A 144,179-nucleotide genomic window follows, 5' to 3' on the forward strand; every position below is an offset into this window, starting at 1 on the left:
CAATAATCAATAACCTCAATCCGCCAGAACCAGGCAGCTTGTCAGTCCCTTGCGTAATCAGAATTTTAGGAAGGATGGAGTATATAATGAATCCTTATGAATTTGCCTTCAATCCTCTCCTGGCTGATGACAGCCTTGCATATGTAGATCTGCATTTTCTGCTCAGTGGGAGAGCATCTTTGACATTTCAAAGACTACAAAATATGATCTGGAAAATAAACACTGCTGTAGTAATTTTGATGGTTGATCATCTGTTTAATGTAATGTCAGTTAACTTGGAGACTGTAAACTAGGCTGGCTTGATTTGTTATCAATTTTCAGCGCTGTTTAGCATCCTGAACAAAAAAGCGAAACAAAACAACCCCCCTCCCCAGAAGATCCAAGGAGGATGAAGCATCAGGATGGAGTTTTATCTTTATGAGACGAACTGTCAGGTGTTTTCTAGACTCTAAATGTAGGTTGCTTTGATTAATTCTAAGACACAGAAAAGCACTTTATGTTTTCAAATGTAAGGGAATGATATTCCAGACAAAGAGCCTACTGATTCCTTCATCTTTGTTCTAGTGTTAGTGAGCTCCAACCCAAGGGCACTTGTTTAGGTTGAATTGACTCACATCAATTCATGGTGTTCTGTTTGATAACTTTTGTGCTTATATTATTGCTTTGTTGAAATGCTGACTTTTTTTAACTGATAGCTTTAATGACATACAAGCTTGGCTGAGGACTGAAGTTTTTATGTCAGTTCTTGAAGATATGGGCATGTTACTTAGAATATGGAAACTTCCGTGTTCTAAATTCCATCTTGTGAAAGTCAAGGTATAAATTTCACAATGTTCTGTGTGACCCAAATTTAAGAAGTATAGACATACACCAATTCAACTGAACTAGGTATATACTATAGAAGCGAAGCCAGCCACTATCCTGCTCTTTCTCCTCACCCCTGCTTCCCGCAGACATCTTTTACACTCACATCATTCGTTTCTCGTGGTATTTACCCGTGTGCTTCTAGATACTATGCTTCTATGACTATTTATTTGAATTGATAGAATCAATTTTAAATGTATCAGTTTCAGAAACCCCCACTGGCTTACCACTGTGGTAGGTAAAGCTATTGCTCCTGCCCAAATCAATGCAGTTACATCACTGTTTCTTAGGATGGTTACATCATGATTTTTTACAATCACATTGAACTTACATAAAGGCAAAAGATAGAGTTCATTCAGAGGAAGATGGTGAAGGCTAGTATTAGAGATTCAGAGACATGTAGACTGTCAAATGGCATGCTTGGTCAGCCACCAAGATCGGTGCAGTGAAGGAAAGCACATGGCAGAATTCCCAGCATAGTCATTTTCATGTCATGTCTTGAAAATTAAAATTTGGTGCATACATTATCCTTGTCATTCATATATTTTTCCTTTTGAAAAAAGTGCTCTATAGTGTTTGGGACAGGTCCTTACTAAGGTTTTACTAAGTTGTTGAAGCTGACCTGGAACTCACTGTGTAGCTCAGGCAAACTTGAGTTTGGAATATAGTCTTCCTGGTAGTTGAGGTTACAGCCACTAGGCCTAGCCATATTTGGAATTTCAATTCTTGTTTTTTTGTTTTTTTCCTGGATGAGTATATGCCTATCGTATTGATTTGCATATTTATAAATATACCATTGTATTGTATATTATTCTAATATAATGACATACATTTATAATTTATAGTATTAATATTGCATTAATACAGTTTTTCTTTTCTTGGTCTCTTACATTAGCTACTTTTGTGTCACCAGCAGGAGTGAAGCTTGGAGGACAGCTTTGCAGGTGTCATTTCTCTCCCTCCACTGTGTGGAGTCCAGGGATTGAACTCGCCTTGTCATGCTTGATGACAGTTACCTTTACCTGCTGAGTCGTCTTGCTGGCTCTCAGTTATGCAAATCAATATTAATATATAAAACATAGTAATGTATCATGACACATTACTTATTTATCCTGTGTATTATACTACTTATTATAAATAATACGTTATATAAATGTGTATATAACATACAATATATTATAGATATATTACATTTTATGCATTAATATTATAATACTTCATTTATGCAATGGTTTATCTTTCACCATATATATATTTATCATTCAGGGGACTGAATCCAGGGCCTTGTGTATGCCAGACAATTGGTCTACCACTGAGCTCCACCTCTAAACACCACATACACACACTTTTTTGAATATCTCACTGTTTAGCTCAGGCTATCTTCAAACTTGAGATTTTTCTGTCTCTGTCTCCAGAATGCTGGCATTTTAGGTGTGTGCTACCATGCCTAGCTCACATAATATTTCTTTCCAAGCCTTCAAATCATTCTTGATGTCTTTGATACTCCATTAAAAATTTTTGTTTTCTTTATCTTCAAAACAATGCAATTTCTAGCCCCTTTTTAGCACTTTGATTAACACTGTAGTTCAAGCTGTTCTTATTTCTTGTTTATATAAGATAATAGAGTCCCAACTGCTCCTGCTTCCAAAGTTGTTTCCTGTAGCTCATTCTCCTGTAGCTAGATGGCATATGAAGAATGCAGAGCAGGTTACTTTGCACCCTGCTCAGGTGTCCCATTGCCCCGCCTCTTTTCTTCATAGTCCTTATCACTGCTGGGTGTTCTTCAACTATTAGTCAGTTTACTTTCTTTACTTTTAGAATGTAAATTCCATCACTTCCGTACCTCGAAGGTCAAGGGAGACCCTGATACTCAGGAGACACTAGTAAGTAATCAAGGAGTGAGTGAGTGAATACATGCTCAGTGACATGACCTCCTCCTGGGATCATGTCCTTGTTTCTTCATGTGGCACCACCCCTCTCTCCTCTTGTTACATCCTAAACAGGCACTCTCTCCAAAATCTCTTAAATGCATACAAATTTAATGTTGTACACTTTTTCTATTGTCCTACTCAATTTATTTAAAATTAGTCCAGGATGCTTAATAATAGAATAAAGTATATAATAAATTGATAATTAAATGATAAATGGCTGTTTATGAACTTTCCTATATAGCAATCTTCCTTAAGGGGGAAAAAAACTTTATCATGATAGCTTTAGTGAGAAACAAATTGGAGTTTAATTTTACCTTACAGTAAATTGTCTTTGAACACAACCGTGGTAAATATCTAAGTACCTATTTGGTGCCATACACTGTGTGTCCAGATAGATGAGTATGTGTATGTTTGTATGCGTGAATGTACTTTAAAACTGAGACAGGAACATAGTAGTAAATACATAATCTCTACCCATGTAAGCTGCATGGTTTGGCTGTATACCCCAAGGCTCTTGTGTTGATGACTTGGCTCCCAGCCAGTAGCCATACTGGGAAGACATAGACCTTTTAGATGATGGTCCTCCACTCACTGCGGGTTTGTCCTTGAAGGGAAGATAGACCCCAGCCCCTTCCGGTTTCACTTTTCTTCTTGTCATCTCAGCCATGAAGAGATTGTTTTTTGTCATGTGCTGCCACTGTGATGTGGATGTGTTGTGTCACAAGCCCCAAAGCAACAGGGCCAGCCCATGATGGACTGAAACCTGTAAAGCCATGATCCAGAATAAGACTTCCTTTTTCTAAGCTGGTAACCCCCGGTGTTCATTACGGCAGTAGAAAGCACACAGCCTGCATTTTCTTTGTCAATTAAAAATAAAAGATTATTGTTTCAGTACTGTGCTGCCTATTTTATGTCAACTTGACCCAGACTAGAGTCATTTGAGATATGAGATCCTCAATTGAGAAAAATGCCTTCCTAAGATCAGGCTGTATGCAAGCCTGTAGGCCATTTTCTTAACTCATGATTGATGGGGGAGGGTCCAACCCACTGTGGGTGGGGCCACTCCTGGACTGGTGGTCCTGGGTGCTATAAGAAAGGCCGAGCAAGCCATGGGCAGCAAGCCAGTAAGTAGCTTCCCTCAATGGTCTCTTCATCAGCTCCTGTTTCCAGGTTCCTGCCCTGTTTGTTTTGGTCATGGTGTTTCGTCATAACAATAGTAACCCCAACTAGAACAATTACCAAGTGTTGTTTACTCTAAACGGAACATACTAATTACTAAAACATAACCAGAATCAAGCACGCACAGAATTCATGACCCAGTTGAATCACACACAAAGTTTTCTTTCTACGTCTATGTGTCACTTTTCTATAATTTTCTTGAACTATTTGTGCAGTGGGTTGTTATACACATTTACAACAAAACAATGAGTTGTTTTTTTTTCCCAGACAGTATTCTATTGGTTTAACTTAAGAGCATATGGCAATTTACATATAAACTGTTTTATGTTTAGAATAATAAAAATGTCAGGACAAATAGAAAATGTTAAACATGGTGATATTTTTATACCATGTAAATTTATTGCTCCATTTAAAAATTAAAATTATGAAGGGATGTGATTGATACTGCACAGTGCAGTTACCACAGAGGGGAGGCAGCGCCACTGGAGCTGTTCCTTCATTTTCTGGCTGAGTGCTGTTTTATTTGGTAAATAATCTGACAGCTGCAATGCACTCTTTCATCTTGTAACCCCATATGAAGCCTACCTAGAAAGCTGAAGACTGTTCTGGATGTATCGACTTAGGTGTAAACACGTTTCTTAGGGATGGAGTGAAATACTACTTCTTCCTTCCACTGTGCTGCCCTTCCTGGAGTTTGCTCTGGTGCCTCTCAGGTCCCCGAGGAGGCTTGTTTTCAGGTTCTTCCCCCAGGTTAAACAACAAGCGTACAAGGCCCTTGGAGTGTAGACGGAAGAGACGGACTCTGACCTCTTCAGATGGAATAAAACAGACCAGACAAGGAGGGGGGTGGGGAAAGGAGGCACGTCTGAACAAAGGATGAGTCGGACAGACGGGAGAGCTTGTATGATTTACTCAAGGCTCGTGTTTTTTATTCCTTCTAAATTTTGAAAGAGGTGAAAGATATGTGAGAACACCTATGAGTATATATAAAAACAAATGTGTGCATAAAATCCTGTATCTAAACCATCTGAAATAACTCAGGCCTGTCAGCTGGATTCCCTAGGAAAAAGAATTGGTGGAGAGAAATTCTTTAAAGTAGTTATCGCCTCTTTTGGGATCAGAGAATGAATTTTCACTTGTGCTTAGAGACTACATTAATATGAGCAGTACAAAGATCCACATAACATATCCCTGCCATAAAAAAGAGATAAAACCAGAAAAATGGAAAATTTTGCATCAACTTCAGCCTCCAACAGGGGTCAACAGGGAATTGTTGAGCTGCACTTGTCAAGCACAGAGGTGCCTCCTGCTTTTCCTCGATGAAGGGGAGTGTGTGCATTTCATGCCTTTGGAGCAGGCAGAAGAAAGTGTCTACTAGTGGCATTAATTCTAAGTAATGTTGCTGTGGAGTGACTCAGTTCTTAAATCGGGGTGACCATTCCCTCTCAGGAGTGTGTACTGTCTCAGCAGAACCCTGGAGGGTTGAGATTCTGCACCTCAGTTTCTTAGTCTTCTCCAGAGCCTGTCTGACAAGACAAGTAAAAGAAGTAGTGTGAGGAATGGGTCAACCCAAACCACAAATCCTTCTTGGTTGTGATTCAAGCACTTTCTAGAACTTTCTTGGGTAAAGTGGACAGAAAGATCTGAAAGAAATGTCCCAGGATTCAGTACTAGCTGTCCCCAGCAGCATGCTGTGTTGATGTGTGGCGAAAGCGGGCAGGCTTCACAATATGTGTGCAAGGTTACTATTGTTGGTAATGTTGTTATCCTTATTATTTTCCTTTTGAAAGGGAAAACAGGCTGAGAGACATTAAACAATGGCGGTGTTACATAGTTTACAGCAGACCTAGAAATGAGCTAGGTTCAATATGGAAGCAAAGTGGAAAAGTCTGTCAGCAAATATTTGTGAAATAAACTGACAGATAAGTGGAATAATTTTAAGGCAAATCCATTGTTATTAGCATATAAATAATTTTGCCTTTTTTTCCAGATTAAAATCATTTTAAAATTATGGAAATCACTTATTACCACCAACATATTACCAATAATAAATAATGTATCTTCATAGTAAAGTGACACTTTAAATAAAAACTTAAAAAAATACAGATTTGTTTATATTATGTATTTAATATTGCCGAGGTAAATAAATATTATTTTCCCTGGTTTATAAGGCTATGTCAAAGTCTGCCCACTGGAAATGGCTTTTGAAAGGTAAGGATTCAGAATCTTTTAATTTTTTTTTTTTTTTTTTGGTTTTTCGAGACAGGGTTTCTCTGTGTAGCTTTGCGCCTTTCCTGGAACTCACTTGGTAGTCCAGGCTGGCCTCGAACTCACAGAGATCCGCCTGGCTCTGCCTCCCGAGTGCTGGGATTAAAGGCGTGCGCCACCACCGCCCGGCCTCAGAATCTTTTAATTTAAACCTCTCTTCTACTTCTTTCTCTTCTCGCTGTTGCAGGTAATTGGTTGCTTTAATCCAGTATCAGGAATGTGGCTGACAAGCTATGGGAGATAGCTTCCATGTCTGTCTTCCAAAAAAGACAGATAGAAAGCAAACAAGTACTTACCCATCGGTGCCTTTTCTCTGCTACCGTGTTATGGGTGGCATCCCAAGCTATGGCTTGCTCTGGGAAAGAAAGTGGGGAGTATGTTTCATAGGGTGAGGCAAGGTGCTGCCAGGTTACAACTGCACAAGTCTGGATGGAGTCCACATAGATATTACTATAGCAACCACAGAAATAAAGGACAGGTAGGGCAAGAGACTCTGAGTCATAGGTAGCATAGGTCCATACAGCAACAAATAAACAATAAAGCAAAGATGGGACAAATCCAAACAAAAAGCTGCTAAAACCAGGCCCAGCTGTCAATTACTATCTTCTCACTCTTTAAAGGATGCTAGAATAGTTGATCAGAGAGAAGCAGAGAGTAGACAGAAGTCACTAGAGTATAAGAAGGACATGGGGAGAAGAGCAGAAAAAGATGACTAACGGGTACTAATGTGCCGAGGGGAGAGGCGAGTCTATCAGTCTATAGCAATGTGTTAATTATTGGCTGCAATACCAATCACACATTTCAGAATAACTAGAGGAGAAGAGGTTGGAAGTTCCTATCACACAGAGATGATATTTGAGGAGATAGGAGTGTTAAGTAATCTAATTTGACCACCACATATTGTAGGCATTTGTAAAATTATAATATGAAACCCTATAAATAAATACAAATACCTTACCTCCCACCAGAGTATGGGAACTTTGGAATCTCAACTGATTCTACCGTCAAAGATAACTAAAGTTCCTGCATTTTGGAAATCAAGAAAAATAGTTGTCAGTATTCAATGAATTAAATAAGGAAAGAACATTGACTTGATAAAATGCTTTGAACTGAATGATAACCATGGCACACTGCACCATGAAATTGGAAAATGCAGGACCATGAATAAATACCTGGAAAACAAAATAAAAGCTAAAAGTTCCAACTATAATAAGCCAGTGCTGAGAAGCAGATTGTTCTTGTTTGCTTTCTGCTGCTGTGATGAAATACCACAAGCAAAACCAAGTCAGAAGAAAAGGGTTTATTCCAGATTACAACTCCCAGGCGAGGCTAGACTAGGTCAGGGTAGGAACTCAAAACAGGAACTCGGAGGCAGGAACTGAAGCAGAAACCATGGAGAAGTGCTGCTTACTGGCTTGCTTCCCCTGGCTTTCTTATTCATCCCAGACCCACCTGCTTAGGGGTTGTAAGCTCCACAGTGGATTGGGCCCTCCCACAGTCTAATGGAGGCATTCTCACAAATGAGATTCCCTCTTCCCAGGTATGTCTAGGTTTATGTCAAGTTGACAAAAACTATGACATAGATTGAGTATACTAGCTAAAGTCTAAGTCAGATATAAAGTATAAAGAAAGATAGGGTGGCTTAATGGATGTAATAGTACATGCCAAGAAAATAATCACCAAAACAAAAGCCATAGATAGATAGCACACATAACAGGCTTTCATAGAAAAGGATATAAAAGGTCCTTAAATAATAACAGTATACTAAAATTGCCAAGAACATATAGCAATCTAAACGTCTATATCTCTAATAAAATATCTTGAATATGTAATGCAAAATTTGATAGAACCTTCCAGATCTTTATACAGTGTGGAACAACAACTGTGAATTGCTCCACATGGGAAAATTCTGGGGGTGCTCGAGTGAGTATTCTAGATTTGGGTTGATGGTATTGAGAAAGGATAAATAGGTTCTGTGGCAAACTGACATTTAAGCTGAAAAACTACTCCCAGTAATACCCAAGCATAAACGTATGTTCTTCTTTTGTGGAAAATGCAAAATGAGATTCAGAATTGAAGCAGAAGGCGAGGACTAGAAGGAATTCAGCTTATCAACAGCCTTGGGTACCCAGCTTCCAGTGTAAGAGGCATTATTGGAAACCCAGCTGTAGCACGGTGAAGGGATGTTTAGTTTATTAGAGAGGAATGAAAAATGTTTAGATGTTGAACTGTGTCAGAGGAGGTCAGATAATATGAGTTAATGTGAAACTAACCAACTCAGCAATGCCTGTTTCATGCTGTGTCTACAGTTTAGGGCCATTTCTTCCAGGTGGTATATGCTGTAAGTACAGCCACATACAATTTTAATTTTCTGGATAATATCCTCATTCTGGTCTTTTTTTTCCTTACAGCTTTTTCTGGTTGCCCAGTCTATACAGTTGTTGCAACACTTTAATCCTAACTCTTCCACATTTCAGTTTTTGCCCCAGTGATATGAGCGTGAACCCATACACATACATGTCTCCGTACTCCTTGGGTTATTCTTGCTTTAAGAGGGCTGATCATTCTAGGGGAAAGGAATAGTCAGTGTTGGTTAGGCACTAAACTTTACTACTGACATCACCTATTAAGTATCTCTAAAGGAAATAGTAAAATGGCAGCTTTTTAGAGCCCATGTGTGACTCATAAAATATGGCTTAAAACCTCCCACTTTATTACACCTTTGCCTTTGTAATTATTACTGTAAGTGATAGAACTGTGCAGGGCAATCAAGAATCAACTCTCTCAACTCCAACAAAGAGCCAGACCCTACACTGGAAGACTATCTATCAAAGTCTAAAGCTTGTTGAAATGAAAGATAATCAGAGTGAATAGAGACAGGCAAAAGATAATCTCTGAATAAAGAAATGTAATAAACATAATGTTAAAACCAGAGGTCCTGAGCCCGTACAACCCACCCTTGTCCTGTTTTACACTTATGTGTGACTCCAGATTTGCTTAGTGTTTTCACCTTAATTTGCTCATCCAGAAAATGGGCAGTAGTTACTGTACACTAGTGAAGTTGGTGTTGGGATGAAATGAACTGATGTGTGTAAATATATTGGGACCAGGATTGATGAATTGTATGTGGCCAGTGCATGTGGAACTATCATGGCTTTCTTGGAGGAAGTATGATCATTATTTTCTTGTACACGGCCCATCAGATGGCTAAGTAGTGTGTCTGATGTGATATTTATGAAGCTATTTCACTGATAGCCCAGCTATTTATAGATATGTCCCCTTCCATTTTGCTATGTGCCTGAAGTAGTTACCACAACTGACTCTCCACAGGAAAAAACAAAAACAAAACAAAAAACCTGTCCTCATTTACTGTAGCTAGGAGTGGCTATGGAGACAGTAAATCTATTAGATTATAGAAATACTGTGTGAATGCCCACTAACTTCACAGCATTGTTTTTAGTTGTAAGAATATGCCACAGTCCCTGATTCCCAGTATTTATGGTGTAATATAGTACACAGACACAGATGCAAATACTACCACACAATAGAGAGAGCTTAAAAGGGGCTGCCTGAGGAAGGGGGGTATGCCTGGATTAAGATTCAGATTTAAATTAAACCAATATTTAACCAATAAGCTACTGGATTTCAGACACTTTTCTTAGCATTCACTGCCGTTCCATATTGAACCAATCACCCACAGCTCTAAATTGGAACATTACTTATTGTGATATGCAGTAATCACTTTAAAATCCCATTGCAATAGCGTTATTTAAGATAGTTCTGTCTATGTTTCAAGTCAGGAGGAAAGATAAAAGGCTCCTTTAAGAAACCGTAGTGTGGTTTAGTAGAGTTGCCTTTCTCAGTCCCTCTTAGTGCTTGTGTTATCATTCATTACTCACTTCATTGACTCAGTCAGCAAATGTCCATTGAAATTTTTATTTGAAATTTTTTTTATGTGCTGGGCATTAAGGATTTTCAGATAAATATTCTGCACTCCCAGGACTCAAATTTACAGTGAGAACAATGGCCACCAACAGAAATATCACTGTCAGTGGGCAATCTGTAATTGAGGAAGGAAGTAGTGACTCACTTGTTTCCGTGAAATTATCTCTAATGTGTCTCTATGGAAGGTGGAAAGTTGATGAAACATGACTCTGAATTCTCGGTTCTGTAGTCCTGGATTTTCTACTGCATAGGCTATTTGTCCGTCTGCTGAATGCTCACAGTATGGACTGTCCTCTTATTTGTCATCTAATCCATCTCCAACAAACACCACTAACTTGAGATTTTTCCTTTTTCAAGGTACAGTGTCTGTAGAGACATCTTGAAGACGTGACCATTTAAATTCAACAAAGGGATGAGAGTGATAAAGGTCTGTAGTTAGAGTGTCTGTCTGTCGGCTCTGTCTGTCCCACCATAGAAGGTCCCGAGGCACAGTAGAAGATAATGGATCATGGTGATTGACAGAAGTGAGATTTTTTTTTAAAATTGAGTTTGTTCTTTGCTGATGTCATGTATGTATTGAGTACATCTGATTACCCCTGCCCACTCTGATGTTCCTCCTACCCCTATTTACCCCCCTCTTCCCTATAATTCTTAAAAATTCATGTCTTTTTTTTTTTTTTGATCTTGAGACCCACTGAATTTAACCAGGATTGTCTGTGTGACTCTGGATTTGGGTCTTGCTGTTGGAGCCTGGTGGGCAGCTCAGTGGCTGCACAACCAAAGACAATGACTACCACTTTCCCAGAATCGATTAGTAGCCATAGTAGCCAGTTCCTCATCAGGAAGGGGCAGGGCCCATGGGCTCCTTCTTGATCCATGGCTCACTGTTGAGGGGCCTATCATCCTGAATATACCTTTTTTTTTTTTTTTTTTTTTGGTCAGAACTGAGTTTTAATGCTTCCTCTTCAAAATCTGATAGCCGTGAGTAAGTTGTTCAGTCTCTTTTTATTTTTTTTGTTCGTTACCTTATTGTTACAAGACAAAGAATTTCCATCTCAGAGCCATTGTACAAATCTAACAAGGCCAACATATATAAATTGCCTAATGCGATGCTCCGTGTGCTGCGGACAGTAGCAAATTAGTGTGCAGAGGCCAACAGCTGATAAAGCAAATGACTGAGTACAGAATGCCACGGTGATGGAAGCTACAGGGGAAACCGTGGAAAGAGATTCGTGATTTTAAATAAAGGGATGTTTGGCCAAAGCTATGGAAGGAGCGAATCCCAAAGAAATCTGTAGGAAGAGAGATCAGCCAGTACAAAGCCTGGCTGTCTTAAAACACAATAACATCAGCGTAGATGGAAAGGAAGGAAGGAGCATGAGCAGGTGTGCGTGCGTGTGTGTGCGTGTGTGTGTGTGTGTGTGTGTGTGTGTGTCTTAAAACACAATACAATAACATCAGCGTAGATGGAAAGGAAAGAAGGAGCATGAGCAGGTGTGCGTGCGTGTGTGTGCGTGTGTGTGTGTGTGTGTGTGTGTGTGTGTGTGTGTGTGTGTGTACGCGCGTGTGTAGGGGAGGGTCAGGAAGCAGATGAAGATGGAGAAGAACTATGGTGATATGTGGTAGACGATAGTGCAGATGACTGGGACCCTTGTTGGCCTTCATCAGAGACTTTTATAAGCCTTGGGATGCTGTTGTGGAGACAGCAACATGATCGGCCTTGCATATTTTGAAGGACCCCCCTCCAGAGGAACAGGTAATGTCATCAGACTAGTAAAGGTCAAAGATCTTTATCTGAAGCACTTGACACCAGAGATACTTTGGATTTCAATTTTTCCTTTGGCCTTTGAAATATTTATACATGCACAGCAACACATTTTGAGGATGGGATCCATGTCCATGTTTGAAATTTGTTTATGTTTCATATATACCTTATACATGCAGCTTGAGGATAATTTTCTATAACATTTTTTACTACAACCATAATAAGAAGTCATATACAGAATTTTCCTTGTGATAGTCTGTTGACACTTTAAAAGTCCTGAATTTGGAGAATATTAGATTTTGGATTTTGCAGATTAGGGATGCTCAATTGTATAATTAATGTTAATGATAGAATCTAGGATGTAAATGTTTCTTCCTCTTTAGAGATTGCTTATTAGTTTCTTGTCATAGAAATCCTATTTAATTTTCACAACTACAATGACTTTCCAATTGTATAGAGAATATACTTATTTTACACACACACACACACACACACACACACACACACACACACACGCACGCACATGCACACACACACATGTACACATTGCACTGAGTCCATTTAGTGTTGCACATATGTACATGAGTTTAGGGCTACTAAAAATGACAAGGAACTGGATACCCTTGCCATTGTTCAGGTCTTCTTAGGCAGACATACTGTTGAGATTTGAGGGGTGCAGTATCCCTATCTTGCATCAGGCCCTTACAATCTTTCTGCCTCCCCTTGCTTGATGTTTCTTGGTCCTTAGATGTAGGGATTGTTTTGTAGATATACCAACTGGGGCTGGGAACACCATAGACATGCATTTTCTGCATTTTGATAAGTTGTGGATCTTTGTAGTAGCCTCCATCTGCTGCAAAAAGAAGCTTCTTTTTTGAGGGGTGAGAGCTACATGTAACTCTGGGTATAAGGATGTGTATTTAGAATACTCTTAGAAGCTGTATTGATTTAGGGAAATAGCAGCAGAATGTCCTCCTCCAGGGTCTATTTTCTCTCCGGTTATGTGTAGTTCCCTAGGTTTACAGTACTAGGCTTGAGTTTTCCCGTATTGAGCAGGCTTTAATTAGACAGCTATTGTCTATCCCCAAGATAATAGTGTCAATATTACACCATTGAGAATATCTTGCTGGGCCAGCCACAGTTGTATTTTGCAGGCTTTACAGCCAAGTAAGAAAATTGATTGCCATTTTCTCCCATGGCAGTTTGCACAGCACCTTCCAATACTTTAGAGCTACCCTCAGGAAAAAGATTTCATGTGAATATCAGCTCAATTCCTACAGTTCCTGTGTGTGTTGTATGTAGTGTCTTCAGCAATGGACTCTAACCTTCAAGTGACTTGGGGCTATGAAGGATAACAGTGTTAGTTTATTTTGCTGTTGGGGTCTCTTGGACCCCTCTAGCCAGCAACTTGAATGGTGGTTTTCCTTGCCTGGCCCTGTGGTATTTCTTAGATAGTCTGGCTCCTGGGGGAGCATTATTACCCTGTGTGACATAATTATATAGGTATGTATGTATATATACACATAAAATATTATATGTATTTGAAGTAAGCTTATAAAATAGTGTTTCTGTATACCCTTTCCAAACATCCTCAGTGTTCTTTATCTCCCCCTCCCCCTCTCTTTCTGTGTTACTCTCACCCCACTCCCCAGTGAAGTGTACATTCCCTGTATTTTCCCCCTTTCCCTCTCTACAGCACCTCTACTACCTACCCGGCCCTGGCATTTTCCTAAGAACTAATGACATTGGGTAACTTTTTATGTGCTTGTCATCTTTACATTTTCTTTGATCAAATATCTGTTTTATTCTTTAACTCTTTTATTAACCAGGTTTGTTAGACTCTGATTTGGTGGTAACAATTCATTTCTTAACCTAGGCATCTGTCCTTATTTATTTTTTTAGATTTACTAATTTATTTTATGTATGTGATTGTTTGCTTATATGTGTGTTTATATATCATATTCATGCTTGGTACCCATAGATACCCGAAGAGGGTGTTGGATACCCTGGAAATGGAGTTGTGAGCTGCCATGTGGGTACTGAGAATTGAGCCTGAGTTCTCTATAAAAACAAGTGTTATTTTATTTATCAGAGAATTTTTGTGATTTCTTTTCTTTTTTTTAAATTGAAAATAGGTTCTTTTCTCATATAATATATCCTGATTATAGGTTCCCCTCCCCCTACTCCTCCCAGTTCCTCACCACCTCCCTCCACTATGGATCTACTCCTTTTCTACCTCTCATTATAAAAGAACAAGCTTCTAAAAGAAAACAACCAAACATGACAGCATAAGATATAATAAGATGAAGCAAAACCCATCATATTGAAATTGAACATGGCAACCCAACAGGAGGAAGGAACCCCAAGAGCAGGCACAAGAGTCAGAGACCCACTTGCTGTCATAGTCAGGAATCCCATAAAAATACTAAGCTAATAGTTCCACATGCAGAGGACCCATACAAGTTCTATGCTTGCTGCTTCTGTCTTTGTGAGCTCATATGTGCCTTGCTTAGTTGATTCAGAGGGCCATGTTCTTCTTGTGTCTTCCTTCTCCTCTGACTCTTAAAATCTTTCTGCTTCCTCTTCCACAGAATTCCCTAAGCTCTTAGGGGAGGGACCGAATGGAGACCTCCAATTTAGACTCTTTCTCTACATAATGTCTGGCTCTGGGTTTTTGCATCTGTGTCTATCTGCTGCTGGAGGAATCTTCTTTGATGATAACTGGATAAGGTACTGATTGATGAATATAGCAGAATATCATTATGAATCATTTTATTGATTTTTTTTTTAGATTAGCCATGTTTGTTTTTACCTTATGTCTCTGGGCTATCTAGTCTCTGGCTCTTGGTTACTTAAGCAGTGTCCTGTATGGGTTCCTTCTTGTGGAATGTGCCTAAAGTCAAATCAGACATTGATTGGCTACTCTCACAAGTTCTGTGCCACCATTGCCCTAGCATATTTTGTAGGTAAGACAGACTGTAGGTCAAAGATTTTGTGGCTGGATTGGTGTCCACGTTTCTCTTTCAATATCCTGCAGAGTATCTTCCCGCACCAAAGAGACTAGACTGTAGGGGTGAGGGTTCTGTGTAGGCATCAGCTTGACTTCTCCATGTTTAATGAGTTGTGTGGATGTGGTCCTTGGCAATGGGACTCCACTGTCAGTTTTGGAAGAGCAACCCTTTGTCATAGAGTTAGCCTGGGTTGGTTGGGGATTTCCATGGGACCCCCTTGGCCAACAACTCAGCTGAATGCAACCCAGTCCCTCCACTGGAAGCATTGCCTGGCTATAAGAGGTGGACAGTTGAGACTCTATGTCCCCCATTACTAGGAGTCCTCATTAGGATCAACCTTCATAGATCCCAGGAAATTTCCACGTTCCACAACCCCCCAAGTGCCCCTCCAATTACATCCATCTTTTCCAGCACTCTCTCCCTCCAACCCATCTCCCTCCCACCTACTCCCTCCTGCTCCTGTTCCCACCTCCCCAGTCTACCCATAAAATCTGTTCTATTTCCCCTTCCCATGGAGATCCATGCATCCCCACTAAACTCCTCCTCTTTACCTAACCTCTTTGTGTTTACAAATTGTAGCTTGGTTATCATTTACTTAATATCCAATATCCACTTATAAGTGAACACATAATGTATCTGTCTTTCTGGGTCAGGGTTACACAACTCAGGATGACTTTTTCCCCTAGTTCATCCATTTGCCTGCAGATTTCATGATGTCGTGTTTTTTAAATAGTTGAGTAATACTCCATTATGTAAATGTATCATAATTGGTTTATCCTTTCTTCTTTTGAGGGACATTTAGGCTGTTTCCAGGTTCTGGATATTATGAATAAAGCCTAAATGAACATGGTTTAGCAAATGTCCCTGTGGTAGGATAGAGTACCCTTTGGGCATATGTTTAAGAGTGATATAGCTGGGTCTTGATGTAGATGGATTCTCAGTTTTCTGAGAAGCATCGTATTGATTCCCATAGTGGCTGTACAAGTTTACACTCCCACCAGCAATGGAAGAATGTTCCCCTTCTTCCACATCATCTCCAGCAAGAGCTGTTGCTTGTGTTTTTTTATTTTAGCCAGGTGTAAGATGAAATCTCAGAGTCATTTTGATTTGTATTTTCCTGATGGTTAAGGATGTTTAACATTTCCTCAAGTGTTTCTCAGACATTTGAGATTCCTCTATTCAGAATTCTGTTTAGATCTGCATCCCATTTTAAAATTAAATTCTTTTCTTGATGTGTGGTTTTTTGAGTTCTTTATGTATTTAGGATATTAGTCCTCTATTAGATGTGGAGTTGGAAACAATATTTTCCCATTCTATAGGCTGTTGCTTTATCTGATTAATGGTATCCTTTGCCTTACAGAAGCTTTTTAGTTTCATGAGGTTCCATTTATTAATTGTTGATCTTAGTGTCTGTGCTAACAGTATTCTGTTCAGAAGTTCTTTTCCTATGCCAAAGAGTTCAAGAATATTTACAACTTTCTCTTCTATTAGGTCCAGTGTCTTTGATTTTTATGTTGAATTTTTGATCCATTTGGATTTGAGTTTTGTGATGAGTGATAAATGTGGATCTATTTGCATTCTTCTATATGCAGACATCCAGTTTGACCAGCACCATTTGTTGAAGATGCTTTCTTTTTTCCAGTGTGTATTTCTGGATTCCTTATCAAAAATCAGGTGTCCATATGTGTATGGATTTAGGTCCGGGTCTTCAATTTGATTTCACTGATCAACATGTCTGTATTTATCACAATATCATGTAATTTTTACTGCTATAATTCTGTAGTACAGCTTGAAATCAGGAATGGTGGGATATTCAGCAGTATTTTTATTGTTCTGGATTGTTTGAGTTATCCTGGGTCTTTTGTTTTTACATATGTAGTTGAGAATTGTTCTTTCAAGGTCTGTAAAGAATTGTGTTGGAGTTTTGATGGGGATTGCTTTGAATCTGTAGATTGCTTTTGGATGGCCATTTTTACTATGTTAATCCCACAAATCCTTGAGCATGGGAGATCTTTCCATCTTTTGATATCTTCTTCAATTTCTTTCTTCAAAGATTTGAAATTTTTATCATTCAAGTCTTTTACTTGCTTGGTTAGAGTTACCCCAAGATACTTTATATTATTTGAGGCTATTGTGAAAGGTGTTGTTTCCCTGATTTCTTTCTCAGTCCACTTGTCATTTGTATAGAAGAGGGCTACTGATTATTTTTGAGTAAATCTTGTATCCAGCCACGTCACTGAAAGTGTTTATCAGCTGTAGGAGTTCCCTGATGGAAATTTTATCATCACTTAAATATACTATCATATCATATGCAAATAACAATACTTTGACTTCTTCTGATATATACAATTATAGAAAAAAATACATAGTTTTAAAAAATAAAGTCTTTAAAGAGACAGTAAGATTAATATAAAAAATAAGCCATATGAAGATGAATATTACACAGAGAATCTGGATTGTGTTGTCTTTGGGATTTTTAACTGCAGAAAAACATTTGATTGTAAAAGCTGTTGAGTTATGCCAAAATGTATATTTTAAAGGTACCTTGACTTCAAAATTTGGATATAAGGATATGTTGCTTTGGAAAGGAGATTCTGCTTTTGTTCCCACAGAAAGCCAGAGACTATGGATTTGTTCCAGATTAAGATACATCAGGTTTGACCAGCCAAGACCCCCTGAAAGGTCTCCGATGACACTATGGTCCAGATGATCCAACATCCAGAATGGTTTGAAGGCATCTGGCTCAGACAATACAGCCTCATGGACTATTCCATAATCCTAAAATTTTCTTTGTGTCCCCATAAGATACAGAGCCCCCCTCCAGCAGGAAGTAGTAAGAGAAGCTACACCCAAATTCCCAAATTATATGTAATTTTACTTTGTTAAGGTTAAAACCTTCCTTTTTGAAAAAAAAAAGGGGGGAAGTGCTGTGGGATGGTCTGTGTGTTAAGTGTGTTGCTGATTGGTCAATAAATAAATCACTGATTGGCCAGTGGCCAGGCAGGAAGTATAGGCGGGACAAGGAGGAGAATAAAGCTGGAAAGTGGAAGGCTGAGTCAGAGAGACTTGCCAGCCACCACCATGACAAGCAAGATGTAAGGTACCGGTAAGCCACAAGCCATGTGGCAACTTATAGATTAATAGAAATGGGTTAATTTAAGATAAAAGAAGTAGATAACAAGAAACCTGCCACAGCCATACAGTTTATAAGTAATATAAGCGTCTGAGTGATTATTTTATACATGGGTTGTGGGACTGCTTGGTGGGACCTGGAGAGAAATTCTCCAGCTACATTCTTCCTTTCCAATTTTAATCCCTTTAATCTCCTTCAGTTGTCTTATTACTCTAGCTAGAACTTTTGTCTTTTGTTATGCCCCCTTTTCATTTCTGATTTTGTTAATTTGAATATTCTCTCCTAGTCTTTTAGTTAATTTGGATAAGGGTTAGTCTATCTTGTTATTTTCTCTAAGAACCAACTCTTGGTTTCATTGATTCTTTGTATTGCTCTCTTTGTTTCTATTTTATTGATTTTAGCTCTTAGTTTGATTAATTCTTGCCATATACTACTCATGGTATGCTTCCTTCATTTTTCTAGAGCAGTGGCTCTCAACCTGTGGGGTTGCAACCCATTTGGGGGTTGGATGGCCCTTTCACAAGGGTCCCATATCATATATCCTCCATATCAGATATTTACATCAGGATTCATAACAGTAGCAAAATTGCAGTTATGAAGTAGCAACGAAAATGATTCTGTTGTCATTGATATCCAGCTTTAATTTGTGATGGTATGATAGAATGCAGGGAGTTATTTCGATTTTCTTTTACCTATTGAGACTTATTTTGTGTCTGAGTAAGTGGTTAATTTTGGAGTAAGTTCCACAGTGTAGATATATTCTTTTGTGTAGAGATCTGTAAGATCCATTTGGTTCATAATATCTGTTACGTCAGTATTCCTGTTTAGTTTTTGTCTGGATGCCCTGTCCATTGGTGAGAGTGGAGTATTGAAGTCTCCCACTATCATCCCAGTGTGTGAGGATGTATATGTGATTTAAGCTGTAGTAATGTTTCTTGTACAAACTTGGGTGTCTTTGTGTTTGGGGCAAAGATATTAGGAATTGAAACATCTTCTTGGTGGATTGATGAGAATGTCGTTCTGTGAATGTGTGTTGCTCTGATTTGGTTGATAAATAAAATGCTGATTGGCCAGTAGCCAGGCAGGAAGTGTAGGCAGGATAAGCAGAGAGGAGAATTCTGGGAAGAGGAAGGCTGAGTCAGGAGTTACCAGCCAGATACAGAGGAAGCAAGATGTCAAGGCAGAACTGAGAAAAGGTACCAACCCATGTGGCTAAACATAAATAAGAATTATGGGTTAATTTAAGTGTAAGAGCTAGTCAAGTTAGCCTGAGCTAATGGCCAAACAATTTTAATTAATATAAGCCTCTGTGTGTTTACTTGAGTCCAAGCTGCCACAGGGCTGCAGGAGCTGGGCAGGACCAGGAAAACTTCAGCTACAGTGGATTTTTCCTTGATGAGTGTATAGTATCCTTCCCTACCTCTTTTGATAAGTTTTGGTTTGAGGTCTATTTTGTTAGATATTAAAATTGCTACACCAGCTTGCTTCTTGGGCCAGTTTGCTTGGTATATATTTTTCCAAACCTTTACCTGAGGTAATAATATCTATCCTTGATATTAAGATATGTATCTTGAATGTGGCAGAAGGAGGACTCTTGTTCTCAAATTCATTCTGTTAGTCTGTGTCTTTTTGTTGGGGAATTGAGACTGCTGATATTGAGAGCTATCAATGATCAATGATTGCTGATTTCTGTTATTTTGTTGTTGTTGTGTGTATGTGTATGTGTGTGTGTGTGAGAGAGAGAGAGAGAGAGAGGAGGGGGAGGGAGAGAATCCCTTCTTTTGGTTTTGCTGGTGTGAGATTGTTTCTTGTGTTTTTTATGGGTGTAGTTAACCTCCTTAGGTGGGAGTTTTCATTCTAACACCTTCTGTAGGGCTGGATTTGGAGATAAATATTGTAACATGAATTGCTAAACCATCTTATCAATACAAATCCTGGAATCAGATATTGGGGTGAAAATTGAGAGATCAGAGGAATAGAACAAGCCAAGTCACAAGTTCTTACTGCTCTCAGCACAAGAGAGAGCTACTTCCTGTATACTCACACCTATGTACCTTTCTGTGCCCTGCCATCTTTCTTCCTCTCTCCATCCAGTTACATTACTTCCTCTTTCAGTCCAGCTCTATCACTTCTTGTCTGTCTGTACATATCTTCAGACCTCTAAGGTTAACTAGTCCTGGGATTAAAACGGTGTGCCATCACACCTGGCTCTGCTTCCTGTGTGGCTTTGAACTCACAGAGATCCAGATGAATCTCTGCCTCCCGAATGCTAGGATTAAAGGCATGTGCTACCACTGCCTGACCTTTATGTTTAATATAGCGGCTGCCTTTTCCTCTGATTCCCAGGCAAGCTTTATTTGTTAGAGCACAAATAAATTATCACCATAAAATATTATTTAAATTAGTTTATCATGGAATATCTTATTTTCTCCATGTATGGTGATTGAAAGTTTTGCTATGTATAGTAGTCTGGGCTGGCATCTACAGTCTCTTAGATTCTCCAGCACACTGTCCAGGTCCTTCTGACTTTTAGAGTCTCCATTGAGAAATCAGGTGTAATTCTAATAGATCTGTTTTTATATGTTACTTGATCTTTCTCCTCTCATTACAGATGGTTGTGAGCCACCATGTGGTTGCTGGGAATTGAACTCAGGACCTCTGGAAGAGCAGTCGGTGCTCTTAACCTCTGAGCCATCTCTCCAGCCCTCAATGGGGGTTGGAACTTACAGATCAAAGCTGGAATGGCTACCCACTACATCTCCCCCTTTTTGTCTAAATAAGAAAGTTCTAACCTAATACAAGACTATATACAAAGGAATGGTTATCAAATATAGTCCAGGAATAATGAGGGATAATGACCTAGATAAGGTGGAACTACAACCAATGCAAACAATATCAAGCAAGAAACACATACTATTATCCAGAGAAGTATAGAGCATAGGTAAATGGCATGTTACAAAGATCATTCCAAAAGGTGTCCTATCCTAAAGAACCTGAATCTAATACTTAATATGTTCTATCTACTAGGTTGTAACTATAACTGCTAGTCTTCAATCCCATCAAAGACCTGAGAAGGAATATAATGGTACCTGAGAAATGGTAGATGGATGCAAGCAACTTTCGGGAATCTTGCGAGAGTAGACGGAGACAGCTGGCAGCCTGGACAGTCACCTAATGTTTCTCAGCATTGTTGGTGCATTCAAATTGGCTACAGGCCTAAAGTATCTGACAGACCATTTTCAGAAGCAGGAATTCTGAAAGACCATCTTACCCTGTCTTGGCAGAGTACAGTGGTCGCTTTCCTTGTGTCCCGCTTGTCCAGAAAGGATAGCATTGCATTAGTACTGTCAGCCGTCGAGGCAAGGGCAGTTCTTTGCCCAGTAGGCCATTTTGTGCCAAGAAGACAAACTTCCAAATGGAAATGTCTTAGAAGCCCAACATTCTCTCGGGATCAAATTGGTGCAGCCAGGAGCAATTATGTCTCACATCAACAGAATTCTAAGTTATTTAAATGCCATATTCTCTAGGTCTATGAAGTGTTTGAAGATTACCTGTCCATCTGACCTATGTATCTGTAAATCTGGATAACCTAACTAACGTAACTATAGAGATGACAAGCATAGGTGACTATAAATCTATAAGTCTTATCTACCGAAATAACCTAAGGACTAAGGCTTCACGTAAACAAGGTAAACAGTCTATAAGCAAGTGTATGGTAAAGAACGATGACTTCAAAATTGTGACAATACACAAGATGTTATAACAGAGGTAGGAGTATATAGTGCAATATGCAATATGACAATAATCTTAAATATATATCGATATTTATAACAGAGGTAGGAGTATGTAGTGTGATATGCAATATGACAATAATCTTAAATACATATCAATATACCGAATATCCTAAACAGAAGTAGAACCTACATAAAGTATGACAGATATAAATTTACATTTGTATCAATATACAAGTATTTCAAATAAGAGTAGAAATATATGTACATTATAACAAATATAGTTCTGTATTTGTATCAATATACAAATTATCTTAGACAGGAATATAAAAATAGTTTACATTTGTATCAACATATAAGAATCCATAACAGTGCAAATTACAGTGCAAATTATTTAAGGCTGCTATTTTACTAAATTTGTTTACTAGTATACATAATAATCTACCATAATACCTTATACCTATCCATTCCATTTCTTCTTTTCATTTTTTTTTTTTTTTTTTTTTTTAGAATACTGAGTTTAATATTTCCTTCCACCCCCAACCCTATAACCATCATCCATAACCCTGAGAATTATGAAACCTAAGGGAGAAGGGGCGTCGTTTTCTTAGAATTAGTTCCTGCTGTTTAGGGGGTGATGTTATCTCTGTTGGATACTGTGAGAAAGCTCAGATAGTTAAATCTCAGTTAGACTAACTGTAGGTTCTGCAGCAAGTCTTAGAGTAATGGGTAAGATTGTCTGAAATTCTGGTAAGAAGTGTCGTATGATGATGATTACCATGGCATCATTCTGGATTGGGTAGAGTTGTTGTTGGGGCCCCGTCTTCCTTCTGGAGACTTCTGAGATTGCTATTAGAAAAACTTATTTGTTATCAAAATGGAAGGTTTGGATTTAAAGAGGACATAGCATGTAAGAAAGGATTCTGAGAAATCAAGAGTAAGCATGGAGAGAGTTAGACTCTAGAAGACAATGGTCCTTTTTTATTGGTTTCCTTCTGTCCCACACCAGAGGGCTCTTCAGATATGGGACTGAAGAATCTCTCAAACTTCCTTTTAGCAATATGCTTGGGTTTAGAGAAGGAGTGAGCCAATTCCATCTCCAAAGTCAGCTTGGCTTATAATTGAATTGGAACCACAGCTTTTCTAGATTGATAGAGAGATAGATATTAGACAGTGAGATTTTACCGTGTGTAGATTGGTACCAATAGATTCTTTCTTTCTGCTGTAAACATCCGGATATCCAAGGCCTTATGACTTCTGTAAGATGGGTATTTCCATCATCCTGGAAAGACAAAAACAGAACCCTACCCCAACCTTTGATTGTTAAATTTTTCTTACAACTTGTAGAGATGTCACATTGGTGGATGATCTTTTACTTCTCCTCATCAAGGGGTTTTTCCTGTTCGAATCGAATTTTTATTAATTTTGTTGGTATCCATAGCTTTTCTTCTCCTGCAGAAACAAAGGCAAAACCCCTTCCCCAATGTAGAACATATCCAGGTTTCCATTCTGAGGTCAGCACATCCTTGAAATAAACCGGTTGGCTTAGCTCAGGAGTTTTGTCTGTCGTCCAATGTCTCTCTGCAGCTGTTGTTCCTTTCTCATCAGCATTGAGAAAATTCAAGGTTAATAAAGCACTATGCAATCTATTTCTAGGAGTCATTGTTACCCGTTGCTGTTTATTTAGCATATCTTTTAAAGTTCGATTGGATCTTTCTATGACTGCTTGGCCTGTGGGATTGTGTGGTATACCTGTAACATGCTTTATATTGTAATAGGCAAAGAATTGTCTCATTTTATTGGAGACATATGCTGGGGCATTGTCTGTCTTAATTTGTACAGGTATTCCCATGATGGCCATAACTTCTAATAGGTGTGTAATCACAGAATCAGCCTTTTCAGAACTCATAGGAGTTGCCCACTGAAATCCTGAATAGGTGTCAATGGTATGATGTACATACTTTAATCTTCCAAATTCTGCAAAATGAAACACATCCATCTGCCAAATTTCATTTCTTTGTATACCTTTTGGATTGCTCCCTGCAGGTAATGGAAGTTGGTTATAGATGGAACAAGTAGGACATTTTTTCACAATATCCTTAGCCTGTTGCCAAGTGATGGAGAAATCCTTCTTCAAACCTTTGCTATTTACATGGCATTTCTTATGAAATTCTGAAGCTTCTAGCACATTACCTATTAGTAACTGATCAATCTCATCATTACCTTGTGCTAGAGGTCCTGGCAGACCTGTATGGGATCTGATATGTGTTATATATATAGGATGTTCCCTTTTTCTGATGATTTCCTGCAATTGTATGAATAATGAAGTTAATTCTGTATTATCAGGAATAAATTCAGCAGTTTCAATATGTAAAACAACTCTCTCTGCATATTGAGAGTCAGTGACTATATTGAGGGGTTCTGTGAAGTCCATCAGTACCATAAGAATGGCATACAGTTCTGCCTTTTGTACAGAGCTGTATGGACTTTGTACCACTTTACTTAAGTCTCCTGATTTATATCCTGCTTTCCCTGATTTATTTGCATCAGTATAGAATGTGAGGACTCCAGAAATTGGCTTTTGTCGTACAATGTGAGGAAGGACCCATTCAGTCTTCTTTATGAATTCTATTCTCTTGCTTTTGGGATAGTGGTTGTTAATCTCTCCCAAAAAGTTACTGCAGGCTCTCTGCCAGTATTCATTATCTTTCCATAGTGATGAAATTTCTTCATTAGTTAAAGGTACTACAATTTCTGCTGGGTCCATTCCTGTCAACTGGCGAAGTCTTAGTTTACCTTTTTGAATCAAATCAGAGATCTTTTCTATATAAGTCTTTAATTTCTTATTTGGTTTACGTGGTAGGAATATCCATTCCAATATAATATCTTCCCTCTGCATCAAAATACCTGTTGGGGAATGTCTGGAGGGGAATATGACAAGAATGCATTTAAGTTCTGGATCCACACGATCCACATGTGCTTCTCGAATTGTCTTTTCTACTAGAGCCAATTCCTTCTCAGCTTCGGCTGATAATTCTCTTGGACTATTTAATTCTTTGTCCCCTTCTAGGGTATTAGCCAAATTTTGTAGTCCATCTTTGGGTATTCCCATGATGCCCAGTAAGTTGGAAATGCTTCCTAATAACTTTTGAAAATCATTAAGAGTCTTCAACCGATCTCTCCTTAGCTGTACCTTTTGGGGTCTAATTTTTTGTAGCTCTATCTTATATCCTAAGTAGTTAATAGAATCTCCTCTTTGTATTTTTTCAGGAGAAATTTGCAGTCCCCAGCGAGGCAAAACTTTTTTTACTTCTTCAAACATGCTTTCTAATGTATCTAACTTTGGATCAGCTAATAGGATATCATCCATATAGTGATAAATTATGGATTGTGGGAACTTTACACGAATTATCTCCAATGGTTTCTGCACAAAGTATTGGCACAAGGTAGGGCTGTTTAACATTCCCTGTGGGAGGACCTTCCATTGATATCTCTTGACTGGCTGAGAATTGTTATAATTAGGTACTGTGAAGGCAAATTTTTTTCTATCATTTTCTTGTAAGGGTATGGTAAAGAAACAGTCTTTTAAGTCAATGACTATTATAGGCCATTCTTTAGGTGGCAGAGAGGGCAAGGGCATCCCAGTCTGTAGGGAGCCCATTGGCTGAATTACTTTATTAATAGCTCTCAGATCTGTCAGCATTCTCCAATTACCAGACTTTTTTTTAATAACAAATACAGGAGAATTCCAAGGGCTGGTAGATTCTTCAATGTGTTGAGCATTTAACTGCTCTTGAACCAGCTGTTCTAAAGCTTGTAGCTTGTCTTTTGTCAAAGGCCATTGTCCAACCCAGACAGGTTTATTAGTTAGCCATTTTAAAGGTAAGGCAGTTGGTACTTCTGAGGGTTCAATAGCAGTTGTGCTCTGTTTGTGAACAGCCTGAATGGTTGGTGCCTGATTTTTATAGCATGTGATGATATTATTCCTAGAAACATGCATTTGTCTGTATTCTTTTTCTGAAAGTGTAGGAATTTTAATCTGGGTATTCCACTGTTGTAACAGATCTCGGCCCCAAAGATTTACTGCTACATTTGCTACATATGGCTTCAGCCTTCCTCTCTGTCCTTCTGGCCCTATGCATTCAACCCATCTCGAACTCTGTTTTATCTGAGATAGGGTGCCAATCCCTAAAAGTTGGACATCTACCTCTTGAAGAGGCCAATTTGGATGCCATGATTTTGGTGTAATTATAGTCACATCTGCACCTGTGTCTACCAGTCCCTCCATAACCAGGCCATTAATTCGAATTCTAAGCTTTGGTCTTTGATCATTTATGGAAGTCTGCCAAAATATTTGTTTTATAGTGTTCTTTGTAAACTGTGATCCATCCATCAGAGCTGTTTTATCATCCATTGCAGTATCGGTTTTTACATTAAGCATTGGTTTATTCAGTTGTCTTGGAGAGGAATTTCTTCCACAGTGGCTGGGAATGTTCGTACTACATTGGATTTGGGGGCCTGCAAGAGGCCCCCTGAGGCGTTTCCCGCCAGTAAAGGGTTACCTCGTATATCTATTTTTGATCTGCACTCACTGGTCCAATGTCGGCCTTTGCCACACCTTCTACATAATCCGGGAGGTGGTTGGGGTCTCCTGTTTAGGCTATTCCTAAAAGGAATATTACTCCTAGGAGTACCCCACGTACAGTTTTTACTTATATGACCTGGTGTACCACATGTAAAACATTTGGTAACACGGGGCCTTCTTTCACCTCTGGGATTTGTCTCTCCTATCCAAGCCTCATTACTGTAGTTACGAGACTCAACACCATTAGTATACTGAATCCATTCTTCCAAAGGAGCTGATCTGATCTTTAATGGTGTAAGTATTCTTCTGCATTCTGCATTAGCATTGTCGAATGCCAAGGACTCAGTTAATACTTTTCTTAATTCTTTATCTGATACAGCTCTTGTTATAGCTGTGTTCAGTCTTTGTAAAAAATCAGTGAAGGGTTCGTGTGGTCCCTGAAATATCTTTGTGTATACCTCAGTTGGTTTTCCAGGTTCTGGAATTTTTTCCCAAGCATTTAGAGCTGCTGTACGGCATAGGGATATTGTATGCTCATCATAAATGGCTTGTACATTCCTGTCAGCAAAACATCCCTCACCAAGTATTTGATCTTGGGAGATCACGAAACCTCTGAGTTTACCTTGTTGTTCTAAAATTTTTGCCTCTTCTCTCAACCAGCTTTTCCACTGTAGCTGCTGGCTATATTCTAGAACAGCTGAAATTAACTGATGCCAGTCATCTGGGATGATTCTATGTGAGGTAGACCACGAATTTAACATCTGTTTTACGTACGTGGAGTGTATCCCATATGTAACTACTGCTTCCTTTATATTTTTAAAGTCCCTTGTGGAAATTGGTTGTAATGTATATGTAGTATATGGCTCGGGGTGTGTGTCATCCGCTGGCTTCTCATGGATGATAACAGGATAAGCCATTGTGTGAGAGCCATTTGGAGATGTTACAACCTCTATGGTCTTGCCCTTCTGCTTATTAGGTCCCTTGTCATGTTTACTGAGAGTTTCTTCTAAGGCCTGCAAACGAGCACCTAGGGTCTGTTCTATGGAGTGAGCCTCCTCTCTGGCAAGGGACTCCAGATTCCTCATGGAATCATAGAAGTTTTTATGTTCCTCAGAAACACATGATTCCATGGACCTTATCTTATCAATTAATGATAATCTTTCTTCCTTATATAGTGTCTGGAGAGTTAGTGTTCTGTCCATTAAATATTCACATTTATTATCAATAAGATCAATTTTTGGTACAAGCCTGTTTTGTAAATCCTGATCAGCAGATTCCAGAGAAAGAATCTTTCTCTCTAAGGTCTCATTGCTATCCCTTAAAGCAGATTCCAGAGATAGAATCTTTTTCTGTAAGCCTTCATTGCTCTCGCTTAAAGCCTGTATCAGTCCCAATAATGACTCATCTTTGTTCTTGTTATTAAACCAGTGTTTGAACACTGTGTGGATTATTACAATGAATGCCAAAATGGTACAGGCCAGATATGCCTTAGGAAGGTCGTATATTTCCAGTAAGATGTCATTCATCATACAAGCAAAAAGGTTTTCGAATTCTTGTGAGGTAATGTTGTCAGCCATATTACAAGAATTACTCAAAATTTGTTAGTCAGTTTTAAGGTGTAAAATTATCAGGTGCCTTTGCTTACCTTTCGTGGTTTTTGGGGGGTGTAGTAGCACTTTTCAGCCAGCAGGTGGCGTTGGTACAGCTCCAAAGCAGGGCCTGCTGGTGATCGTGGCTGACTGCAGCTCGCTGGAGTCAAGATGGCGGGAGCCGGAGCCGGCGCCGGCACGGCACTCGGGAAGCCGGGGAGTGCCTCTTTCGCTGGTCTCGGGGCTAAGCTAGGGAACTGAGACCGGACTAGCTGCTCCCTCTTTAGGGAATGGAACCCTGTAGGCGTTCCCTGGTTATATGGAACTTTGCAGGCGGGTTTAGGTACCCGCTAGCCGGGGAAGAGGCTGAGGGTGGGAGCCACCCAGGCCTTTGGAATTTGCCCCACGTGAGCGCCAGATATCATTACAGATGGTTGTGAGCCACCATGTGGTTGCTGGGAATTGAACTCAGGACCTCTGGAAGAGCAGTCGGTGCTCTTAACCTCTGAGCCATCTCTCCAGCCCGCAATGGGGGTTGGAACTTACAGATCAAAGCTGGAATGGCTACCCACTACATTCTCCCTTGCATCTTTTAATATTTAATATTAATATTCTTTCTTTGTTCTATATGTTTGGTGTTTTGATTATTATGTACCAAGGAGACTTTCTTTTTCTGGCCCAATCTATTTGGTGTTCTGTAAGCTTTTTTTTTCTTTGCCAATGTATCCATTTCTTCTATTGTATCTTCAATGCCTGAGAGTCTATCTTCCATCTCTTGTATTCTGTTGTTGAAGCTTGCTTCTATAGTTCCTGTTTGAATTCCTAATTTTTTTTGTCTCCAGAATTCCCTCAGTTTGTGTTTTCTTTATTGCTTCTATTTCCATTTTCAGGTCTTGAATGGTTTTACTAGTTTTCTCCAACTGTTTCTGTGTATTTTTTTGCCTTTCTTCAAGGGATTTATTAATTTTCTCCAATTTTTTGTTTGTGTTTTCCTGGATCTCTTTAAGGGATTTGTTATATCCTCCTCAAGGACCTCTATCATTTTCTTGTAGTTGGTTTTAAGGTCATTTTCTTGTGCTTCAGCTATGGTGACATATTCAGGGCCTGCTGTGGCAGGATAGCTGGGCTCTAGTGGAAACATATTACTCTGGCTTTTATTGATTGCATTTTTACACTGGCATCTAGGCATCTGGCTTTGGGATGATTATAGGTCTAGGTGCTGATTTCTGGGTTTATCCTTGTTGGGTGGATGTTTTGTTCCTTGATTTCTGTTTCCTCTCTGGATTTTCAGAGACTGTGATGGCTGTACACTGCCCATTTTCCTGGCCTATTCAGCTCATGCAGTCACAGGGAATGCCTGCTGGTGTTGGAGATGGGATACTGAGACAAGCTGGAGGAGGGAGGTTAGGAGGGGATGATCTGTGGGGTCCATAGGGAATGAGGGACTGGCGACTGCAGCTGATGATCTACTGCAGGACCAGTGGGGAGACTGAGGGATTGGATCTGGGGGAACAGAGAGAGGAGAAGTTCTCTGGGTAGCCCACCTGGTTTTCTGGAAGGCGCAGACTGCGCAAGAACAAATGCTTGTAACTGCTGCATCATCTTTCCAGCCAGATAAGTGTCTTTTTGTAGATAGTTTATCTTTTGCAAAACTTTTCTTTCAGTTTGGGGCTTGCCTTTCATTGTTGTTATGTTGTCTTCTGAAGAATTACATTTTAATTTTTCTCATCTGCGTTAATTCATTTCAAGCTCACAAAATAAGATAGTTTTATTTCATTTACATTTTCTGAGTATAAGTCTTCATTTAATTGATTTTTTTGTTTTGAGAATTCCATATATAAGTACTATACTTACATTATTTCCACCTCCTTCTTTGTCCCTCTGTTCTCCCATTCATTCTTACATTCATGACCTCTTCTTTTTAAACTATTATTGTTACATACACACAATGCATGCACATACCAGTGAATGCATAAACACACACACACACATACACACACATACACACACACACACACAATATATTTAAATGTGAAACCTACTGAGTCTATTAGTATTGCTCATATATACTTGTGTTTAAGGTTGATTACTTGGGACTGGATAGCCCATTAGGGGATTGTACAGGGAGAAAACTGATGCTCCCTTTCTCGGTTGTCATTAGTTGTCTATAGCTCTTGGTCAAGGTGTGGAGGCTTATGAAATCTTCCCATTCCTGTTGGCATGTCAACTGGTTCAACTGGTTTTGTTATCATACAGATCTTGTTTAGGCAGTTGTAGTTGGAAGTTTTTCTGTGTCCCGCCTGTCCCACAGCCACTCAGACAAGTAAACACACAGAGGCTTATATTACTTACAAACTGTATGGCCTAATGGCTCAGGCTTCAGTATGTCCAGTATGCTCAGTCCTGTATGTCAAGTTTATACAACATATTCTCAGTAGTCCAGGCAAGAACAATTTCTTGCCCAAATGGCTATTTTTGCCAAGAAGAAGATAAACTCCACACAGAGTGTCTTTGACACCCATCTTTCTCTTTGAGGTAAATCAGTGTTGCCAGGAGCAGATGTGTCTCACTGTCCAGAAAGTCTAAGTTTTTAAAACATTTTAAATGCCATATTTTATAGATCTTTGAAGTGTTTGAAGATTACCTACCTAATAGAAATATATCTATATATACCTAGAAAACTTAACTAACATGACTATAAGTTTGACTATCATAGAAGACTAATTATTAATCTGTATTTCTTAATTAAACATTGCAATTTCAAATGAGCTACACAAACATAATACCTTAAACAAGAGTAGAAATATACATATAGTGTAACAAAATTAACTTTAAATTTCTGTCAATAAACTAAAATCCATAGCAATATAAAATATTTTAAACAAGTTGTTACTCTTTATCCTATCATATCTATATTATCCTCTTTTCTTCTTTAAAAAGAGATTGAATTTATAATCAACCTGATTTAAATAAAAATAAACATTCATAAACAATATTTTGGGAATTTGGGCATAGCTTCTCATACTACTTCCTACTGGTTGAGGGCGCTGGCAATCTAGTGGGGATCCTGAGAAATTTAGAATTATGGTCAAGTCCTGACCGGAGTAGTCTGTGAGGCTGCATCATCTGAGCCAGTTGCCTTGAAGCCATTCTGGATGTTGGATCATCTGGACCATGATCTCATTAGAGACCTTTCAGGGGATCTTGGTCTATCCATCCATATTAGCCTGGAAGCAATCCACAGGTTCTCATCTTCTGTGGAAACAAAAGCAGAACCTCTTTTCTAAAGCAACATATCCTTAGACAAAAATTTTGAAGTCAAGATATCTTTAAAATATACATATTGGTTATATCAGCAGCCTTTACAATTAAATGTCTTTCTGTAGTTAAAAATCCCAAAGACAACACAATCCAGATTATATGTGTGATTTCCGTCTTTACATGGCTTATTTTTTATCTTACCTTTACCGACTCTTTAAAAGACTTTATTTTTTTAAAACTATTTATTTATATAACTGCATATACTCCTTTTCCTCTCTCTTCCAGGCCTATGTACATTTTTATACATGCTGTAAACCATTTAGAGGTTTATTCCATCTTAATTTGACTTATTGTGAATCTATAATCCTTCTCTGACCAGGAGAGATTTTAAACTGCTAAACTGCATGTTTAGGACTGAAGTGGCAGACTTGGCTGCTGACGCCACTCCATTTCAGCTTTTCAACATGGTGGAGGTAATTCACCTCCAACTCTGGGAGCCATGCTCTCTGTTGATTCTGGGAGGCTGTGGGTCCATGCCTCCATCTAGAAGTGTGTAGCCCAGAAACCTCTTCTTCTTCTTCTTCTTCTTCTTCTTCTTCTTCTTCTTCTTCTTCTTCTTCTTCTTCTTCTTCTTCTTCTTCTTCTTCTTCTTCCTCTTCTTCTTCTTCTTCTTCTTCTTCTTCTTCTTCTTCTTCTTCTTCTTCTTCTTCTTCTTCTTCTTCTTCTTCTTCTTCTTCTTCTTCTTCTTCTTCTTCTTCTTCTTCTTCTTCCTTCTTCTTTCTGTACTAACAGAAGCTAAATCTACCATGCACTGTGCTGTGTGGCTTGGAGACACCACTGTGTACTGCGGCAGGAATCTGCCATGTTGCTTAGCCTATGGTGGCTGGTGGCCAGCTTCATCTCACAGGCAGCTGTTGGGAGACAAATCTCTGTGCTGCTGCTGGCACGAGACTGTGAGACTAGGAAGCCTAGTGTGGCTCCGTTTCTCTGCACTGAGAATCTTTAAGCTTTTTTAGGTCTGTGTGGATCAGTGACCAAGAGTGAGCACCAAATGTAGTCAGAAGTTTTCCCGTGTCCCACCCATCCTGCAGCCACTCAGACAAGTAAGCACACAGAGGCTTATATTACTTACAAACTGTATGGTCTAATGCCTCAGGCTTCTTGCTGGCTAGCTCTTATAACTTAACCCATTTCTATTAATCTGTAAGTTGCCACGTGACTGTGGCTTATCGGTACTCTCACATCTTGCTTCTCCTAGTGCTGCTGGCATCTCCTGACTCCGCCCTTCCACTTCCCGGAATTCTCCTCATCTGCTCGCCCCACCTATACTTCCTACCTGGCTACTGGCCAATCAGCATTTTATTTATCAACCAATCAGAGCAACACATATTCCCAGCATGCAGAGAGACATCCCACAGCAGACAGCCATATTGCTGAGATTTCCTGGGTGTAATTTCTTTGTCATGTGAAGTAGATACTCGGTAGCTAGCAGCAAGTGTATTGGGCCTCTGACTCCTAAAATCTTTCTGCCCCCTCTTCTGTGGTTTTGATGAAGTCATACTTCTTATTTAGTCTCATAATTTGTGTTATTTTTATATTTAAGAAATCTTTGCCAAACTCAGGGTCGTGAAGTCTTTTTTTCTATTTTCAATGTGCTTATAATTTTATTCCTTCTATTTAGGTCTGTGGATTCATTTTTGAGTTAAGTCTTATTTTACAAATGATTTTTTTTCATAAAAAATTAAAAGACCTAACTAAATATAAAGACATTCCATATTCATACACAAAACCTCAATCTTATTGGTCAATTTGCCCCTAGTTAACTTAGAAGCAATCTCAATTGATTCACACTGATCATTTTATAGAAATTTACAAGCTGATTTTTAAAGTTTATATGGGACTGCCAAATGGCTAAAGAAGATTTAAAAAAAATTGGAAAAGAATCAATTTAGATGATTTGCAATACCTGGTTAAAGACTTGTTATAAAGCTATCATTATCAAAAGAGTGAAGAACTGGCAAATAGATAAACAAACAATGGAAGAGAATATAAAACCCAGGAATCTGCCCCCACATATTCCATCAATTAGTATTTGACAAATGTGCCAAAGCTGGGTAGTTGGGGAAAGCATAATTTTATCTTTTCTGTAAATGGTTTTGGAACAATGAGGTATTTATACTCAATCAAATAAACCCCGAGGATGTGGACATTTTAATGAACGTTATCTAATGAAATATCATGATTTGTGAAGGATTTTGAAATAACAAATGATTAGACATAATATTTCAATTTAAAATGGTGAAAAATGCATCTCCAGCCATGTGAGAAGATCCATAGAATTGATCATGTGCCCAGAGGCCAGCACTGAACACTGAAACACTGAACACACAGTTCACCAGTGCCTGGTGTGTCTTCTGCAGAAACATGCAAAGAACTCAGCAACACTCCAATGTCTAGCAAAACGAACAGGGAACAATCACATGCTTTACACGCCTTTTCATCTATCTGCCTGGGCAAACCAATTTGCAAAGGCACTTTAAAACATAAAATTCAAGATTAGTTTGCTTTCAAACCTTGTAACAAGTCAGTAAAGCAAATGCTTTGTGCCACTTTATTAATCTCTCCTGGGTCAGGATGGAACCTACAGAAGGGAATACCACATAACCTTGATATGGTGAAAGATCTACTAGCTAAGAAGGTTTATTGGCCTATGTCCTTTATTACTACTGTTACTTAAGACTCCATTCTCGGTTATCTCTGTAGTAAAAGAACAGAAACATTTTCATTCTCTTTTGCTCACTGTGGATTTATTAGAGTCTTGCTACTTTCCATACCAGTAGATGGCATTCTTATTCTTGTTTTTATTTTAATAGTCTTAGGTTCAGGATAAATGTAATACACATCTAGTTCCTTTAGTCCAAGTTCGTGATGACCAGTTTCTGATGTCCATGGAAGACTAAACACAAATGAAAACTTGGTGAACTGAGATTTTTTTTTTTTTTTCGAGACAGGGTTTCTCTGTGTAGCTTTGCGCCTTTTTCCTGGAACTCACTTGGTAGCCCAGGCTGGCCTCGAACTCACAGAGATCCGCCTGGCTCTGCCTCCCGAGTGCTGGGATTAAAGGCGTGCGCCACCACCGCCCGGCTGAGATTTTTTTTTTTAAAGAAAAGGTTTATTCCTGATTTTTTTTTATTTTGTTGGTTGATATCCAGCTGAGCAGGGCAAAGCTTTTGCCCTGATGAGAAGATTTAAACATGGTCATGTAAAGTATCCACTCCTCTCCAGAGCTGCACAGCTTCTTTCTAATAGGGTTTCTGCCACTACTGGGTGTGGCTCAGACTTTTCTGGTGTCTGGGCTTTCCTGTTTCTCTGTTCATGAAAGCTTCTGGGTCTGGAAAGAGAACTTGTGACACCACAGTATTTTCTTGGGTGTGTAAGCTGGCCACTTTGGAAATGCCCCTGGTTCAAGTGGCTTCAGTATCTATGATTCCACTGCTGTGATCTACTCTCTTATAGTCAGGGATTCCCACCCCAGGTCTTACGACCACCATTTTTGCTTGCTGCCAGTATGAGCCACAGTTACATGTCTACTCTGCTGGTGTTATGGTGTTCTGGGTGGGACATAAGGCAAAGAGGCATCTTCCTAGGGTTCTAAGTGAGAAATGTGCTCTAAGACCCCTGTATTTGCCTTACCTTTCCATCTACTGGGGGAATGGCTGTGTATGCACAGGTTTTCAGGAGCTATACATGCCAGCCTTCCTCCCTTCCTTAAAATCTCCATCACTTTGAGATGCGGCCAGAAAGGACAGTTCTTCCTGTTAGGTCTGCCAAAAGCTTTTATTTTCTTCCTTTGCCATACAGACTATTTTTGCCCTCGATCAGTGTTTTCAACAGCCATATGACCAAAGTTCTACTCTTACATAGCAAACATTCTGAAATATGTACTGGAATATAAATATTTAAACAGTGCCTTAACTTCATTATAAAAGAGATATAAGAGGTCAGGAATTTTCTCTGAAAAGATATTTGACACATATATAGATTCACTATAAATCCTACAGCCATAGATACAGACTGTTGTAATATTGCATTGTTTACTCAAATATCATGAGAGATACGCTTTTTTTTTTCAAAATTGTGAATCTTCTGGGTAAAAATCTGAATACAGATATGACATGCCCTTGACTGGGTTTCTAACTGCCACTCTAGAAGTCTGTGCATATTCAAATGGGACAAATAATGCTGTGTGTGCATTGGTAAAAGAAAACTAGATAATAGTGAACGTGTGCTCATCAATGTGATGATGTACAGAAGTGCTGTGGGAGGTAGAATTAGTCTTCCTTGTTCATTGTAAGACATGGAGAACCCTGTCTCTTGTCTAGTAAAAGCCAGTAATGCCCTAACCATTATGTTAATAAATGCTTGACCCAATTTCCAAAACCTCTTTCAAGGGGCAGTAGCATCCCCATTGAGACACATGGCCTCAGGCCCCTTTCTATGAAATATGTTTGTGCTCTCTTTTATATCTGCACATCACAGATTCGACAGCATACCACAGGTTGAGCCTTTTACTTATATTCCAGAGACCCCTAAAACTACGCTGTGCTACTTTTTGGTACAAGTCACCCCATTATTGATAAGTCTGGCTCTTCTTGATTTCTCCAGACTTTTGTTTGAAGACCACAGTACCACCCTGCTCTAGCTCCTGTTCTTGCCTTTGTCTATTTTTCTATAGAAATATCTTTTCATAGATCTGAATCAACTCCTACTACCTCATCTACTAGGAAATACCAGAAACTATGAATCAGAAAGGCCAAATGGCTTCATCTGCCTAGTGAGTAGGCTAAATTGAGAGACTTTATCATCTATTCAGAAATTTTCTACATGTCATATTGTTACTATGGTAAGGATTAATCTGTTGCTCTTTTATCTGAAAATCAGCATCTGAATAATTGTTTGGATCATTGATACCAATCAACTCATTAGGGCTTGAGTGTGCCTGAATGAAGTGCTATGTGAGTTTCTTGACCCAAAGACTTAGGAGGGAGGGCTTTTGTTAAAACTACAACCATTCTTAGCCAAAGAAGCCATTCAGTTTTACCCACAACTCCTTTAAGAATTTCATGGGTGGAGCTGGAGCAATGGCTCAGAGTTAAGAGCACTGGCTACTCTTCCAGAGGACCTGGGTTCGATTCTTAGCACCCACATGGCAGTTCACAAGTATCTCTAACTCCAGTCCCAGAGGATCTGGCACCCTAACACAGGCATACATGTAAGCAAAACACCAGTGCACATATGTAGCTGAAGTTTCTCTGGTCTTGCCTTGGCCCTGTAACCCCGCAGTCCCATAGCCGCTCAGACCCAAGTAAACACACAGAGGCTTATATTAATTAAAACTGCTCGGCTATTAGTTCAGGCCTACCATTGACTAGTTCTTACACTTAAACTCAGCCCATTTCTGTTCATCTATATGTTGCCATGTGTTCCGTGGCTTTACCTGTGTGCCATTACATGCTGTTCCCTGGATGGCAGGCTGGCATTTCCTGACTCAGCCTTCTTCTTCCCAGAATTCTCCTTCTTTCTTATCCCGCCTATACTTCCTGCCTGGCTACTGGCCAATTAGCGTTTTTTATTTATCAACCAATCAGAGCAACACATATTCACAGCATACAGAACATCCCACAGCACACATAAAATAAAAATAAATAAGTCATTTAAAAAAAAAAAAAGAATTAGCCGGGTGGTGGTGGCGCACGCCTTTAATCCCAGCACTCGGGAGGCAGAGCCAGGCGGATCTCTGTGAGTTCGAGGCCAGCCTGGACTACCAAGTGAGTTCCAGGAAAGGCGCAAAGCTACACAGAGAAACCCTGTCTCGAAAAACCAAAAAAAAAAAAAAGAATTCAAGGGGTTCTGGCAGTGATTCTCTCTGTCTCTTTTTAAAATATACCTAGTTAATAAAGCATCTTAGAGATATAAATGCTAAATATTTTCTAAGATTTAAATTAGTAATTATACCTAGATAACTAAGGCAATAATTATTTCACATTTAATTTTAACCACTTTTGAGAAAGAATACATAATGTTTTCTTTGTGTTTGTGTACGTTTTTATGTGAGTACACACTGTACTTTTTGAGATAGGTTCTCTCACTGAAGCTGAGTGTCACTGACTCTACAAGACTCGTTGACGTTGTTCCCAAGGTGTCCTCCTCCTTTGGCCTCTCAGCACTGCAGTTACAGGTATGCACCATGACCACAAGCTCAGGTGTCATGTGTGCTGGGGACAGAACGCAGGTTCTCATGTTTGCACAGTAAGCATTTTACAGGTTTTCTATCTTTAATTTTTGAAATTATTTTTTCATACAGTATATTTTATTTTTTGTTTTTTTATTAAAAATTGTTAATTCATTTTACATACCAACTACTGATTCCTATCTTATCCCTCCTCCTGCTCCCCGCTCGCTCCTCCCCTCCCCATCCCCCACTCCATACCCTTCTCCAACAGGGTAAGTTCTCCCATGGGGGGACAGCTAAGCCTAGTACATTCAGTTGAGGCAGGACCAAGTCCCTCTCTGATTATCAGGGGTGACCAAGGTGTCCGACCATAGGTAATGGGATCCAGAAAACCAGTTCATGCACCAGGGATAGATCCTAATCACACAGCAGTGGTTCTCAACCTGCAGGTCATGACCCCTTTGGAGGGCACATATCAGATATCAATGCATATTAGATATTTACATTATGATTCACAATAGTAGTAAAATTACAGTTATGAAGTAGCAACAAAATAATTTTATGGCTGGGGGGGTCACCACAACATGAGGAGCTGTATTAAGGGGTCACAGGGTTAGGAAAGTTGAGAACCACTGAGCTATGATTTTCTTTACTTCCTAGTTGTTGTTGGCCTTTGTTTATTGCATTTTCTTTTTTAAAATATCAATGTTTTCATTGCAACGTCTCCAAATGCTAACTTGGAACTATTCATCTTGCCTGAAACCAGATAATCAGATAAATCAAACATGTAAAACAGAACTGGAAACAGCTTAACCTTCTTCTATTGATGTAGCAAATCTCATTTAAGGGAAAGGAAATTTGTTTCTTCTATGCAAAAATTAGAAAAAACATTCTGTGTCAAGAGAAAAATGTATGCTCGAATCCTGTCTATTTGAGCATTTCTGATCTACCTAAATGTTATCCTTCCTAAGTCAAGAAAAGAACAGTTGGAGTAATGGTGGGGTTGTGAATGATAAAATCTATATGTGTATTAGGGAGAGCATGCATATGTAGCAATTGACTTAACAAGGTGTGTAGCCCCATGCACATTTATGTCTGAGATTCAAATCAAGCCCTTAACAGGCAAGGTTCTTTAATATAAATGAGAAATAGGCTTTATCCTGCCATAATGACCTGCAGCCTCTCAGACATGACTCTCCACAGACCGATCACTCCACAGAAAGGTTGGCCAGCTCACTGAAGCCATTATCTTTTATTTATGCAGATCAGATTGTGACAATCCTTGGAACTCTTTGTTTTATCTCTCTCTTTTTAAAATCCTCCTGATATGGTTCTTTCTTTCTCTTTCTGCATGGCAACTCCCCAAACAAGCATTTTCATGACTTTCCAAGTCATTGAATGAAAATATTAGAGTATAATTTGGTTAGCATGTATTATTCCACAAAGAAAACTGTTTTAATTTTGGAGGCTTCTAGATAAAGGAAGCAGAGAAATTTCTAGTTTCTTTTCTTTTTTTTAAACCACACAGGGATCTATGTACTGTGCCAACATACTAACCAGCACCAAATCCCAATAGTTTACACTTTCATTATTTAACATGCCCGCTGGAGTTTTGGATGTGGCTCAGAAAAAATTTAAACAAATTCCTTACAGATGACCTTAATTTCAATGGATTTGCCTTAAAAAGCCTTAGCTTTCTTCCTTTTAGGGTTCCCATTAGTCAATATTAGCTACATATTCATGAGTGAGAATTTAAATAGCACACTTTTTACAAAAAAAAAGTAGTGGTGATTTTTTTCCTGTGAGTGTATTTCCAGTGATCTTTTCCTCTGGGGAGGGGTGGTATTCAGCAGTAGGAGTTGAAAGAAACAGAAGAATATTGTTTTTGAGTGTGACAGTTTAGTTTCCATTGCATATTATTACTTTTGTTTTTTTCTCTCCTCCTTTTTCTAGCTTTCATCTGAGCCAAGTCACGAGCAAGAAGCCCACTGAGAGATCAGGCAGGAACCAGGGTGGGAAGACTTTTCCCAGCTGACTCAGGGTACTGCTGAATTCAGCTGACATCCTTAGGGTTCTTATTCCTGCATTTAATCCATGAGTATTTTATTGAATGCTAATTAGGTTTCAGCTACCACACTAGACATTGTAGCAGCTAAAAGAACCAAATACTATTCTTGCCTTTATTCATGTATGTGATAAACACCCGCTATGCCTTGGCGAAAAAAAAAAAAAAAGTCAGACCAGCAGTTTCAGTGGCTTTTCCAGTCTGGTGTGGGAGTCAGTTTGAGCAAGTGGTGGTGAATGCTACAAAGCAGACTAAGTGTGTTGCTGTCATAATCATAGAAATACTGGAATAAGTACAGGGCACAAAATAATAAGATGGTAAATATCTTATTTTTTACATAGGGTATTGTGTGTTCTTTGTGAGCAATAAAGTTTTCATTGGGACTGAAATCTGGAGACTAGGTTAGGCTTTGGGAAGGTGTATATGGACTGGACAGTGTCCCAGGAAGATGGCCAACAGCCTGTATGAAGTCTGAGTTGACCGAGGAGTGTGGTGTAGTAGGGGAACTAAACGGAAGCTCAAAGACAGAAAAAATCCCATTCCTTTGAGATGGTGAGCTTGAAGGGCAGATCTTAGGTGGCTCTAAGGTGAGTTGTGTTAGCAGAGGCTCACCATATGTAACCCACATTTCCCTAGGAGTCAGTTGAGGAGCCTCGTCTCTCCAAGTGGAGCACGGACAGGAGAGAGTTCAAAAGTAAACCATCAGGCAGGGAAACAGTCTAGAGAACTGGCAGCCCATTACCTGTATTTGAAGATAAGAGGAAAATGCTTCTTCACAGCAAGGAGATGCCTGACTCCTGAAAATCAACACAGACTGCATTGCAGCTTCTTATCAGTCATGATTAGAACTGAGAAAGAGGTTTAGTTACTGGGGTAACACTATTTGGAGCAGGAACAGAAAAAAGAAACCAGTAGCAAGAGCAAGAGAAAGTGTTGTAAGACCTGGGCAGAGAGAGATGGAAGGTGCATTGGGGTTGTTGTGAAGGTTTTACCTACATGCTCATTCATCCTGTCACTGTCAAAATTGTTCACCCTGTCCCTGTAACTGAAGGTGGAGACCTCCTCTTTACTAAGTACTCTATTTCCTCTTGTCTCTTCTATGATCATAATAAGACCATTTCTAACCCACAAGAAAATTGCACTGAGATGTGGTTGAGATTTAGAACAAGGTGTGACGCCATTGTCCCAGAAGAATATCTAAGCATCTTGGGAAAAGAAGGATAATGTTTTCATTTAAATTTATAAGTATCATGGAATTTTACACCAACTTGCATTGCATCGATGGTAAATATCTTATTATTTTACATAGGGCATTGATCTGCCTATTCTTTTTTATTTTATTAAAATATTATTATACTTGTTTTATTTGTGTGTGTGTGTATGTGTGTGTGTGTGTGTGTGTGTGTGTGTGTGTGTGTGTGTGTATGTACATGTGCACATGTTCTTACATGTGGGAATGTTGCACACACATGCAATGGAACCCATGTGGATGTCAGAGTTTTTTTTTCTTTTGTGGGACTCAGTTCTATTCTTCTACCATATGGGTCTCAAGGATTGAAACTCAGGTAATTAGACTTGCTGGCAGGTGCCTTTACCTGCTGAGCTACATTGTTGGCCCTATTCCTTTACTTTTTAACCTTTAACATTCAGGAGTAACTCTAGAGGATCTGTTTGCTCTAAAAACCTTCCCATGACCTCCACTCATGATGGATCAGGATTAATTTCTAACTTTGAGATGAAGTTATGAAAGAGACCACAAATGGAATTTTTTATATAGAGGATCAATGTATAGAAGTCCATGGTACAATGTGAAAATTCTAGTAATGCAGAAAGAAAGTAGTTTGATAACAGCTGGAACAGGGAAGGAGTTGTAAATTAGAAGACTAAAATACTTCTAAGGCTGGTTCACATAGTCAGGTTGTGCTCTCTTAAGGAGAGCTTATCACCAGACTGACCCTATCCTTGCATATACCATTGACAGATCAATGCTAACTCAAGATAGATGAGTTTCATATTCCCATGTCCTGGGTAGCTTTTTAAAAATAACATTTTGCAGTTTTGAGGTTATACTTGCATCTTTTCTCCCTTCTATTTTTGCTCTCCAAACTCTCCCATGTACTTTTAACTGTCAACTTGATAGAACCTACAGTTAAGACTTTCTGTTGAGGAATTGTCTAGATTAGATGGGCATTCCTGTGGGAGATAATCTCAGTTGGTGATGGGGAAGGGCTCAGCCCACTGTGAGTGGCACCATTCCCTAGGCTGGTGATCATGAAGTATGTAAGAAAACTAGCTGAGCATAACGCTGCCTGGCAACCACAAGCCACATCTTCCACAATGCCTGTCACACTTCTTTGGCCATGAAATAATTTCCTTGATCAGAAGTAATGCTGTGTGGAATAGCAAGCAGGCTTGTTTTCAGGTTTCCGTTTTATGTTCCTGCCTTGACTTCCCTCAATGGTGGACTGTGATTGGGAATTGCAAGCCAAATAAACCTTTCTCCTCTGAAGTTGTTTTTGGTCACAGTGTTTTAATCACAGCAACAGAAATAAAACCAGAGCAGTGTGACCACTGTATGACCATTTAATCTGAAATTTGTTTGTTCTGGGAGGGGAGTTCCCATCACATGGCATATCTAGGAGAATAGTCCTTATTTATTACGTTCTGGGTGAGACAAGCTACCTTGTTCATGTGCTAGAAACTATAATGCATCTTTTACATTTAAAGTGCCCTCTGCTTTCTGCTTCACAACCTTTCTCCTTTCCCTGCTACCTCTGAATTTTTTATACCATCTTGAACATCTCTCAAAGAATTGCAAATTCTAGTTGGAACATGATTAATTTAGCATGTGGCCTCCTCCATTGGAGTGCTCTGCCGTCTATCCTCCTTAGGCGAGGCTACCTCTCTTGACTTTTAGCAGGGAAAGTGAATTAAGGCAAAGCACAGATTGTTCAGGTGTGCTGTCTGAAAATGAATTTTTACTGGTGGTGCCACAGAGTCAAGAGTGTGGTGTTGCAAGAGTGAAATTACAATGTATGGTTGGTGTTTTAGTCAGGAAGCCCAGCCACCCCCATTTCCCTCTCTCCGTTTGCTAAGAGTATCTATTACTCTTTATTTGGAGGTGAAAGGCAAAATCCAGGCATTTTTTTCTCCTTAAAGTTCCCCACCTTTATTTTGTTCATGTAGCCAACACTTTCTTATGTATTTCATCAGCTGATATTTTCCATGAAGTCACTTCCCTTTAATATCGAAAGGAGCAGCTCATTTGTTTCTAACACTGGAATTGCTTTAATAGAATCCAGTGGCACCAAGCCATGGAAGCCAGTAGTGCCGCAATGACAGATGGCTTCCCCTGGTACTTACCAAGTAAATCTGCTGCAGAACAACTTTTTGAGGTAGGTCGGTTTGGCTCTCATAGTCTTCATGAAGAAAGAGAATGTTAACCTCTTCTTAAAGCATTTTGAATATGCCTCATATAATTTAATTACTTGTTTGAAAACACTATATAAGAATGTGCTTCTCAGGCACCCCCAAACATTTATCAAGTGCCCATGTAATCTGTAGTGAGGACTGATGATGATGATGATGACGAAGATGAAGATGGTAATGTGAAAGTGTCACTGAAACAGCTGTTGACAAAACTAAATTTATCTTGGCATAGTAAGGGAAATCAAAGTCCTGGAATTCCATTTGGAAAGATGAGATGATTAGGATATTTTTACCTTATGCTCATAGGTTCTTGTAAAGAATGTTCTGTGTTTGGACTACAGTGGAATCAAGTGATTTAGGAAGAGCCGGAGACTTGGGGAAGATCAAAGCCTGAGTTACAGGGAGGCTTCTTATTACCTTACCTTCAAAGTCTTGCAGGCTCATGGCCACCAGTTTGTGGGGAAACAGAAAGGTGTAGATTGAGTCTAGAAAAATGAGAAAGTACAAGTTGCTAAATACCAGCGTGGTGACTGGGAAATACATCTTTGCAGACATTTACCAAAATAGCACATACAATGCTTTGAGTGGAGAGTTGAAGAATAAAATAAGAAACACAGAATATGGGCAGATGGTGAGAATCTTCAACACCAGTATAAAAACAAATAGAAATTAAGGCTTCTGGATCTAGGATAAAGAAAGAGAAACCAGTATTTTAGTGAGACTATCTTAGTGACACCTAGTTCTTATTAGAACAGGGCTGGAAAGATGGCTCACCATTTAAGAGTGGGAACTGTAGAGAACCTGAGTTTGGCTCTTGGGTTGCACTTTAGGCAGCTCAAAACTGTTGGTATCTCCAGCTCCTCTTCTTGCCCCCACAGGCACCTGCACTCAGGTTCACATTCTCATACGGAGACATACACATAACTAAAAATAAAAACAAAAATTCTAAAAATCAACAGCAAACCCCCTCAAAGAGAGTTTTTGCTATGGATTGAAGGAGATTATAGTGGTAACTTAGGTGTCAGGTCTCAAGTAAGAGAGAGAACACTAAAGACACACAAAAACTTGTGTGCAAGAAGGAAGTAGCAGAAAATAGAAAGCTTGTTGTTTAACACGGAAAGGGACAGCTAGGAACGTAGCTCAGTTGATGGTGTTTGCCTGACCCACACAAGGCCCGAGGTTCAATCTCTGGCACCACATAAAGCATCAAGCTACCTTATAGATACTTACGTTTATACCTATGGACAAATGCTACTGTAAGTTTTAATATGATAAATTTTTTTCTTCACAAATGAGTGGAAACAAAACACAAAGGTACTTGTCCATTCAAGATGCTGAGAATAAGTGAGGGCCAAGTGCTCACTCCTAAACAAGGCATTCACACCATCCTTTCAAAGGCCCAGGGAGGGACTAGAAAGAGAGGTGATGAAACAATTTCAGGGCAAGAAAACGGATGATGAGGGCTGTGGGTTGTCTATCTTCTGGGCATGACCTAGCCAAGGCAACCATTATCTCATAGCCACAGTGGCTGCCTACAATGGGCCTGTCAACAGGTAATCAGATTGGGACCTACTATCCCTGCTGTCCTATGGACTACTGCTGGGTTATTGAGGAGGGCAAACACTCTCCCATTTGTGTACACTCTGATGAACGCACCATGCTCTGAGGGATAGTCCCAAACCCACAATCACTCACATGATTCTGGCTAAACTCAGTGGGTCACAAAGTATACAAAAGACATGGATGTGAGGAAGGCACGTGTGTGTGTGTGTGTGTGTGTGTGTGTGTGTGTGTGTGTGTGTGTGTGTGTGTGTAGAAATAGGATTGGGAGGGAGATAACAGGGTAAAAAGTGACAGGACTCAGAATGCACTACATATAGGTACAAAAATCATGAAAGAACAAATTTAATAAAAGGAAACAAAAATGCAAACGCAGTGGTTCATACACATAATATTAGCACTTGGGAGGTAGAGGCAGGAGAATCACAAGTTCAAGGTCATCTTCAGCTATATAATGAGATCAAAGCTAGTTTGAGCTAGATAAGACCATGCCTCAGTATGTACACACACACACACACACACACACACACACACACACACACACACATGTATATATATGCATATGTATGTATATATGAACAATGATTATATACTTGGATAGAGAAGCCAAGTTACATGAGAAAAAGCATATTGACAGGAGAGAAGAAAAACAAAGTAAAATACTTAACAGAAACACAAACCATTCTGTGTAAACTCTATAGAAGCAAATGACTTGTAATTCTCAGTGATGTCATTATACCAAATAATTAATTGTATTAGTGATAAGACATTGCATTCCTGTAATAATCATTTCTAAGTGTTCATTATGTACATGTAATTTACTCATCTCTGGCACCAGTGTCCTTCTAGATGAATCCTAGGCCTTCTTTCCAGGAAATCTGCAATTTATTGATGTATACAGAAAAAAGGTAACGTGTCAAGATGAGTGACAGAAACAGTAGCAGGAAAATTATTTGCTGTCTGTGGGAGGATGTGCATGACTCTTCCTGTGCGTGGAATGCTTGACGCGAGCAAGAGGAATGGAGTTTGGCCGATGGAGAAGGTGGATTATATAACTCCAGAGAGCAGGTGGCCAGTGTGTGCAGAAGCAGGAGGCTTCAGAGCAATTGGGAAAACCGTTCAAACCGCTGAAAATAACTGAAATGCTTGGCATCTCAAAAGCGATCAATTATTTGGAAATCTGTTAGTACACAGTAGCTCTTCACCACTGACACTGCTCAAAAAACCAACGTGCTTGTTCAGAATCTCCTTCTTTTAAAGTGATGATGTGTCAGCTGTAGTGTCTGAAGAAGTCCTAAGTGAATTAAAAAGCCGTGGAATCCAATCACGCATACAATGGGGAAGGAAGAGAATGGTAGGCGTGGACTGGGAGGAACAGGAAATCAGAGTCTGTGAGGAAGGGGCACTTTCAAACACAGAAATCAGAAATGGGTTCTGAAAGACGTTTGATGAACTGAGTTTTCCCTGCGGGTAAGATTGCAAGATGTCTCCACCTGCTTGGGTCTGCCAAGTCGGAGAAAAAAACATTCGAGAGGGAAAACTCTGCAGATGACAAAGGAGCAAGGCAAGTTGTTGATGGCATGATGTCACCATAGCAGGGCATGGGTCATAGGGCAAGAAGCGGGGAGTGCAGAAAATCTACAGCAAGTCTGGGAGATCAACAACTGTCTGTAATGGTGTGCTGTGCCGCCAAGGACTGAAGAGATGACTAAAGACGAAGAGACAGCTGGGTAAGGTCGGAGTGAGGGCAACAGGAAGACTGTTCAGGCAGTGAGGGCTTGGAGAGGAGGAGCCCGAATGTTGAGGTCTTTCAGCTTAGAAAAGGTGAAGATGATGGGGATGGAGGTGAATTAAATGAGATCCGGGGAAAGAGGGTGGATTTCAGAAAAGCCATTTGTTTCTGTTTTACTTTTCTCTTCTTTGAAATTTTCATAGAGTTTTAGTTTTGTGTGTAGAGCACAGTGGTACCTTTCTTTTTGGAAAGAAACACTGGCAGATAGGAGCTGTGTTTCGTGACCTGTATTTATAGTAGGTAGTTGTTGCATAGGTTTTGCTCTGTTTGACCTAAGCTCTCAAAGGACAGCTCTTGTTGGGACACACGTTCCGATGTTGTGTTTCTGTGTTTTACAAGGGATCTGAAATGCACTACTTCAGAGTGATTTAGGAGTAAGTCTGTACATTTTTCTGTTTAGCAAACTCAAATAGCTTCCTAGGGAATACATTCTGTTCTTCCCACACCTCCCCCTTATTCCCCAAACAGATTAGTACACATTTCCGACACTGTCATCAGAGTGAGGGAGCACGAGGGAGAGATTGGGCATAGGGCATGGTAATTTTACACTTGAGACAGGGATCTACGAGATCTGAAGTTTCTAAACTCCTGGAAGACTCTTGGGTACAAGGTATCTTTTGTGTTGCAGCAGAAACTAACACAGTATATAGAGTAATCCCTACAGATGTCTAGGCCTGCAGACTCTGAACCTGGGAGCTCTTATGTTCAGTGCTTGGAAACATTTTCATATTGTTTTCTCAGTGCCCAGTCTCACTCTCATAACAGTAGTAATTACAAAGAGAGCCTTTGTTAATATTCAATAAGCCAGAAACTGGGAAATGTAGACACAGTTTCTTACCTCTTAACAATTTCCTCCCACATTTAATCTCATGGGGACCTAATCCTCCTTTTTCTACCATGCTGTCACTGCCCACCACTCCCTCTGGAACTCTTACATATTCTAGCTTCATTGAGTGGCAACTTGGAGGAATTCTCTGATGTATACGTGGTGCCATCCAGAGGCACTAGCTGATGAAGAACCTCATTCATTAGAGGAAGCTTCAGAAGTGTTAACCAATGTATTTAAAGTTCATTTATATAGGGAGATCTCTAACTTTGCACTGAGAACAGCCAAGAAAACTCTATACATAACTCTACACACTGCACCGAGATGGGCCAAGAAAAACAAGTTATCCAATTTGAAATTTTTGAAAAAAGAACTAGAAAAAAGTAAACAATAGTGTAATTCAATTTGAATACCAGTTCTGTACAATTAAAACAACCCCTTGGTTAAGCTTCCTTCTTTTACCCAGAGAGCATGATCATCTGTCCTCGGAGTAACTTCTGACAGTAGGAAAAGCCCCAGAGGCTCATGCAGCGTTCTTAGCCCACCCCTTGCCTGTTTTGATCCTGGGGTGGTACCCTTGCCCTGCCAGTGGCTCTTATCTTCTAGTTGAACTGGTCTCTTTTGATTGGTCAGGACTTGGAAACTCTTCATGCATGACCCAGTCTTCCCACAATCCTCAGGCAGCTTGTGGGCAGATTCACAAGCTCCTAGGCCATTGGAGCCTCTTCAGGAAAAAGGGAGATATTCTTGGGAGACTGGTCTTCATCCTCAACCCTTGAGGACCAAGAGTGACCTCAAAAGTCCCACATCACTACTATCTACCTGTATGTTATGTGGTTAACTTTCTGTGCCTGAGTGTTGGGTGGGTACAGGTTGCCTTTAGGCATGATCAGGTGACATAGGGGGAAAGATACATATTTCTCAATACAGACTTGGGACTGTGCACTTCTTATTACATGTCATTATGTTTGGTAACCATGTACTGTAGTGTTTTACCTTGGAAAAAGTTGAAACTGAAAGGCCTGCTATAATAAAATAAGTATACAATATTTTTATTAAAGTAAAATACTAAACTACAATATATTTTATTGACTGATACACTTATTTATAATTTTGATGGAGCATTCAGATAGTTTCTTTTTTACTTTTTTTTTTAATAAATAAAATACTTGGATCCAAAGTAAAAATACTGTGGACCTGTGCAGAGGTGAACTGGGAACACATGCCTTGTCCACCAGCTGAGACTGGAGAACTATCAGATTCGCCTTCATGAGAAAGTCTGTAGTCCAAGAGCAGAGAGCAGTGTGGCAGCCCTCTTAGGGACTCTACTCTAGAGCCCAGCACTGTGGAAGCTCCTAGGTCCTGCCATGTCAACTGATACTGGTGGCAGAGTTCCTCAACTGCCCAGAGAACAGGGGCCACTTGCAAGACAAGCAGCATTTCTGTAGAGGCCACTGGGCCAAGGACCTTAGCTGCCCTTACTCATGGGCAGCTCTTGGCTGAGTGATACTTTCGCTGAGCACAGTCTAGAGCTGCTTGGCTTTGGCTCTTTTGATATAATTTCTTTGTAGAAATTATTAGAGCCACAAAGCTCATTTTGCAGAGAGAGCACCTAGAACAACGGAAGAAACAAGACAAATGGAGGTGGCTGACCAAGTGACCTCAGGTGTTTTTTTTTCCATTCAGCCATTCCCATTGCCAGCAGAAGGTAAAAAGCAGTAGGCACAGTTCCTCAGGAGTATGAGCCCTTTAAAAGTAAAACACGTAAAACACGAAAGTCACAATACTCATGGCCTAGGAAATATCACCTCAAAGAAAATACCCAGAGAGACTATACTATTTGGGACTAAAAACAACAACAACAACAAAACACCAAAAACAAATACCATATTAAAACTGTCAGATGGAGGAAGTAAACAGGAGAAAGCAGTTTATTCTCAAATGAGCTGGAATGGCTTTTTCAGTCCTGCCATCAGTAACCTGCCTTCAGCCTCAACTAAAGTTTTCAGATAATTAGTAAGCAAGGAATATCATGCTATTTGCATTTTTTCAAGTGAACCTGAAAATGGTAAGTTTCAGCTTTTGTTGAGGGAATGCAGCAGCTGGGGTGGGGTTGGGGATTACAGTCACTACACAGCTCAGTGTTTGCAAATGGATACCATCCATTAGTGCTGACCTTGCACAAGCTGTTTACCAGAATGGCTCATAGTTTCCTCAGGAGAAGTGGAAACAGGGTAGCACCCAGGTATTAGGAGTGCCTTTCAGCTCTTCTAAGGATGCTGAGCCTTCTCATCTGGGATGACAAGGAAGGACTATTGGGATTTGTGCAGAAGTGGCATGATAGACTTAGGGTTTCAGATCACCCTGGCGCCATTCTGATGGGGAGTCAGGCAGTGATTAAAAGCTGATCAATACTTCTGGGATGATGGCCAGATAAGGAGTCAAAGTCTCCAGAAAACAGTATCTATCTGCAGCCAAAAGACTTCAGCCAGTGACAGAAGAGACTATGGTGAGGTCATACCAGGAGAGTCTAACACCCCAGATGACACTTTTGAGCAATAGTTCTTTGCAAATATAAAATTTCTCTTGCTAAACAGATTGCTTTTTCTTTTCTAGATAAGCCCCACAACTTGAATTTCTAGTTCATTCTATTAGTGTTTCAAAGTGAGTTTTTAAAACATTGAAATGCAATATTGTCATCATGAACCTCACAGTTACTAACAGGGGTGACTTAAAGGGAATTATCATTTTAAAGCAAGTAAGCCATTGTCTTATGAGACAAAAAGCCTATAAAAACAGTAATATTCAATGCATAAAATTTTGGAACAAATGGCAATCAGGTTACAAAAATGTAAACATTACACAGTTTAGCAAATTAATGTTTTATTTTTACTCCTGGCAAAATAATTCAAGAACAAGAAAGTACAATGCCTCCTTTTTTGATTCCATGTCTTCAGGAGAGCTAGTATTGCCGTTTGCATCGCCTCCTAACCGAGCAGCTTTCCCCTAGGCCTGCACTTATGGAACCGGGGGCGCTCTCTCTTTCTCTCAAAAGATTGATGATTGATTGATTTTATGTATGTGGGTGTTTTGTCTGCATATCTGGGCACTATGCACATGCAGTGCCTGTAGAGGCCAGGTGATGCCTTGGAACTGGGCTGGGGTTGCCATGTGAGTGCTGGGCATGGCACCCGGGTCCTCTGGAAGAACAGCCAGTGATCTGATCTGCTGAACCCTCTTGCCAGCCCCTGGACTCATTCTTGTTTTTTTAATTAACATATATTTTTTGATTATTTCATATAATATATTTTATTTTTTTATATAAGAGATTTCTAGTCGTTTTACATATCAGCCACGGATTCCCCTGTCCTCCCTCCTCCCACCCCCCAGCCTTCCCCCCCAATCCACCCCCCATTCCCACCTCCTCCAAGGCAAGGACTCCCCTGGGGAGTCAGCCCAGTCTGGTAGATACAGTTGAGGCAGGTCCAGTCCTCTCCTCCCTGCACCAAGGCTGAGCAAAGTGTCTCACCATAGGCCCTAGGTTCCAAAAAGCCAGCTCATGCACCAAGGACAAGTCCTGGTCCCAATGCCTGGGGGTCTCCTAAACAGTTAAAGCTAATCAACTGTCTCACTTATCCAGAGGGCCTGATCCAGTTCCATGGGGGCTCCTCAACTTTGCTTCACAGTTCATGTGTTTCCACTAGTTTGGCTATTTGTCTCTGTACTTTCTCCAATCATGGTCTTAATATCTCTTGCTCATATAATCCCTCCTCTCTCTTGTCAATTGGACTCCTGGAGCTCCACCTGGGGGCTTGGCCGTGGATCTCTGCATCTGCTTCCATCAGTCACTGGATGAGAGTTCTATCATGACAGTTAGGGTGTTCAGCCATCCGATCACCAGAGTAGGTCAGTTTAGGCACTCTCTCGACCATTGCCAGTAGTCTATAGTGGAGTCATCTTTGTGGATTGCTGGGACCTCTCTAGCAGTTTGCTTCTTCCTATTTCCATGGAGTCTTCATTTATTATGGTATCTCTTTCCTTGTTCTCCCACTCTGTTCCTGATCCAGCTGGGATCTCCCGCTCCCCTAAGCTCTCTTTCCCCTGACACTTGCCCTCGGTTACCCCCATCACACTCAGTTTGCTCATGTAGATCTCATCCATTTTTCTGCCACTGCATGATCCCTGTGTCTTTCTTAGGGTCCTCTTTACTAGATAGCCTCCCTGGAGTTGTCAGTTGCAGTCTGGTTATCCTTTGCAACTGACATCTAGTATCTACTTATGAGTGAGTACATACCATGTTTGTCTTTCTGAGTCTGGGTTACCTCACTCAGGATGATATTTTCTAGTTCTATCTGTTTGTCTGCAAACCTCATGCTGTCATTGTTTTTCTCTGCTGAGTAGTACTCCATTGTGTATATGTACCACATTTTATTTATCCATTCTTCAGTTGAAGGGCATCTAGGTTCTTTCCATATTCTGACTATTACAAATAATGCTGCTATGAACATAGTTGAGCATGTGTCCTTGTGGTATGACTGAGCATCCCTTGGGTATATGCCCAAGAGTGGTATAGCTGGGTCTTGAGGGAGATTGATTCTCAATTTTCTAAGAAAGTGTCATATTGATTTCCAAAGTGGCTGTATAAGTTTTCATTCCCACCAACAGTGGGTTGCTCTACAACCTCTCCAACATAAGCTGTCTTCAGTGTTTTTTGATCTTAGCCATTCTGATGGGTGTAAGATGGTATCTCAGAGTCATTTTGATTTTCATTTCCTTGATGATTAAGGATGTTGAGCAATTCCTTAAATGCCTTTCAGTCATTTGAGCTTCTTCTCTGTTTAGCTCTATAGCCCATTTTTTAATTGGACTATTGGGTGTTTTGATGTCTAATCATATAACATATTTTAATCATTCTTTACTCACCCCTAAGTCTTCCTAGATTCTCCCCCACCTCCCTTCCTACCCAACTTTATATTCTCTTTCTCTCTTAAAAACAAAAATGAAAACAAAACCCAAATAAAACGTTCCCTCCCTCCCCACACAAACACACAAATGGAGCCTGACATGTGTTGGCCAACTCCTTCTGAGTACGGGATGTGCCCTGGAGTATACTTGATATACTCAGTGTCATTTCATTTCATTGAAGCAAACTGATTTCATCTTTCCCAGCAGGTATCCATTTCAAATAGCTTCTTGGCTAGGGGTGGGAGCTTTGTGGCCATTTCTCCTTCTCCATGCTGGGGTTTTGTCTGGCTGAGCTTATGCAGGTGCTGTGCCTTCTGTCACAGTCTGTGTGAGCTCGTATGTGCATTGTTCCTGTTGTGTCTGGAAGGTGCTGTCTCTTTGGAGTCCTCCCCACGGCTCTTCCTCCCTTTCCGCCTCCCCTTCCACATGGATGCCTGAGCTGTGAGGGAAGAATTTGATACAGACAACCCATTTAGGACTGAGTGCCCCGATGTTTCTCACTCTCTGAACATTGTCTAGTTGTGGGTACCTGTATTAATTCCCACCTACTCTAAGAAGTTTCTATGGTGAGGATTGAGTGACGAATTGATCTGCAGATACAGCAATATGTTATTAGGAATTATTTTACTGCTGTGTTCATTTAGCAAAATGAAGGTAGTAGGTTTCCCCCTAGGGCTCATGACCTATCTAGTCTCATGTTCTGGGTCTAATTAACAATGTCAGGTATGAGTTCTGTCTCACGGAGCAGACCTTACACTTGATCAAAAAGTGGTTAGTTACTTCCCTCACATTAGTGCCTCTATTGCATCAGTGGGCATATTTTCTGTCACTTTACTGTTGTAGCTCACAAGGTTCATACCCGGGCGAGATTGATGATCCCCTTCCCCCTGTAGCATGTATGGCACTCTCCAGCACTGTGGATGTTAGTCAGTAGGGCTGAAGCTTCTGGATGGGCACTGGCTCAATTTCTCCATGTTTGATGACGTAAGTATATGGTGTATTCAGCAACAGAGTCTTATTGTCAGGTTGTGGAGGATAACCAATAACAATTGGAAATGATGTTTGGGGAAGGTCTATGGGATCCTTTTGGTCAATGAGTCAAAAAGATGTAAATCATTCCCAGTACGGAGTTTTATTTGGCATAATGGTGTCTAATTGAGGCATCGTCTCACCAGCATATGAAAACTATTTAAACTCCATATGTGTGTGTGTGTGGGGTGTGTGTGGGTGTGTGTATGTACGCTTCTACAGTGGTAGGTTTCCATATGGCTTTTCTTTGCATTTCTTTTTTTCCCTTTTTCCTTTTTTGAGAGAGTTTCTCTGTGTAGTCCTGGCTGTCCTGGAACTTGCTTTGTAGACCAGGCTGGCCCTGAACTCACAGAGATCCGCCTGCCTCTGCCTCCTGAGTGCTGGGATCAAAGGTGTGTGCCACCACTGCCTGACTCTGTATGGCTTTTCAAGAGGCCTTTGGTATTTAGTTATCCCTCCCTACATTCCCTCCTTTATGATGCCCCACCCCTCACCCCATTTAATCTTCCTGTTGTAATTTTCCCTTCATCCCTTTATAACACTGTATTCTATTTCCTGGGCTCACTCTTAGTCAGCATCGAACACTATTTGCATTACTAGGTATTGTTGATGTTGTTTTGAAAAATAAGATATCAAACATCCTTTTTTCTTTTTGCTGTTGTTCTGGTATGGATTTTTGTTTTCAACCTGATAGGTCCACACAGCAGAACTCTGCCAGCTGAGGTTTTTGAAACGGGGATGGGTTTATGTAGACAGCTGTGTTCTGTTACACAATCTCTTGTGCCTTGCCTGAAGGAAGATGTCTGTATTCCCCTAAGTGTTTGATGGCAGCTCTTGTTTTCTGACTCTCCGGGGCTGGCTGACTCTTTATGCTGGTTGCTGTCGGCTGCAGCAGCAGTGGGGACATCTCTCTCTGGGGCCCTCTGATGTCAGGGTCAGGGGAAGTTCAGACTCCAGGTCACATGCCCTGACAGAACTTTGTTTGCTTTGCTCCTGCGTCTCATTTTTTTTTTCCTGTATCAGAATCCCAGGAGTCACCGTAACAGCCACAAAGCAGAAAAGCAGTATTCCCTCACCTCACAATCTCTCCTAGTGCATTTGGAAGACCTATAGCCCGTGGCGATTTCTTTCTGGAGTCCTCAGGGAGTGTCTGTGCTCTCTAGTCTTACTCATAATCAAACGTGCCCAGCAATTTCCTCCTTTCCTGATCCAACTTGCTGTGATAACGCTCTGGTTCCCTGGGAAACTGCAGGTGGCTACCCCGTCCATCACTCAGCAGCCATTGCATCTCTGAGACTAGTGCTCACTAGGGGAGCCCTCGATAAGACACCCATAAATGCTCCTGCCTACTGAGGGGAGAGCTCAGCAGAGGGCAGCTCTGTCTTCACAAATGTTGCTGCACATACTGAGAATGCTTTCTCTTGGAAACATTGCTCTGAGCATGGATTAATATATCATAATTGTCCTCTTGCTTTCAATATAGCACCCTCCCATGACCCCATCCCAATCCCCGCCTTGTCTATCCTGGTAATTTTCCTGCCCACCCCTTTAAGGAGATGTTTCTGGTTCTTTTCCTAAAGAGCTACCCAGGATCCTCAAGAACTGGGAGGTGTGAGTTAATTAGACCTCTGCCCTTTCCTTTCTTCCTTCTTACCCCAGCACTCTCTCCCCATTCCTGCTGATCTAAGTTACTCTCCCTCCCATCCTCTCCTCTCCTCTCTTTTCCCTTCCTTCAGCAAACACGTGGCCATTGTTTAAGGCACAGGGCCAATATAGCAGGGTCAGAAACATGATGTGGTTATTTTTTCCTCTTCATGAAACTTAAACTTAACCTTTTCATGTTTCTTGAATTTGTTGCATTTGTAAATTTCCTTCCCCTGTCTGAATTCTTGTGGTATTCTTAAGATATACTATAAATGCTTTCATATTTTATTATTAGTTTTTCGATCTTTGACAGTCTTGGACTTCTTGGATGGTTTTTATATGCCCGTAAGTTATGGAGACCCACCTGCCTTTGTGTCTACTATAACTCTTGAGCATATGCTTGTTGACCTGACTACTTGTTAGAGGGTGTGTTGGATTTGAGATATTTAATGAGTAGATTTGACATCTGAATGTGGGTACATGTTTTTGTCTCTCTTTGTCCTTTGTTATAAACGAGTTCTAACAAATTTACCAAGTATGTTCTGACTCTGTAAGTTTGGGTGAGGGTGGAGGGTAATTGTTAGTATAGTAACCGGGGACAACTGTCTGGCTATAAAAAAATATCTACCTTTAGGTAGCATTCAGTGTTCTAAAGGAGTTTTTACATCATTACATCCTTTGACACTCAAAGCAGTCATAACCATTGTAAAGCCCATTTAGGAAAAGAAACTGAGGGAATGAGAATGCTTAGGGATGTATTCAAAATTAAGTACTGAATTCTAGAGAATAATTAGTGTGGCCCTTGACCTTCTGAAACACTGTCAGTACAAACTATTGTCAGACATGAAATTTCTTTTTGCAGTACCGGGAGTCAAATCCAAGGTCTGGAGCTTGTGGGGCAAGTGCTGGACTACTAAGTCACGCCCCTCAGCCCGAACTCCTCTGTTACCTCAGCTTGCCTCCCCTTGTCTCCTCACATCCCCTCTCCCACTTCAAAACAGCAGTTCCTTTAACGTCATTTAAAAGCTTTACAGGGCCTGTCCTCCTTCATGAACACACAGAGGGCTACTGTGGTAGGAGAAGCACATCCTATGTTTGCCCTTCTCTCAGCCCTATGAGGTGCTCTGAAGCCGTCTGAATGCCTGTATCTGCAACAGGCCTTTGCAGTCTTCGGGCCTTTGAGGGCACAGACTACCACTCACTCATCCCCTTGAGCCGAGCTCTGTGCTCAGAGTTTAAAGCCAGCACATGGGATGTAGAAGGCTTGGAGGCAGAGGTGCTCTCCTCCAGCATGGAGGACTCTCACCACCTGGGGTGTGTTGTGGTGGCAGAGGACTTTGTGGATGAGATGCCAGACATTTTGGGAGGAGATAACTAACTGTGGGGGAGTGAAAGGCTATTTGCTCTGACTATGAGATTTCATTGCTGTGAATGCTTTCTTTTTCTCTTAGGCCTATTTCTCAGCAAACCTTCATTTCAGGGGATGCCAGAGAAACACTAACATCCATGACCTTTATATTCGAAGTAGTGCAGCATTCCCATTCTACATTTTATTGTTCTACCTCTCTTGCTTTTCTGAAATTTTTGCCTATCACTTCCATTAGTTATATCATTACTTTTGAGGACTCTTCTAATGAGGTTGCATGAACGAGTGACTGAGAAACAACAGAATACACCCTCTGGCAATTGTGGAAGCCAGAAGTCATAGGTCAAGGCATTAGGAGATCCTTAATGCTCTCTCTCTATGAGGACTCTAAGGAAAAATCCTTTCTTGACTCTCCCACGTTTTCAGACCATCTTTGGCTGGTAGCAGTATACACGAGGAGAAAAAGTGGGAACTTATCATGCCTGGTCTGAGTGGAAGGGTCATCGTGGGAAGACAGGAGGGAAGACAGAGATGGCCTGGGGGTCGGCACAGGGGGCCTGTGGCAGAAGGATGCTCTTCATTTGGACACCCTGTCCAGAATATTCACCAACAGCCTTTCCTCCACACTGTGTTCTTTTATCTGAGAGTCTGAGGGAGCACTATTAGTTAGCTATAGTTGGAGGAAAGAATTCAAAGTACCTGCTCGAATTTGGCTATTTAAGGTTCCCTGAGAGCAACATGTGTTAAATAAAAGTTTGATCACTAGCATATGGCAGTATTGGGAGCTGTAGGAAACTTTAAGAGGTGGAGCCTAGTGAGAAGAACCAAGATCATCTTGGGGGAGGGAGCTGCCCTTGGAGGGGATGCTGGGACCTTGGCTCCTTCCTGTTTCTCTCTTTTGTTATCCTGTTACCCTGAGCTGAGCAGACCTTCTCCACCATGTGTTCCTTCACACTGCTTAAAGCAGTAGGAAGATGTGACCTTGATGCTCCTGACCATTTCTGTTCTGTATCAAGGACTCTCCTAATCACTGGTCTTCTGTGGACTCACTGCTCTCTATTAATCCTGTGTGCTCCTTTAGATTTTAAAAGTGTTTGAGGATAGAAGTGATGTCCTCTTCATTTTCACTCCCCTTTGCAGAAGCCAGCATTGTGGTTTACATGCAGTAGAAACTTAGCAAGCAGCAAATGAAAACAAATGCACAAGGATACCCAGAGATTTCACTTACTAATGTGCCATCACTACACACAGTGAGGAGCTTACCTCTCACTACATCTGAGATAATCTTTATCTCTTATCATGTTAGTCATGTTATCATGAACATTAGAAAAAATAACCTATGTAGAGAGCATGTCACATTGATAATGTTTAATAAATACCAGCTAGTATACCAAAGGCTGAGTGCATCACATGGAGAGGGGTGTTTCTTATGAAGAAACTAAATAATTTCAAGCCCTGTGAGGGCTGTACAGGACTCAGTTTTATTTACCCAGACTCTCAACTCATAGAAAATCACCTGGCCTGGAAAGAAGGGGGAAATTCTTGCTAATAGAATTAATGAAGGGTCCAAACTACCTGACAAAGAGAATGTTGTGTGTTGGGTTTTCAGGTTTGGATCTCAACAGCAAGGCATGTTTGTTTTTATTGTAACCATACAGTCACAACAGTCCACTCTTTGTGTCTCAATATCTAGCCAGAATGAACAGAATAGAGTTTCTGTGATGGAGAGTGATTGAAAGTTTTATTTAAAATGCTTTTCTCACGCTCCCATATACTAGAAAAGCTAGGCAGTTAAACACATAAATTAATAATTTGTGAAATGCTATTTACACAGACTGCTTTCCATAAATGTGTGGAGAAAGGCTGATTTGGCATTGTTCTGTGTCTAAATCTCTTAACATGTGTCTACCAGTTTTGCTCTTTGTGCCAGAGAAGCTGCCCCAACATGTGCTGTATGTTTTGCTACGTGGCAGAGCCACGTTAGACATGAAAACATGGGAGGAAATGGCCGAAGAAGGCTTTCCACTTTAAATGTAAAACAACCAGGAACATCCTTCTATTGCATTACACAAAGTGGTGATCCTGGTCTATTACACAAAGTGCCAGGGTCACCAGCTCCCCAAGAGTATTCAGGGAGGCTTTCTGTATGAAAATGCTATTACCAGCCCTGAAGTATTACTTCTTTATAACTTACCAAATAATTAAAGATGCCCGATCTTACAGTCTTATTTGGTTTTTCACAATAATAATGTAAAACCTAAAACAACTAAGCATGTAAGCTGTCCATCATTATAATGAGTTCCTGGAGGCAACTCACTCAAAAAGATTTATTTTACTCATGATTCTGGAGGGTCCAGGCCAAGATAGAATGGCACTGTTACTTTGAACCTCTGGTACGGGCAGTGTATTATGGTGGGGGTGTGTGGCAGAGCACATCTTCTGCCTCATGATTTCAGGGGCAGAGGAAAAAAAGAAGAGGCTAAGGCCCTCCAATTTCCCTTGGTAGCATGATTTCAGTCACCCCCCAAAACCTCCATACGGTCCTACTTCCCCAAAGTAGCACTCTGGGCCCACATCTAATACATGGATCTTTTCGGGGAGCATTTAACATATCAATTTGAATACTTAGAGTAAGAGTTCATGTTTGTATAATCCAGGGCCCATGTCCTTTTCCCTGTCTGAGGTGAAATTTAGGGTTGAGGATGTCTTAATAGCTGTTGAGTCTATTTGGTGAGACGTAGGCAGAGCAGGGGAGGAATTAACCTCCTTGCTGATAAAGAGATAAATTGGCAGAGTGTGAGCAGCACAGAGGCTGGGGGCTGACTTTCCACTCTGATGAACCTCCGTGTGCAGTCACACTTAAAGCTGAGTGAGGACTCCATAAATACCATCTTAAAAGCAGAAGTAGCTTGAGCTCCAGGATACTGTTTCAAATAGAAATATCTAGAGATAGAGAACTAAATTGCTATTTAATTGTTGGGGACACATCCACAATGTAACAAATGCCCCGAGAGAAGCAATTTTGAAGAGTGAGTTGGAAACCTTGAGGGAAAGTCAGAATCTTTAGTCATAAAACACTTGAACAAGACATAATTATTAGCCCAGAGCTTTATTTTAATGATGTACTATGTCTTAAGTATAATTCTGACACCTCACTGAAAGGTACCAGATGCTCAGAATGAATGGAACAAAAGGGAAGAAGAGCCCTTTGTAACGAGTGTAGGTCTTTTCACAACATGTCCTTTTGGTCACCTGATGCCCTGGTGCCCTAAGGGCTGACAGAATGTGCTGGCATATGCTATGAGACATCTGCCAGCAATCTCCTTGGCTGAGAGTGTCCCTACTTTGTTCCATCACCTGGGCATTGGACTCAGTATGTATTTGCAGTGACATGGTTGGAAGAGATGCTGGTGTCTGGTCTTTGGTGTGGTCAATAAGATATTTTCTTTGGCATCTGGAGAACTGGATTCAAATTCTCATTCAGCTTGACAAATGGCCTTGCCTTTTGACCCCTCTCAGTTTCTCACAAGGAAAATAGGATTGAGTCTAAATCCTTAAGGGATTATGGTGAGGATTAAGTAGGATCCTCTTTGTGAAAATGCCTGGGAAAGTAGTTGAAGTCCTTTTGAAGCAGAGAAGATTGCCTTTGTACCTGCTAGAGAAGACTGAATGCTACACCACCAATTAATGTCAACCTGCACAATCGGCCTTTACCTCTTTCTTTGTGCTATAAAAATATATCCTCCAACCTAAACTCCTTGAGACAAACACACCTTTGTGGTCTGGCTAAGTAGACAGATCATTTTATTGAGGGAAAGGGATAGCTTAGTGATCTGACACTTTTTACTTAAAATTAACTAGAATTTTTTTCAGTCCTTTCAAAAAGAATAAGGTAAGCAACACCCTCTGAGGCATTTAAATATTCAGTCAGCATTGATTCTTCCAAGGAGCTCTTCACAAAGGTCTGGTTGAGCTTCAAGAATCCATTTCTTGGATTCATAGAGAATACTCCTCATACTTCTGTCATATAGCTCCATCATCGTTCTTAAATAGCACATCATAGCATAGCAACGTAATAGTAATACAAGATCATAAACCTTGTATAGGTTTCCCCTACCTCCCTAGGTTAACGTCTATGTTTGCAACTCGAATTAATGATAATTTCGAAAGTTCTATTGCACGTGTCATCCTTTTTTGGAGCCTCACAAGAACATCTTAAAGATGGATATTATGATGATGATAATGTTCTAGGAGAAGAAGATCAAATCCAAAGATAAGATTTTACACTAGGAGAAGATATTTGAAATGGAATTTGACTTAAACGTGATACATAGATCCCAGTATTTATCTTTATGCCTCCTCTAGCCACAAGGATAATGTGAGGAAATGGCCACAGGCAAGAGATAACTTAATACATATGGAAGATGGAAATCCAGTGACTGAGGGATGAATGGTGTAGGAGAAAAGAGAAAATAAGAAACTAAAGAGAGGCTTCCCAGTAAGAGGAGCTGATTCTTCTCAAAGACCCTGGGGAGCTCAGGAGGAATGGCATCTGAGACTCAGAAGGCAGAAGAAAGATAGCTAAGAAAAGGAGACAGTTCAAAGTCTGCATGAAGAACTTGTGCTCCTCTCTCCCAGTTTCATCCCACACATTCATTCTTCAACCCTGGCAGGGGATATGAGGTTTCTTCTCCAGAGGAGCTGTTCAGAGTCAACATAGGCTCCCTGTTGGAAGCAGGTGTGCTAAATTAAATCCTACCAACTAATTTGAGAGAGATGAGAGAGATGATTCATCACAGTCCTCATGGTTGATGTCCAAAACCTTTGTAATGTGCATGTATTAGTTACTTTTCTTATTGCTGGGATCAAATACCCACTGAGAAGCAAGCAAAGGAGGTTTATTTTGGCTTACAGTTGGAGGGTACAGTCCATCATGATGAGGAAGGCATGGTGGCAGTTGTGTGAGGCAGCTGGTATCACAATGTATCCATAGTCAGAAGTGGAATGATGAATGCTGGCTCTAAGCCAGCTTTCTCCTTTCTACCTGTTCAAGTACTCCAGCCCATGGAATATTACCTTCCATGTTGTCTCAGTCAGTGTTCTAATGCTGTGAAAAGTTAGTATGACCACAGCAACTCTTATAAAAGAAAGTCTTTAATTGGGACTTGTTTACAGTTTCTGACGTTTATTTAGTCCATTGTCATCATGGTAGGGAGCATGGCAGAATACAGGCAGACATGGTGCTGAAGAAGGAACTGAGAGTTCTACATCTGGGTCCACAGGCAGCAGGAAGAGAGAGACTCTGGGCCTGGCCTGGGCTTTTGAAACCTCAAAGCCCACCCCCAGTGGCACACTTACTTCAACAAAGCCACACTTACTCCAAGAAAGCCATGCCTCAAATCCTTCTCAAGTAGTATCACTCCTGGAAGACTTAAGTTTTCAAATATATGAGCCTATGGCGGCCATTCTTATTCAAACCACCACACACATTTAGGGTGTGTCTTCAGTTAAGCCCATCTCAATTAACCTAATCTTAGTAACCTCTCACAGGCATGGCCAGAAGCTTGTCTCTTCAGTGATTCTAGATCCTGTGAAGTTAAAAGTCAATGGTAGCCATCACAATGGTCTTTCCTGTCTCTGGAACAACCCCCACCTGAACACAATAATAAAAAAGAAAATAGAGACATTGATGTTTGTGGTTCTGAATAAAACAACTCTACAATCTCACCTTATAGTCAATAAGTCTTGTTCTTCATCACAAAACTTCCAAACATCTGGCTAACAATCTACTATTAATTATAATGCATAATCAAGACTCATTATATGTTCAAGAGAAGACACTCACATAGAAGAAAGCAGGAAAAAGGAGGATGGCACAGTTCAGAGGAGCAGGTATAATGTGGTCTGTGTAAGAAAACATCAGGTAAGAAGATAAATTATATTGAACAAAACTAGGATTCTGTGGAAAAGACCACACCCACATACACCATGGGTTGAATGTTTGTGTACATCCAGAATTAGGAATTGAGAGGTAATTAGGCCATGAAGATGGAGCCTTCATGAGTAGAATTAATGTCCTTATCAAAGATAGATGAGATACTTTGTATCTAGATGACATCTCCTCTCCTCTCTTTCTCTTTTCACTCTTGGTCTTTGTATGTGTGTTTGTATGTGTATGCATGTAGACTATGTGCTCATGTGAGTGTATGTAGATATGCAATATGTAGGGGTGCATTCATGTATATGTTTGCATGCATTTATGTATGTGGAGGCTAGAGTTAAACTTTGGGTATTACTCAGAAACTGTCTACCTTTTTTTTTTTTTTTTTGAGTCAAGATCCCTCATTAGGACCTGGGGCTCACAGGTTAGTCTAGTGTGGCTGACCAGTAAGCCCCAGGAATTTGCCTGTCTCATCTTCCCCAGTCTTAGATTATAAACACAAGCCACTACACTGACCTTTTGCATGGGTGCTAGAGACTGAATTCAGGTACTCAGGCTTGCATAACAAATGCTTTACAGACTGGTATTTCTCTTCAGCTGCTCACTCTAATATTTGCTTTGTTATCTTTCTGCCCCTCATGCTTATGAAAACTCAGAACATAGTCACTGACAGACTAGTAAATGGGTCCTCGCCACACACTATATCTAGTAGCACTTTAATCTTGAGTCTTCCCTGCCCCAAATTACGAAAAATAAGTTTCTGTTTTATTTTGGGATATTTCTGTTTTGTATAGGATACATAGTGAAACTCCACGAAAAAGCAAAAGTAAAAGCAAAACCAAAATCAGTCCCCCAAACAACAACAATTCCTCTCAACATTATGAGATCTCAGAACACGGGATAAACAGAAGACTCTTAAAGCCTCTAGAGAGTGGGAAGAAAATGGCCTAAGTTTGGGGAACTTGAGTCAGAATTACACATCCAACTCTTCAACAACATTGGAAAACAGACAAAAAGAAGGAAAACTCAAGATAGAGAAAAGGGAATTGTATATCAAGCCACAGGTTGATGTATGGTATGTTCTAATTTGATTAACAACTATTCATGGTGGCAGAGGGTGCCTTCTGCAGCACAGGAGGAGGATATTCAGGAGACAGAGACCTCTTCACATGGGGAGAAACCAATGAATTCCCAGGGTAAAGCACATCTCAGAATCCCAGGGAGAAAACTATGTGCTCCATTGGGAGAATGAAGAATCCAAGTTAGAACAGAAGGACAAAGGGTTTCTCACAAAGAGAAGGAGAATAATTTAGATACTGCTATGCGGAAATTGACCTGAGAGTATAGGAAGAATCAGTGAAGGAAACCGTAGGAGGAAATGAGGTAATTACTTATTTCAGGAAAAACTAATGTTAAAAAAGGAAAGGCAATAATAGTAGTAATGATCTAAGCATTGGTCGATTTTTATATAATCTAACATCCTAAATTATAATATTTTAAGAAGAAAATGAGCTATAATTTTATTGGGAGGGTGAGATAATGGTGTAAGAATGCTAAACCCTCACCCTCTATATAGGAAATCAATAATAATAACAACATATAATCATATTATTTCAAAATAGGGGAGATAAATTTTATGAAAAACAATGGAAAGTACATAAGGTGATTGAATCTCTGGAGAAAAATTCAGGAGTAGATGACAGACAAAGGATTTCTACTTTCATTTCAGTAAGCTTTGTAATTTCCAATGTTTTTAGTATACCTAACACATATCTACAAGTCAGAAGACGGGAAGCTCACTTGGGGAAGGAGCAAGCAATTGATGGAGGAACAGATTCAAATGGCTGATGTTTTATGACTAAAAGGCTGCTCCACTAAGCAAGTTGCAAATTAAAACAATAAAGTTTTATATCCAATAGTGTGGCAAAGGATTGACTTTGACAATGATAAATGTTGACAAGGATTTAAGGGAAGTGGGATCATAGCTTGGTCATGAGCATTCTATTACTAACTTCTACTTTGGTGAACAATTGGGCAGTATGTTTTAAAATGAAAGATGAAGTATTAAAGGAATATTTGCATATATGATAAAGCTATTTGTATGTATTACTTTTAACAACTGCAACTTGAAAATTATTAAAAATTTTAAGGTTATAATAAAACTATGTAAATATACAAACATATAAATTAATTAGTAAGTATGATGGGACTATCCATGGGTCTCATTGGAGAGACTTGTATGGTGTGCATTTATTGTGCATATTACACCAATATTGGATCCTTGATGATTTTCAATTAGAGATTTTTTAAAAAGAGCAAAGAATTAGAGCCCTGGGATGCAATTTGAGAGGGTACAGAATTTATTAGACTTTTGTTGTTTCTCTCTTTGTATATGTATATATATTATATATACATATATATGTATATATATGTATATGAGATTTGAGAGCAATTTTTGTGGATTTTAATTGTTTCTTTTATTTTTGAGATTATAATATAATTACACTATTTCTCCCTTCCCTTTCCTCCCTAAAAACTCTCTCATGTATCTCTCCTTGCTTTCTTCAAATGCATGTTCTATTTTTTAAATAGTTACATGCATATACGCACATGCATATATTATTATTTATATGTATGTTTTCAGGGCTGACCATTTGATGTTGATTAACCGACTGGTGTGTTCTCCACTGGGGAAGACTGTTTCTAACACTCTCGGAATTCCTTCATTTCTATTGTTCTTTATACAGGATTACATAACCTCCTAGGCTGCCCGCTGTACATCTTGTTATGTCGTGTTCAGCTCCTGTTTAGGCCATCAAGCTGGTGGGACCTTCTGGGTGTAGTTTCTGATGTTACTAGGAGGAAAATCACCTCACAGCAAACTCCCTGCTCCTTCGGCTCTTAGAGTCTCTCTCTCCTGCGGTGTTCTCTGAGTCTCGGGTGTGGGAGTGTTTTGTAGATGGGTCCATTGGGACAAGTCTTTCAAATACATTTTTTGTTAGTATACAAGGAATGTGTTTCACTGTAACGCTGTAATGGATTTCTGTCATTGTGCTTCATTTCTCTTCATGCTCCTCCCCCACCGCTCTGTCCACGGTTCTAACACACTTTTGTTGGTTCCTTTTCTGACCCCAAATGATCTTCTCTTCTGCCTTCATGTCACGTGCATCCCATCTTCTCTTTTCCTGCCGATCTTTTCCTCCTGTCCCACGGCCTCCTTTTTCCTTTCAGCTCTTTCTCTCTCACACACATTTAAATGTGGGTTCTGAACAGAAGGGGAGTAGTCCAGCATTTGTCTTTCTGAGTCAGCCGTATTTCACTTAACATAATGATCTCCATTTCCACCCATTTTCCTGAAGATATTATGATTTCAACTTTTATTGAAAGCTGATGAAGTTCCATTTCATATATTAGCCATATTTTATTCATCTCTAGATACGCTGATGCAGGTCTAGGCTGGTTCCATTGCTTAACTATTGTGAATGATGCAGGAATAGACTGGGATGTGCAAGAATCTCTGTGGCGTAGTGACTTAGTATCTGTTGTACCCCAGAATGGAACTGGATCATACGGTGGTTCTATTTTCAGGTTTGTGAGGAACCCCCAAACTGACTTCCACAGTGGGAGTTTTCAGTTTACATCCCACCAGCAGTGAATAAGGATGCCCTTTTCCTCATACTCTGGCATGGGCGTGGCATTTGCTTTTTGGTGAAATCTGCTCTTACTGGGAATGAAGTAGAATTTCATAGAAGTTTAAATTTGCATCCCTCTGAAGGCTCAGCTTGCTGAACACTTTTCCAGGACTTATTGCCCATTTGTCTTTCTCCCCTTGAGAACTGTCTATAGAGTTCATTACTCCAGTTACTGATTAGATGATTTGTTTTCTTTGATGTTTAATTTTGTCATTTGCTTTTGTTTTTCATAAACGGGATATCATGTATAGCCTAGGCTAGTATCCAGTTAGTTAGCTAGCTAAGGATGACCTTCAATTCCCAACCCTCCTGCTTTTACCTCAGACACTGAGAGTATAGGGGTGTGTCTCCACACCTATTTTTTTGTGGTTCTGGTTGTCAAATCTAGGTCTTCATCAATACCAGGACAGTATTCCAATTGAACCACATCTGTAGACTAGCAATTATTTCCTGATATTGCTGATGATTGAACCCAGGACCTTATATGTGGTAGAAAAGCACTCTACCACTCAACTGTAATCTCAGCCCAATATAGTTTTTTATGTACGCTAGACATTAATTACCTAGCTGAAGTATAGCTGGCAGAGAGATTTCCACATTCTAATCACGGTCTCTTTACCATGGTGATTGTTTCCATTCCTATGCAGAAACTTGTGGTTTTACGTAATCCCATTTGTTGATTATTGGAATCATTTCCCATGCTACTGGAGTTCTTTTGAGAAAGCCCTTGAGTCTTGAAGGGGTTTCCTCTAGAAATTTCAGAGTGTCAACTCTTACAATAAGGTCTTTGATCTATTTAGAAATAACTTTTGTGCAGAGTTTGAGACCAAGATCTAGTTTCATTTTTTTTCTATCTGTGGATATTCAGTTTTCTGTTTTGTTGAAGAGGCAGCCATTTTTAATGTGTACTTTTCACACATGTCAGAAATTAAATGGCTATAGTTGTGTGAGTTTATTTCTGGTTCCTTTATTCTATTCAGTTGTTCTACACATTTATTTTATCACTGCCATGATGTTTTGTTGCTATGGCTCTGTAATATAGTTTGAGATCAGGTATCAGGATGCCTTTGGAACTGCTTGTTCTACTTGGGTGCTTTGACTATTTGGTGTCTTTTGTGTTTCCATCTGAATCTTAGGATTTTTTTTCCAACTCTGCGAAGAATGTGATTGTAATCATGAGCCTGTGTGTTGCTTTTAGCAATATAGGAATTGTTTTTACAGTATTAACAATGCAAATCCATAAACATGGAAAACCGTTCCATTTCTTGTTGTCTTTTTCAATTTCTTCTTCAGTCTCTTAAATTTTTCCCTGTAAATGTCTTTTTCCTTCTTGGCTAGGTTTATTTATAGAGTTTTATAAAAAGCCATTTGACTAGGATTTTTCTTGATTTTCTTCTTGGAGTTTTAAATAAATGTTTTAAATTAACAAGTTTCTTTAAAACACCCATCTCAATTTTCAAAGAAACATGTTTATTTTAGAACCACCTTTCATTTGATTCTTTAGCATTTAACAAAATCAAATACTGTAAAAAAGTCCAGGTCAACTAGACTGGACAGCAATATATTTCCTTTGTTTTCACATTTACCCATACAGCACACATCCTAATAAAACCAGACGGGTCAGAGGCACAATTGTGAATGGACACAGCTAACTCTTGAAGGGATGTGCCACCACCTAGAAGGAAAAGGTGGATGGTCATAAGAGACTAGCTACACATGTCCAAGTGCTCTGTACCTTTTCAACAAACAAACATGGTTGCATTTTAAGAGGGTATGCCAAGTGTGGTGAATCTAATAAGTTAATAAATTAGAGTTTTGTTAAAGTATCTTTTATAGTTATATCTATCTTAGAATAACTATAAATAAAAACTTTAATATTCAGCAATCGAGATAATAATACAGTTTTTTCTGAAGTTCAAGGAGGTTTGGGTAACTTTAGAGACAGAAATGATTCTAAACAAATCACTACTTTATGCCACATGACAGTATAAATGTTCATAATCTCTTAGAGAAGAAGATAATGTTTTATGTGCCACTGGAGGAAAATGTAAAACAAATATTTCACAATTTTTCTCTAGCCCATTTATTGTTTTGATTTGACTCAAATAACCTTTTCTTGTTATTATAATCGACTTCCTAATGCATCTTCTCAATTGTGTGGGCAGATACACAGAACTTTATATGCATGAATAATATAAGTTGATGTAGCAATATATTTCCTTTGTTTTCACATTTACCCATACAGCACAAATCCTAATAAAACTAGACTGGACTATATTACAAATTCATTTGGTTAGGACTCAGTTACTGAGTGAGGGAATAAATATATATGATTTAAATTAAGAATGTGCAGCCCATTACTTACAAGTCACCTCTTCTACTTTATTTTGACGTTTGCACTTATCATGTTTTATTAACATTTTGAAGTTGTAAACATGAGTGGAGTGGAAGTCATATCCTAAAGTTGAATCTGGGGGAACTGGAAAGTCCTGGCAGTAACCACAGAGCAACTTGTTCTCAGATGCACTAATTGAGAATGTTGCTATGTCAGTCCAGTCCCCAGCTTCCCATTGCTGACAATATGCCTTGATGGCTTCGTCCAGTGAACCATAAGCAGTGGTCAGTGGGCTACTCTGTTGAATCCATATCTGGTTCTGATTTAAAATGCACAATTCTGAGCTTCGTGACACATTTGTAGAAGGTACTTCTCTGGAGGTAGGGCAAAATAATCCGCACTTTAAACCAGCAGTAATCTTCTCCCCCTTAGTTTTGACTCGTTTGGAGACAGGGTATCATTCTGTAGCCCAGCCTGGCCTGGAACTTGATATGTAGCCCAGGGTGGCATCAGACCCATGGTGACAGTCCTACCTGAGCCTCTCAATGCCACCGCACCTGCCTGAAATCAACCCCTTCTATTGTTTCAAACAAAGCTGGCTGCAGCTTAGCTGCAGTTCCACAGAAAAACCTTTGGTAGGGTCGTTGCAATCATAACACGTGATTTGTTGAAGAAGTTTTCAGAAAAACATAGGGCATTGAGGGTAAAATGAGATAAGGAAGAGGAAAGAGCAAATCACTGGTGCTGTCTGAAGTGAAAACCTTGCCTTGCTATTGTCTGTGTAAGCAGGCTGTGGAGTTATCCCAGTCTCATACAATGCTAGCAATATTTAGCACCTTGCGCATAGCCAGTCCTGTGCTAGGGGATGTGTGGAGGTGAGGTGGGTCAATAGTGCTATAATGCTTCTCTGGTGAGTCCATTCTTGTCAGCAGAGCATGATTTTCACAGTGGTTGGAGATAGCAGACTGGTTAAGAGGATCTACATGGGACATGAGAGCAGCATCCATCCAGCCCTTGTATTACTGACATCAGTTTGCCTCACACATTATGTTCACTTCAGCCATAAGGACCCTGAGATCAGAATTCCTGAGGAAAAGGAGTTACTTACTAGGTGGGTTGCTGGTAAACCACAGCCTTCTCTTGTAAGTTGGTGTGCATGTCCTAGCTGCTACTTGCCAATTCTTTCTATGTCACCCATTTTTTGCTTGCTTCATACTATGTGGACATTCCTGCCTGTGTCGATGACTCATCCTTTGAATTGGTGCAACTTTCATCCTCTAAGCTCATGAACTCTTGGTTTGCATGCCTTTTAAAAATGGGTCATTATATTTGCCTCTTTATAGTCATGAATAGCATAAAGATCCCAAGAGGTTTATTAGCAAATGTTCCAGACATATAAATTTATGCTTTATAAATTCTTAAATGGTAGTTCCTTGTCATACTTCCTTGTGATGCTCAGTTTATCTTCCTGGTCATCTCTGTTGTGTGCTCACATCAGGAGCCCAGTGTGACTATGAAGCATTCATTACTTTCAGTTTTCCTATGTCCTTTGTGTGGGAATTTTCCTTATAATCAGAACCTTAAATGTATCAGAAAGGGGGGGACATATTCAAGTGAGTCACTGGAGGTGGTGGTGAGTGGGGATTTTCCTACTTCTCCACTACTTGGTTCCTACTTGAAGACACTCTGTCTGTTGGGGACAGCACCAAACGATAGATAGTCCTTTGTGGAGTGACTTACAAATTCTGAAGGACACACTTATCTCATGAGACCCTATGTTAGTACTAATATCTCAACTGTATTTTAAGAAGCTATCTACTTTGTTTGACCAGTAACTTCATAGTAGTGTAGAAAATTGTAGAATGGTGTATTCTGTACAGTTATGCCATACCTTCTTTCTGTAAAGTGGAGGAGTACCAAGCAGGATTCCAGAACTATAAGCAGGGTATTCTGTAAGCCCTTGGGCAGTGCTGCTGTGTATGGTGATATTTTATTTGTGCTGAAATGTGATTTTATTTGTATGTTAATAAAGTTGCCTGGAGATCAGAAGTCACAGTGAGCCATAAGCAGGAGTCAGGCGGGTGGTAGTCCTTAATCCGATCACATGGCAGGCAGAGTCTCTGTGGTCAAGGACACATCCAAAGCAAGGTGATCTGAACTTTTAATTCCAGTACCAACCATAGAGACCTGAAGGTCTGTATAGACAGGCAGTGACGAGGAAATCATGTGGTTGGGTTTAGAGCCAATGAGAAGGCAGAACAGAAAGGCAATAAAAAGACAGGACACAGGAAGAAGGTCTTTCTCTCAGGGGAAGGACGGCAGTGAGTGGTAAGATAAGGTGGTCTTAGCTCTTGGCTACTGCTCTGTTCTCTGGGCTTTTAACTCTGCATTTGACTCTATGTTTCTTATTTAATAAGACCGTTTAGAATTTCATCCACAGCTGTGTGGCAGTCTGTGGAGGAAAAAGGCACTGGTTAGTTTTTGTCAACTTGTCACAGAGTAGTGTCATCTGGGAAGAGGAAAGCTCAATTCAAGGGATTACTTCCATCAGACTGGCCTGTGGGCATGTCTGTAGTGGTATTTTTTAAAATTGCTAAGTGAAAAAGAAGGTCCCATCCCACTATAAGCAGTAACTTCCCTGGGCTGGTAGACCTGGGCTGCATGAGAAAGATAGCTGAGCAAACCACTTGGAGCAAGCCAGTGAGCAGCCCTCCTTCACAGCCTCTGCCCCAGTCTCCAACTGCAGGTCTCTGCCCTGAGTCCCCAGTTTTCCTTGACTGTGGACTGTGAGCTGTGAGCTGAAAATATACCCTTTCCTCCTCCTCCTCCTCCTCCTCCTCCTCCTCCTCCTCCTCCTCCTCCTCCTCCTCCTCCTCCTCCTTCTTCTTCTTCTTCTTTTTCTGGCTTTTTAAGACAGGGTTTCTCTGTGAAGCTTTGCGCCTTTCCTGGAACTCACTTTTTAGACCAGACTGGCCTTGAACTCACAGAGATCTGCCTCCCAAGTTCTGGGATTAAAGGCATGTGCCACCACTGCCTGGCCTCACCCTTTCCTTCTTAAGTTGATTTTTTCTCACCACAGAAAGAAAACTAGAAGAGGACTCGGTAACAGAGAGCAGGAGGTTGCTGTGATGGACTGGACCATGTGATTTTTGTGAAGAATTGTGGAGGCATTTGGAACTTTGGCTAGAAAGCCAGTTAGGGTTCAGAAATGGGCTTGAGAAAAAGGTGCAGCTGATGGAGGCCCACAGCGCTTGTGCAATATTAAAGGGAAGTTTGGGAATCCCTCTTAGACTATATGGCAGCTTTTTGTGTAATATATTTAAACTGAGAATCTGTGGAAGTAAAACATTTGCTTTGCTAGCATGGTAGATACTTGTTTTAGTTAAGGTTTCTATTGCTGTGAAGAGATGCCATGACCATGGCACCTCTTATAAAGGAAAACATTTAATTGGGTGGCTTACAGTTTCAGAGGTTTAGTTCGTTACCATTATGGTTGTTCATGGAGGCATGCAGGCAGTTGTGGTGCTGGAGAAGGAGCTGAAAGTTAATACATCTTGATTCCACAGGCAACAGGAAGTGGTCTGAGACACGGGGTGTGGCTTGAATATATATGAGACCTCAAAGCCCGCCTCCACAGTGACACACTTCCTCCAACAAGGCCACACCCACTCCAACAAAGCCACACCTCCTAATAGTGCCACTCCCTTTGGGGGCCAATTTCTTTCAAACCACCACAATACTGATTAGTTGAGGCTGAAAAATCAGCTATGATTAATATGAGAACAGCATTATTGAAATGAAATATACTGGAAAACAATTTCCCAGGGTTAACACAGCAGGTTGGCTTCTAACTCAGAGATCTGCCTGCTTCTGCTTCCCAAGTGCTATGAGTAAAGGCGTGCACCACCATGCCTGACAGAAAAAGTATATTTTTAAAATTCTTTCTTTCTTTTTTCTTTTTTCTTCTTTCTTTCTTTCTTTCTTTCTTTTTCTTTCTTTCTTTCTTTCTTTCTTTCTTTCTTTCTTTCTTTCTTTCTTTCTTTCTTTCTTTCTTTCTTCCTTCCTTCCTTCCTCCCTTCCTTCCTTCCTTTCTTCTTTCTCTCTCCCCTTCTTTCTTTGATTCTCTAAATATTAGCATGTGCCATGATTCTTTTCAATGACAAACAATAAGCAATGGAAAAAAATTGTAGGTTGTGAAAAGCCCATGGATTTTGGGAAATGGGCTTCCCTGGAGATATGACTTCCTGAAAATGAAGCAGTGTTAGGGAAGTAAGATGTGTTTTACTTTTGAATGATCCTATATTAACTTGCGAGCGGACATGTGAGGAATGACACTGTCTCTGTCACTTGTTCTGTCTTCAGAAAACTGATAATTCAGAAAAGTTATGCATGTGACCTCATTTCTTACGGAAAAAAATGAAGCTGCTCTGGTCTGTACGCTGGCTTGTGAGAGGACACACCTTGGGTGGTGGATGCCTGTAGAAATACTGAGCACATCCTGAGGAATTAATGACAAGATTCATAACCCCCACTAAGTTTCATCCATCAAAAGGGCAAAACCAGGAATGTTTAAGCATTTATAGGGAAGGCTCTTGAGTCACATGTACCAGGATGCTAGGCATTCTCAGTCAATTTCCTAACATGCACAAGAATAGGAAGTCTTCCAGTCATTTTTGGGCCACATTTTCTGAGCACTCAACATCATGTGGTCATGGCTTGGATTTTTGTTAAATTCTTAGAGAAGAAAAGGTTTCATGTGCATGCCACCATGTGAGAATCTGCCTTTAAGTGACAGTGCCTATAAGGTAGCATGCAAGGTGGCTGGGAGAGTTATATATTGCTGCTTGGTGTGAGTCACAGGAGAAACTCTTTATATATGAATACAAGAGGAGAAGCAGACGGAGAGAGGCAAGATCTCTCCTTCATTTTCAAAGAAAGAAACTGAGCAAGATAGAGAAAAATGTGGAGATGGAATGGATTATTCTGAAGTAGCAAGCTTGAAGAAGACTGAATAAGAGTGTCCAAAGCAAGCTGGGTACCAACTCAGACTCTAAGAGTTGGGGGTCAATGCAGGAATGGTGTAGGTTTCTGTTTCTATACCACCAAGCTAACTTGGTAACAGGCCCCCAGACCTTAGATACAATTGACCCCGTGATGGAAGTGCCATTCAGACCATAAAACTCAGCATGTAGACAGCCTCACCAGCCAAAATGGAAACAAAGATGTAATCCATCAAAGTCCACAGTTCTGGGAAAGTCTCTCAATGTACTAACCTTGCTTTTTGGTGTCTGTAGTTCCTCTTCTGGCTAACTGTTCTTGCCTTGAAGTTTGCCAACCCAGAACATGTTTTTTTTTGTGCTTAAAAACTCACCCCAAGAAAGGCCCGGGGCTACCCTGGGATCCTAAACACCTAGTGTAGACACCGCCAGCTGGCTAGTAAAGACTTTCTATTGGCTTAAACTCATGTTCGAGCAGTCTTCTCTTGTGGATACCACACAGCAACTTCATGTAAAAGGAATGGGGATGGTGGAAAGGACAGGTTCTCCACTCATGGGTGACCTCATTCTCACGCGTGGGTTCCCTTGGATGGATTTGAGCTCATGTGCACAGGCACACAGACATCACTTCTTTCCTGACCTTTCAAAGGCTTCCATATGGGAATAATGTTTGAACTGCTTAAAACTCTATGAGATGAAAAGCTTAGTGGTTAGACTCATTTGTCATTGAGGCAGGCAATTTGTCGATTATCCAAGGCTCTAAGAAATTAGCCTTTGAAAATGAGCATCAGGACTTGTAAGCTGGTCTCAGTCCACAAGAGTTGGTGCCCTGGAACGTATTCTCTTCTTTCCCCTCAAAGTAAAATGCTGGGTTTTAGCCTCAGCTTAGAGTCTTTTCATCCTCTTTTCAGAAGTGGTATTTTAAAAAGGTAGTCTCTAGGACATGCTTTTCCTAGGACTGATCAAGTCAGACTACAGGAAAGCTAATGCATGTGCTATGTTGCCTTATTTATGTGTGATACAGCTTGCATTATGCAGTAGGTATGGCTTTACAATTTGTTACTAACACAAGTGCTCTGAAAAATGACAATAAAAGAAACTCTTGCTGGGCGGTGGTGGCACACGCCTTTAATCCCAGCACTTGGGAGGCAGAGGCAGGTGGATCTCTACGAGTTTGAGGCCAGCCTGGGCTACAGAGTAAGTTCCAGGAAAGGCAAAAAGCTACACAGAGAAACCCTGTCTCGAAAAAACAAACAAACAAACAAACAAAAAACAAAAAAGAAAAGAAAAGAAACTCTCTTTTTCTGGAGACTTGTGTCCCTTAGTCTACTCAGTACTCTGTTATACAAACATTCTGGCTGTGAGCATTATTTCAAGATTTATTATCCGGGAATATATTGTAACCCTGAGGAGATTGTTTCCTCTTAGAGATAATTTAAATGAAACGTCTCATATCATTGTTTAACAGAGACTCAACCCAGATTTGTTGATTATCTGTAATATCATCATATTCTTCACAGTTAGTATAATTTGTCTGCTACATATAATTTTGAATTTCTCATTTTTCATTTTATTAAGTGGGTCTCAATAGCCTTAATTGAAAATGACTGCAAATCCTCATTATTATTTGTGATGGCTAATCTTCAATGTCTGGATTTAGACTCATCTAGGTGAGTTAGGTATACGTGTGTGTGTGTGTGTGTGTGTGTGTGTGTGTGTGTGTGTGTGTGTCCATTTTCAGAGAAGATTAAGGGAGGAGAGAACCCATACTGGATGTGGGAGCAGTAGCCCATGGACTGGGGTCCAGGGTAGAATGAAATGGTCAGAAAGAGAAAAGCAGTGGGACACACTGACGCCTTCTGGAACCCTTCGCATTATGAGCATTCATAAATAATTCTTTCTTTAAGTTGTTCTCTGGATTTTGGTCACAGTGGCACAAAAGTGAAAATACATTATTTTAACCTATTCTTTTGGATTACAAATAAATTTGGTAAATGAAACTATTGCTGACTACATCAATGGGTTATTGATTAACCTAACATACTCTCACTGGAACAGCTTAATTTTTACCCACTTGACCAAAAAAGCTAATTATTTTGGTACCCGATTTGAAACTCACGTGTTTTGTAATTTATTTTTAAATACTGAACTAAATAAAAATATGAATAGAAAACATGGTAAACATTTACCTCACTCACTGGTCTACACTACGATTTATTGCATTCCTTATTTTTAATTTCATTTCTTTTTGATAGTTTCCAAATATAGCTGAGAAGTTATATTTTCTGTTTATCTCCCTTTTTCTTTCACAAAATGGATGCATCTGGCCTGCTATACTTGGTTCAAGAGTAATTATTTTTCAGTTCAGAGCGACAATTTAATCTGTTTATATTATGAAGTGAATAAAATCTTCCTAGGCAGTGTATTTACTTGGGGACTTAATGTGCTTCACTGACTGCTGGAGTGAGATCCAATAGCTAATTTATTCCTTTTGAGGAATTGCGTGTCTCCAGCCATTGAGGTTTGCACTGAAATGTTGCTTTAGGGAAGAGTAATGTGGGATGACTTTATGATCCGTGGGATTTGCAGAGCTGAAGTTTCAATTAGACTGGAAAGTGTTCCATGAGTGAGCAGAAGTTGTCTTCATGGCACCCAGTGAAGGAGGAGCTCTGTTCTGTGAGTCTCTTCTTCAGTCTGTTTGGTAGATTCCCTTCAGGTCTGCACAAAAGGTTGAGAGAAGATTTAGTGTAGAAACCCCTGAATGAGAGGTGGGAATTTTCCTGAGAAGGATGATAAAATTTGGAATACTTTAAAAATTTTGATGGAAAAGCAATTTGCTCTATTGAAGACTCCTCTGTAAGGAACGGTATTTACAAAATAAATAGAAGATGCTGCAAGTTCACCTTTCCAGCAGGATGCGTTGATGGGACCTTTACAGTTTGAATGTGCTGATTTGGCTCTGCAAATTCTTTATCTGGGTTTCCCTCCTTCTACTCCTGGTGGATAAAGACGTATGGGATGGAATGGATGCAGCTGATGTTAATTGTGAGGCCCGTTGGACTTCCAAACAGGAGCATTCGTTATTTAAAAGTGCCTGTCAGTAATAAGGGTTGTCACTCACGCCTGTAACCTGCTTATTGTTCCCTGTTCTTCCTGACCTTTGTCCCCTTTTATTGGTGCACTCTTCTGATTAGGATCCTAATGCTACATATTGTAGAATTATCACTGAACACCAGACTGTAGCCCAGGAAGGGCTAGCCATTTGTGTGAACACAATCTCCTGTACTTGCTTATAAATGAGAGATCACTGTGGTGGCCTTCCCAGCTTGTCTATGGCTATAAGGAAAAAATTAGTATAGCAACCTCAGATTCAAACTTAGACTCCAGTGGGCTTGGATTAAATAAAAAGTTAAGTTAACTGAAAGTTAAGCAAAACATAAATGCACAGTAAATCCTTCACCCTCAATGAAGTGTCACGGAGTAGAGTCAAGAGGTGGCAGGGCCATTCTGCTTCTCATGAGGCCTTTGCTGGATTTCCTTGCATCTACAGAGCCGAAGACCACATTGGAGAGGGAAGCACTTAGAGCTTGCAGCAGGAGACCTGGGTTTGTGCCAATCCATGAGCCTGCAGCAGAAGACCTGGGTTTGTGCCAATCCATGAGCCTGCAGCAGAAGACCTGGGTTTGTGCCAATCTGTGAAGCTTCTTCCTCAGGTGACCTTGACTCTGTCACCCAAATTTGCTGAGTCTTAGTTCTCTGACTAGAAACAGGGAGCCAAGATTCTTTTAACATTGGGTTCCTGGGAAGATACAATGTGAAAAAGTTTTGGTAAACTGTAATCTGTGCCAGTCATATGAAGAATATTAATAATTATATAATGCCATAATTTATATCTTATAAGATATTCTGATCAAATTTGGGAGAGCAACTGACCAGATTTATTTCTTTCAAAGGTGTCCTGGGTACGTCGAGTGGTAAATAAGTAATGATGATAATAAATAAATCCAGGAATTAAGTATTTATGTATAATACTTTACAACTTCGTTTTGTGGAGCATCTTTCATGCCAACTATATCCCCAAACAGATTACATTCAATAAAGACTTACAGTGATAAGCAATAAATACCAGCAGGGAGACAGACATGGAGATAAACAGGCAAGGGAAAGTGCTGTTCAGCTAAATTCTGAAAAGAAATGAAGAATTTGGGGGTGAAGAGGCCCAAGAGAGCTGTCACAATAGGCGGACAGTATTGGAGATCAAGGTCTCACATCTTTCTCAGTGAAAGGCCCCAGGCACAAAATTCTAAGGCCTTGAACCTTTGCTGAGGTCATCTGACTGGAAGCAGGCCTTGCCTGTGAGAAAAAGAAAGGATAGTAAGTCTGAGAGAGGAAGTTCAACTTCCCGGCAGTTATAGAGCCTGGGAGCCTGTTGTAAATAGTTTCCTTTAGATCTGGACGGACCACTACCACCTGGAATCCACCCAAGGGGCAACCGTGGTTAGTACTGAGGATCAGCTGGAAATCCAATCCACAGTCTGGAGTAAAGGGGTTTCAAGTTGACTCAGAAGGACAGATTTCTTTTTCTGATACTGATGATTGAATTCAGGGCCTCTACCAGCCACCTTGTTCCACCACAGAAGCGTTGTCATTATTTCTCATCATTATAAGAACAAAGGTGAGCTCAACACAGTGAGTTCGGAGAGAAGAGAGACCCCTCTCACACAGCTTTTATTATGGTATATTACTGTAACTGTTCTGTTTTATTATTGTCGTTGTTAGTTCCCTGCTGTGCCTCACTTGGAAATTAGACTTTATAGTGGTATGTATAAGGAAAAACCCAGTATATATAGGATTTGGTACTAGCCTCACTTTCAAGCATCCACTTGAGGTTTTGGACTGTGTCCTCTATGGTTAACAAGAACTACTGTGTTTGAATTTCTCAACATCTTAAAAGAATTAAAAGATGAACGCACTTTTCCTTTTTCCTCTTAGTTGTCTGGGTGCTTGGGTTATATATTTTTTGCATACCTATATTAAAGTATTTATTTCAATCTTAATTTTAAATAACACTGTTACCCAGAATTCTGCCAAAGCATAACAGATTATAGTTCAGGCCATCATGTACTTAAACGCTCCAGTATGTACAACTTGACAAATGTTTGAGCTCCAGAGTTTAAGATAATTTTGTTGTATAGAAAATGAAGGGATTGGTATATATAAATAAAATTAAGGCAATAAAGCAGATTATTTATCTGCCTATTGGGATTTTAATGACAGATCATCTGGTTCCATTGTGTTTATCAACTTGTGTGATGCAAATAAATGCTAACTGGTATACACAAAACATAATCATTGCCTTTAGGAAAACTTCTGTGCAGCCTATAATTGTTCCATTTTGGCAAAAGGAGACTGGAGGAATGATTCAGGAAAGGTTAAAGGCACACTGGACTCATAAAGGTCTCCTGAAGATAAAGCTTTTAATAAGCATCAGTCCCCATCTTCATTAGCCTGAATGTGCTATTGCCCTGGGGCCCAGGAAGAACACAAAGAAGTCTCCTTTCTTTTAAAAATGGTATATATGGATGTGTATACATGTTTATATATCTATACACACACACACAGTATGTATGCACATTTTATTTGTGTGTGTGTGTGTGTGTGTGTGTGTGTGTGTGTGTGTGTGTGTGTGTATGTGTGTGTGTGTTTGTAGGGCAGAGGACAATTGCCAGAGCTGGTTCACTTCTTCCAGCATGTGGGTCCTGGGGATTGCAATCAGATCATCAGTTTTGGTAGCAGACACTTTCCCTGCTGAGTCATCTCACCAGCCCCACCTCCTTAAAAGATACTTTATTTCTCATAAAATATTTTGCATTAGCGGTATAATTGTACCATTGAAACTTCTTAGAATAATCAATTGAATCATCTTTTCTGCTTGACTTGAGAATACATTCTGCACATTTTTCATCAATCTTAGCTTCCTTGGACCATCTAGGGTAGTAGTAAATTGAGTCTATATCTGACTCCTACTGAGCTTAGGGAGAGGTAAGAGCTGGGAGTGGTAAGCAGGCTTAAAGGATGTTTATGTGGTTTGAGACACTTAACTCAAATAATCTTGAGTGCACCCCTGAGTACGAGTTACTCTGTTTTCTCTTCCTGAAAATGTTTTCGTTTGGGGTTGGTTTGGTTTGAAGGCACACTATTTCTGTCGAGTGAAAGATGACCTTACAAACTCCTTGAAGCCTTCTTCCATCATTTTATATTAAACTGTGGACAGAACAATAGCTTCAGGATGACCTTGACTTCGTATACATACATGAAAGTTAAAGGAAGACCACAAAGATGTGTTAAAATGTAACACAATGGATAATTTATTTTGGAAAAGCTTATTAAAGGTTACAAAAGTTAGTACAGAGAAGTTAAGGGTACAAAAAGATTTCACAGCTTTTCCTGGTAAACAGAGTAATAATAAGAATTAACCAAACACCAACAAGACACTTGTCCCCTTGAAGGTAGACTTCCAGTCTTGTTTGATGGGTTACAACTCTGGTATCTAGAATTTGGTAGATACATAGTAGCTTTTCACTATTCAAATAAAAACAAACAAATAAATAACTCGAGTAAATTACATGTTAGGAGAGAGTAGCTTGACTTCCTCCTCCTCTTCCTCATCCTCCTCCTTCCCCTCTTCCTTCTTCAGATAATTTTTCTTACTTGGGTTCCATGACAGAGCTGTCTTACAAAAACTTCCTGTACTTCCCAGTTGTTTTCTAGGCAGATATTTCTATTGGTTGTATCCTTGATGAGTTCACAGGTTCAGGAGGAACGCCTTAAGGAACAGAATGACATGAAGTCATTACACATAAAAAAGTTTCCCAGGAAAAGCAAGAAATAGCCTGGAGTCTCCTCCTAGATATAACTTTAATAATCTTACTGTGAAAATTCATTTGAATGATGAAGAAAATGCTTACATTTGGTGTTGCTTTTGTAACTTTTGGGTCATGAATTACTAATCTGAGCATGGAAGATTTATTTGTACTTCTTTTCCCAAATTCTAATGAATTCATGAAAGGATTTCTGGCTTCATGGAATGGATGGGGGATGGAAAAGACTGGGTCATGCAGGGATTCATGGATGGAAGGGATTTGGGAAGGAGATAGTTCAGGTTCTAGACAGGGACGTCGCAACAGCTAGTGGGAGTTTGGACTAGAGTTTGGACAACAGTAAGGTACATCAGAGGTCATGAGATCGATGGGAACCAATGTGTGGGATTGTGTAATATGTGTGATGGAGAAAAGTCAAGCTGACTTCTAGAGACCTGTGGTCCTAGATATTAGATGGGAGCCAAACCTACGGTAGTCATGGAGTCAATTAAAGTGGGAAAGAAACACCAGGAAAGGTGCTTAAGACAGATAAGGGAGTGAATTCCAGGACTTAGATAGGTCAAGAGAGCAACAGCATCTCTCAGGAAACAGCATCTGTCTAAGTCTTCTGACACAGTCAGGCTTAAAGGTGATTCTCAACTCACAGCTGGAGGAACTGAAGTCTCACTCTGCAGGATGGAGCTGGATCCTCCATGCAGAAGCCTATGCTTGGCTGGACATAGGCAGGGGAGTGAGAGGTCATGGGGTGCACTTATATGGACTCTCCTGTGACCAGAGCCAGCTATTCAGTTCCAAGGAGTCACTGAGAGTTGGCGCTTGGGAAGGCTTTGTTACTGAAAGGGGGGAAAAGAAGAATTCGTGAAGATGAGATTGCAGAACAATCTATTGTTTGATACAGGAAGATTGTGTTTCTTTCATAGAAATGCAGAAAACTGAAAAAATAGAAATTCAGTTAATCCTCCCTGCCTCTGTTATTCTTCCTGTTGTGATAAAGTACCCTGCAAGAAAGGAACATAAAGAAGGAGGGTTTACTTTGCCTCACGGTTCAAGGGTATATATATTGTCCAATATGGATGGGAAGTCATGGCTAATGGATCTTCAGGTAGCCAGTCACATGGCATCTACAGTCCGGAAGCTGAGAGAGAAGAATACTAGTGGTCAGCTCACGCTCCCCCTTTTTATTCAGTCTGGGATTCTCACTCTTGGAATGGTACTTTCACTGGCTTCCCACCTCAGTCCTACTGTTCTGGTAATCCCTCACAGATGTGTTTGGTGGCTTGCTTGTCTATTAGTGATCCCAGATCCTGTCAAATAGAGAGTCAGTATTAGCCATCTCACTCCTTAAGCCAGAGCTCAAATACACACAAGATGTTGCTACTGAGGCTCATGTGAGAGATCACCTCCAGGTATTGTGGTCCCAGGAGTAGCAGTGAACAAGACATCTCTCTGATCCCCTGAATAACATGGCAGGTGCTCGCACGTGGGCAGACTCTCCGTCCAGCGACCCAGAAATGGCACTGCTTCTTTGAAAATGTCTGCAATGTCTGCACCATAATAACTTTGAACAAAAGTCCTTTTTTCAACTTCTACCTTTTATTTATTTATTTCAGCATTAGAGATCAAACCTAGAGCCTCATGCATGCTTTTCATTTTGAGCTATGACCCTTAGTTCTTCTGTTATTTATTTATTTACAAATGATCCTATGACAGCACAGAGCAGTCACTATTCTTAAAGTATTTGATTGGTACCACATAATATAATTACACTCTTTCAGTCTTTCCATTACCAGTTCTTTCTAAGGTTTAATACGTCAGAAATGTGTAATCCCACTGGGCCAAGCAGGATAGAATTGTCAGCAGGAATGTGGATTTTTGTGTTCACCACTAAGTATCTACAATCAAACAAATCAGTTTTTTTTTTCTTTCAGTATAATAGAGGTAAAAAGTAATAGGCTTCAGGCACTTTTGAAAAACCAAAAGAAAAAAATAATCTAAGCACAAAATGTGACAAAAATGTACATGAATGTAAAAACTGTCTCATTTTAGGGGAGGTAGCAAATAGCAATGCTTCCAGTTTCAGAGGGCGATTCTCCCTTCTGATTCTCAACCACCTCAAGCTATAACCATGACTAACCGTAAAGCACATTATATAGAGCTTTGGATGGTCTATTTTTTTTTATTTAAAGAATTGCTTGTGGCTTTTGTGAAAATTTAAGCTGATCAATTGATTCCATATATCCATTGACTTGGGCTATGGTCAAAATGTTTCATTTTCACTTCCTTTAATGTGGGAGCCAATTGAATGAAAATCACTGGTGCTATTACTGGTTGGTAAAAAAAAACAAACAATAGTTTTTATATTTTTTTGTTGTCCTAAAAATACATAACATAAATATAACCTCTTCCTCATACCCACCTTTTCAGTTCAGCCATGTTAAGTGTATTCACAGTGCTGTGTTCCCACTCTCTGAAACTTCCATCCTGTAAAACTGAGCTTCTGTGCCCACTACACAGCATCCCATTTTACCTTCTCCAACCCCTGGCAATAGCCATTCTATGTTCTATTTCTATGAATCTAACTACTCATAGAAACAGTAACTAAAGAAACCATACAGCAGTTGTCTTTTGTGAATAGCTTATTTCAATTAGTGTGATTTCTCAAGATGTGTGCACGTTGTAGCATGTGTCAGAATTTCCTACCTTTTTAAGAGTGACTACTACAGTTAACTAACATTCAGTTTCGGGGTGCTTACTTACTGTTTTCTTTGTTATTTATTTTTTTGATACTTATTACTAATCAAAACATCCAGTCTCTCAAGGGGAGGATCACGTTGTATCTTTAAGTTGTTTCATGCTTTTTAAATTAAAATTCCCCTTTGGCTTTCAAACATAACAGCTTAAGGCTGTAGGTCTTGACACAGACTGTTCCACTTGAGAGAGTGGGCAGCTGTGTTTACAGCCTGTTTTCTAGATAGTAGAAGGTGGGGCTTTTAAAGTCTCTAGTGAGAATGTCCCCCTCCTTTACATCCGCCCCTCCTTCTCCTTCCTTCCTTGCCTGCTTTCTTTCTGCCTCCCTCCCTCCCTCCCTCCCTCCCTCCCTCCCTCTCTCCATCCCTCCCTCCCTTCCTTCATGGTACTGGGGACTGAGTCAGGATCACATATTGCACAGCGCCCTCCCACAGTGCTCTTTCTAACCTTTCCCCTCCTCCTCCTTCCTTCAAGCACAGTGCACAAGAGCTTAGGAGCTCCATGAGTTGGAGTCCTTACTGCCTTTTGTCTGGCACCTTTAGCACTTTGGCATCTGGAGCAGGTAGATCCTGACAGGTACTAGACAGAGCTCACCTCAGCGTGGTGCGTGTGAGAGGACTCCTGGCTCCAAGGCTATAGTGCGCTTGCACTGTTCCTAAACGTTTTCAATTAGCTCTTATGCTGGTACTGTCTTTTGGCTCCCTGTGTATAGCATTGCCTTTGTGTGCAGCATGAGAACTACAGGGACTGAAAACTGGGGGGGTTGGGGTAAACAGGTCTTTGAGGAAATCTCCCTAGGAGACTGGAACCGCTCCAAGTCTGAGTCTCACCATGAGATAAAAATCAATGTAAGATAGAAAGGTAATGAAAATGACACCTTATTCCCATGAGTGATATTGGATTGGTGACAACTAAGTATTCAAGTTTCATAATCTGGATTGATTTCTGGAGAAATTTAAAAACCATCAATTGTTACGATGCTATGAATATGTAAAGGTACCAGAAGAGGTAATTCTAATCTAAATGAAACCCAATGCTGTCGATGCTAATTTGCTTTCTGTTCTGTTCATGATTCAACAAAGCAACTGAAGACAGACTTTGGTGTTGTTAATATCACTTATCTTTCAAAGGGGATAATGGTAGTTTCAACATTATATTTCTAAAAGGTAATTTCTGCACGACTGGCATATGTTCCTAAGTCACACAGAGCAGTGCTTCTCAGTCAATGATCGCTGCATGAGAATTTATCTTCATTTTATTTTTATTAGTGTGTATTAATTGCATAAAACAACAACTTTGGTTATGACATTTTCATAATGTAGATAACATGCTTTGATTATGATCACTTTCTTATTACTCTTGTCCCCTGATGCTCTCACTGACCTCCTTTTCATCTCAAGTAGTCTCCCATCTGCTTTAGCGTCTTTCAAAAATAGACCTTTTTTTGAGAGAGAGAGAGGCTTGCTCTATATAGCCCAGGCTGGAATTCACTATGTAGACCAGACTGGCCTTGAATTCAAAGAAATCTAACTACCTCAGTCTCCCAAGTGCTGGCATTAAAGGTGTGTGCCACCATGCCCAGCTTAGACTTTATTTTAAATTGATTCTTCATGGATTTCACATCATGGATCCCGATCTAATTCATCTCCCTGTCCCTTCATATCTGCCCTCTGCCCTTGCAACCACCAAATAAAATAAAATAAAATTTAAAAGAAAAACCAAAAAAACCAAACCAAACTATAACATATAAAAAAAGAAAAGTCTTGGCATGGGAGCTGTCGTGCGACACAGTGAGTCACATAGTGTACCCTTTAGTCCATATATCTTTACCTGTAAGTGTTCATTCCAATGAGTCATTGGTCTAGTTTGAGGCCTGTGGCTTCTGCTACACCCTTGATACTGGGCCCTCACTGGGAATCCTCTTGGATATCTTATTTTTGCCTTGGTTCATAGAGATCCTGCAGCTTTGGATCTGCAGGTCCACCTCCTTCACATGCTCCAGCCGTTTATAGATAAGGTGAGGTAGATGTTGGTGTGAGCTAACTCACAGACTTGGTTCTCAGTGGCATCAACACCACCAAGTCAAGCTCTCCAGCATTGTCCTGGCTAGCTCACCCACTGCAGCAGGCAGCAAGGAGCAGGGACAGCTCTCCTGCTCTCATGCACTTTGGGCTAGCTTGCTCATACATGTAACACCAGGGCCAGCTCTACTGTTTTGCCTAAGCAAGGTGCAAGTCTGCTCTCCTGAGTGCCACAGTTGGTGGGGTGCAGGGCCACCTCCCTTGCTCTTGTGCCCTCAAGGTCAGTTCTGCAGCAGGTGGCAAGGGGTTTTGGTGGGGAGGGCATCTTTCCCTCACTCATGTCATCACATGGCAGATGAGGGTGGGGTGAGGTCACCTCTCCCACTCTCATACCTTCAGAGATGGCTTACCTGTACTCCTGCCAACAAGGTCAGCGATACTGGGGCAAGGTGCAGGGCCTGTTCTCCTGAGTGCTGCAGCCAGTGAGAAGCAGGATCAGCTCTCCCACTCTCATAACCTCAGCACCAACTCTACCACCCACCACAGGTGCTGAGGAGCAAGAGACATGGGAGAAGGCATCTCTCCCTCTCCCACTCCACTTTCTAGCAGACGAGGGGTGAGGCCAGATCTCTCATGCACATTCATGGGCCAGATAACCTAGGCCACTGTCAACAGGGCCAGGTCTATTGTGCTGCCCAGGCGAGGTTCAGGGCCCACTCTTCCGAATGCTGTGATTGGTGCGGGGCAGGATCAGTACTGAAGCCAGTGAGGGGTGTGTAGTTAGAGTTTTCCTGCCTGGCCCACAGTCAGGACAAATCTCTGTCACCCGCCAGTCCCACAGCCGCTCAGACCCAACCAAGTAAACACAGAGACTTATATTGCTTACAAACAGTGTATGGCTGTGGCAGGCTTCTTGCTAACTGTTCTTATATCTTCAATTAATCCATTTCTATAAATCTATACCTTGCCACGTGGCTCGTGGCTTACCGGCATCTTCACATGCTGCTTATCATGGTGGCGGCTGGCAGTGTCTCCTCCCACCTTCCTGTTCTCTCAATTCTCCTCTCTATTAGTCCCGCCTATACTTCCTGCCTGGCCACTGGCCAATCAGTGTTTTATTTATTGACCAATCAGAGCATTTGACATACAGACCATCCCACAGCAGGGGTGGGGCCAACTCTGTGTAGCCATATTCTCAATGTCTTTGATGGTAACAGGAGCCATGGACATCAACACAGACCAAGGCTGTGGCAGAGCCACAGACAAAGACATGGCCCTTGGCAGCAGCCCAGGCCTGGATGACAACATGGCACCAGGTTGCAGAACATGTTATTCAGGTCTGTACAGCCCTGTCAGTGGCATAGTCCTCAGACACCAACCCTACTATAGGTGGCAGCCCAGATTCTGGGCATCTGTGTGACCTTTGGTGACAACATGGGCCATGGACATCAACACAGACCCAGGCTGAAGTAGGACCATGGACCCAGACATGGTACCTGGCAGCAGCTCATGTCTGGATGTCATCATGGCCCTCACTGGCATCACAGGCCACCCAGATCAGCATGGCCCCAGTGGCAGCATGGCACCCTTTGGGCATCCACTTGGCCTTCAACGGTAACAGGAGATGTGGACATCAATGCAGACCCTGACTGCAGTAGGACCACAGACCCAGGCATGGCCTTTGGCAGCAGCCCAGTCTGGGACATTACCATGGCCCTAGGTGGCAAGCTGGCCACCCACACCAGCTGGTTCCTCCCTTCCTTTGACTCTTCAGAACTTCCTTTCTCCCCAGCACATGAATCTTTCTGCCTCTCTCTCTCCCATTTCCCCACCATATACTCACTCACCATAATGGTGCTGGACCTGAAGTGGAGCCGTAGCTGTTCTCTATGCCAGCTTAGACTTTAATATTTTCATCTTACGTGTAAGTATCTTTGCCTGAATCCGTGCTCTATATACATGCAGTGCCCACAGAGACCAGAAGAGGGCATCAGATCCCCTAGAACCGGAGTTACAGGTGGTTGTGAAAGGACATACTAGTGCTGGGAATTGAACATATGTCCTCTAAAGAGCAACCACTGCTCTTAAATCCCGAGCCATCTCTCCAGATCCTTAGTGTCCAAGAAAAACCTAGATTCTGCATATGAGAGGAAGGAATGAAACCTGTATTTGCCATACTCCACCAATGTACTGTAATAGTGATCATATTTTAGCAGCAGAGTCCCTTTTGGTATTGATGGGTTAAACTCTTTCTGTAATATTAAGTAAATATCACCCATAAATTGTCACCTTATAGTCACCCAAATGTAGAAGGAAATTATAATAAATAAGTAAAAGAAAATTTTAGAGGTGATTAATGCGGATTTATTTATGGATTAGTAAAGGACTGCAGCAAATTAACTAAAAGCAAAGTGATTTAACTTATGAACAAAAGTTGACAGTCATATGTGTCTTAAAACTATGTGTTTGCTGTGGGATGTTCTATATGTCAAATGTGTTGCTCTGATTGGTTAATAAATAAAACACTGATTGGCCAGTAGCCAAGTAGGAAGTATAGGCGGAACAAGCAGAGAAAAGAATTCTGGGAAGTGGAAGGCTGAGGCAGAGAGACACTGCCAGCTGCCGCCATGACAAGGGAGATGTAAGGTACGGGTAAGCCATGAGCCACGTGGTAAAGTATAGATTAATAGAAATGGGTTAATTTAAGTTAGAAGAAGTAGATAACAAGAAGCCTGCCATGGCCATACAGTTTGTAAGCAATATAAGTCTCTGTGTGTTTACTTGGTTGGGTCTGAGTGGCTGTGGGACTGGCAGGTGAGAGAGATTTGTCCTGACTGTGAGCCAGGCAGGACCAGAAAAACTCCAGCTATATGTGTTAACTTTGCAAATATAAGTGAATATTAGTTCTTGCTTTATGATACGTCTCTGTGGAGAGTGGTGCCACTACTTTGGGAGCTTGTGAAACAGATGAGCCAACAGGGTTTCAGACATGGAGGTTTATTCTGCATTTATCGACATAAAGTATGTGGATAGAAAGGGTAGAAGAGAAACATGAGTGTGGGAGCATCCGCTTACCTTGGACGAGTTTGACTAGGTGAGGGAACACGTTAGAGATTCAGATCAGTTTAGGGGCTATCTGGTGTGTATTCTGTGCATATATCCTGTAGCCAGAATAGCCTACAAAATCTTTCTCTTGTGTGTTTGAGCAAAATATGATTTGGTTTTGGAGCTAAGATGGGGCATGTCCTTCTCCTAGGCAAGCTTGAAGCTGTTTCTCAAGACCTTAAGCTTACAGAATTTATATATTTGAGTGTGTGTGGTTTTTTTTTTTTTCCATTTTCAGTTTGCCTGTGAATAAACAGAACCTTAGTAACTGTGTGGTTCAGGGCTACACACTAGTGATGATGAGGGTGGGAGTCAGCAGACACGCGTCACCTAACTCCAGGTACGTGCCCTCTCTGCTGTTAAACAGTACTCAAGATGCGCAGCTCCTCATTGCCCTTCATGATGGATTGTGCTGTGTCTTACTTCTGATTGCTAGAAGCCCTAACTCTTTCTCCAGGGCATCTTTTTCTGCTGGTTTTTCTGATGATCAGAATCATGCTGCAGTATTGGTGGGTGTCAATGACTTTTAACAAAGGCATTTGCCTTAACTCCGATGAGAATTAATTATAGAAAAGTAAAGCCTATTTATCATTCTTTACATTGTCTTTATAATACTTGTGGGTGGGAAATCTGAGGACGTATCTTTTCTTAAGAGTCTAAGGACAAAGCTCACTGTAGAACTATGTGTTTTTCAGTAGATTTACAAAATTGTATTGTGTGGATAGATGAATGAGTGCATTATGGGCAGTATCTAGCCTGGACAGACAGGTGGCCTCAGTAGATCTCCACTCAAGACCTCTTTATTCTTCATGGGTATGGATGCTACCCACACAAATACAGGATTTTGAGCCAGACAGAACATGGTATAATCTAAGAAATCACCTCTGCTTTTTAAAGTCTTAACAATTTACAAAATCATATTTCTGTTTACAGATCAAGTCTTTTGTCCCTTAGCACCTATTCTACTGTTTGAGTGAAGATCACAGTGTAGCGTGCTCCCCGATCCAAGCTCTCCTAAACTGTCGACTGCATCACCACTTTATTGCTTGTGATGAGAGTCAAAGCTGGGCCACAGCAAAACGAAATACTGATGGAAATGCCTAAAAATGTGGCAAAACCACGTGCTCTGAAATATGTAGAGCTCTTTGAGGTGAAATGGTGATTTTTGTGAGTTTATAGATGCTAGTGCATCCATCTCTTTAGTGATAAAACTGTGGTAACAGTGGGATTTCTAACTCGCTCAAGAGCATGGATTAAAGAGTTTAGTAATTTTACAAATTTAAGAATAATTTAATAATAACAATGTAGGATATAAGTGCAACAAACACTTTTTTGGGTAAATCTCTTTAATATTGGCACAGTCTAATAAAGATGCATGTGGCTACCACACCATTTCCACATGCTAAATATTTTTAGATTGATTTCAACAAGAGGGACTGGAGAACACTTCTTTAGAAGTCTCAGGAGAAATACTTAGCATTTTTTTGATAAAGACCCATATGCACACAATAAACAATCTCACATATAATACAATTTGAACACTTAATCAGGTTACCTTTTAACCTTCCAGACATGTTAGGCCTAGATTTCAAACTTAATCGAAGAGGTGATGTGTATGTATTTGTGTGCATATTGTAGTACTATTTTCCCTCAGAATAACCAACTTCATGTTCAAGGAAAAAAAGGAGAAAAATACAATAGAAATAAATGAATAAGCATCAACACCTTTAAAAGTTTTTATACATCAAGTCCCAGATGTGACTGCGCATTTGGCAAGGATCTAGTTCAGAAAAGCTAGGCTTTGATGATACATGATACATAATATTCCTCTGATGAATGTGGCCAGAGGAACTAGTACAAGATGGACAGCTAGATGGAGCTGGCTTTCCATTAGTCACGAGCTTTTTCATTGCCGAGAAGAGCAAACTCTAGATGACTTAGATTTATTCTGAAGAGAAAAGCAAAGGGAATACTCTCTGGTGGACCAGTAATGACAGTAAATGACGAGCCCCATTACAAACAAAAACAGAATAAATTGTCACTTAATTGAACACAATGATGCAAAGGTTGCCAAGGGGCTTGCTTCCCATAAGAAGTGTTTTGTGAGAAGCATCCAAGATAACAACTGAACCCTAAATCTGTATCGACCCTAAATCTTCGGTGTGTAATTGCCTTACTACTAGGTAACTAGATTAAGTTGGTGAAATATTTTAAATGGAACATCTAGGGATATATACAGCACACTCAATTTCTTTTATTAAATGAATTTATTCCTGGTTGCTTTGTATTTCATGATAGCTGCTATAAATTTCTTTTCATACATATTAATAGAGAGATCGTTTCCTGAAGTAACTTAGACCCCCAAATACACATTTAAATTTAGGAAACAAAGGCCAAATATTTTCTTCCTCTTTTTTTTCCCTAAAAGTGAAATAGTTGGGTAAGTTTTTTTTCTTTTTCTTACCCACCTCCACATTTGTCATGTTGAGTTTTAAGTTCTTTAAATTTTTTCTTCTTGCTGTTTTAGGTTCTAGGAATTTCCACAGGCCTGATAACTTAGCACAAACTGCAGCATTCCATGGTTCTTCATTTTGTTTATTTCTGAGGATGCATCCTGTCTTTCCTAGAGAGCAGCCTCAAACCCTGTGGGGAGCTCTCAAAGACCTCATCCCTTTGAGAGGAAAAACAGTGTGCTCTCCTGAATACATCTTCAGTTTTAGCATATTTTTCATCGACTACTGGGGAAAGAAACACAGAATCAAGGCAGTGCTCCTCACTCAGGTGTCCTGTTTATCACAGTGATGTTTCCCAGCCTGCCTGGATTGTGTTTTAGTTGTCCCTTAGTTGTTGTTAGGGCATAATCTGTGAACTTCTGAGGGTCACTGACATCCTTTGGAGGGCTTGCATAGTCAACGTTATTGACAGAACGTTGCTAGGACACCTTTTGCCTCTTCTGCTGTTGGCTTTTGTACTATGGTGAAGAAAAGACCACGGTGACTGAGAGCATAGGTGTCTCCAGACGCTTCACAGTGTGGAGTGAGCATTGCTTCTGAGAGACATTTTATACAAAGACCCAAATTTCTTATGGACAGGACACATACATCCCTGGACCTGTAAAGCGCTTTTTATAGTTTGGAACATTGGGGAAGCTTGGCGTGCTTCCAAAATGCATATCCATAAGGCTTTGCATCAGTCAGTTCTAGACCCTGAAGGGATTTCTGGGCTGTATGTGTGAGAAAGCTGCCTTTAGCTTTTGAAAAGCATAGATTGAAAAACAAACAAACAAAAAGCAAAGTGGGATGTTCCTCTTTAACACTTGTGTAGGGGAAAAAATCTGAATTTTAGGGCTGAGGCAAGAAGAACAGAGAAGCAGAAGAGGAGGCCAAGAAGACCAGGCAGATCTGCTATGAGAACTTCTTTACAATCAGTTAATACTGACAGCCCCAACCCAGTCATTTCCTGATCTAGCTAGATAACAGACCACAAGTCAGCCACGCTTAGATTGGGGCCATTTCAAGCTCCAGACTTCCGAAAAACATGGACACTAGGAGCTTTTTCTATGGCCCCACATACACAGTGATGTGATCATAACACAGTATTTGTTTCTGTTTTGATAAGGTCAGCTTTCATAGTTTAGATAGTAAAAAATATTTGATAGGTCTTCTGTATCTAAGAGATATCTGGTTTAAAAACAAAGCCAGGCTGTACATTGTTCTATGATGCAACATTTGAAACAGATCCTTTAAAAATGACCCATTAACTGAATATCGTTGTTTAGAAAACTGATATAGCATCAAGATTCCTTCCAAATGTTTATGCTTATGCTCATAGACACATGTTGTTCTCAGTCCTAGTCAGAGAAATCTTTCTTTGGTGGATGGGGGGTAAATGCAGACACATGACCTCCCAAGATCCTGAGAATAAGTGATGATTTGGGACTCAGTCCTGAACAAGGTATTTATACTATCACCTTTAAGGCTCAATAGGATGCAAGACTCAGAAGATAGGCAGAAGGTCTATGTAGTAGAATATTACTTTAAGATGTATTACTTTTACACCTTAAATGTATTATGTTGCATTTGTTTAACTGTGAAGTTGTGTTACTGTGCCTGTGTAAAAAAGCTGATGGTCTAATAAAGAATTGGCCAATAGCAAGGCAGGAGAAAGGATAGGCATGGCTGGCAGTCAGACAATATATAGAAGGAGAAATCTGGGGGGGAGGAGGAAGAAAAGAGATGGAGGAGTGAAAAGAGCTAGGAGCCAGAGAAGGAAGAAAACTCCAGGGGCCAGCCACCCAGCTACGCAGCAAGCCTCAGAGTAAGAAACAAAGAAAGGTATACAGGAACAGAAAAGGAAAAACCCAGAGGCAAAAGGTAGATGGGATAATTTAAGTTAAGGAAAGCTGGCAAGAAGTAAGTCAAGCTAAGGCCGGGCATTCACAATTAAGAATAAGCCTCTGTGTGTGATTTATTTGGGAGCTGGGTGTCAGCCCTTCCCCCAAAAGAGCCAAAAAAAATAACAACAGGGGTGTGTGTGTGTGTGTGTGTGTGTGTGTGTGTGTGTGTGTGTGTGATCTCCTAAGCTGAAACATAGCTATGACAACCAAAACCTCATAGCAGGTTATGCACTCAGGTTTATGCACTCAGTCTGCAAAAGCATGAATCCACTGGGCCAGTCAGATGGCTCAGTGGGTAAGGGCACTTGTTCCCAAGGCTAATCATCCTTGGGCATACACACACACACACACACACACACACACACACACACACACACACACGTAAGTGATAAGTGTAATTTTAAAAATTCAAAAAATAAGAATAAGCTTATAACAGTCAGGGAATGATTAAGGAAGGGCTAAGGGGTCCTACCCCTTTCTGCTGAACTACTTGCTGGTAGATTCAGGGAGAAGGATAATATTGCCTCCAGTTGTATACCCCCTGGTGACCCCACTAGGCTTCAATGCACAGTTATAATCAAATGGTCACACAGATGACCCAGGATAAACTAAATGGGTCACAGAACAAACTCAAAAGGCGTGAATCTGAGAAAGGTACTAGTGCAACAAGTGGGGTTAACGGGGATATGAGTGGGATAAGAGAGTGTATGGGAAGAGATTAATCCCAATGCATTATACACATGCACAAAATTGTCAAATAACAGATACAAAGATAGGCAAAAAATCTACTCAATGAATGAACTAGTTATTCACTTGTTCCACAAACACTCAGCACCTAGGATGGCCTTAGAACTTTGGACTCTGGAGAGTATGCTAATGATAGAGACAAAGTCTTTGACATTAAGGAACCGCGTAAGATGGAATGGCATTGTTTGGATGAGTCTGTCCATTTGCTGTAGGTGCACAACCTGCTCATCACCAAACACGCAGAAGTCAGAGAAGTTTAAGGTGCTGAAACAGGCTTCTCTCCTGAGGTCACCGCAATGATCTTGACCGGCCCTAAGTAGCACTGGCCTACTTTCCCAACACTTTCCCAACATTCCAAAAGACAAACAGAATGACTTGAGCACTATGTGGAGCTTTACAACTGGACCTGAGTGCCACTAGCTCCAGTAGAGTGCCAGTGTCTTCCATGTCTGTGTGAGATGAAAAGCTTGTGTTCTTGCCTGGACAATAGTAACTTGCATCCTGACTACAACAGAAGCCTCCTCCTATGACCCAAGTCACGAATTTTCAAATACAGGTTGTTGTCAGTTCTGATAAATCTTTTTTTAGTAAGTGCCTTACATGGCATTGTGCCCAGTCTGGTATCTGCTTCCCTTCTTCTTCAGTTTTGTGGTATTTTGTGGCCAGTTCTCACACACTATAACTGAATTTTCCCAGAACAGGCAACACAGAATTGAATATATATAGTTTCCATACCGATTCTGAGTAATCAACAGGAAGAACCTGGGGACTCAGGGTGAAGAAACAATTTTGACACTACTTATATTTTATTGAAAGTAAAATGTTAGGACCAAAAAAGGATGTCTTCAAGAAATCAATAGATTATGAGACCCCCAAATAAGAAAATACAATATCTGAATAATAATCACTGTGGCTGATATATTAGATATTTAAATGATGACAATATACACATTGGTTCCAAAATATATCACATAAATTTACCATTATAAAACAAATTAAAATGATTTTTTTTCCAAAATTGAGATGATAGAGGACATAATATTTTTTACACAATGCAAATGATGCGAGCAATAACAAAATGTAGTTTTTTTTGAAAATCTTAAAGCACTCTAAAGATGGAATAAAAGTTGCAGTAATAAATAATTTAGAAGTGAAAATAGCAAGTGGCTTATGTATTAAGCTTGTGGGATATAGCCAAGACCATACTTAAGGAACTTTATGGATCTAGATGCATCAAATAGGAGATAGAAGATTGAAAATAAATGGGCAAAGAATTCATCCTGAGAACTTGGTAGAAAAGGAAACAAATGAAAGTAAAAAGAACCAACAAAAATGAGGAAATATGATGTGCCCTCAGATATGGCGAGATATTAAAAATGTGAGAGAATCTCATGTATAATGTTTTATCAAAAATACCAGAGTATTATAAACGAATGATTTTCATAGACTATTAAGAGTGACTGAGGAAGACATAAGAGGGTGTGCTTAGACTAAAAAAGAGAGAGAGAAATGAGAGTTCAGTGGGAAAAAGATGTACTTGTTAAGACAGAATGAAAGAGGAGAGTTCTGAAAGTGAGGTCTACCAGTTCCACAAGAAAAAGGTAACTCCTTTCTAGGGAGTGTTACAGATAGAACACTTTCTCCTTATTGCATGAAGAAAGTGCAGCCTCAATGCACAAATTAGACAGGCAGAGCTCCTAAAGGAGCTGGTGTAACAGTTTAACTTAGAAAAACCATGTCTTGGGTGGGGGTCGGTGTGTCCTGTCCTTTTCCTACATGTATCTCTGTCTAAATACTTAATAAACTTCATTAATTTTGGTACACTTTGGCTGGTACTAAAATTCTTTTCTGCATATAGTTCAGGATATGGTTTTGCCTGAGGAGGAAGAGGGTTCCTCAGGCTGCTGGTGGCAGTGCCTGGCTATGTCTCTCTGTGACCACCGACAGTCTTATTTCATACCTAAAGTCACTCTCAGGGGAGTCCTCCATCTTGTGCTGTAATTTGGAGAGCAGCAGTGTGGGTGTCTCTGAAGTCAATCAGAGATAGTTCTGATCTATAAGCCCCCATATGGTCGCCTACATATTTTTAGTTTTCCAGCAGCTTATACTGAGAAAGTAAGTCTTACAATTTTTCAATTTAATTAAAAAAATGTAGTTAGCATACAAAAGATGAGTTTCACTATATTTTTATAAACATATTATTTTTTGTAGAGCACATAAATATGTGTACAGGAATGTTTATGGTGGTGTTGATGTAATGGGGAAAAGTGGAAAAGCCAAATAAAACAACCCATTAAATAGATTATGAAAAATACGAGATTACGAGGGGGCTGGAGAGATGACTCAGTGGTTAAAGGTGCTTACTTCATAATCATAAAGGCTTAGAGTTCAGATGGCAGCATCAATGTAATGAGCTAGGCATTTGGTGCATGCCCCAGCTCTGAGAGGGGCAGATACAGGAAGATCACTAGGACTTGCCAGCTTCAAGCTTTGGACAAAACATGAGCTCCAGCTTCAGAAAGACCTTGCCTCAAAAGAATAGATGAAATGATAGAGGAGGGAATTTTACACCCCTTCCTGGCCTCTTTGCAACCATACACACTTACACATACACACACACACACACACACACATACACGCACACACACACACACACACACACACACACACACACACACACACACAGAGTAACACACAAGTACAAAATCTTCAAAAACAGAATTTCAGATTATTGTATTGTACCATATGCAATTAAAATGAATAAATGAGACCTATGTGTAAAATCTCATAAACATAATGTTGAACAAAAACCAACCACAAGTTGTGAAAGCACTGATTAATATTTACATCAAGCCTATGTCCAAATTCACTCATAACAGTTTATAAGCAGTTTAGCTACATTGAAAATAGGTTACCTGTTTTGGGGATGTATTCTTCAAAAGGAAACTATGGAAAATATTACTGTGTACTACATTTACATCTATCTATCTACCTATCTATCTATCTACCTATCTATCTACCTACCTATCATTCTTTCTATCTATCTATCTATCTATCTATCTATCTATCTATCTATCTATCTATCAATCTATTTTTGTTTTTCAAGACAAGGTCTTCCTGTATAGCTGTGGATGTCCTGGAACTCACTCTGTAGACCTGGCTGGCCTTGAACTCAGAGATCTGCCTGTGTCTGCCTCCTGAGTCCTGGGATCAAAGGTGTGCGCCACCACAGCTCAGCTTTTACATTGAAATTTTTATTTAAATTTATTTTATATAAATTCATAAGTTAACCTTTTAAAAGGATTGCTTTATTCTATTTGTGAAGGTTAGTTTTTGAAAACTTTTTTTTTTCAAAGCAGTTTTAAGTTTACAGCAAACGGGGAGCAGTGCACCCAGATCCCACACGTTTTCCCACACCCCTCAGCCACAGTGAGGTAGTGTTTTCAGTATGACTCAAATGGCAGGAGAACTCAAGCACATCCCCTGTCCCTAGAAGCAGCTGATGGATATCACCACACTCCTTCCCTTGCTAAATTTTTCCTTTTCGTGCTTTCAGTAAACATCCATTAAATGAAACCTTCCCAGAAATAAACAGTTCTTAAGTTTTTAATTGCTTACTGTTCTGAGTAAAGTGTTGAAATCCTGTACCGTTCTGGCCCGCCTCACCTAGAACGTGAATTGTCACTGCCCAATGTATCCACGCTGTCCACACCACCTGCCTGTTGATTGACTATCTGCCTCAATGATCAGATTAATTGGCCTGGTGCTACTAGGAAAAAAAAATCCAAGTAACTCAGAGGGCTATGTGAAGAGGATCTTCAAAGAAAAAAAAGGAATGGAAAGAGTACATGGCCTATTGGACTATCTTGAAACCATCTTCACAGATCTTAGACAGATATATTGGAGCACTTGATTAAATAAGCCCAGCATTTATAATAAAAGTGGACAAATGAAAAATATCACACTTGTTTCTCAAGGGAAAACAAAAGTTAAATTAGAAAAAATTTTGACTCCGGGACCAAGATTGTTGGCGTTTCATGATGAACATTGCTGATGGCCTTTAGCAAATGTGTTGTAGAGCTATGATAAAGACAGAGGCTTAAAATGTTAATTTACCGTATCAGGAACTGGAGTAGGAAACATCTGATATGCCAGGTGACCGCTTTTTCTTCAAGACATATGCTCTTTGATTTCTGCCTGCCTTAGTCTCCCTTAAGTGGCAACCTCTGTCTCCCAACTCCATGAACTGCTTAGTGCTCCAAACCTCTGGTTTTTACTCATCTTTTGACTCATGCTACAAATAAGCAAGTGTTACAAGGAAAAGGCAGCAGAAATCCCTCTGCTCCAGACTGTCAAAGTTCATAGGTTTTGAACCCTAACCCACGCTATGACTGTGTTTGGAGACCAGCTTTTAAGAGGAAGCAAGGTTAAATGGGGTCAGAAAGATGAAGTGTTGACTCCATATGGTTAATGATATTAAAAAACCTCTCTCTTATAGGATCCTTGGGTATTTGCCCAAAGGACTCCAAGTCAACATCACAGAGACACTTGTACATCCATCCATGTTTACTGAAGCACTATTTACAGTAGCTGAGACATAGAACCATTCTAGCTGCTCATCAACAGAGGAATGGTGCTGAGTGTATGCATGACCTCTGGGGACTTGGATCTGACTGGGCCAGTGAGGGAATGAAGAAAAGGCAGGCAGGCAGACAGACAGACAGATCGAGACACACACACTAAGACATGCACACTAAGCAAGCACTCTGCCAGTGGAGCTACAGTCTCAACCCCAAGGGGAGGGAAACGTTTTTAAGAATAAGCTAGATGTAAGAGATCTTAGGGGAGCGGGAGATCCCAGCTGGATCAGGGACAGAGTGGGAGAACAAGGAAAGAGATACCATGATAAATGAAGACTCCATGGGAATAGGAAGAAGCAGAGTTCTAGAGAAGTCCCCAGCAATCCACAAAGATGACTCCACTATAGACTACTGGCAATGGTTGAGAGAGTGCCTGAGCTGACCTACTCTGGTGATCAGATGGCCAAACACCCTAAATGTCGTGGTAGAACTCTCATCCAATGACTGATGGAAGCGGATGCAGAGATCCACGGCCAAGCCCCAGGTGGAGCTCCAGGAGTCCAATCGGCAAGAGAGAGAGGAGGGATTATATGAGCAAGAGATATTGAGACCATAATTGGAAAAAACACAGGGACAAATAGCCAAACTAGTGGAAACACATGAACTGTGAACCAATAGCTGAGGAGCCCCCATGGAACTGGATCAGGCCCTCTGGATAAGTGAGACTGTTGATTAGCTTGAACTGTTTAGGAGGCCCTGGGATTGTGGAACCAGGACCTGTCCTTGGTGCATGAGCTGGCTTTTTGGAACCTAGGGCTTTTGCTCAGTCTTGGTGTAGGGAGGAGGGGACTGGACCTGCTTCAACTGAATCTACCAAGCTGGGCTGAATCCCCAGGGGAGACCCTGCCTTGGAGGAGGTGGGAATGGGGGTAGATTGGAGGGGGAGGCTGGGGGGTGGGAGGAGAGAGAACAGAGGAATCCATGACTGATATGTAAAATTAAATTAATTATAAAATAAAAATATTAAATAAAAAAAAGAAAAAAGAATAAGCTAGAAAAACAAAAATTCAAATCTGATTTCCTTGGTTCAAAGGAGATTATTGTTCAGCTAAATTATTTCAGGCCAGCTCTGAGCACAGGCTCTGTGAGTACTTCATACTCATGGGCTTTCTACTCATTCCAAAACCCCGGTAGGTAAGTGTGGAGTGTGAGATCAAGTCTTTAAGAATTTTTACATAATCCGACAGAATATTTTTATGTATTAGAACTAATAACAATAGGCCTGCGCTTATGGTTTGTATATCTTTTTAAATTTTTATTTTTTTACTAATTCATTTTTATTATATTTTTGCAAGAATATTGATCTATACAGCTTAGCATTTTTATTATATTTTTACTAATTCATTTTTATTATATTTTTGCAAAATATTGATCTATACAGCTTAGCATATTTTAAATAGGTACTTCACCACAGAAGCAGACACCGTAGATACCACTGTCTCCCCTGTTTTCAGTGGAGAAATCAGACTTGGAGTCGTAAAATAATTTCGCAGTTGTCAAGAGTCTACATTCAAACCCAAATTCCTGTCTTCAGTGCCCGTTCCACACCTGACATCCTTTCTCTGTTTCCAGTAACACTGTTGTCATGGATACTGAGTCCTGCATTTCATTTCATGGCATGTTTTGTCTTTTAGGACCATGAAGGAAATGATGAGTTGTACCCAAACACCATTTTCCTTTATATGCAAATTATGAACTTCTTATCTGTGATTTCTTTTCTACACTTTTCTTATTCTCCTGTATGTTCTCAATCTCTCACGTCTACACAATATTAAGTAATGTTTGCTTTCTTTCCATTATATGTAAATTTAAAGCCTACTGTTGCCCGACTTCAATACTATGCAGATCTTTTGGATATAAGATAGAAAGGTTTGGTTCTTTTTTTTTTAAGTTTTTCATTTTGAAGTTACTTTAAATTCATTATAATTGAGCAATTAAAATATTTACAAGAAAATAGTTATATACTGGTCACAAAAAAGCTTCTAACCCTTTGAAGTAGAATATCTTACATACAGTGTTCTCTAATGATAATGCAATAAAATCAGAAATAAATAGAATCTAAATCTTCTCTTATAATTAAAATTCTAGTTACGTTTTCGTGGGAACACTGTTTAAAGGGTAATGTGTAGGTATAAATGCATTCATTGAGCCAGATAAAGATTGAAAACAACCTGCTTGTTGTTGACATTAAAAATGGCTAAAAACTGACAGAAGAAACTCAGTGTGTGTTAAGCAGCAGCATCGAGGATAAAGATAATGCAATACAGGAGAAAGAAGAGGGACGGGGAGGGGTGGAGAGAAGGGCGTTTTATTACAGAAGACAGGTGGAGTTTGTTACAAGATATAGTGAGAGTCGGCAGTGGTCAAAGGGACTGTTGTGGCAATCTATATTTTTTAGTGTGTGTGTGTGTGTGTGTGTGTGTGTGTGTGTGTGTGTGTGTGTGTGTGTGTGTGTGTATGCATATGGGCATGTGCATGTGAGTGCAGGTGCCCATGATGGCCAGTGAAGTTGGATACCCTGAAGCCAGTTTCTAATGGCTGTAATGGGACCAAGCTTGGATCTTTGCTGTCCCGAGTCCTGTTATCTCCTTTATCCCCTAGACAGTCACGCTTCACTTCCACGTTGTGGATACCTACACAGTTCTGTGTATCGATATAAAACCTAGAATCCACGAAGGAGAGAAGACATATGTTATCTACCCAAGACTGGCTTTATTCCCTTAATGTAATTATCTTCAGTTGTACAAACTTTCCTGTAAACATTATAATTTCATTTGTCTTTATGGCTGAAAATTATCCCATTGTTCATATGGACTACATTTGCTTTGCATCTGTTGGTAGGGAGAAGAGGGACCCCTGAGTGTGTGTGTGTTTTTGACAGAGGCACAGTCATGTCAAGGAACCCAGAGCCTCAGACCACAGTGGATGGAAAAACCTCAGAGGCATAGCAAAGACTTTCCCTGGTCCGTCCAGGGATGCTGAGAGTGTGTGAAAAAAATGTTTACCATGGCTTTGTTTTCCCTGATCTTTAAGACCAGAAGACTGCTCCCCTACATAGAATACTCCTACCAAGGTAGCTAAACTATCTTTTTGATGCAGCCATGTGCCATAAACCCCGCCTCCTATTCAGCTGTGTGCAATAACGCCTCTCTGTTCAACTCTAGATAACAAACACAATGAGCTTCTAGAATGTTGATGTTTTTCTGTAGAGAGCCCAATATATCCTATCCCAGCTCTACACACGTGTGTGTGTGTGTGTGTGTGTGTGTGTGTGTGTGTGTGTGTGTGTGTGTGCATGCACAGGTATGTGTGGTGATGTATTGTGTCCCCCAATATATTGTGCATTCTAATAAATTTATCTGGGGTCAGAGAACAGAACAGCCACTAGACGGACATAGAGGCCAGAAAATGGTGGCACTCACACCTTTAATCCTATCACTTGGGAGGCAGAGATCCATTCAGATCTCTGTGAGTTCAAAGCCACACTGGAAACAGCCAGGCATTGACTCACACCTTTAATCCCAGGGAGTGATGGCAGAAAGCAGAAAAGTATATAATGTGTGAAAACCAGGAACTAGAGCTGGTTAAACTTTTAGGCTTTTGAGCAGTAGTTTGGCTGAGATTCATTTGGATGAGGACTCAGAGGCTTCCAGTCTGAGGAAACAGGATCAGCTGAGGAATTGTCGAGGTGAGGTGGCTGTGGCTTGTTCTGCTTCTCTGATCTTCCGGCATTCACCGTAATACCCAGCTCCAGGTTTGTTTTTATTAATAAGACCTTTTAAGATTCGTGCTACAGGTATGCCATGACATTCCTGTGGAGGCCAGAGGACAACTTGTGGGAGTCAGCTCTCTACTTCCACCATACGAGTGGGTACTGGGTATTGAACTCAGGTCTTCAGTTTGGCAGAGAGCACCTTTACCTCTTGATTCATATTCCAGTCCCTGACACTTCCTTGTGGGGGAAGTCTCACTGTCATATCCCCAGGCAGTCAGCCTGGCCATTTCAGTGTCTCTGTTGGGGATCAAGGAAATCTGATTTAAAAATGGGCTTCAAATGCACCACGTTGGCTTCAAACGCTGAGCTAGTTGTTGTTGTTGCTGTTTTTAAATCAGGTATGTTTGCATGGAAATGTGATCTATATCCACGAGGCAGCATGTCATGTAAGTAGGCATAATGGATGCTGGACTGGTCACTGTGGCGGTGGGCTGCGACTGTCTCTTCTTTTGCTGAGTGTTCAAGGTTGCTTTTGTAGTCATGGTTGTGCTTTTGAGTTAATAAATTTTAAGGTTTCTACTGAAAGTTTAAGCACTGTTAAAAATAAGACAGAGGAACGCCCCGTTCAGATCGAATGTTGTGCACTTTTACCTTCCGTTTTCAAGGCCATACTGAATGAAGCAAGGACTGGAAACAAGTGGCTTGGCTGCAGTGGTGACAGACGCAGTCACGGTACTTCATTTAACCTCCTGCTTGCTCTGTAGTCTGTTGATGAAAACTGACACATGTTGAGGACACCACCATCGAAAACCCTTAAAGTTCAACTTATCTATGTGAGAGAAAAACTGCTTCTGTCTTAGCTGATTTGAGACCTTACGGGAGAGTTGCTGACTGCGAGCTTTTTGAAACTGCTATTGAAATCTGATGTCTGAGGAGCAGACTTTGCTCATGTACAGTATGAGATGCCTTGACACCGCCCAATGGGTTTCTTAACTGAGGACCCAAATGCTGTAGGTTTCCTAAATGCATTGGATACTATGGATCTGTTTTCTGAGTACTCGTTGTGTTTTGTAATAGTTTCATTGACATAGACTTTGAAGCTGCATCAGCACTGCTGCATCCCCAATCTCTCTCGTTTCTATTTTTTAATTTTTAACGGACAATTACTAATTATACCTATGTGATACAGTTTGATGTTTTGACCTATTCATGTGTTCCTGCCTCACTGGTTTACCTTTTTGTGCGTAGGAGCATAAAACTCCCTTCTTCCAGCAACTTTGAAATGTATAATGAACGCACACTATACTGTGACTTGTGGTCACCACGCGGCGGTACAGAGTACCAAACCTTGTTCTTCCAGTGTAACTGAAACGTGGCATCCTTAGATCAACATTTCCCTTCTCTGTGGTCCTCCCCTCCTCCGCAGTCTGTGGGAAGCATCTCTCTGCTGTTTCTATCAGAACAACCTCTGTGGGGGCCACATACAGGATTAGGAAGCACTTCTTTCTGTGACTGGCTTCTCTCACTTATCATAATGCCATCTCCCTAGTTACAGAATTCACTTCTCTTTAAAGACCAAACAGCATCCCATGTATATGTAAATGCACTGTGCTTTTAAAACATTCTCTGCTATTGACAGACACCTAGGTTGATTCCATATCATGCTCTTGTAAGTGATGCTGAAAACTGAATAGCCCCACGCAGAAGATTAGAAATGAGCCATTTTCTTATAATACATGCAAAATCATTTCAAAATGAATTAACAACTGCGATAAAAGACACTAAACTATAAAAATACAAAAAAAAAACCCACCCCAAGTAGAAAGCTTTATGGTATTAGTCCGGGCCATATTTTATTATTATTTATTTTATTGTTATTTTGTGTGACCCCAGAAGCAACAGAAGCAGAGACAGATGGGTGAGGTCACCACAGATCAAAGGCTTCCACAGCAGAGGAGACAGAGTGAGAGACAGCCACGGACTAGAAAATTTGCAAATGGAGCATGTGACAGGGAGTCAACCCCCAAACTCGAGAACAAAACCAGTGACCTTGGCTATGTAGCAAGTTCAGGCTAGCCTGTGCTACATGAGAAGGAGGGAGGGGGGTGAGGAAGGGAGATTGAGAGAGAGGGAGAGGGAAAAGAAGAGAGAGGGGGAGAGAGAGAGAGAGCCAGCACGTTAACAGATAAATGGAAAATGCACAATACAATGTCTATTGACCATCAGGAAAGTGAAATTTAAATTAAAGCCACAATGAGTCATCACACTGTTGTAGTAGCCATAATTATTGACAAGATAAATAAATATTGGGGAGGATGTCGGAAAGGGAACTCTGATAACATACAGTCAGTAGGTATATAAATTACTATAGATACTTTGGAAATAGTATAGTTGTTCCTCAATAAACCGAAACTGAAGCTGGCCATGTTGGCACATGCTGGAAATTTCAGCCTTTGGGGAGTGGAAACAGTCTCAGTACCCTCACAGCCCCATCTCAAACCAAACCAGAAAAGAAATAAAGTCCTAAAAAGAGTGACTATGTGACCTAGCAGTACCACTTCCGAGTTGACATCCAGAGGAGCTGGAGGCGGTGTGTCAGAGAGATAATTAACTGTGCTTCCTTCAGCATCGTTCATAATAGCTCAGAAACGGAAGCAGCCCGGGTCTATCAGCGGACAGGTGGACGAATGGAGAAAGAACATATATATATGTGTATATATATGTATATGTGTGTGTGTATATATATACATACATATATATATAATTATGAAACATTATTCATCATTGAGGTTCATATTGATTTGTACTTATGGCTTGTTCATAATAAATACCAGATATAAACAGTACCTACATAACAATTAAACTGAATAATTTTAAGTTTCCTAAATAATATTTTTGTTTTTTGTATCATTTGAGATGAAGTTGTTTTTAAATCATTTTAGCATGAGAAATTTGCTTGATGTGCTCTGATAGTGTACGACATACCATCTAAAGGCACTTCCGTGCACACTTGGCAAATGCCTTGCCTACTAATTAAAGAACCAAGTGCTGCTGTGCATTTAGAAGTACAACCTTAATTTTTTTTAAAGTGGAAATATGCTCAAAGTAACTACAAAAGTTTTCTGACAGGTTGACATACAAGAAAAGACAGGAACATAAAATAAAAAGACGATGTTCATGGATTACAAAAATCAGTTTATATTTTAAAATCATATTTGAGATGAAGAAGAAATATATAATAAATGACTGAATTTTATTGGGGAAAAAGCCAAGCAATCATTTGAAATCATAAGCGTCTTCTTGACTCAGGAAACACATAATTTATGGATGACTTAGTGGTGGGAAAGGCGCCCTTGCCTGTTTGGCTTACCCCCCAGGTGGTGATAAAAGCCGCACGAAGCAAAGAAAAGCCAAGAAGACAGATGTGAGAAGGATGCGGAGCTCTTTTCTTAGGACTCCGGTGGTGATCCTCGATTCTTTGGAATAAGTGACCCAAGTCATCTGACGCTCCATACTTTGGGTCACCTGAAAGAGTACAGCACTCTTCCTGAGTCTGACATCTGGGAGAAAACTGCTTCCTCCTCCCTCTCCCCCAATCCTTCTGCCAAACATTGCAGAGTCAGCCCGGGGGCTCTTCTTTTCTCAGCTACCGTCTTCGACTTGCCAAGCTTCAATTTTGATGATCTGTGGTAATTATAAGGATAGTGAAGTAGAAGGGCCTGCTCATAAGCGATGTTGAAAACTGTTTGCCCTGGAATTATATTGCATATTTAATTTTTTGCTTACAGACATGAAAATGTATCCTGCCAAATAATTACATATCTAATTGTCACATCACAAATGAATGCTAGAGTTTCACATTCATTTATCTGATACAAAGACACATTATTTGGCAAGACATTATTTACAAAGGGGAGAACTTTTTGCTAATTTGTAGTCTTAAAAATTGAACATCACTTTAAAAAAAAAGCTTCTCAGAGAAAACCAAAGTGTTAATTTTGTTTTGCTTTGATATTTAGATGGGTGTGGATCTTGTATTTGCTCTCTCTGTTCGTTTGTCCTTGCAGGGCCGAACGTTGAATTTGGAGCCTCATTCATTCTAGGCAGGTACTCTACACTGAACTGTATCACCAGCCTATGTATTTTATTTTCAACACAGAAGATACACTGACGTTCTGTTCTGTTAGTCATAAATTTGATACATAAATTGTGGCATTAATAAAATTTTACTTCATTTGCATTAGAAAAGAACCTGTTAGAGACATTCAGGTTTATAGAAAAATCATAACAATAGTACAAAAGTATGCCCCTCCACCTCAGGTTTCCAAGCATTAATGCCTTACATCAGGTCAGTGTATTTATGGCTATTAATGGGCCAACACTGAGGTTGGGGGTGGCTTGGTGCATCAAGTGCTTGCTGTGTAAGCATGAGCACCTAAGTTTGGATCCCCAGTGGGAGTGTGCAACTCTTATTCCAGAGCTGGCAGGGGCACTGAGACAGGGGGATCCCTGGGACTCACTATCCAGCCAGACTAGCTATATCCACGAGCTCCAAGCCAGTGAGAGATATGTGTCTAAACAAAACCAAAAACAAACAAAAGAATACAGTGAAAAGTGATAGAAGAAGACACTGACCTCTGGCTCTCGATCACATGTACCTGTACACACCTATACACAAATACACAACACATACACACACACACACACACACACATACACACACACACACACACACGTAAAGAGTCGAAGTGAGCCAACATTGGCACACTTGTACTTCATTCAGCTTTCCTTAGTTTTAATCTACTAGCTTTTCTTGACTCTAGGATCTCATCCAGGATGCCACACTGTACTTGGCTGTCATCTTTCCTTAGATGCCTCTTGGCTGTGACAGATAACCAAATTGCTTCCCATAACTATGATGACTTTCACAGTTTTAAAAGCACTGGTCAGGTATTTGTAGAATTGTTCCAATTTAGGTCTGTCTGGTGTTATTCTCAGGATTATGCTGTGGTTCTTGGTTTTGAGGAGGAAGGACACAGACCATAGCATGCCACTCATATCACATCATGTCAGAGGCTTATGTCATCACCTTGACCTTCCCTTGTCACTGTTGACCTTGATTGTCTGCTTGAGGAAGCTCTTGTCAGTTTTCTGCAGTGCAAAGCCATTCTTTCCACACAGTCTATACTGCACATTTTGAAAGAAGTCATTCTGTCAAGCCCACAATAAAGGAATAAGGAGTTATGCCTCATGTCCTTGAGAAGGAAGTATCTACAGGAGTTACACATAATTCTTTTGAGAAAATTGTGAAGTGCAGAATTCTATGTGGCTAGCCACTTCCCCACAAATCTAACATTTACTCTGCACAAAAAATTGTACCACTAAGACTTTAAGCCCTATATGATTTGAAGAAACTATATAAGAAATATTAATATAAGAAATATTCCACCAAAATGCTTGTACTGACTAATTTTATGCCAACTTGACACACGTCATAACAGAGGAGGGACCATCAATTGAGAAAATGTCTCTGTAACATCAGACTGTAGGCAAGCCTATATGATGTTTTCTTAATTAATGATTGATGGGGAGGGCCCAGCCCATTGTGGGAGGTAACACCCCTGGGCTGGTGGTCCTGGATTCTGTAAGAAAGTAGGCTGGGCAATCCATAAGGAGCAGGTCGGTAAGCAGCACTCCTCTGTGGCCTCTGTATCAGCTCCTGCTTCCGGCTTTCTACCTTGTTTGAGTTCCTGTCCTGTATCTTCGTACGAAAATTCCACAAACATTGACTCCCATGGGAAAAATTAGCAAAAGTAGCTACTGAAAAATCAGCATCTAAAATAAAGAGTTATTTTTCAGAGTTGAGTTTAAATATTAGTCATTGGGACAAGCCTTAAAATAACCACGCAGTAATCATGAGAACATTTTATACATTTATGTTGTTCAACCACCATGTAAATTAGGCTTTGCTAATTTTCTTTCATGGAGAATCAAAGGTTAATGTTATGTTCAAACTTGAACTATTTGAAGATGGGGTGTAGCAGGAATCTTAACAGGTCTTATTAATAAAATCAAACCTGAGGCCAGTTATTGGGGTGAATGCTGGATGATAAGAGAAGCAGAACAAGCCACAGCTTCCTCACCTCGCCAGTTCCTCAGACTGGAAACTTCTGAGTCCTCATCCGAATGTGTTTCAGCTGAACTGATGCTCAAAGCCTAAAGGCTTATCCAGCCAAATGCTTCTAGTTTCTGGTCCTCACGCCTTATATACCTTTCTGCTTTCTACCATCACTCCCTGGGATTAAAGGCTCACTTTCTGGGATTAAAGGCGTGAGACACCATGCCTAGCTGTTTCCAATGTGGCCTTGAACTCACAGAGATCCAGAGGGATTTCTGCCTCTGGAATGCTAGGATTAAAGGCGTGTGCTACCACTGCCTATCATCTATGTTTAATATTGTGGTTGTTCTGTTCTCTGACTCCAGATAAGTTTATTATCATGTACAATATTTCGGGGAACACAATACCACCACAGGTACATGAGGTTTATTTCTGAAAAGTAAATTATCCAGGAATTTAGCAGCTATGTGAGATACTGTTTCTTTCATGAGAGTTTGCTTTTCTGTACTAATCATTCAATTCAATGTTTTTGAAAAGCTGGCAAATAACAGAGTAGGCTATAAGAATTAAGGCTTATCACTGTGTGATTCAGAAACAGATAGTTAACAATGACTCAAACATATATCTTTGCATTCTGGAGAGAATATTAATTTCTTCATAAGGTTGACTTGGTCTCCTTATATTTATAACAAAATAAATTATTTTGCTAATCTAGACTTAATTTGCATTGCTACTATCTGCTCAAATCTGATCTCAAAATTTATAATCACATCAGAATATAACACACTGATTCATTTTAAAAAGTATTAATCTAATTTCTTTCATTTCATATGCTGTATGTTTCTGAAGTTGTTTGTATTACTGTTGAAATAATTTAGGAGCATATATTTTTACAAATTTTACAAAGATAACTCAGTTATGAATTCTAAATGATCTGTTTTACATAACAAGTAAAATGAATGATGGATTACAGACTTACTGTTTCTATATATCATTGGCTTCCTACTTTAATTTATAAAAATATAACTCAATCATAATATAAACAGTAATATACACATTTTGAATATATGTACATAAGAATATGGTTATTTATCATTACAAATAAACTAGATTAGTAAGGCTAAGAAGCTGTTCCAAAAACAAAAAATAAAAATTATTTTCTGTTTCTGTGTAAAAATTCTAAAACTACATTTATCAAGGGGAAAGCTAATGATAATGGAACATGTAGAATACAGAGGACCAAAAAAAGGAAAAGAAAAAGTTATCTCAAACACAAAACATGATTAAAATCAATAAAAAGAAAAATATCTTAGTTACACTAAAAGAAAAATTAAATTTCCAAAGCATTGAAATAAACCTATTTTACCTTATTTAAATATTTTATGTGTGTGTGCCTCTGTGTGTGTGTATGTGTGTGTGCGCGTGTGTGTGCATCTGTGTGTGTGCATCTGTGTGTGTGTGTGTGTGTGTGTGTGTGTGTGTGTGTGTGTGTGATTTTAGTGCCCACAGAGTCCAGGAGATGACATCAAGAGCCACTGTGCCTTTCCCATATGAGTGCTGAGAAACCTCAGCCCCCTGTGAGAGCAGGAAGGACTCAATTTAAATCATTGACCAACCTCTCCATCTCCAGATATCTATTTTAAATGGAGCATTCCCACAGGTAGAAACAAACACCAAAACCTAAGTATCACTTGTCTTACTGAAGAGTTTCTACTAAAATATCTGACAAACTTACAACTTCATATTTAGGGATGTAAAAATAAATTTTGTCTCTATTACAAAATTTTTTGGTTAAAGAAAAATAAGTAAATAAGTGATTTTGAAATTTTTCTTGAACAACCAGTGAGGCAGCATTAAATGACTCCAAAAGGGAATGTCTGTCCTCTCTAGATTGTTTAGAGTTTAAAAAACTAAAATTTATTTATTGGGTGAGGCATATTAAACCATTGTTATTATCTCTAACATTATCATAAACATGAATTGGAAATGTTCCACAACTAAAACAATATCCAGTTTATAAAGAATTTGATACATCTAAAATTTATTATATTTCAATCCTAAATATTCCAATAAACTATGAAATGCTTGAGAAGCTGTCATTTAATAATCAGAGCATGTATTAAGGTGCTGAATCTTGTGAGCATCATCTGTAATTAGATACTTGACTTCCTGATTAATTTTTTTTTTAATTTTAAATCTATAATGACAAGGTAAGGGCAAAACAAGAAGGGAGATGTCATAGATTTTACAAGTAGAAAGGGAAATGGTAGCAAGGATGGGATTAAAAAAACAAAGTTCTTAAAAATAATGGATATTTTAGGTGCTGAGCATAGGAATTAATGGCTAAAGAGGAGTGGATCTAGTATCCACTTATGAGTGAGCACATACTATGTTAGTCTTTCTGAGTTTGGGTTACCTCACTCAGAATGATATTTTCTAGTTCCATTCATTTGCCTACAAATTTCATGGTGTCATTGTTTTTTACAGCTGAGTAATACTCCTTTGTGCATATGGACCACATTTTCTTTAACCATTCTTCAGTTGAGGGGCATCTAGGTTGTTTCCAGGTTCTGGCTATTACGTATAATGCTGCTATGAACATAGCTGAGCATGTGTCCATGTGATATGATTGAGCATTCCTTGGGTATATGCCCAAGAGTGGTATCCTTGGGTCTTGAGGCAGATTGATTCCCAATTTTCAGAGAAGTCACCATACTGATTTCTAAAGTGGCTGTACAAGTTTGCACTCCCTAAAATTTCATTGTTAAATGGCTGAATAGTACTCTGTTTTGTAAATTTACGAAATTTTCGTGTTCAATTTATTAGTTGATAGTCTGGTCCTGGCTATTATGAATAAAGCACAAATTAATGTGTATGAGCAGTTAACTCTATAGTAGCATGTGGAGATTTTTTGGTATGTCCTCAAGAGTGATCTAGATGGATCACATGATTGGCACACACACAGACACACAGACACACAGACACACACACACACACACACACACACACACACACACACACACACACGTACATGGTTCAGGAACCTTCACACTGATTTCCAGTTGCTGCATTTGTTTGCACTCCCACAGCAGTGAATATGTCTTCCACTTTCCTCATATCTATGCAAGAATACATTATCATTTAGTTTCATGATCTTAGTCATTCTGACTGAGGATGTTGATTATTTTTTAAATATATCTCAATCATTTGGATTTCATCATTTGAAAAGGATCTGTTTAGTTCCATGCCCCATGTTTTGTTTGTTTTTTTGTTTGTTTTGTTTTGGTTGATGTAGTGTTTATCATTTATACCATATCCTCAGGAGAGAACTTAATTTTTTTTTTTTAAGTTGGAGCATAATACTGACCAAACTTTAGCTTAGCTCTCCCATTGAAACTGGGACTCAGAGTGATGTGTCCCTGAGTGCCTTTGTTTAAAATAGATGGCTCCCAGACCCATAAGATAGGCATTATAATGAAAAGAGATGGAAGTAAGGTCGTGATATTATCTAAAAACTAAACTGGGCTCAGAAAGACAAATATGACATGGTTTGTCTCATATGTGGAATCTAGAATTTAAAAAATATATATGACATGGTAACAAAACGGATTCCAATGAAGGAAGAAAAATATCTAAACAATGGAGTAAGGGAAAAGGAAGGTTAAGGACAGAGGAGAAGGAAAATATTCTCAGTGTGGTCTTATATGCAGAATGTCTGATCTCTCTTATCTGTCTACCTGTTGTCTAGCTAGCCTTTACCTCTTTTTATGTATGTATGTATGTATGTATGTATGTATGTATGTAAGTGTGTGTGTATGTATATATGTATGTAAGTATGTGTGTATATATGTATATATGTATGTATGTATGTATGTATGTATGTATATATGTATGTATGTAAGTATGTAAGTATGTATGTATCTATCTATCTATCTAGCTCTTTATTTATCTATCTCAGAATTACATAGTGAGACCTTGTCTCAAACAAAGGGAATGAAAAAGAAAGCAAGAAAGGCAAGCTAAGTGATAGTTTTCTAAAATGAGGCAATGATGACATGCTCATGGCAAGTTTACTTCAGTGTGTCAGAAGGTAATTGTTTTCCTGCTCGACCAGGTAAATCTTCCTATATACCTCACTCAAGAACGAAAACTAAGATATGTGGTAACAATGTAGATGATTTCTTATTATCTGCCTTTCTGGTCTTCTGAATAATTAGATTAATCCCCAAATGCACACATGATTAACTAATGCTGATATCCCTAAAAACATTGCTGACACCATTGCATGCTATATCACAGACCCTATCAATGTTTTCTTCCCTCTCCCAGAAATTAGGCCATGTAGATGTAACAGTCTTATTAAATTAGAAACACAGAGCCAAATGCAGAGTTAAAACCCCAAGGGGTCAGAGCAGTAGCTAAGAGCTGAGACTAAAACCACCTTCTTACTACCTGCTGCTGTCCTCCCCTTCCCAAAGAGACCTACTTCCTGTGTATCTGTCATTTTATTGACTTTCTGTTCTGCCTTCTCGTTGGTTGTAAACCCAACCACATGACCTCCTCGTCACTGCCTATCTATACAGACCTCCAGGTCTTCTATGGTTGATATTGAGATTAAAGGCGTGTGTCTCCATGATGGTGGTGTCCTTGAACACACAGAGATCTGCCTGTCATGTGATCGGGATTAAGGGCATGTGCTACCACTGCCAGAATTCTGCTATGGCTTGCTATTAGCTCTGACCCCCAAGTAACTTTATTTATTAACATACAAATAAAATCACATTTCAGCACAAATAAAATATCACCGTAAGACCAGGCATCCTTTAGCTTTGTGTCAGGGACTGCAAGTTGATAAGGAAGTGTCATATATTACTTTCCCTCCACTTGCAACTGTGTACAAGCCTAGACTTCCCCTCTTCTAATCCCTAGACCAAGCACAAGCTCTAATGAAACCTGGTTCTTCGCAGTGGTTTCTTGACTTCTGACATGTAGGTCAGGTGAGGCCATATCTTGTAGTACAAAAACTGCAACCCCTATATTTACATTAGAAACCTATATGGTAAAGAACCTTTTTTGTTCTCTGAAGTGAAAGGTCTGCCTTGCCCTTCAGAAGTCCTCTGTTCTGCCAATAGTGAAATGTCCTAATTCTCCTTGTATCATGGGATTTGAAGGAAAGTTTCTCCACTTCCAGGAAGGGCCAATTATGCATGCCTATGGTTGTGATGCTTTATCTCTTCTAACACTTTCAGAAGTTAATTCCTAATCATGGCTGCCTGTGGTGGTGCTGCTAGCTCTACTAATATAGCTCATCTGAGGATAATTTTGAGTCCTTTTCTTTCAATGATCCTGCTTGTTAAATCCTAATACATAACTGCAGTGTTTTGTTTTTCATGTGTGTGTGTGTGTGTGTGTGTGTGTGTGTGTGTGTGTGTGTGTGTGTCTCACTGGTAGGAAGGGTGGCCTGGGGTCACAGGTTAAAGGGCTGGGGAGGTCAGGGGCCACCCAATGGTTGCCAAATTCACTTGTGAGTAGCCATAGATTTGAACTTTGCACTAATCGCTCCAGGCCTGGGCCCTACATGGAGGACTCAGCCCAGTGGCTGGTGCTCCAGTTCAAAGGCCGGCAATCTGGTTTCACTTGGCTTAGGGTTTGGGTCCTGTACATTCCCACCAGCCTCCTGGGTGTGGAGAGTGTGGGGTGGGACCAGAGCAAGAATTGTGCAGTTTCAAAGCTGTGCAGATTCATCCTGGTTTGGAAATGGAAGACCTTTAGGGTGGGTGTCAGAGGCCCCAATTACTCTCGGAAACAGTAAACTTTTGTCCAGAATGCCTGAGTGTGTGGTACCAAGGACCAGTTAAGAGCTTGCTCTTTTGGGTCCACTCTGGATGCAGTTTAGCTAAGTTCACAATGCTGAGGCCCTGAAATGAACCCCAGGTTCAGCTTCCTGGAAAGGGGAGAGTAGGCATTAGCTAGAACATAAATTGAAAGTAGAATATCTTAAGCATCCCAAACAATATCTACACTGACATTTTAAAATCTGCCATAAGTCTGATATACATTTATTTTATTAACACATATCAGTTTATTATCTACTATATATAATAGATTACTTTATTATATATATTGTGTTTTTTTTTTCCAGGGTCTTACCAACTTGTAACTTGCTATGAAGACCAGGTTGGCCTTAAACATACAGACATCTACCCACCTCTGCTTCCCAAATGCTGAGATTAAAGGCTTGGGCCACCAGACCTGGTTAATTATTATATTTGTTAACCATGTTAAGAAATGTTGTTGAGCTGGGTGGCACCCACCTTTAATCATAGCACTCGGGAGGCAGAGGCAGGCAGGCAGATCTCTGTGAGTTTGAGGCCAGCCTGGTCTACAGAGTAAGATCCAGGACAGGCACCAAAGCTACACAGAGAAACCCTGTCTCGAAAAACCAAGAGAGAGAGAGAGAGAGAGAGAGAGAGAGAGAGAGAGAGAGAGAGAGAGAGAGAGAGAGAGAGAGAAACATTGTTGAACTGGGCATGTAGTTCAATTTGCAGAATACTTGTCTAACATGAATGAGGCCCTGGGTTCTACCCCCAGCACTGCATTTTCTAGGCATGGTGGCAAACGCTTATAATCCTAGCATTCACAAGAGTCAAGAGGATTGGAAGTTCAAGGTCATTCTCAGCTGTAGAGCTAGTTCAAGGTCTCCAAATAAAAAAAATCACTTCATGAGTCATTTCTTTAGTTCAGGATTTCTCAAAGTATGATTTAGACAACCCCAGCCTTAGGCACGGACAGCTAGCTGAAGATATGGACTCCCTGAGCACAACTCCAGGCTGTGGAGCCAGAATGTAGGAAGAGAAACACTTTAATTTTTCTAAATTACTTTCATCTGGAGGGGTGGGGTACTGCAGCACTCCTGCGGAGGTCAGACTACAGCTGGCAGCATTCAGCTTTCTCTTTCCACCAGATGGATCAGGTAGATCAATCCCAGGTCCTGAAGCGTGGCAGTGGAGAGATAGCTCAGCAGTTAAGAACACTGAATGCTCTTCCAGAGGACCTGGGTTCAATTCCAGGAGAGGGGAATTGAACAGTCCAAGCCAAACAACCGTCTTCTGTATGCAAAAGACCCTAGGAGGGACACATGGATGACCCTGTGAAGGAGAAGTGGATGAGATCTACATTAGTAGACTGTGTGGGTGGGTGGCAGAGGGCAAGGAGTGGGGGATGAGAACATAGGGAAATGGGAGGGTCAAACTGGAACAGGGACAGAGTGGGAGGGCAGGGAGGAAGACACCATGATAGATGAGGACATCATGGGAATGGGAAGAGGCAGGGTGCTGGGGAGGCTCTCAGGAATCCACAAGGTTGACCCCACCTTGGTCTGCTGGTTGTCCAGAGGGTGTCTGGACCAGTCAATTCTGGTGACCAGCCTAGCAAATAACCACCTAGCTGTCATCATAGAGCCTTTGTCCAGTGACATATGGAGACAGATACAGAGATCCCCAGCCAGGCACCAGGCTGAGTTCCGGGAATCCAATTGATAAGAGAAAGGAGAGATACTGCAGGAGAGAGACGTCGAGATCATGATGGGAGGATGTGCAGAGATGACCGGCCACACTAGTGGAAGCCCATGAACTATGGGCTGGTAGCTGTGGAGCCCCCATGGGACTAGACTAGGCCCTCTAGACGTGGAAGACAGTTGTTTGGGTTTTCATTTTTATCTCTTAATATGGTTTGAGTCCTTGTATGACACCACCATAGACCCCCCTCTATTATAGGTTTCTGCAAGCTTATAGGATTTCTCCTTCCACCTGGACAACACATCCAACACTACAAGTCCTACCTTGTCATATGTAATTTCTCCTGACAATTTTTTCCTAGAAAATACGAAAGAATAGAACTCATTCTCTTTTTCATATTGCTCCATATCCCTGTCCTTTATTATAAAAAAAGAGAAACTTCTCCCACCCCCCCCCCCCCCCCCCCCCCCCCCCCCCCCCCCCCCCCCCCCCCCCCCGCCGCACGCACGCACGCATGCACATATTCCACACAGGGCACATCAACTGGGTATGGCAGTTCACATATAATACCATCACTTGGGAGGAAAGAGGATCAGAAATACATGCTCATCCTTGGATACCTAGCAAGTCTAAGGCTAGCTTGACCTACATAAAATCAGTCTCAATATTATGGCAGCAACTAATAATTTTCTGATTGAATTTAAAATCCACTCTACAAGACAGAATACATGTCTAGTACTGTTAACTGAGTCAAAAGTTTATAGGTGACTAGGCCATATGCCATAGGAGGAACTGTAATACCATTATTCTGTTAAAAGCACATATTGTTAAACTGCCCCCTTAAGTTCTTATCTTTATGAACATAGATTAGTGCATGTCTTAACCCTAATTAGAAAGAGCTTCATTTTGCAGTAGATGGTGATTAATACAGACACCTGTAGGTGAATCTTAAAAGTACTTATTAATAAAAACAAATCTGAAGCCAGGTATTAGGGTGAATGCTGGAAGATCAGAGAAGCAGAACAAGCCACAGCTTCCTCACCTCGCCAGTTCCTCAGCTGATCCTGTTTCCTCAGACTGGAAGCTTCTGTGTCCTCATCCCAATGGCTCTCAGCTGAACTGCTGCTCGAAAGCCTGAAGCTTAACCAGCTAAAAGCTTCTAGTTTCTGGTCCTCACGCCTTATATACCTTTCTGCTTTCTACCACCACTCCCTGGGATTAAAGGCTCACTTCTTGGGATTAAAGGCGCGTGTCACCATGCCTAGCTGTTTCCAATGTGGCCTTGAACTCAAAGAGATCCAGAGGAATTTCTGCCTCTGGGATGCTAGGATCAAAGGCGTGTGCTACCACTGCCTATCCTCTATGTTTAATCTTGTGCCTGTTCTGTCTCTGACCCCAGACAGGTTTATTAGGGTGCACATTATTTTGGGGAACACAATCCACTGCAGTGGGGGCATACTTTGAATTAAGAACTGTAGTCTAGACTGGTGATCACTATGACAAATGCATATATGCTTTGGAATGCAGAAATACAAAGTAGGAATTCAGCTGGCTGTGACAAAGCTATACCTAGAAGAAGCCAAGAGCCTTTCCAGAGGATAAAGCCAAGGCTTAAGGAGTCATGATGATATTGCCTTTTGAATATTAGCCTTTTCCTGCTATGAATTTCTCGCATGCTATTGTGGTCTTTCCACTCCTAAGAACAGTAAGTTTGATCATTCATTTGGCACAATTTCCCCTATTCAATTAAAGTATTTGTAGAACTTTCTCCAATTGTGCTAACTACAGATACAGTCAAGATCCCTAATTTCAGACCTTTCTGTAATTATCATCATTAGCAATGTCCAGCCAGGACCTTCTCTGGAAGAAAGTGTCTTATCTGAGATACTCCCCAGACTTTTTTTTTTTTTTGAGATTTTCTTTTATTATTATTATTATTAAGAAAATATTTTCTTTCATTTTACACACCAAAGATCCCCCTCTTCCCTCCTCCCTCCCCCCAGCCTCCCCCTCCCAACCCACCCCCCAATTCCACCCACAAGAAGACAAGGCCTCCCCAGACTTTGTAAGAACAGACTTAAGCATCCAGACTATCTGTTTGAAAAGACCTGGCAGATGTGCTAATTAAGCTTAACCTTCCCCTTTCCGAAGTCTTATCTCTAGTTTTAGATCTACCTTTAACAATTAACTCAGAGCTAAGGGGTTTCTACTTACAGGTACATCAAGCTGTGACTCAGGTCGCGCAGCCACCGAGTACACACCCTACCAGAAAATGGTGGCAGCCAAGGTGGCCTGGACAGAAGGAGCCACAGGAAAACAGATTATGAACAATAGCATGATATTCTTTTTCAGTTCTAGCAGAGAATCTGATAGTCAGGTCTTGGTTGAAGAAAGAGATTTATCTGGAAATGTATTTTGTGTGGGGTGCTAAGTAAGAAGACCTCAATATGGCAACTGGAGGGTGAGTACTCAAGCCTTGGGTACCCAGATGAAGTCACTCCAAATCGTCCCCATTGGCAGTGTTGACTAGGTCACTAAGGAGTGGTTCTGTAGCCAGATGGCCCTGTTCATCTTTTCCCTCCCTTACTATACCTGTAACACATTCTTAAACTTCACTTCACATGTCCTTAGAAGAGATGGATAATGCCTCTGGGCTGGTCATTCTGAGCAATCAACCTGGAAGCCTCTCTGGATGGACAAATGCAGGGACAGTCATCCCATTATACATCAATTTCTGGGAAACCAATGTAAAGTACTTTCTGATGAAAACAATATCCTATGTGATGCATTTTTAAACCAATTTATTTGAAGGACTTGTGTTTTGAAACCAGGAAAAGTAATATTGATTTCTTTGGTGAAAGATTGTTTTTACAAATGTTAAGGACTCAATCTTGAAGAATCCTAAAGTCAGAGTGTATGGATTGCTAAACTAACCCAAAGGACACACCACACTGCCCTTGAAAGACAGACATATAGGTCTTTGCCAGTGAGATGTTTGATAAGGGGTAAACACACATCTTAGGATGCCAAGCTCAAAATAAGATTGAAAGTGAAATTTGCCTCAAATTTGTGAAATTATAGGAATTAGGTATTTCATATTGTGGCATAATTGATGACAAACCATTTGGTTTGTGTGAATATCAAAATAATACAATATTTGTATTTTAATAATATGTAATGTATTATATAAACATATATTCTGATTTTCCCCATTGTTCAGTTACTGTGTTTCTTTATGTTAAATATGGGTTCCTTTCTCTGGAAAAGTAATCTGTGGTGATATATTGCTTGTAATCTAAGAAATAAAACTTGCCTGAAGATCAGAGGACAGAGCTAGCCATAGAGGTCAGGCAGTGGTGTCACACGCCTTTAACCTTAGCAGTCGGGAGGCAGAGGCAGAGATCTGTCTGGATCTCTGTGAGTTCAAGGCCATGCTGGGCTACATGAGATTAATTCAGTCTAAAAGAGAAACAGCCAGGCAGTGGTGGCACACACCTTTAACTCCAGCACTTGGGATCACCTACCTTTAATCCCAGCACTAGGAAGGTTGAGACAGGAAGTAATGTGGTTGGGCAGAGGAAGGAATATAAGGCGGGAGGAGACAGGAACTCAGAGCTTTTCGGGCTGAGGAGTTGGTGAGTTAAGAGGTGGCTTGCTTTGTTTCTCGGATCTTTCAACTTTTACCCTGACATCTGGCTCCGTTTTTTTTTTTTTTTAAATTAAGACCAATTAGGATTTGTGCAACAGTAATTTAGACTTATTTGGTCTGTATGTCAAATGTGTTGCTGATTGGTCAATGAATAAATCACTGATTGACAGTGGCCAGGCAGGAAGTATAGGCGGGACTAACAGAGAGGAAAATTGAGAGAACAGGAAGCTGGAGGGGGAGACACTGCCAGCCGCCATGAGGACAAGGAAGATGTAAAGTACTGGTAAGCCACAAGCCACGTGGCAAGGTATAGATTAATAGAAATGGATTAATTTAAGCTATAAGAACAGTTAGCAAGAAGCCTGCCACGGCCATACAGTTTGTAACCAATATAAGTCTCTGTGTTTACTTGATCCGGTTTGAGCGGCTTGGGACTGGCGGGTGAGAGAGATTTGTCCTGACTGTGGGCCAAGCAGGAAAACTTTAGCAACAAATGGCGTCCAACGTGGTGGCAAGAGTTTCCACCTAAAAACTGAGAAAAAAGATTCTAAAACGGAGCTAAAAACAGCTTCCTAATTGTCTCTCTCAAATGAGCAGCAGCTGCCGGTTTGAGCTACTGGCGGGTTCCTAGCGTGTGCGCTCGACCTGCCGCCATATGGCGGGAATGAGGCCTCTGCAAGTGGCACATTAAGCTGCATTGTGGATTTAGCCTTTGCTAGTACAAAAACAAACAAAAAAAAGAGTATTTTGGGCTACACGCTGCTTGGATAAAAGCATAGACCCACGATGGCTCCCAGAGCTGGCGGTAAGCATACCGCCGCCATGTTGGGAAGCTGAGGTGGGCGGAGCCAGCAGCCACAGCTGCTGCAGTTTAAGGCAATAGATTCACAATAAGACAGATTCAGATGTAATAGTTTACAATGTGTGTAAAATATATGTAGGCTTGAAAGAGATTAAAAAGGTGATATATACAGTTATAGAAACAAATACATAGTTTTAAAAAATAAAGTCTTTAAAGAGACAGTAAAGTTAATATAAAAAATAAGCCCCATAAAGATGAATATTACACAGAGAATCTGGATTGTGTTGTCTTTGGGATTTTTAACTGCAGAAAAATATTTGATTGTAAAAGCTGTTGAGTTATGCCAAAATGTATATTTTAAAGGTACCTTGACTTCAAAATTTGGATATAAGGATATGTTGCTTTGGAAAGGAGATTCTGCTTTTGTTTCCACAGAAAGCCAGAGGCTATGGATTTGTTCCAGATTAAGACACATCAGGTTTGACCAGCCAAGACCCCCTGAAAGGTCTCCGATGACACCATGGCCCAGATAATCCAACATCCAGAACCGTTTCAAGGCAACTGGCTCAGATGATACAGCCTCACGGACTACTCCATAATCCTAAAATATTCTTTGTGTCCCCATAAGATACAGCGCCCCCCTCCAGCAGGAAGTAGTAAGAGAAGCTACGCCCAAATTCCCAAATATACCAAGCTGACTTTGGAGATGTGTAAAGGTTAAAACCTTCCTTTTTAAGAAAAGAAAAGGGGAGGTGCTGTGGGATGGTCTGTATGTCAAATGTGTTGCTGATTGGTCAATAAATAAGTCACTGATTGGCAGTGGCCAGGCAGGAAGTATAGGCGGGACTAACAGAGAGGAAAATTGAGAGAACAGGAAGCTGGAGGGGGAGACACTGCCAGCCGCCATGAGGACAAGGAAGATGTAAAGTACCGGTAAGCCACAAGCCACGTGGCAAGGTATAGATTAATAGAAATGGATTAATTTAAGCTATAAGAACAGTTAGCAAGAAGCCTGCCACGGCCATACAGTTTGTAACCAATATAAGTCTCTGTGTTTACTTGATCGGGTTTGAGCGGCTTGGGACTGGCGGGTGAGAGATTTGTCCTGACTGTGGGCCAGGCAGGAAAACTTTAGCTACATCGGATCTTTCAACTTTTACCCTGACATCTGGCTCCGTTTTTTTTTTTTTAAATTAAGACCAATTAGGATTTGTGCAACAGTAATTTAGACTTATTTTCAAATGGTCTTAGCTTTTTTTTTTTTAGGAAACAAAACACAAAACACTCCAAACCTTCTCCAGCCACAGAGTTTAGCCTCATATTCTGCGTAATACAATCTTACTGTTAACTGTCACCAGTTCATCATCCTTTCAATACTGCAGTGTAAGTGGCTAAACCCCTGGAGCTGACTGCATCACAGAGGGGTCAGCCCAGCCCCGTCCTAAGAATTCAGTCTGTAGACAAAGGGCAGACAGCTGGGCCTCCGCATCTATTCGGTGTCAGTTGTTTCTGCAGCGTTAGGTCAGTCCGCACTCAGCGGCAGAACTGTGAGTGTTGTAGTCTCAGACCCTGTTCCTAAAATATCAACATTCTTCAGCGAGTTTTAAGTACTCTGCACCATAGTTAATAACAAGCAAGAGTATAGAGGGATACTTAAGGCAGCTGGTGTGTGTGTGTGTGTGTGTGTGTGTGTGTGTGTGTGTGTGTCTGTGTGTGTGTGTATGCGCATTCTGGAGGCTGGTTGTTTGTGAGTCTGAAGAGTGTAGCACTGAGTGGGTTCTTGGCGAAGACCCTGAAAAATCACTCCACACTTATGCCTTCCCCACGCTCCGTTCCTCAAGAATGCTTCCTTTTCTGTCAATGCCCTTGCCTATGGGAGAATTGACTCGATTTAAAACGAGAAGTATAGCAAACAATATCCTATTTTTAATTCTATTTCCTGATTGTCTTTTAGGCTATTGAACAAAAATCCATCTACAGAAGTGTTTTCGCTTTTGGAGATACAATACCTGAGAGGACCGTTTTCAGATAATCCACCTTTATTCTACGTTTACTATTTACATGTGATTTGTCTGTCTGCAGGCAGGCTGATATTAGGAGAGAATTTTGAGGCATTGTGTTACCATCCGGGATTAGAGTCTGAGGTTCTGATGGCCTTTGAACCTGCCAGTCTCAGGTCTCCACAGGCTTCTGTGGTTTTCAGTGGTGCTGCTTCCCGTGAAACTCCTTGTCAGACGGGATTATATATTCGAAGAGGCTGAGTTCCAAACGCCTCTCCCAAGTAACACAGTTTGATGGTGCCTGCGATGTGCCTGGCAGCCAGACATGAATCTCATTTCCATTGAACTTTGTTTCAGCCCTGGATTCAGGATGTTACCCAGTTTGACTTTAACACAATCATTCAAATTAGCCTAGTCCTAGAAACCAGGACCTGATGGATATTGGGTGAGAGATAAACTAAGTTATATTAGAGCAACAATAATGTGAGCAGATGATTAGCCTCAGACCTCTGGAATGAATTTGAAGAGCCTAAGTGAACAGGTTTAGATAGAAGTTGTGCACAGTTCTTGTATCACTGATTAGCAAAGAAATCAGTGTTGATGAATGTATGGGAACAATGAGATGAGATGTTTCCTGGGTCTGAAAATCTATTAGATGCTCAGGTAATCCTAAAGCAACTTTATGTCTCTATTAAAAAGGGGGGTACAGATTACTTCATTTAGATATTCTCAGAATTTCAGCAGCTCACACCATAAACAGGAGAATGAGAAATTCTCCTTAAATGGATTGAAGATGTTAAATTTTATTTATGACTCTGGTGTCAAAGACATGTTGCAAAAGAAATATGAACGGAACATTGAAATGGCAACACCCTCTTCCCAATAACCTCAAGGGCAGTTTGTCTGCTATTTCCCAGAATTCCTTTACTGTGTCTGGTGTGTAAGGGATGGTCCTCAATTAGTTGTGCTATGCTTCCTCTTGCTTGGTAAGCATTTTTGGTCAAACAAGGAATGGCAGAGTCCCACAATTAGATCAAAAGATCAATCCTAATGTACCATTTTCTCCTCACCCTCCTGCTGTAATAAAGTGGCTGCAGTTCTCCAGGGGACAACTCAAAATCCTAGGACTGATATTTCTAAATTAGCTGACTCTCTGACCTTGCTGGTAATTGCGTTAGTTTATCAATGTTCAACACAATTTATTACTCTCCAATATGTACCAAAGTGTTTATCTCTCAACACTAACAATATTAAAAAATCTAAACTATCTATTGCAGCACAAAGAGGCATCCTTTCATTACAGAAAACATAAATGAGTGGGGATGTCACATGACCTGACTTTGCATGGAAGAGGGGTGACTTGAGACAGAGGACAGCTGCTGTCTGCTTTGATTTAGCGACATTATGTTACCAAATTCTGAAAAAAAAAAAAAAGAGACAGAAATAAGTTTTGTTTCTGTTTGTGTGTGTGAGACACAGGAATGAAGTGAAAATTTCCTGCAATACTACAGTAATGGCATCATTCCAAGATAAATAGATGGTACCCATAAAACCTTACCAAAGCGTTGGAAGGCAATAGCTATGGTAGCCTCTCACTTTAACTTTAAGCATCATGCGCTTTGATAGGGAAAAGGCATTAAGGTCATGGGTCCTATTTCGGGATGTAGAAAATCAACATCCCCTTTGCTCCCTTATCGTGATCATTTTTATTATGTTATTTAAGCTTTGCGTTTAATTACAGTGGTAAACAATCTGCAACAGAGTTCAGTTTCTATTAGATGAAGTAAAGACAATGCAGCACTGAGGTTTTGTAACATACACGCTTGTTTTTAACCCAGTTTGGGCAAGGAGTGTGGTGGGAGTGGTACTGAGAGCCCCCAGCACACAGTCCATGCGATAAAGATCGTGTGATCCAGTTTTAAATAATGGGCTGACTTTTATCTTACCTCCCCTTCCCTCTGTGGTGGGATGTCCTGTTTCCTCCCAGATGATAGAGCAGCTAGGATGTGTTCCTTCACCCCCATCCTCGCACCTACCCGCACCCTCATTAAGCAGCAGCCCTGTGACCTTCCTTCAGTCATGAGAAATGAGCTTCACGGGCAGCTAAGACTCAGGTAACATTGGTTCTAAGACTTCCAAGTCATTTGCTATCTTCATCTTAAAATCTTCATCGCATTGGTTTTTTTTTTTAGGATGACGGATCATTTTACTGCTCATTATTGTCATTACTTTATTAGCAATCACAAGGCAGATATATTTTAATTTATTTTATTTATTGGCACCTTATTTTAGTGCAAAAATAATTTTTTTTTCAGGAAGGGAATGATCATATTTCAGTGTAGAACTCTATGGAACCATTTTTGGAAAAGATTGTTCTATGTACAATGTAAATCCTTTAGCTTTTGAAAGCCTCCAACTTCTTTTCTTTTTTAATTGAAAATCGATTTATTCATTTATACAATGTGTTCAGATTAGAGTTTCCCTTCCTCTAATTCTTCCCAGATCCTCTCCACTTCCCACTCACCCAAATACACACCCTTTCTTTCTCTTTCTCATTAGAATACAAACTGGCATCTAAAATAATAATAACATAAAATAAAAACAAACCAACCAGAGTTAGACAAAACAGACAAGCAAACAGAAAAAAAAGAACCAAAGGAAAAGCCCAGGAAAGACATACAGATGCAGAGATATACATGTTGACACATAGAGAAATCCCATAAAAACACATAATATATATGCAAAGGACCTTTAAAGTGGCCGTGGGGTGGGGAGGTTGGGGGTTGGGGGGTGGGGGTGGGTTGTGTGTTGGAATTCCTGACCACTCCTCCAGCTACATGACCACACATGCACAGTTCAGTAGCCAAGTAAGGGGCTTTTATGTCCTACATAATTCCGTGTGCTGTGTGATCACATAATTTGCACACAGCGTGATTATGCAATCTGCGCATGCGTGGCGTAGCTGCGTAAGCCCATTATGTGTATGTGCAGGGGAATCCATAAGAAGCGGGACACAGACCCCTCCTCTTCCTCTTCTGCTCTCTCCTCCTCCCCCATCTCTCCCTCCTCCTCATGTGCCTTTCCAACAGGCCCACCCCCATCTGTCCCCTCCCTCCACCTAATAAAGCTCTGGTACTGGGTTTTGTCGTGCCTCGAGACCTTTCCCACCCAGTAACAGTGCCGCTTATTAAAACCAACAGCGTGAAAAGCCCTGACAAGTCATTACGAGACTAAAAGACTCCAAAACTGCCATTGAGTTCGCTGTGTTTTGGCCATCTACTGCTGGGCATGGGAACTGCCCTTAAGAATAGTTTATATTCTCAGTGAGATTGCCTTGGAGAAAACTAATTTTTCATTTGCAAGTGGTTATCAGTAGCCTCCAACTTCTCAATCCCATTCTCAGGATCTCATTGTTATTTAAGGTATATTAACATTGCCAACTCAAGTGAAGAGACCTCAGAGTCTGCCCACTTTGTGTGCTGTTCAACCTCAACTACACACATGAATGGCTACCCTATAGACTCGGATTGAACTTTCTTTATAATTAAAATGTCATTTATAGTTATTGTTACGTGTGGATGCATGCATATAGAACTCAAAAGACAGCTTTCCAGGCTCAGTTTTCTTACCATGCATGGGTCCCAGGGATAGAACTTCAGTCACCAGGCTTCCACAGCAAGCTCCTTGGTCCATGGCGCCATCTCTCTGGCCCTTAGAGTAAATTTCTCGAGCCCCTTCCATGTTGCTTCACCCATTTTACACACTCATTGCATCCTTTCACTGAAAGTGTTATAAATGAAAAATTCCCAGTTTTGTATTCTTACCCAGATGCTGCAGTTAGCCTCGCATCATTTTATTTCCTTCTTGATTTAAAAAAATAATGAATTTGTTTATGACAAAGTGTGAATCTATGCGTGCACTGTAGCCTGTGAGTGGAGATCAGAATCTGTCCTTCTCTTCCACCACATGGGTTCCAGGAACCAAACAGGCTCTCAAGCTCGGTAGCAAGTGCCTTACTTGCTGAGCCATTTCACTGGTCCCTCATTTGATTTTCAACAAATAAGCATAGTATTTTCATTCAGATGATAACAAAAGGGACCTAATGTTGAACAGTAAAGCAATTGTGTTTTTCACAATATGAATCATTTTGTAAATATGAAAAGCCTTAGTCATTCTGCTCAGGTTTCTATAAAAGGTACCTTAGACTGATTAATTTGTAAACAGGAAGTTGTCTTACAGTTCTAGAGTTTGGGAAGACCAAGGTCAGGGAGCTGGTGGCTTTATGGTCTGGTGAGAGAGACCACACCAGTAGTGATTTCCCAGGCACGCTCACATGTGGAAAGCTATGTGAGCTCCCGGGGGCTCTTTCCTTCCTTACAAGGAGGACAATCCCACTCATAGGAAGGAGCCATATGATCACGCTGTCTTAGTTTCCCATCCCTTACTACCACCGCCTTGGCAACTGAGCTTCAGCATATGAGTTTTGAGGGGCACACACATGCTGAGGAAGACAACTGCCTAGGAGAAAAGATGACAAAAAATCATTGGCTGCTGCTGTGTGCCCTCAGAGCCTGAATACTTTACCCATTCTCCAAAAATGTTTCATTTTGGACAGGCGCTGCACTTGGTACAGAAGGTATGGGGGTAATAGCGTAAAAATTGCATGACATGAAGGGGCACCTTTTGTAGAATGCCCTACTTGGAAACAGAATGTGTTACAGGATCACATGAGAGCACTCCTTGTCTGTCACGGTGAGAGGAAGCCATGTAGACAATGACAAGTTAAAGGGAGGCCTTCTCATCTAATTGGAGTCCCTCGCTTCACAACCCTTCGCACACATCTCTTCCTTCTACTTTTTCATTTTGCTCATCTTAAAAAAATATGTGACATGAAAGGGGACATGTATGCCTTTGATCCCAGCACTTGGGCAGATCTCTGAGTTTGAGGTCAACCTGATTAATATAGTGAGATCCAGGCCATTCAAGACTACATAGTGAGATCTTGACTCAAACAAAACAAATACCTAAGTACATAGATAAATAAAAATATGTAACAGGAATGTACAAAAGAAATTGTCTACAGGAACATGGGAGACTAATGGGAGTGGGGAGAGGTGAGAAAGTGGAAGATAAGGGAGTGGAGGCGAAGATGCTCAGTGTGTATGCTTATAAAATGTTCTTATGTAACACAGTATCACACACAATGAATATACATGATACAGATTAAATTAAAAATTAATGTATGTACTATATTCATATCAGCTCCCTCTTTGCCCTTCTTCCTCCAACTCTTCTCATTCCTTCTCAAATTCACTCAAACAAATACATAAATACAACGTGCCGAGTCTGTTTAGTGTTACTCATATGTCTGTGTTTGGGGGTGACCACTTGGCATTGGGTAATCAATTAGGGGGCTCATAATTGGGGACAATTGATTATTCCTCTTTGAGCACTCATTAATTGACCATATCTCTTCATTAAGGGGTGGGGCCCAATTTTTTTTAATTAAAAATCCTCAAAATTTAAAGTATAGAAAGGTAATGTAAGATATATTAATCACAGTTTAAAACATTTGCTTTCATGCTTTATAATATTTTTAATTTTCTAATATATATGTACAATATTTTTGGAATCCTGGCTTACATGGAGTGTGACAGTGTTAGTCAAGAACTGAGTACCTGTAAGCTTTCTTTCTATTTTTAAACCTATGATTTTCAACAATAAAAAATCAAGATGTAGCACTTGATTTTTGTGGAACACATAACAACGCAAACAGAAAGAAAAAGCTATAAAGTCCCCATTACAAATGCCAATCAACATTTTTCTGAGGTAACTATAGAGAAGAAAGATTATGTGTTTTTCCCCAAACAAAAGAAAACATAAGCAAACCATTGGGTACAAATTATTCTGTAACTTGCTTTTTCTCCCAGAATTTTATTTATGAAGCTAATGATAATATGAGAAACCACAAACACAGATGCTTAGAACCCCCCCCGTGACTGTGTGTTGTGCTTTTACATCATGTTGTCATCTTCCTGTTTCCTCAATGTTCTTACCTTATCAGGTAATATCACACAAGGCAAATTCCACTTCACAGCGGTGAATTCTTTCCTCATTTTCTCCTGCTTCTCCTCATGTTAGCTATTCACATTGCTCTCACTTTCGACACCTCCGCATTTGGCTTCATTCCCACTCACAATTCTCTCAGCGCATAGAGAGCATCATTGAATTTTATGCATTCCAACATGTATTCAAACATGTTAATAGGTTGTGGTGTAAATATTATAAAATTTTGATCACTTATGAAAAATAATATTGCATAATGAGTGAAATAAAATTCAATCAACTGCTTTTTTAATGGGTGGACAATTTGGTTGTTTTTTGGAGAGTATGTATAATACTGCAACAAACATAATTTTCCACATACCCTCTGTGCTGGAGTCTTTGTTTCTGAAGAGTGGAGTTGCTGGGTCCTAGTTTAGGGGTAGTTGTATTTTGTCTTTATAGCAATTTTCAGATTGCTTTAAGGCTGTAGGGACATTGACAACTAGCATACAAAGCTGCTTTTTCCCCCTGATGCCTTTGCAAGATGTCAATGATATTTTCTTCAAACATAATATTTTATTAACTCTTTGAGAACTTCCTACAATGCATTTTGATCACATTCACTCCTACTCCTCCTCCTAACTCCAGAACCCCCCCTCCCCACTGCCTCCTACCTTCATGTCCCCCCAACAATCTACTAAGTCAAATTTGTGCTGCTCAGGTATGGGTGTCAGGGGTGTGGAACCATACATTGGGGTGTGGTTGACCTACCAAGGGGCCACAACCTAATAAAACCCTGATTATCCTTTCCCCAGAAGCCACTGAGGGTCAACGTCTCCTCAGATAGGGGCAGAAGCTCATGAGCCCCTTCTGACTTCATGCTACAATGTTACTGGCCTCTTGTAGCCAACCACAGCTGCTGTGTGTTCATGAGTCTATCTGTTATTTTACATCTAAAAGACAATGGTTCTCTCTGGTACACTTCCTCCTCTGACTCCTACGATCTTTCTGTCTTTCTGTTCCTTGATGGTCCCTGAGTCTTGGGTGTTGTGTGTATGAAATAAGTGTTCAATTTGTGGCTAAATACTCCACTGACATTTTTTCTCCATAACACTTTGATCAGTTATGAATTCTATTTTCTAACTTTTTCCAATACAATGAGTAAAAAGAGTGTGTCTAATTCATTGTTTAAATTTGAACTTTCTTATATTATGAAGACATCCATCTTTTCATATGTTTATAATTTAATTACTTTTTAACAATATGCCTCTGCATATTCCTTGCCTATTTTTCCTTTGAGCTGGCTCTTAGACATTTTTCTTTAAATATCAGTTTGTAGAGACTCTTCCTGCACTAAGGGTAGTAACAACAGGAACTGGCTGGTTGCACAGTCAGGAATCTATCAAAAGATATTGAGGACCGGAAGAATCGATGGATGAGGGGTCTGAAGAAAGAAATGTCAGAGGACACATACACGAAACACAAAGTGGCACTGAAGAGGGGAATATACACAGTTCAGCTGCACAGTGCTTCCTGAATGGTCCACCAACCCATGGATGCAACTCTGCTCCCTCAGGTTCTGGGCACTGCAGCATCAGGCGATTAGCTGAATACAGCTAGCAAGGCTCAGCAACTCTCTCCAAATCTTCCACTCCTGAATTGCCTGAGATCTCACAGTTTTCTACTCCGGATGAATCAGCAAACTTGTTTGTCACCCAGAGATATCAGAAAGCTTATGATAGAAAAACTCATAGATACAGGCTCAGTCCTGCTTATCAGCATGCCATCTTGAGTCTGTAAAACACAGTTACAGCAAGGAAGAACTTAGATGATTTTGCATGGGGTTCTGGGAGATGAGTTTTCTGAGTTTTCGTGTGTGAAGGACTCGGAATGCGGTAAGCTATTGGAAGGCAGGGTGAGCTGTTTAAGATAGTTTGTGCATCTCGAATAACAAATACAGATCTCTTCCTTTTAACAGAGTAGTAAATGTTCTCCCCTAGCATATATGCTGCCTCTGCTCATGACACCATCTGCTAACAGAATTCTAGAACAGCAAAGTCCCCACCCCAAGGCAACTTGAGCTTCTGACTTGGTTAAGCAGTTACTTTTTTTTTTCTTGGTTTTTTGAGACAGGATTTCTATGTGTAGCTTTGAGCCTTTCTTGGATCTCGCTCTGTAGACCAGGCTGGCCTCAAACTCACAAAGATCTGCCTGGCTCTGCCTCCCGAGTGCTGGGATCAAAGGCGTGCGCCACCACCCGCCCGGCGGTTAAGCAGTCTCTTATCATTCCAAGACCATACAAATAATTTCGTAAGTTTTCTTTTACTTTTACATTTGTTTTTTGTATTTACATTTTAAATTCACATACAATCAATTTTGTGACATAAATCTAACTGTAAGTTGTTTTCTTTTCCGAATTAACATTAGCACCAAAAGAAGTCTTTCCTTCCCTTGAATGGAAATGCTAATTATATGATCACTCATTTCCCATATAAACTTGCATTTTCTTCTACTGTGTACTTCCTCTTCGCCCCCTCCCCTCCTCCTTTTGTGCAAATCTATGCTGTATAGAATGGATTTCTAATGGCATTTGATTAATCTGAGATGTTCTTCCTCCACTGTTACCTACCTCAAGGAACAATGCTGTAATGTCTGCTTAATCCAGAAAACAGGTTTCCTTGACTCCTCTCCCCTCTTCCCTTACCCTGAATGCTGAAGGTCTAAAGCATTCCTAAGATAGTCCATGTTCTTTATCTTCATGGGCATGCCTCTGATTCGAAACTATGAAAGCCCTTTCTTATGAGCACCTTCATGAAAATGTCGAACAGATCGTCCAAACTTGCTGAGAATAATTTTTGTTATTGTTGTTCTCAACTCTTTGTTCTCCAGCCATGCCAAATTTCTTCTACAAATACATCATGGTCTTCCTTGGTTCTGTGACTTTGTATATCGAAATACTTTTTCTTGTTTGGATAATCTAACAAGCCTTGGCTTTGCAGAAGTAATAGAAGCAGTACTATCATAAGAACAACGGTTATGGCAACAGTTACTGTATACTTACCTAGTAGCAGGCACTCAGCTAAGTTTTCAGCTCCATCAACACATTGCATCATTGTGACAGCCCTGACATGGGAATTATAACCTATCCCTTCACACACGTGAAAAACTGGAGGCTGAGAGATTTGAAATAAACTTCCCAAGGCTACAAAGCCATTGTGTCAGGTTAGGGTTTCAATCCAGGGTCTCTCACTTTGTTTTCTTTAGATATCATCTGCTTCATCTATTTCTTTTATGTTCATGTGTGCAACACACAGTTTACATGCCAACACCACTGTGTAGGGTAATCACTTGCTCCATTCCCTGTTTCTAATTGGTGCTTTGCCCTTGTGTTCCTAGATCCAAGCACAGTGTCTGGCATATAGTAGGCATTTGCTAAATACTGGGTATATAACTACCATGGTTGGAAGGCTTTTGTCCCTACAAAAATCATGCACTAGAATTTTAACCCTGAAGGTGGTGCTATCATGAGTTGAGTTCGGGGAAAGAATTATATCACCAGGATAAAATTCTATGGCTGGTTTATAAGAGACCTGAGAGATGCTTATCTTCTTCTAGGTGAAGATACTGAAACTTTGATTCAAGCATGAATCAAAAAGTGGACCTCGTCAGACTCCAAATCTGGGGGCAACTTGATCTTGCACTTCTAGCCTCCTGAGCTGTGAGAAAGAAATTTCTGTCAATTTATAAGCCACCCTGTTTATAGTGTTTTGTTATTGTAGCCTAAACAGGCTAAAACAATAACACAGATATCCTGGCCCTAAATGTACCTTAGCCATTTGTGATCTCCCTTTGAGGCCTTTTAGCCCTAACCCTTATTTACTCACGATCCTTTCTCTCTGTGTGTCTGTACTGCAGCCTGGCATCTTGGCTAACTCTATGTCCTATCATTTAATAATGTTTTTCCTTTCTGTGTGATTTCATGAATGTGTGAATTTTGTGAAAGTCATGAAGACTTACAATGGAGGCCACCTAAGTCAACTCAGCCTTTCTTCCTCTTTCCTTACCCTGCAGCTTTGAGTTCCCAGTTCATGCTGTTCTTTCACCATTACATTGCAAGTGAATGATGAATAAATGTGAGAGTGAGTGAGGAAGTCTGGGCTCAAGATTTGCTTTCTGGTGCTTTCTTTCTATCAATCTACTTTCTCTCTCCTTTTGAGACATCGTCTCAAGCAGCGCAGGTTAGCTTTGAACTCACCAGCAGCTGAGGATGACCTCGAACTTTTGACTTTTTGTATTCTCCTTCTGGGTGGTGTATTTTAGGTGAACATTTCCACACCTAATTTGTATGGTGCTGGGCTCTGAACTCAGGGTGTCACATGAGGCAAGTACTGTACCAACTAAGCTACATTCTTGGGCACAGGCTAGAGATTTAAAATCTCAGGTCTATTTTTTATGATTTCACTTTACCCTATAAATTCTTTTGTAAGGCTGACCCATTGAATATATAGATATATCACACCTGGTAGAAAGTACTCATATTTTAGTGGTTAATTCCATTTTAGTATCTTTTGGGTTTCAGATTATGAGAATTGTTTCTTTTGTTCAGGGAATATGTTTATATATTTTGGGATCTGAAACTGAGGGAAGATGCCCTACATTTCTTTATGTCTTCTGCATAATTTAGTAAAATGCCCTGTGCAGAGTAGGTACTAACTTAATAGCCAGTTGATTGATTGAATAATTACTCCATATATAAACACCTCTGTAGCACATTACCTGATGGGTGTCTATTTCAATAAGACTACAGCTATGACCTTCCTGTAGTTCATTAGCAAATGAAAAGTATGCTCATTTCCATGGGAGGAAATGAGAATATAAAAAATGTGGTTCTATTTGTAGTGCCATTACTGTCTTACTATTTGATTAAGAACAAATTCTTAACCTTTTAATGCTACTAGTTACCTATGGCTCTGATCTCCAGGGCCACTGCAATACCAAAATTGTGGGGACGATACTGTAACACTGCTCTAGCTGAAGGGATACAAACAGGCCACAAATGAGGTCACTCAGTGACCATCAGTCAGTGGTAGAACAGGGACAATGTCTTCAGAAACACACGGAGAAAGAAGCAGAGGAGACGCTTTGCAAGACGAAGCCAGGCCAGCATCAAGGTTGAGCCTCGTCTCCTGCATCTCCCAAATCCTTTAATTCCTCACTCATTGGCACCGTCTTGGTTCTGAAATGCCTGTGATAGGACATTAAAGGTCTATCCATCTCATTCCCAGAGAAGAAGAAAAAACAGAATCAAGTGATGGAGGTGGCATTGAAACAAACAATCTTGGAAGATTCTGTGTGGTCATTTACTTGCTGTAGGTTTACTGACCTGGGTACCAGGCACCCTGGTTGGCACTAAGGGCATACAAAGGAGCGAAAACAAAGCTCCGCCTTCAAGAATATTCTGGAGGGTAAAAGGTGAGGGGACTCTCAGGGGGTCAAAGGTGGAAAGAACATTCCAGGGAGGAGGGAAAAGCAGAAAAAGAGAAGCCCTTGCACATTCGGGGGCTGTACTTCCATCTAGCTGGAGAGCCAACAGCTACCGCAGAAGTGAAAGCAAAGGAGGGTAGAAAGGAAGTCATGGTCAAGTCCTGGAGACCTGTGACCCCAGGAATCTGCTTTTAGCACCCACAGGCCATGGAGGAGCAGCAAAGATTTTAAACCTAGAAACTCCAGATTTGGGCTGTGGAAAGCAGTGCAAAGCAGAAAGGAAATGACTCTTGCCCGTGTAGGAGGAATGGGAGAAAGGATGAAGACCCTAGACCATTGACTCTGGCTGTGAGTCGGTTGCAGAGGCCCCTATTCCTCTGGTCAGGGAAATGCACAGGATTCGAGTTGCACAGTGATTTGGTTTGGGTTGGAGTAAAAAAGCTGTGTTATTGGTAGTGATCCAGTTTCTCTTTCTTCTGGTTCATGCTTGCCCTGTGGTCTTATGGCCACCCCCTGCTGAGGTGTGAAGCATGTCTCACCAATGTCTTCCCCTACTGGCTTCCATTGACGTTTAAATCCTTTCTTGCCCATTTACAATTTATATCATAACCCTCCATGTTTGCGCCTAATGTGTTATGCTTCCTCGTAATCTGGTCCTTACCTGATCCTAATTCTCTCTAATAATTCTTTTTCTTCCCTTGAGGAAAGTATATCCATTTTTTGGTTTCAAACACTCATCACCTTTTGTAAATATTAAGGCACCAATTCAATTTAATTTTAAAAATAATGTTTTTCTATTTCTTCTTCTGTCGATAAATTACGTTTGCCATCTTTTAAAAGCTGTATTGTCTCATAATTTTCTCCTGTGCTCTTCTTGCTTCAGTTTGTTGCTCCCCAGAGGATTTAGGAATATATATTGATATAATGAACAATGTGAAATAAAAAAAGAAAAAAGACAAAAAGAACTCAGGGTCACAGTCACACTCTATAGTGTTTGCCAGTGATCTATTCGAAAAGAGGGCTTATATTTCAGTCCTGATGAATCAAATATTTAAGAAACATTCTTAAAGTAGAGAAATATACATGGAAAAAATCGCTACTGACCCTGAGAGGCCTCCTTGAGAGATTCGAGCCATGGATGATTTAACTTCAATTTTATCCCGCTTCTTCAACCAAGGGTTATCATACTGAACATTGCTCATGAGGGTTCTGGGAGTATAAACGGGGGTCAGAGATCAAAAAACACAAAATATAATATTAGATAAAATATTAGCAGCCCTGGAAATATTCACAAAGTCGTACATTATGTTAGAGCTACCGTATTCCATGTAGGAAAATAAAAATGGGAAATTGCGTGAGCCACTTCCTTTTTTATTACAGAAATTAAAGGTCTAATTTAGAATTGTGAATTTATGTAAATAGCCATTAATACAATTTTATTAGTTCAGGTACTCAGGGTATGAGCATATAAATAGAATGGGATTTTTATAGAGTCTGCACTAGTAGTTAGTAATTCTGCATGTATAGATTCATGTATTAGAGGTTTTTTAAATTTATGGAGCTACAAGGCTGCTGTGAGTAGGTCTTCAAGTTATGGCGTGTCCATGAAAGTTACTTAATAGACCAATGTCCCTCTTCCTTTCTGTCTTTCCAGGCTGGTCGGTAAAGACACTCATGTAACTAATAAAGATAATGGTGCTGTGGGTTCTCTGTGTCTTGTATGTGCTTCTCCCAAATATTTTGTACCATTTAAACTTCCTATACCTGCCTGCAATTTGAGCATTGATCTCATTTCCTAACCTAGGGAGCAGAGTCATAGGAAGACAGAAACTGTAGCATGAATCTTAAAGAGTCCTTATTAATGAAATCAAACCCGGGGCCAGTTATTGGGGTGAACTGGAAGATCAGAGAACCAGAACAAGCCACAGCTAACCTCACCTGGCCAACTTCTCAGTTGGTCTTGTTTCCTCAGACTGGAAGCCTCTGTGTCCTCATCCCAATGGCTCTCAGCTGAACTGTGCTTGAAAGCCTGAATGCTTAACCAGCCAAATGCTTCTAGTTTCTGGTCCTCACGCCTTATATACCTTTCTGCCTTCTACCACCAATCCCTGGGATTAAAGGCTCGCTTTCTGGGATTAAAGGCATGTGTCACCATGCCTAGCTGTTTCCAATGTGGCCTTGAACTCACAGAGATCCAGAGGGGTTTCTGTCTCTGGAATGCTAGGATTAAAGGTGTGAGTGCCACCATTTTCTAGCCTTTTTGTCTAGTGGCTATTCTGTCTCTGACCCCAGATAAGTTTATTAGGGTGCACAATATTTTGGGGAACACAATACCACCACATTTCCCCTTTTTTGTCTAAAATTAAAAAAAGCTTATAACTAATACAAGAAAAATTATATCCAATAAGTATATACAATATACACAGTCAAGATTACATTAACAATGTCTAGTCCATTAACATTTGACAGATTCAGACAAAAACTCCACTAATATATAACAATGTCCAGTCCAGTAACATTTGATAAACTCAGATAAAAAATTTTCATTACTTATCCTATATAAAACAAGTAGTTCCTTTTTAAAAGTAAATTCCATAATCTCCCTTTTTACCTTATCATATCCATATTCTCTCTTTTTTCTTTTCATAATAGATTCAGTAGTCTACCTTTTGTCATTTTTATATCTTCCCCTTTTTCTTTTCAGTGTAGATTCAGTGATCTACCTATTTGTAGATCACTGTAGATCCCAAGATTTGTTTCAAATCCTTGTTCAAGTAGTCTGTCAGGCTGGATCATCTCAGCTAGCCATCTCAAAATTGTCCTGAGTAGTTCGTAGTCCAAAGTCAATCTTTCTGTGGTGTTCATCAGCTTAATGGCTTTACCATAGTCCTTGCAGAATCATCATTGTAGGGTCCCATCATCCTTTTGAAGATTTCAAAGTTGCTGTTAGGCATGGTCATGGTTCCCTGCAGACATTTTTTTTTTTAAAAGAAAGGTTTTAACTTTTACACATCTCTAAAGTCAACTTGGTATATTTGGGAATTTGGGCGTAGCTTCTCTTGCTACTTCCTGCTGGAGGGGTGTGCTGTATCTTATGGGGACACAAAGAAAATTTTAGGATTATGGAGTAGTCCGTGAGGGTGTATTGCCTTGAAATGGTTCTGGATGTTGAATCATCTGGGCCTTGGTGTCATCAGGACTTTTCAGGAGGTCTTGGCTGGTCAAACCTGATGTATCGTAATCTGGAACAAATCCATAGCCTCTGGCTTTCTGTGGAAACAAAAGCAGAGCCTCCTTTCCAAAGCAACATATCCTTACATCCAAATTTTGAAGTCAAGGTACCTTTAAAATATACATTTTGGCATAACTCAACAGCTTTTGTAATCAAATGTTTTTCTTCAGTTACGAATATCAAAGAGAACATAATCCAGATTCTCTGTGTGGTAGGCATCTTTACGTGGCTTATTTTTTATATTACCTTGAGTCTATTGCTTTAAACTGCAGCATTCTAAGACTGAAATGGCGCTGTGGCTGCTGGCTCTGCCCACTTCAGCTTCCCAACATGGCGGTGGTACATTTTCTGCCAGCTCTGGGAGCCATCCAGGGTCTATGCTTTTATCAAAGCAGCATGTAGCCCAGAAACCTCTTTTTTTGTTTTGTACTAGCAAAGGCTAAATCCACCACGCAGCTTTATGTGCCATTTGCAGAGGCCTCAATCCCGCCATACTGCAGGTCGAGCGCAGGAACTCGCCATAGTAGATAGTAAGTCAAACACGCAGGCTGCTGCTAACTTGAGAGAGACAAGTAGGAACTGTTTTTAGCTCCGTTTTAGAATCTTTTTTCTTAGGTTTTAGGTTGAAACTCTGCCCCATGTTGGGTGCCCTTTGTAGCTGGAGAGCTTCTTTCCAGGTCCTACCAAGCCCCGGCAGTCCGACAGCCCACTTATAAAATAAACACACAGATGCTTATATTACTTACAAACTGTGTGGCCATGGCAGGCTTCTTGCTAACTGTTCTTATATCTTAAATTAATCCATTTCTATAAATCTATACCTTGCCACGTGGCTCGTGGCTTACTGGTGTCTTCACATGCTGCTTGTCATGGCGGCGACTAGCAGTGTCTCCCTCCACCTTCCTGTTCTCTCCATTCTCCTCTCTGTTAGTCCCGCCTATACTTCCTGCCTGGCCACTGGCCAATCAGTGTTTTATTTATTGACCAATTAGAGCAATTTGACATACAGACCATCCCACAGCAACGAAGTGGATGTATTTGAATGAGGCCAGATAAGGTTTTTGCTTTGCATCTGTCATACAGGTGCACTGAGGGCAATCAACAGTCTATTTGTCTTACAGTAGGAAAACAGCTTTCTTTTGTCCTCTCCATTAGGTGAGTTCACAGAGAATTCTGGTGATAAATTTGCATAGTTTCTTTGTCATTGGTTTCTTTCTTTCTTTCTTTTTTTTTTTGATTGAGGATTTCATGTAGCCCAGGCTGGCCCCACCTTCTATATATAGTCGAAGATGATCTTCACATCTTGATCTGCCTGCTGCCACCCACCCTGTGCTGGGATGGCAGGTGTGCACCACGCTACCTAGCTGACTGCATAGCTTATTTTTACTATGATGGGGACAGAGGTCAGTGAACTTTGTACACACTTATCTATGTCTTGGACAACTGATGGCCGTTGTTCTTCCACTTTAACACTCCCCTGTGCTTCCTCGAGAATCTGTGCTGGCAAAGTTAGGGAACCATACCGATACTGGCTTGATCAACCAGAGTCATTCAATCATTCCGTTCCCTTGTTCGGCTTTTATGCTTGCCTTCAAAAAATTGAGAAATGCAATGTGTCTTAAAATGATATCAATACAGTACTTGTTTATGAAATTCATAAAAAATTAAATAAAATTTGAAAGTGTAAATATATGTATACATGTAATCTAAGGTAGAGGAGAATTTGAGCATTCCCGAACTTAACTACTCAATTAAGTACCAGTATGTTGAAATCCCCCTTTTTTCCTGGAAACTCTTGGCCTCTTTCTGTCTCTCTACATCTCCGTCTCTCTTTCTCTCTGTCTCTCCCTTCCTCTGACAGAAAAACATTGTCTGAGTTTTGTGCTTAACATCCTTTTGATTTTCTTCCATACTCTTTCATCTGTGAAATTATTTCTCTGCATTTATTGCATCAGTTCATTTTGGGTTGAGCTGGGTATCAAATCCAGGGCCTCTTGCATGGTGAACATACCCTTTGCTACTGAGCTACACCCACAGACCAACCTTTAGCATTTTAGTTTTAAGTTCTGCAAGAATGCAAAGTAGATATTATGTTTGGTAACTTAAAATCATTAGCATAGGACTTAGAATTACTCAAGACTTGGCAGTTAATGATAGGATTGGCCACATTCTTATCCAGAGCATGGGTAAAATCTGTTGCATGTATTTTCAAGGGCTTTAGGAAACAAAATTAGGTTGCATTATGATCAAGTCTTGATTGTTTAACAGATACCTACATCCAAGGCACACTTGCCGAAGAACTAAGTATTGAGGGTCAGCTGGGCTGAAAAGTGGGGATGAGGAAGGCAAGTGCCACTCCTCCTCTGTGGAAGCATGGCTTTGAGTAAGAGAGCTTTGCCCAAATTTTTCCTCAGCTCTTCTGAGAGGCTTGACCATGCCACTCATGGGAAGTACAGCTTACATCAGTGTGAGAAAGCAAGCACAAGATGAAGATGGTCTTCTGAGCCACCCTAAACTGGCCAGGTACGTTTCCTCATCCATGGACATGAATGAAACTAAACATTTGTTTTTCAGAAGTGATATTTTTCACATGGCTTTTTCTATAGATGTTCACATTTTAATTTCAAAAGTACGAATACAAATAGAATTCAATGGAAAGTAGAGACATTTTAACTGAAAGGTTTGTGTGAATGCAAAGTAGCTTGATGGTAGCTTTAAGGGGAAAAGGTTTATAAAAACCTCTAAGTTGGAGTAATAAAGTTACCAGAAGAAAAACAATTATAGTAATATCAAGATTACTAGAATAAGAGTGGATCGATTACAATCATTCATTGAGCAATAATTGAACACCTAGTGTATCCAATGTTCTACCAGGCTTTAAAACGTATATGTGGTTTGGAAAGAGTACGTGTGATTTACTCCTCTTCATCGCACCCCTCATAATCTAATAATGGAGATAAGGGTGTAAATTAATTAATTCATATACAAAAAGCTGTTAACTAATTTAACCAACTCCCACAGTGTACCACAACTGGAGATGTGATGGTTAGGAAAGAAGAAAAGGAAGGAAAATAAAAAAGAAAGAGGGGAAAGACAAAAACAGATGTAGATTCTGTTCCCATGGAGTTAACAATGGGATGAGCATACATGAGTTAAAAAGTCATATGAGTACAGTATCAGCTGTGGTGTGTGGTGAATGGAGAAGACCTGGTGTAAACTCTGGCACTGGGGCCTGTGCCTTGGTCAGCGGAGTTGGGGGTGGATGGGGGAGGCTATCCCTTCACTGAAAGGTTTAACTTAGCGCCTTCTGTTAGTCATGGAGGGCAAAAAGGAGGCAGGAAGAGACTTCCCTTCTAAAGTGTTATTTTTCTTCCTTGGGAAAAACAGACTGCTAATATAAATAGAATTAAACTTGCATTAATTTCCACAGGGAGAGTGTCTTGCTTTCATTGATCTAGGAAATGTGAAAATCCAAACTTTGTGCTTTTGTAACTTCTGTGCTTTTAATTTTTGTGGGATAAGCCTTTTGTTATGCTCTAGGCTCCGAGGGAGTAAGAATTAAATCTTGGGTTTAGTTTTTTTTTCTTCTTTTCTTTTTGTTTTTAAAAGATGAATATGACAAAAAGAAACTTTCCTGGGATCCAGCAGCAGTCTTTACCTCCTGAGGCAGGAGGAGGGGAGGCAGGGAAGACAGGAGGGTGGTGTGTGAGGATGCAATTGATCTGCCACTACCACAGAATTTAGGTGACCAGGAGCAGGGATTGGCAGTAAACTAAGGTCAGCGGGAGGAACAGGCTTTAGGGAAGAGAACAAAGCACACAATGAAGTGAGTATCACTGGGGAAGTGGACTACCCAGAGGTAAGTCTCTTTTAGCTTTGGAATCTTTATTTCTCGGTTACTGAGTCCAGTGCCTGGTACAGCGCATTAAAAAAAAAAAAAAAAAAAAAAAAAAAAAAGAAGTGTAGAAACCAGCATGCTGAATGAATGAAGATACTATTTTTTTATATTTAAGAAGTTTTTTATTCCTTTTATATACCAACCACAGGTTCCCCTCTCATCCCTCCTCCCGCTCTGCCCCCCAGCCTTCCTTCCAGCATAGCTTGACAACACACACACACACACACACACACACACACACACACACACACACACACACAGTGAGGTTGTAGTAGAAAGCCGACAGCTTGGAAAGAGTGGGAAAGGACAAAGGTGTCAGATCAGAAGTGGACATGGAGGTCACACTACCCAACTTGGCTGGAAGCTTCTTTGCAGTCCGCACATTGTCAACTTTCGATGTTTCATTACTGTTCCAGTCTTTCTGCCCTTCCCCAGTAGCGCACATGCCAACTTGGCAGACCTTGAAAACCAAGCCTAGTCCCTAGAGAGGAGAGAGTGGTCTCATCTCATGAGTTGGGGTGATGGCCTTCTGGTCTGGAGAATAAGTACAGCATGCTCAGATTGCTTTATGGCAACTGGGAAGGGAGGCAAGGTCACTGGCGGGAAGGGGTGGAAAGCATCTGCCCTTCCGGTTTTGGTAGAAGTAATGACTTAGCACCACTGTATCCATCTTTGATGCATGATCACTCTATTTATAATTACTAGGAGCTGTCACACATGGCACCATTAAATGAAGCTTCATGTGTGCACTGAGATATCATGATTACATCAAATCGATGACTTTCTACTCTTTGAGAGTATTTATAATTGCACTCCAGCCTCACATATAACACATTAATCAAATCAGAAAAACATTGTAATAAATCAAAAGGCAAATTGCAGAAATAATGTAATTGTAGAAAAGAGGAAGAGAATTACTGCTCATTCGAAAGACTGTAACAAGTTTTAGAACCTATTAGTTTGCAGTTCTCTTTTAAGACAAGTTTGATGTATTGAACTGTGCCTAACACATGTAGGTGCTCAAAAACATCTGTTGACTGGGTGAATTAATGTGTGCACTTTCAGGCACTGCTGATATTCATTTTGTGACCTTGCACAAATTAATTATAATTACTTCTTTGAAGTAAAAATGGATTTATGGAAATGAATGCCAAGTTTTGAAGCTGGTGTAGGGCTATATGTGGCTTCCTTAAAGACATGAATGAAGAGTTATTTCCTGGGGTGCTTGAATTCCATGTTCTTTATTTACTTGGTGGATGGATTTCCTTGAAATTGTATTTTATTTTTCAGAAATACATTTCAACCTCTAATAACACAAATTACTCAGGTGAATACATCTGGGCCATTCAGAGGAACTCTACTGTTAGCTACTTCTGATCTTGACCTACATACTAGAGGATGGGCACATTCTTCCGGCAGCTACTAGACCATGTTACCCCATACCCATACCTGTTTGCAGATAAGATTCTGGGGTCCTTAAATGACAAAGATTGAGCAAAATTAGTTTTACTGGAAGATTCCACATAGCTTGTTTTCTTGTTGGGGCTGAAAGGAGAATTCCAGATAAGTCAAAGAATTTTTATTTCACTATGATGACATAAACTCTTTCACTTAAAACTATTTTATTCAATGAATGCAACTAGAAATTAGAAAATTAATAACAATACCCGATGATGAAAGACTGAAGAATCTTAAAGATTTGTTATTAAAATGAAGCAAAGTAGGCAGGTTATTAAGGGCAAGCCCAAGAGGGACAGGTTGAGTGTATTCTTGGCTTCCCTGCTCATAGCTTTGTCCTGGGATGAGCCTCAGGGGTGTAACTATTTGAAAGAGTTTGTTGTGATCTACAATAATCCCATCTCTGTCTTGGGGAAACCTTAAAGGGAATTTTTGAAAAGAGTGTGTAAAAACATACAGGTGTCTCATGAACTCCTCTGAGATTCAGAACTCAGCCAGTGTGGCACAGCCTCAAGGCCAACCCTGAGATTGGAATCACGGCTCAACAGAAGAGACAGCAGAACTTGTCATCTGTATGTAAATGGGTTGATTGCTACAACAGAGACATAAACATTCCTCAGAGAGTTGTAGTAGTCCTCCAGATCTATGGAATACAGCTTTTTATCAGATCCAGCATGTGGTCCATAATTAAGCACATCTAAAACATAGACAAGCAGCTGGAAAATGCAGCCAGTCCTTTCAAGAAAGGACAATCAACCAAAGTCACCATCAAGATGATTCAGATACTAAACTATTAGACAGACTTTAAGACACTAAAATATTAGATATACTTTAAGGAAATTATTGTACCCCTGACCCATGAGGTAGAAAATCGACATTTCAGTAGAGAAAGTGTGAAAGAATTATACATATATATATATATATATATATATATATATATATGTATATATATACACACACACATATATGTTTGAAATTGTCAAATAATAAATTAATAAAATAAGTTGATATTGTGTCTTTCAAGGGAAAAAAGAAAGTATCAAAAAGATACAAATGGATATTTTAGAATTGAAAATCTAACATCTGTAATAAACTTTTCACTGAGCAGCTCAGTAGCAGTATGGAGAAAGCAAAGAGAATTACTGAATGTGAAAACCAGTTGATACAAACTATTGAGTCCAAGGAACAGAGAAAAAAACCAGGTTGACCCAAACCAACAAAAATTCAAATTCTAGTCTGATGATGCAACAAGAGAGAATGGAATCTCAGAGGAATATTGAGACAAAAACATTAAGGAAATAATAATGAACGCCAATTTGATGAAAAGTAAAATATACAGAAGCCATGCTAAGCCATAAATAAGCAGAATGAACACAAAGGAAAGCACACCTAGACAAATCATGAGGCTGATGGAAACCAGGGATGAGTGGAAAGTCTTAAAAGCACACAGAGAATAAAGCCTTGCACAAAGATGGATAGTGACTAAATTACTATGAATTTCTCACCTGAATCTATGGAAGACAGGAAATGACAGAAAACCCCTTCAAACAGGAAGCGAAGAGCTGTTAATCCAAAAACCTCAAATTCTGAGATGAATCTCTTATAATTTCAAGTTAAATAAACTCGTGTGTGTGTGTGTGTGTGTGTGTGTGTGTGTGTGTGTGTGTGTGTAATAAATTAAGAGGATTTGTCTCCAGATTACCTTCTCTATAAAAGAAGCTAAGTGACATGTTTTTAGGCTGAAGGGAAATGATTCTACATCTTTAGAAATGAAAGGCCAGTAGGAATGATACACAAAAGATAACTATAAAATTCTTAGACTTAGAAATGAATATGAATGACCAAACCAAAATTATAATGCTGCGTGAGGTTTTCAGTGCCAGTAGGGTAGCTCATGGCTACTTTAATACAAACATTATCTGAAGGGTGATGGCAAAGAGATTATTTAATCTTACGTTCACTCTGTTTTGTTTTATACATTTATCAGGTTCTTCTTGGTAAAATATCATGGCATGTGAAGGCAATATAAATTTCTGAAGCTCAAAGTAATTGCCAGGTGTTATAGGATTACTTGTGCCATTCTGAAGGCCCCTTGTTGAAATCATATCCCCTCATATCTCAGAATGTTCCTGTATTCATAGATAATGTCCTTGAATAGTTAAGACAAAGCAGTCATTAGAATGAGGCTGCAATCAATAGGACTGATAGCCGTATATGTAGCAGAAGCTGGGAAATAGAGATACATGGGAGACCACATGATGATATTGGAGAAGGTGGCACTCCACCAGCTGCAGGAGAAAACAGCTCCTTGACACCCTGATCTCAGACCTCTGTCTTCCAAATCTATGAGGAAATGCATTTCATCGCTGAGGTTCTGATCCTTTGGTGCTTGTGACAGCAGCTCAGGTTACCTGACATGCTAGGTAATTGTCAACACCAGGAACTGAATTGGAGTGCTTATGGGAGTCAGCAGCAGCAGAAAGAGCAGTTTGCAATAAAGCGTTTCTGTATCCACAAAGGTGGTCACTAGCATTTGACCGTTTGATATTTATGAAGTTCTTTAATAGGCACATGTGCTCAAGCAGGTT

Source organism: Peromyscus californicus, unplaced genomic scaffold (assembly GCF_007827085.1).
Source record: "Peromyscus californicus insignis strain IS unplaced genomic scaffold, ASM782708v3 Scaffold_12__1_contigs__length_115047231, whole genome shotgun sequence".
In the NCBI taxonomy this organism is placed as follows: Eukaryota; Metazoa; Chordata; class Mammalia; order Rodentia; family Cricetidae; genus Peromyscus; species Peromyscus californicus.